We start from the raw sequence: 144,179 nt of genomic DNA, 5'->3' as shown, positions 1-144,179 counted from the left end.
CTTGCCCACTTGAGTATGCCATTTTGTTATTGGCAGACTCACCTAATATTTTTATTTTCTCATGATATTTGTCCAACTGGATATTTTAATCACAGCATTGGAGCAGGCAGGAGGGACAGAATCCCCAAGCCCCCCACCCCCACCCCCCCCCCACCCCCACCCCCACGGTGAGGACTGTAGGAAGTTAAGCAACACTACTATTCATCGTTCCCAGAGCTACTGTTCCCGGAGCAGGCTGCAAGTGTGATGACTGGCATGGAGGCAGGGGTTACCTGGGGGAACGTGGTTACCTGGGGGAACGTGGTTACCTGGGAGACAGGGGTTACCTGGACAGGGGTTACATGTGGGCTGTGATATTTAGTGGGAGCAGAGAGGTGCACATGGCAGACACTGAGTCTGGTTACACATAGGTTGACACACACACGTAACTTCTGGTTTCTACATGGGGAGAGCTTGGGACTATAGGGTTCTGTCTGCATTTCTGTCAACATGTAGTCATTGACATAGCTTTGCTCTGTTCAACGTTCTCTACCTATATGGTACTCTAAATAACCCAATTCATGTTAAGTTCAAAATATTACAAGATGAAAAATTGCTCACATCATTCAAACCAATGAGGGTTTTGAACTTTAAAGCCAATTGTTTTGCAGATGGAACATTATAGCCCCACGCTCTCGATAGGACGATGCGGTGCACCCAAGCACGTGCGAACACCCAGAAACCAAACCGTTCCATCCCCACTCTATCCATTCGCCCCCATGCGCAATGCACTGATGAGGAATGAAAAGGCCATGTGGGTATGGACATTATTCCATTATCTTAGTGCTGTTTCAGCAAGAGATATCAAGTGAGGCAGGCGTACCCCCCCCCCCTTCCTATATCTGACCATCTGTCCATCCAATGATCTAGAGTCCTATAGCCTAGCCGGCAACTTAGTGTCATGGGATTTTAAAATTCTCATTTTACTCAATCATGCTGCAATATGTAATCTTTACACATCTAAATGATCAAGCAATGTTTTAAATCTGTAGGCCTAAAGTGTGGACTGTCTGCATGAGGACATGGTAAGCATAACTTGTCTGTCTATGAAAAGTGGCAAATGCATAGCTTACTGTTACCTATGGCATGGAGAACATAAGCTAAAGATGAAACGGAGATGTAACTGAGATGTAAAGTTTGTTTTTTCGATGAGAGAGAGAGAGAGAGTGCAAGAAAACCCGACAGTCGACTCACAAGCACAGATGTGATCCTCGTGCAGCACAATGGGATCAATGCGGGGCACGTGCGACCCGCGAGCCTGGTCTGTCAATAGCATCCGACCACAATAGAGCCCCTACTGCGTCGCGGCTCGCCACGCACGGGTACATCACATGATGCTGCGTTTGTTATGCCTCGGATGTTGTGAAATTGCAAAAAGAAACGGATCTCAGACTGAATGATGCTAGGGGCAGGCAGGAATTATGTGTGCAAACAGGTTTAAGTGTTTAAAGGACTTTTAAAACGTTTCATTAAACTTTTAAAATCCCCTTAAACTACCAGTTAAAGCAATGAACTTTGTAAAAGCGTTTTACCCCATCTCAAAGCATGCGCAATTTAAACATTCATTTGCTTCTTCCACTTATTAGCCCCATATACCCTACTCCCCGTCTCTGTGCCCAGGAACAGTTGGATGAGTCAAGCAGCAAATAAGTTATCTGATTTCAACCATTTGGTGCGCCAGAATACTTTTTTGTTATATATGTATATGTATATGTGTGTGTAAATAAAAGTATATTATTTTCCGTCAGATATGATTAAGTCCTGAGTTGTATATCAAATCTACTTTGTTTTCGTTTTACAACTTTTATTTAAATATCTATATATATAATATATAGTATCTATCTATATATATAATATATAGTATTATAATATAATATATATAATACTTTTTAAAAAGTATATTGCCAGAGCGATCTGGCGCACCAACCGGTTGAAATCAGATAACTTATTTGCTGCTTGACTCATCCAACTGTTCCTGTGCACAGAGACGGGGGAGTAGGGTATATGGGGCTAATAAGTGGAAGAAGCAAATGAATGGACGGGTGAACAACGCATACACCTGCTCTTACCACACCAAGCTGTCAGAATCACTTACACATACCGCGATAGATGAGCGTCCCTTCCTCAGACTGTGCGTAATTAAAATATCCAAAACGCATGATTCCAACACACGATTCGGTCATCCAAGCGTTTTAATTTAATTAATATTTAAAGTATTGTGCAGAATGAACTCCACCAATTGTTTAGGAAACGTAATTACAAATTGGGTGATAGCACAACCGTAGCTATAGACTTCTCACATTGAGCCTCAAATCCTCCATTTACAATGCATTGAATTGCAAAATAAATCTCATGGTTGCCTATTTCAATCTATGAGATATGCAATAATATTTTGAAATGGTGAAAAATATTAATGTGACAATTTTGGTCAAATAGTATTGTGTAAAATAATTATGGAATTGTGGACATTTCCTCAAACTCTCTCTCTCTCTCACACACACACACACACACACACACACACACACACACACACACACACACACACACACACATACATATATATATACACACACACACACACACACACATTGGTGACGCATGTACGGTTGTTTGGACTGGACACTTTGGCCTCGAGCCCGCCACGCGCGTTTGGCATTATGGGTGAGGCGCACGTGGGAGGGGCCAGTCCATCTCCTAAAGGCTAAACTCCGACATATTCGTGCCAGTCTGAGATGAAAGTCTCAGGCGCACTGATGGATAATTGAGGGAACGAAAGGGAACTTGGAAAGGACTGTGCGCAACAGAAAGAAACGGTTGAGTTAAATCATTTTGGTTGGTAGTGGGACTTTGGAAGTTAGCCAGACGTCTGACAAATTTGGAAGTGCGAGTTGTAAACAGGTGAGTTTTTATGTTATAAAATAAATGACTTTCATGTGGTCCTGTTCCAATTAATTTAGTATTGATTACAGAGGATTTCTGCAATGGGTGCTAACAGATGCAAATAACTGTAAACTGCATTTATATTCGATTTTTTATTGTTTAATATAACAGGAAAAGCAATTAATGAAGATGGCATTCTTCATAATCGGCCTATACGAATGCCACCAAAAAACGAAACTATAATGCATTATCGGATCATATCAACAAGAAAGTGAGACCACTAACTGTATTGGCGGAATATAGACAGCATGTTATGGTTTCTATTTTACCATATGCAATAGGCTACTATTGTCAGTGTCAAATACAGTTATCCTACAACTGTAGGAAACTGTCCTACTTTTACGCACGGCTTCTCAATCAGTAACTAGGAAAACGTAGTTTTAGAACAATCATGTCTGCTCTTAGGCAGATATTTAGGCTATTTGGTTTCTGGTGTGTTAGAGAAAGTTCGCCTGAGTCCACAATTAACGTTTTATATCCTTTGGACTCAGAATTCAATCTCGTGTAGTGGCATTTTTTATAACAATTTCTAGCAAAATTGGATTTAAAACGGTATTGATTCCGCTCAGTGAATCAAATCTAGCTGTTAATGCGGAATATATTTGTTCCCGTGTTTGTTCACTCGTCTATATACCCTCAATTTAATCTGAGGGTTTTATATGCTGGACAAATCCCTTCGTGTCCCAGATTTACAGTGTCTCCAAAATCACGACATCAACAGCAGGGAACCACCGAGTTTAGCCCCAAAGTGTCTCACATTAGGTCGACTACCAACGACAGAATTATACTGCTTACTGTAAATTGAACACATTTATCCTCAATTAGTTTTCTGTCAGAGTTGAGAGATGTTCTGTATCTGCTCAAATGTTCATCCATTCCGTGGGATGGAAAATGAGCTTCCTGGGCTAGTATGCGCTGTCCACACAGCAGTTCTGAAAGGATTATCTCATGTCTTGGCAACCAATATAATGGGAACAGTAAATAGACTCATTTCAATAATACTTAGCCGACTACATTAGGGATGGTGGTGCCATCCCTAATTATCCATCTCAAAATGCATGTCTGCTCATTTGAGCTCTGTCCTGATTTCTATGGCAAACAGGAAACAATGTGCTAGATCAAATATGTGTTTTTATTTCTTCAGATCACAATGTCTAAACGTGGAGAGGTGTCTGACCTGGTCAGTTCCCTGGGCTGGCTAGAGGAGGACATGAGCTCCCAGGATGAAGAGGGAGGTCTAGAGATGGGGGGCCGCTATAGCCTGGGCCCCGAGGGCCTCGGAAGCATTGGGCAGGGCAGCGAAGGCATTGAGGATCAGGAGGAAGAAGACAATTATAATGATGGTGATGAGGAGGCTGGAATGGACGGAGAGAACGAGGCTCCAAAACGGAGGGGTCCCAAGAAGAAGAAGATGACCAGAGCCAGACAGGAGAGGTTCAAGGCGAGACGCAGCAAAGCCAATGCCCGCGAACGCTCCCGCATGCACGGGCTAAACGATGCGCTAGAAGTGTTACGCAAGGTCATGCCCTGCTACTCCAAGACCCAGAAACTGTCCAAGATCGAGACCCTGCGACTGGCCCACAACTACATCTGGGCCCTGTCTGAGGTGCTGGAGAGCGGTCAGTCCCCAGAGAGCCACGGCTTCATAGAGATGCTGTGTAAAGGCCTGTCCCAGCCCACTAGCAACCTGGTGGCTGGGTGTCTCCAGCTGGGGCCTTCAGCCCCCTTGATGCTCAACAAGCTGGATGAGAAGCCCTGTGGCGCTCTGGGAGTTGGGGGTGGTGTAGGGGGCCAGCTTTGTGGTCATCAACCACTGAGTGGTCACTACCCCTCTACGGGCCTGCCTAGCCCTCCCTACGGTTCACTGGAGGCCTCTCACCTACTCCACATGAAAAGCTTCAAGGGAGTGCCCTACGAGCAGCACCCCTCCCCTAAAGATTGTAGTAGCAACGGCACCCCCCCTTACGACGGGCCCCTCACTCCTCCCCTCAGCATCAGCAGCAACTTCACCCTGAAGCAAGAGCCCTCCCCCCACGAGGCTGAGAGGAACTACCCCTCCCACTACCTCTCGTCCCTTCCCCATTACCCCCCGTCCTCCCTGGGCGGGCTGCCAGGGCCTCAAGGCTACCTCTTCCAGGCCTCACGCTACGAACTGCCCCTAGACATCCAGGCCTTCGACTCCTTCCCTCCACCACACATGATCGCCTCACAGATGGGCACCATCTACAGTGAGTGAAGGGGAAAGTGAAGCTGCGTGGCCAGGGGAGAGATCCATACAGAGCCCTGCCTCTGGTCCTGCAATCCTGCTGCCCATACGTATAGGCCCGTGACTCTATGAATTACTGTGTAGAGAGACAATGATATGACATTTACACTGTTGCTATCTTACGCTGGGAGACTGTAGAATGCTCAGAGAGAGACTCGACTCAACCTACCTGATCATAAAGAACTACTGAAAAGAAAAAGATACACCCTTAATAGTATTATTAATTTATTCTCATTGTTTATTGTTTGTATTGTAATTTCTTTCTGTCTGGATAAGTCCTCCCCCAGTTCCTATTATAGGCTATGTAGCTATATTACTTGTTATTGTTTACCAAATCAGATATCCAGGTATACGCACTGACTGCACACTGTCTCAGATATCCATGACCAGGGATCTCCACTAAATGGCTCTACACAGTCTACGCAAACAGAGCCTACTGAGGTCCGTTTGCATCGCATTCCAAAAATTCTGCCAAATAAATATACGTAGAACTAGGTAGAGAGAAGACTGTGTAGATCCCTGAAAACCTAAGAGTACTTGGGTAGGAAGTCCTCAGTGTGCCTGAAGATGGGGAGGAAGTGACACAATGTTGTTCTACCCTCATTTACTATAACTTCTGCACTTAGGCCAATACTGTAGCCAGTATCCTATTAGCCGTATGAACAGAAATGAATTTAATTTATATCTGTATTTAATATTTATTTTTTATAACTATTGTCTGTTCCTTTTTGCATTTTCTCAGCACTGTTTTTTGTTTTACTGTCTTCTTCGTGCAGTGCATTGTCAGTCACTGGCAGCTTTACTGATGAAGTATTACAATTATTTATTTGAAGTATCTTTCAGGTATTTCTCAGTTTTGGTGTCGATCACTACTTTGTCATACTATTTTTGTAAATATTTTGCTGTTTCGCACTTAATTGAATAAATATTTGTATTATATACTATTTCCGTTGCAACACATTGTGCCATGGTTTGAAATCTTTTCACACAAAGGAAATTAGGACCGGTCAGATATAGGCTACCAGATACAGTATATCAGTTTCAGCCACACATCATTTACTTCATAGTGCTATTAGATATGGATAGGTATATCACCAGTGGACTTTTAAAAAACAGTCAAGGTCCCATATTAGGACAGAATATGTCTTTGTTCCTCTGTTGGTTTAACAATCCCATAATAAAATATACAAATAGGGGCATCTGTTATGGATCCCAGGGCTACCTGAAAAGGGACTGTTATGGATCCCAGAGCTACCTGAAAAGGGACTGTTATGGATCCCAGAGCTACCTGAAAAGGGACTGTTATGGATCCCAGGGCTACCTGAAAAGGGACTGTTATGGATCCCAGGGCTACCTGAAAAGGGACTGTTATGGATCCCAGAGCTACCTGAAAAGGGACTGTTATGGATCCCAGAGCTACCTGAAAAGGGACTGTTTTGGATCCCAGAGCTACCTGAAAAGGGACTGTTTTGGCTTACGGTAAAATTACAGATCATTTATATTACGTCCATTTACATTCAGCTGATAACCTTAAAGACAAACGCTTGTTTTAACAACGGGGTCCAGTGGTTAATGTTGATGTGTGTGATGTCATTCCTTGGCTGTGCTACAGGGTTTCCCTGCTTCTTCCAGGTCAGGAAGGGGCACAGCGTGCCACTGGGCCATGGGAAAACAGGCCTTTCTTTCTCTCTTTCTCCCCATGACACATTGTCCTATACATCTCATGCCAAAACATTTGGACCAACACCAAGTTTAGTAAACGTCTTAATGAAAACATATTACAAATAAACAAATTATTAACCACTCCTGGAACTACTGGGTAATATTGTGGTAAAACTTAAATACAACATAAAAAAAAGTTAACTGAAGCTCAACTGAAAAGATGTAGTGCTGAGAGAGAGTGTGAGTATGTTTACCATTGTGGTCCTTCAGGTAAGGGAAACAAAGAGGAAGGTGCCTCTGTGACAGTTCTCCAATAGCACAAGCCCTCCTCCTTCCTCTCCTTAGCGCCTCCTCTTCCCTCTTCCCTCTCCTTAGCGCCTGCTCATCCAGCTCTCCTTAGCGCCTCCTCCTCCCTCTCCATAGCACCTCTTTCCTCTCCTTAGCGCCTCCTCTTCCCTGTTCCCTCTTCCCTCTCCTTAGCGCCTGCTCATCCACCTCTCCTTAGCGCCTCGTTCCGCTCCTTAGATCCTCCTTATCCATCTCTCCTTATTGCCTTCTCATCCACCTTTCCTTAGCGCCTCCTCATCCACCTCTCCTTAGTGTCTGCTCATCCACCTCTCCTTAGCACCTCCTCATCCATGTCTCCTTAGCGACTCCTCATCCACTTCTCCGTAGCACCTCCTCATCCATCTCTCCTTTGCGCCTCCTCATCCACCTCTCCTTGGCACCTCCTCATCCATCTCTCCTTAGCGCCTCCTTATCTACCTCTCATAAGTGCCTGCTCATCCATCTCTCCTTAGCGCCTCTTCATCCACCTCTCCTTAACACCTCCTCATAAACCTCTCCTTAGCGCCTCCTCATCCATCTCTCCTTAGCGCCTCCTCCTTCATGTCTCCTTAGCGCCTCCTCACCCACCTCTACTTAGCGCCTGCTCATCCACCTCTCCTTAGCACCTCCTCCTCCCTCTCCTTAGCGCCTCCTCATCTATCTCTCCTTAGCGCCTACTCCTCCTTCTCCTTAGCGCCTGCTCATCCACATCTCCTTAGCGCCTCCTCCTTCCTCTCCTTAGTGCCTCCTCATCCGCCTCTCCTTAGCTCCTGCTCATCCACCATTCCTTAGTGTCTGCTCATCCACCTCTCCTTAGCACCTCCTCATCCATGTCTCCTTAGCGACTCCTCATCCACTTCTCCGTAGCACCTCCTCATCCATCTCTCCTTTGCGCCTCCTCATCCACCTCTCCTTGGGACCTCCTCATCCATCTCTCCTTAGCGCCTCCTTATCTACCTCTCATAAGTGCCTGCTCATCCATCTCTCCTTAGCGCCTCTTCATCCACCTCTCCTTAACACCTCCTCATAAACCTCTCCTTAGCGCCTCCTCATCCATCTCTCCTTAGCGCCTCCTCCTTCATGTCTCCTTAGCGCCTCCTCACCCACCTCTACTTAGCGCCTGCTCATCCACCTCTCCTTAGCACCTCCTCCTCCCTCTCCTTAGCGCCTCCTCATCTATCTCTCCTTAGCGCCTACTCCTCCTTCTCCTTAGCGCCTGCTCATCCACATCTCCTTAGCGCCTCCTCCTTCCTCTCCTTAGTGCCTCCTCATCCGCCTCTCCTTAGCTCCTGCTCATCCACCATTCCTTAGTGTCTGCTCATCCACCTCTCCTTAGTGCCTCCTCCTTCACATCTCCTTAGCGCCTCCTCCTCCCTCTCCTTAGTCCCTCCTCCTCCCTCTCCTTAGCGCCTCCTCCTCCCTCTCCTTAGTGCCTCCTCCTCCCTCTCCTTAGCGCCTCCTCCCTCTCCTTACCGCCTCCTCATCCACCTCTTCTTAGCGCCTGCTCATTCACCTCTCCTTAGCGCCTGCTCATCCACCTCTCCTTAGCGCCTGCTCATTCACCTCTCCTTAGCGCCTGCTCATCCACCTCTCCTTAGCGCCTGCTCATTCACCTCTCCTTAGCGCCTGCTCATCCACCTCTCCTTAGCGCCTGCTCATTCACCTCTCCTTAGCGCCTGCTCATCCACCTCTCCTTAGCGCCTGCTCATTCACCTCTCCTTAGCGCCTGCTCATCCACCTCTCCTTAGCGCCTGCTCATCCACCTCTCCTTTTCGCCTCTTCATCCACCTCTCCTTAGCATCTCCTCCTACATCTCTCCTTAGCGCCTCCTCATCCACCTCTCCATACCGCCTCCTTATCCACATCTCCTTAGCTCCTGCTCATCCAATCACTCCTTAGTGCCTGCTCATCCACCTCTCCTTAGCGCCTGCTCATCCACATCTCCTTAGCGCCTGCTCGTCCACCTCTCCTTAACGCCTGCTCATCCATCTCTCCTTAGCGCCTCTTCCCTCTCCTTACCGCCTGCTCATCCACCTCTCCTTAACGCCTGCTCATCCACCTCTCCTTAACGCCTCCTCCCTCTCCTTACCGCCTCCTCACCCACCTCTACTTAGCGCCTGCTCATTCACATCTCCTTAGCGCCTCCTCTTCCTGCTCCTTAGCGCCTCCTCATCCACCTCTCCTTAGCACCTCCTCCTCCCTCTCCTTAGCGCCTCCTCATCTATCTCTCCTTAGCGCCTACTCCTCCTTCTCCTTAGCGCCTCCTCATTCACATCTCCTTAGCGCCTCCTCCTCCCTCTCCTTAGTGCCTCTTCATCCACCTCTCCTTAGCACCTGCTCATCCACCATTCCTTAGTGTCTGCTCATCCAACTCTCCTTAGCACCTCCTCATCCACATCTCCTTTGCGCCTCCTCATCCACCTCTCCTTAGCACCTCCTCATCCACATCTCCTTTGCGCCTCCTCATCCACCTCTCCTTAGCACCTCCTCATCCACCTCTTCTTGGCACCGACTCATCCACCTCTTCTTTGCGCCTCCTCATCCACCTCTCCTTATCGCCTCCTCATCCATCTCTCCTTTGCGCCTGCTCATCCACCTCTCCTTAGGTATGTGTCTTTTCCAGTAATCCAGTCCCAGCGGTACGAGAAAAAAGGGAGGGGGGGAAATGAAGTGATTGTTTTAGTGGGCACCACTAGTCCATTGTAAGTGCAGCCTGTTCTTTCTCTTGACCCCTGACCTTTATTCTTGTTCGCGTTTCTCGTTCCGAGAGGAAAGACAGCTGGGAGAACTACGGGGGGTTGACGGACAGCTGGGGCCAAATTGGAGAGAGGGAAGGAGAGGGAGAAAGAGAGAGATGGGAAGATAGAGAGAGGCAGAGAAGTGTGACAGAGTAGAGGTGAATGAGGTCCTTGCTCTATCTATTCACAAGTGTTTCCCTTCCTCCTCTCTTCTCTGCTTTCAGCCTGGGCATAGGAACGTCACATAGCTCTGCACAGACGGACGGACGGAAGTTTGGCCAGGAACAATGTGCTGGAAGAGTTGCTGTCTGGTTTACTGCTACTGTTGCTTTGTGTCATTTCTATATGGCTATTTTGTGTTTGTAAAGTGGGGCAGAAGGGCTTGTGGATTATTCTTGAACAAATTTGAATCGGTAGGGATGAAGATGGACTTAAGCATTATGAAATATCAAACAGCAACATCCAAAACATTATAAAATGTTATAAAATATAAAAAGTGTTACAGGTCAGAGGTGAGTAGGGAGACCAATAAAGCAAGGGGGAGCAAAAAAGGGATTTACAGTATATATAAAAAAGGATGAAGTTGTGAGAGAAACATATGCTCACCAATTCCAACTTGGCCAGTGTGCAGGCAGCAGATTGCGACTTGTGGCTAGCCAGTCAGTCCCATGGGACAGCTCATATGTCATTGTCATCTATGACACAACTCAATCTACAGACATGGACTGATATGCACAGGGCCATTGCCAACTGCATCTTATAACATGCAATAGGCACTGCGAGATATTTGCCCAATGCATGTCCATGCCCAGGTTGTCATTGTAAATAATATTCTGTTCTCAATTGACGTGCCTGGTCAAATAAATGTTAAATAATAATAATAAAACATTCATCATTGAAAATATACATCTAATGTGAAGCCACATTATCAACAACATAAACGTTGAACTTTTAGTCCATCTTTACTCCACAGAGCAGATAGGATCCCATTTCAGTTGTGAAAAGAAAACAGTTAGGGATAGGAAAAGAGTGACTGGATGATGAAGAGAACAGCAAAGAGTGACTGGATAATGAAGGGAAAAGCAAAGAGTGACTGGATAATGAAGGGAACAGCAAAGAGTGACTGGATGATGAAGGGAACAGCAAAGAGTGACTGGATAATGAAGGGAACAGCAAAGAGTGACTAGATAATGAAGGGAACAGCAAAGAGTGACTGATTAATGAAGGGAACAGCAAAGAGTGACTGGGTGATGAAGGGAACAGCAAAGAGTGACTGGATAATGAAGGGAACAGCAAAGAGTGACTGGATGATGAAGGGAAAAGCAGAGTGACTGGGTGATGAAGAGAACAGCAAAGAGTGACTGGATGATGAAGGGAACAGCAAAGAGTGACTGGATGATGAAGGGAAAAGCAGAGTGACTGGATGATGAAGGGAACAGCAAAGAGTGACTGGATGATGAAGGGAACAGCAAAGAGTGACTGGATGATGAAGGGAACAGCAAAGAGTGACTGGATGATGAAGGGAAAAGCAAAGAGTGACTGGATGATGAAGGGAACAGCAGAGTGACTGGGTGATGCTGGGAACAGCAGAGTGACTGGGTGATGCTGGGAACAGCAGAGTGACTGGGTGATGCTGGGAACAGCAGAGTGACTGGGTGATGCTGGGTACAGCAGAGTGACTGGATGATGAAGGGAAAAGCAGAGTGACTGGGTGATGCTGGGAACAGCACAGCATCACTAATCCACTGGTCAAACAACAGCTTCTCCCACTAAAATGAAAGGTCCTGATCCATAGGGGCCAGCTAGATGGAGGGATGGATGGAGGGAGGAATGGATGGATGGATGGAGGGATGGATGGATGGAGGGATAAAGCATTGTGATTAAGATGTTATTAATGGGTCCATAGGAGCTGCTGGATGGCTTTAATCAGTGTCTGCACTGAAGTTAATCCCATAGCCTGCCTTTAAGCTGGGGATAACACTGTGATCCTCCCTCCTCCACTCCCTCCATCCTCCTCGTTCTCTCCTCTTTCTCTCCTTGCCTCTTGGGTTACAGCGTCACATACAAGGCAGGGAGAAGAAAGGTAAAGAAGGAGGGGAGGAGAGAGAAAGATGAGGAGGGGAAAGAGGGGAAAAGAGGAGGAGAGGAGATAGGGAAAGAGGAGGGAAAGAGGAGGGGAGGAGAGGCGAGAGAAAGGAATGCAGTGGTCGAAGAGGTGGAGTGGGTCCTGAAACTGAGATGGCTGGGACCAAAAGGAGCATCTGGGGAGAGAAAGAAAGAGGGATAGAAAGAGGGAGGAAGAGATTTGGGGGAGCTGTTCAGGACCAGTTCATTACTGGCCACACATTCTAAAACTGACTGCAACTCTTTGTTAGGGGTTTCCTTGACTTCCTTAGCTGTGGTTGCTAATGCATATATGGTTGAATGCTTTGTTTAATGACAGTGGCAGGTCATTGGTAAAAATAGAAAATAGTAGAGGGCCTAGAGCGCTGCCCTGCTGTACACCACACGTTTGACATTAGAGAAAATTGCATTAACTGCCTGAGTTCTATTCCATAGATAGCTCTGAATCCATGATATGGCAGAGATTGAAAAGTCATAACACATATGTTTTCTCAACAACAGGTTATGGTCAATAATATCAAAGGCTGCACTGAAATCTAACAGTACAGCTCCCACAATGTTCTTACGATCAATTTCTTTCAACCAATCATCTGTCATTTGTGTCAGTGCAGTACATGTTGAGTGCCCTTCTCTATAAGCATGCTGAAAGTCTGTTGTTCATTTGTTTACAGAGAAATTGCATTGTATTTGGGCAAACACAGTATTTTCCAGCAGTAAGGTAAGTGGTCACAGGACATGAGCAGGTTTCTGTGCAGGACCCTGGAGCGTCCCCTACCCTTTTCTGGTCTCAATTCATAAATCGGCAGGTCTGAACCCATTTGTTTCACTACTGTGTGAATTGTATCTTCCCAATAGTTACGGAGTTTTCCTGGTCCTCCTCTTGGTGTCAGGTTTTTAATCAGAACTCGCTCGCCAGGCTGTAGCACTGAACTCCTAACTTTAGTGTCATAGTATTTCTTACTTCTTTCAGTGGCTTTCTGAGCATTTTCATTTGCAATGGCGTATGCTTCTTCCATCCCTCGTTTCCAGTTCTCCACGTAGTCTCGCTGGTTACTGGAACCTGCCTCTGTGCACAATCCAAAGAGCATATCAACTGGAAGCCTGGGTGATCTCCCAAACAGAAGATAAAATGGTGAATAGCCAGTCACTTCGCAACGGGTGCAGTTATAGGCATAAACCAGTTTGTTCAGAGACTCCTTCCAGTTTGACTTTTGTGTCTCAGTTAGTGTCTTTAACATTTGCAACACTGTTCTGTTCATGCGTTCCACTTGACCGTTCCCCATCGGGTGATAGGGTGTTGTTCTGGACCCCGCCATGCCACTGAGTTTCTTTAACTGATGGAACAACTGATTTTCAAATTCTCCCCCTTGGTCATGGTGGATGCGGGACGGGAACCCGAACTTCAGGGCAAAGTCATTGAAGATGAGATTTGCAGCAGTTTTACCTGACTTTGATGTGGTGGCGTAGGCTTGGGTGAAACGTGTAAAATGATCAACAATCACAAGGATGTACTCATATCCCCCTTTGCATCTGTCGAGATGAAGGAAGTCTATACATACCAGTTCAAATGGCTGTGTCGTCACAATGTTTGTCAGAGGAGCTCTTGTTTCATGGGCTGGCTTTTTCTGCTTGACACAGCTACAACTTTTAGTCACATAGTGCTTGATGTCAGCTTGCATATATGGCCAGAAGAAGCGGTCACGTACTAGTGATACAGTGCGATCAGTACCTTGGTGTCCCATGTTATTGTGCAACTCTTCCATCACTTTACCTTTGTACTGCTCTGGTAGAACTAACTGCTTGCGGGCTGTAGTGATTCTGTACAGAATGCCATCACTGTCTATTGTCAATTTGTCCCATTCCCTGAATAGGCATTTTGTCTTTGGACTGCATTCCTTTTGCTCTTTAACTGGCGGTTTGGAACCAGACAGTTTGAAATTGAGCACAGGACGGATGACCGGATCAGATTCTTGTGCTTCTCTTATCCCATCTTTTGGGATCGAGCTGATTGTTGCAGTGGTTGTCTCACCTTCAGCTGATACTGACATAGATGCAGCTGAAAGTGACCAAGGTACAACAGCCTCTTTCTGTACCTCAACTGCTTGTATCGTGGCGGCAATGGTGTCTGGTGGAAGCTCCTCAGAACATTCTTCCATCAGTGACTCTACATCCAGTGGCATCCTTGACAAAGCATCGGCATCGCCGTTCTCTCTGCCTGGCCTGTACTTTATTGTAAAGTGGAAATCAGCCAATTCTGAAACCCACCTGGAAGTGGTTGCATTCAGTTTTGCAGTAGACAGAATGTAGCTGAGCGGGTTGTTATCGCTGTATACAGTGAAGGTCGGAGCATAGTACAAATAATCACGGAACTTATCAGTGATTGCCCATTTCAGAGCTAGAAATTCTAGCTTGCCCGAGTGGTAGTGATAGTTCTTCTCAGCGGCTGTTAAGGTTTGAGAGCCATAAGCAATGACCCTAAGCTTCCCATCTTGCTTTTGATACAGAACTGCTCCCAAGCCTTGGTGTGACGCATCAGTGTGTACAACAAATGGCTGAGTGAAATCAGGGAAACCTAAGACTGGTGGGTGAAGCAAACACTCAATCAGCTGTTCAAGTGCCTGTTGATGCTGGTCAGTCCACAGGATTGGCTTGTTTGAGGGCACCACATTACTTACTTTCTTTGTTTTTGTTTTCCGTGGGTGGTGAGGTAATTTCTCTGAATCTGCTTTCAGGAGGTCATACAGGCAGCTGGCCCTCCTAGAAAAGTCTTTGATGTACTGTCTGTAGTAAGTGAGTAAACCAAGCATTTTTCTGAGCTGGCCCACAGTCTCTGGTCTGATTTCTTTCAATGCTCTTACTGCTTCAAAATCGGCTGGGTCAACTCGGCTGCCCTCTGCAGACACTATTCTTCCCAAATAACGGACCTGGGGTTTAAAGAGATCACACTTACTTGGTTTGAGTTTAATGCCATACTCTCTGAGACGCTGCAAAACTTTTCGCACATCATTCACATGGCTGTCGAAGGTTTTACTGAAAACTAGCGTGTCGTCCAGATAAGGAATGCAGATGTTATCCCGGAGCCCTTCCAAACACTCCTCCATACACCGCTGAAAAGCTGCAGGAGCGTTCATGAGGCCGAATGGCATACGTATCCACTCATAGAGTCCCCATGGGGTCACAAATGCTGTCAGTGGTCTGCTTTCTTCAGAGATGAACCCCTGGTGATACGCTTTTCCCTGGTCTAAGAGGGAGAACCAGGAATTACCACCTAAACTGTCCATGATGTCTTGGACCCGAGGGATAGGCTGGCGGTCGGGATGTGTCTTTCTGTTCAGGTCTCTGTAATCTATACACAACCGGAGGGTCCCGTCCTTCTTCCGAACGCACACGACAGGTGAAGAATATGAAGAGTTTGACTTCCTAACCCAGCCCTGGGCTATGAGGTCATAAAGGTAACCCTTCATCTCCTGATACAGTGGCCTGGGCACTGACATGTATGTGCGCTTGACTGGTTCAGAGTCCTTTAGAGAAATAGTCATTTTCAATCGTTCAATACAGCCAATGTCATTGTCTGATCTGGAGAAGGAGTGGCACTCTTCTCTAAGCATTTGCCTAACAACCTCTCTCTGCTCTTCGGTGAGGTGATTTAAACCTACTGGTGGATCCCACTGTTCAGTAGCAGTACATGGGGTTCGAACGCTTGTGTGATTCACTGTGGCTGGGGTGACAGTTTTTTCAAAGACTTGGGCAGGTAACACAGTCATAATGGTTTGTACTGTACCGATTATTGTGCGTCCTAGCAGGGCAATGTCGTGATCAGTGGGGTTAGAGACATCAAGCATGACAACTGGAAAAACACCTTTCCTGACTCTGACTAGTGTGTCAAAGAACTCAAGGTCGTCTGGCCACTGCGGGTTCAGGTCTGGCTGGAAAAGCATTGTCATGTCCTCTTTGAAAGGCTGGGAAGCTATACGGCACTCAATCTGAATGCTACTGTGTTTTGGTACAGCAACCTTCTCTTTCTTGGTTTTCACTGCATATTCATCTGTCTGTTCTGCGCTAACAGCCTGTATAAAAGCTCTCACCTTGTTTCTTTTGAGGCTTGGGAAAGCTGTTTTTACTGTACTGTATCGTTTAGTCTTTTCAGTCATTGTCAGGATGTGCTCGATAACAATGAAACCTATGATGGGATGTGATAGGTGACAGCCTTTCATTACCAGCACTGGGATGATCAGTTCCTTTGTTTGGTCAGTTTCAGAGGCTAGCCGAAAAGTTGTTTCAATCCATCCCAGGTACGGCATTTCAGTCCCATTTGCTGCAGTCAACCTTAGACCATCAGGTGAGTCCAGGATTTCTGAAACATCTCTCAGCCTTGCGTTTGGGAGAGATTTCTCTTTCCATCGTTCATCGATGACCGATACCTGAGAGCCTGTGTCCCATAGAGCTTGGAGGTGGTGGCGATTCAGGTGACACTCAATAAGGCACTGTCTGCCGACTAGTGAGGTGACCTTACAGGGGTGGCAACCTTGAGCTAGGGATGGTACAGAGTGGGCATTTTCCTCTGTGCAGGAAAACCTTTCACTTGTAGAGTCAATTTTCAGGTGAGTGCATTTTTCCCTATGTTTAGTCCAATGTTGGTTTTGACATACTTTGGAACAGTACAGTGTCTCTTTACATGATGAACATTGTTTCAGGTTCTCAAATGAATCTTCTCTGGCACAATTTGCACATTTCTGGGACTTTTTGGTAGCTACGGTTAACACTCGTCCCTCAGCGGTAACCCTTCCCCGTTTAAAGGGGCCTCTCTTGATGGTCTGACTCCCCGGATTTTACATCCAACTTGAAAATGTTCTCCACTCCCACATCGGAAGCAGTGTGTGCAGCGTGCATCTGTTCTGGCCCGCTGGCAGACAAAACACCTCCTTGGAGCTTGAGCAGAGCGGTTGGTATACAGGTTAGGTGCATCTTGCTGCTGCGCAGGGTCAGGTGCTTGGGGCTGACTGTAGTTGCTGTAATACTGCTGCTGGGAAAAAGGTGGCTGGGGGTCCCTATCTGGCCTCCTAACTGGAGGTGGGGCATAGACACAAGGCGGTGACTGAAACATAGGCTGCTGTAATGTCTCCTTAATCTGAGCAATCTCTGCACTGAGACCTTTTAGAGAAGCTACACCTGTCTTAAGTTCAGCTAACTCTGTTAACAGTTCTGCGGGTATCTTAGCTTTGGCTTCCTTCACAGATAGCGCATTTTCTAACTGGACTACACTTACAGTTGTAGCAGGCTGTGGGGCATTAAACCACTTTTTGTTTCGTCTTTCTATCTCATTAGCACAAGCAATGTTAAGCTTCTCTAGCAAAACCTCATCTGATGTTTCGCTATCTAGCAGGAGAGGCTGCATGTCTATCCTGATACTGTCACTCTGGAGACCTGTAAGGACTGTGTGTAAACACATGCGCTGGACTAGAGTAGGGTCATACTTAAGCCCTGATTCTGACTCCTGGGATGCAAACAGTACTTTCTGCCTCAAATCTAAGACGCGCATCAGGAAGCTTTGAGGGGTCTCCTTGCTATGCTGTGCTTCTGAAGCTAGCTGTTTGTAAAGCTCTGTTGCACTCTTCTCTTGGAAGTGGGAACGCAGGATACATCTGTGGTAAGAGTTAGCTGGGGTTTACCTTCCAAGTAGCTGCGTAGCTGTGAGCCTGGAGAAATAGCCCTGACTACTGCGTCTACTATTTCTACCTCAGGATAGCCTCTGTTAAGTCCATTCTCGATCTGATGGGCAAGGCTGGAAAAAATCAGTTTATCTTTCTGGCCCGGTTCACCTATCTGACCAGAAATTTTAAACTCTTTGCGCCAGTATGAGCTGGGCTGTGCACTGGGTGAGAGCGGCACGCTCACCTGAAGATTAGCATGGGGCTGACGCAGAGAATCACTGGCTTTGGCTGCAGTAATCTGCTCAGTTCCCACCCCTTGTTGTGGGGTTGCAGTTCTCAGTTCCTCTATTCTGGGATGTGTTCCGGCTGTTTCAATATCATGGTCAGTTTGCCCTGTTTCGTTATCTATGCCACTGATCATCTCTGTCATTTTGTCTTTAAGTAGCAACAATTCTGACATGCCGCCATCTTCTAACTCTGCAACTTCCTCTCTTTCAAGGAACATCATAATGTGAGTCATCAATGATATGTGGGATTTGTCTTGAACATCTCTTCTCTGTTCACCTGAGATGTTAAGGAAATCACATATCTCTAGTAACTTGTCTTTAGTCAGGGTGTGCAATTCTCCTACTACCTCTTCCTGTAGTTCTTCCAAGGCGGTCGTCATGTTGACAGAACAGGAGGAACTTTTACTGTGCAGGAGTTGACTCTGAATTAGATGGTCCTTACTGTCTCTGATGGTCGATCAATGGCCTCAGCTGACACGTACTTAACCACCAACTTCCAGCTCTCCTCGAACAGCAACACTTTCCTCACTGCAGCCTGCCTGAGTTATGTGAGGATTTAGCTGGCTCGGAATTCAGCGACCAGGATGTGGAAACTGGACATCTGAGCAGCAATCTCAGCGGAGCCTCCAAAAATGTTACGCCCCTGAAAAAGGGGAGAAATAATCACGAGAGTGATACGGTATTGTTTCCTCACTGAGAACTTTTACTGTAATCATTTTACCAAAGTAACACATTTTACAGAACAACAGATCTACAGGAAAGAGCTCGTGTTGTAGGATACAAGGCTTATTCAAGTCACAACAGTATACACTGTAATTCACTGAAACATACACTCATTTCAATATAACTGCCAAGCACAAAGCATTTAACTCAGTAAACCATAACTCAATTTATCAACAGTCAATAAAGTGTTTGAAAAACCATTATACAAATAACACCGCAAAATATCGTATTAGTAACGCACATGTTCATTCACGATCGACATAAAATGGCAGCTACTCTCAGAACGAAGCTAGCCTTAGCTGCAACCGAGCAGGGCTCATATTACTCTGCAAACTTAACTCAACTTCCTCAACATGTTACTAAGACACACCTTAAACACTCTTGACATGTTAGCGAATTATTACATTTAAATGACTCTGTTTTCATCAATAACGTACCTGAAAAAGGGGAGAAATAATCACGAGAGTGATACGGTATTGTTTCCTCACTGAGAACTTTTACTGTAATGAGGAAAAGACCGCGATTTCCCCGCGAACTTGGGTGGAGACCAGAGCAATCAATCTCAGGCTCATGGATTAAAGAGCATTTAGTAGATCACAGATTAACACTTTTCCCCTTCAATTAGGCACCACAAAATAAAGTAATCAATATAACGTTTACACATTCCTTTTACAATTCTTACCTTTTGTACACTTGATGGATTTAAACTTTTTAACACAATTATATGAATGTTATCCATCTCTATCAACTAATACAGAATGCATGATCTTTTTAACCTTAGATGTTTTAAGATCCTCACATACTATGAACTTACTAATACTTTTTAATGTATAACAGGCTATGAGTATTTCCTTTAACCTGTCACACTTGTTTATCAATAATTGGAAGAAGCAATTAAATAAATTAATCAAGTGCAGCTTCTGGATGCTCCTTATTAATCACATCAGACCAACAAATATTTTTAACATCATCCACATAAGACTCACAGCAAAATCTTTTGTATGATCTCTTATACACTATTTTAGGCCCAGCTTTTGGAACTTTGGCTTTCCTGGATATAGGCACTATATTGTGATCACTGAATCCAATGGGTACAGATACAGCTTTAGAACAAAGTTCTACAATATTAGTAAAATATGATCAATACATGTGGATGATCTTGTTCCTCTAGTGTTTGTAAACATCCTGGTAGGATGAATTAATAACCTAAGAAGCTTCCTCTTGATTGACAGCTTGATGAAAACCAGTCAATATTCAGGTCCCCAAGAAAGTAGACCTCTCAGTTTACATCACATACACCATTAAGCATTTCACACATATTATTTAGATACTGGTGGCCTATAGCAACAGGAGGTGTGAGGGAGGATGAGGAGGTATGAGGGGGAGGAGAGGAGGAGGTGAGAGGGGAGGAGAGGAGGAGGTATGAGGGGAGGAGGAATAGGCGTGAGCAGGAGGAGGAGGTGTGAGGGGGGAGGAGGAGGTTGGCGTGTGGAGGAGAGGAGGTGGTTGGCATGGGGAGAAGAGGAGGAGGTATGAGGGGGAGAAGGGGGTGTGAGAGGAGGAGAGGAGGAGGTGGGAGAAGAGGAGGGGGAGGTGAGGAGGAGGTGTGAAGGATAGGAGAGGAGGAGGTGTGAGGGGGAGGAGAGGAGGGTTGTCATGGGGAGGAGAGGAGGAGGTGTGAGAGGGAGGAGAGGAGGGTGGCGTGGGGAGGAGAGGAGGAGGTGTGAGGGGGAAGAAAGGAGGAGTTGTGAGGGAGAGGAGAGAAGGAGGTGTGAGGGGGAAGAAAGGAGGAGATGTGAGGGGGAGGAGAGGAGGGTTGTCATGGGGAGGAGAGGAGGAGGTGTGAGAGGGAGGAGAGGAGGGTGGCGTGGGGAGGAGAGGAGGAGGTGTGAGGGGGAAGAAAGGAGGAGTTGTGAGGGAGAGGAGAGAAGGAGGTGTGAGGGGGAAGAAAGGAGGAGTTGTGAGGGGGAGGAGAGGAGGAGGTTGGCATGGGGAGGAGAGGTAAGGTGTGAGGGGGAGGAAAATTGAAATTAAGTAGATGGAGAGTGAGATCTGCCAAAGTAATAGCCTAAACTCCATAGAGTCAGAATTAATTAGTATGTCATGAACTAGGCTTGATACCACTAAACTCTACTTACTCACTATACACAAGCTATTACATCACCAAACAACTCTAACACTTTTGGTTCCTGAACAAGAGTCAACATTTACCACTAGACAATTCTTCCTGTACAAAAACAACCATGTTCACCATTTCAAATACAAGACAATGACACAGGAGTATTTCAGTACGGCTAGTGAGAGGGGACATTTTTTTAAAAATGGGCTAGAGCTAGATGCCAAAAGAAACGTCAAGAAAGAGAGTTGGTATGGGGGGTTAGAAAGAGAGCAGATTGTTGGACTTAATACGTATGTGAGTGGATATAAAAGGTGATATTGTGATCTTGGGATAAGGGGGTGGGGTCCTACCCCTCCCAGAGCTCTGTGAGAGTTACTAGGGTGTCAGAGTTAAAGAGATTCTAATGGGTTATGGGTGCGTTCTGTTTACCCTGGCCTGGCCCCCCTCCTCACGCCCACTGCTTTGGGGAAGTTGCCCAGCTTTGACGCTTCCACAATGGGGCGAGTGGAGCGACAGATGGGGGTCTCTTTGGAGCCAGGACACAAAAAGAAGGCAAGGCAGGAGGGCCCAAAGGGGGGGAGACTCAAAGGGAGTTTTCTCTCTTTTCAGATATTATGCAAGGAGTCACGTAGCGCAGGCTAAGCCAAGTGTTCTCTTGGTCTGCTTGTGTCGGCTTTGCGAAGGGAGTGCCGTCCTGTCTAGTCCTGTCAGGAGCAGAGAGGTCATGGGGGTCATTGAACTGTCCTCCAGGGTCAAGGCCACTGTGTCCTTTGAGCTTTCTTGTTACATACTCTGTTGATTCTCTGGCCAATCAAAGTTGGTCGCTGATAAGAATTCCAAAAGGCTGGGTGTGCTTTCTTGAAGTCCTTTATCTTCTCCACTTTACTCAGACTTAAAAGGAATAGGTCAAGTTAGTTTGAGAGAACATTCAATGGGTAAGTTAAGCTGTACTCTGAACATAAGTGATTAATTTGTAGTGTTTTGTAAGCGTAACCAGAGCTGTATGGAAGCAGTGCATCCATACAGGGAACTCATGGTGATTGATGAAGAAGAGGGGAAGGAGGAGGAAAGGAGAGGAGGAGAAGTGCTGGGAGAGGGTAGAGTAGGACTTTGTGAGGGACGAAGAGTTATCTATCCAAAATGGAGATGTATGGGTAAACCACTTCTCCAATGTTTTTGGGCCCTATAACAAAGAATTAACAACAAAACATATGCATGATCAAAATCTTACAATCAATTATTAAAGACTATCAGAACCCACTGAATTTTCCAATTACATTGAATGAACTACAGGACAAAATACAAACCCTCCAACCCAAAAGGCCTGTGGTGTTGATGGCATCCTTAATGAAATGATAAAATATACAGACCACAAATTCAAATCGGCTATACTTAAACTCTTTAACATCATCCTTAGCTCTGGCATCTTCCCCAATGTTTGGAACCAAGAACTGATCACCCCAATTCACAAAAGTGGAGACAAATTTGACCCCAATAACTACCATGGGATATGCGTCAACAGCAACCTTGGGAAAATCCTCTACGTTGTCATTAACAGCAGACTCGTACATTTCCTCAGTGAATACAATGTACTGAGAAAATGTCGAATTGCCATTTTACCAAATTACCATACAACAGACCACGTATTCACCCTGCAGACCTAGTTGACAAACAAACCAAAACAAAGGCAAAGTCTTCTCATGCTATGTTGATTTCAAAAAAGCTTTGGACTCAATTTGGCATGAGGGTCTGCTATATAAATTGATGGAAAGTGGTGTTGGGGGAAAAACATACAACATTATAAAATCCATGTACACAAACAACAAGTGTCCGGTTAAAATTGGAATAAAACACTAATATTTCTTCCCACAGGGCCGTGGGGTGAGACAGGGATGCAGCTTAAGCCCCATCATCTTCAACATAATTAGCAACGAATTGGCGAGGGCACCAGAACAGTCTGCAGCACCCGGCCTCACCTTACTAGAATCTGAAGTCAAATGTCTACTGTTTGCTGATGATCTGGTGCTCCTGTCACCAACCAAGGAGGGCCTACAGCAGTACCTAGATCTTCTGCGCAGATTCTGTCAGACCTGGGCCCTGACAGTAAATCTCAGCAAGACCAAAATAATGGTGTTCTAAAAAAGGTCCAGTTGCCAGGACCACAAACACAAATTCCATCTAGACACCATTACCCTAGAGCAGTGGTTCCCAAACTTTAACAGTCCCGTACCCCTTCAAACAATCAACCTCCAGTTGCGTACCCCCTCTAGCACCAGGGTCAGCGTACTCTCAAATGTTGTTTTTTGCCATCTTTGTAAGCCTGCCACACACACACTATACAATACATTTATTAAACATAAAAATGAGTTTTTGTCACACTCCGGCTCGTGGGAAGTGACAAAGAGCTCTTATAGGACCAGGGCACAAATAATAATATAATAATAATCAATAATTTTGCTCTTTATTTAGCCATCTTAAATATAAACCTTATTTGTCCATCAAAAATGGTGAATAACTCAGCACAGGTTAATGAGAAGGGTGTGCTTGAAAGGATGCACATAACTCTGCAATGTTGAGTTGTATTGGAGAGAGTCTCAGTCTTAAATCATTTTCCACATACAGTCTGTGCCTGTATTCAGTTTTCATGCTTGTGAGGGCCAAGAATCCACTCTTATATAGATACGTACTTGCAAAGGGCATCAGTGTCTTAACAGCGCAATTTGCCAAGGCAGGATACTCTGAGCACAGCCCTATCCAGAAATCTGGCAGTGGCTTCTGATTCAATTGAATCCCACACATGAATGGTCTCAGGATGCTTTACTGTTGGCATGACACAGGACTGATGGTAGCGCTCATCTTGTCTTCTCCGGATAAGCTTTTTTCCGGATGCCCCAAACAATCGGAAAGAGGATTCATCAGAGAAAATTACTTTACCCCAGTCCTCAGCAGTCCAATCCCTGTACCTTTTGCAGAATATCAGACTGTCCCTGATGTTTTTCCTGGAGAGAAGTGGCTTCTTTGCTGCCCTTCTTGACACCAATCCATCCTCCAAAAGTCTTCGCCTTACTGTGCGTGGAGATGCACTCACACCTGCCTGCTGCCATTCCTGAGCAAGCTCTGTACTGGTGGTGCCCCAATCCCACAGTTGAATCAACTTTAGGAGACGGTCCTGGCGCTTGCTGGACTTTCTTGGGCACCATGAAGCCTTCTTCACAACAATTGAACCGCTCTCCTTGAAGTTCTTGATGATCCGATAAATGGTTGATTTAGATTTAATCTTACTGGCAGCAATATCCTTGCCTGTGAAGCCCTTTTTGTGCAAAGCAATGATGACGGCAAGTGTTTCCTTGCAGGTAACCATGATTGACAGAGGAAGAACAATGATTCCAAGCACCACCCTCCTTTTGAAGCTTCCAGTCTGTTATTTGAACTGAATCAGCTTGACAGAGTGATCTCCAGCCTTGTCCTCGTCAACACTCACACCTATGTTAACGAGAGAATCCCTGACATGATGTCAGCTGGTCCTTTTGTGGCAGGGCTGAAATGCAGTGGAAATGTTTTGGGGGGATTCAGTTCATTTGCATGGCAAATAGGAACTTTGCAATTAATTGCAATTCATCTGATCACTCTTCATAACATTCTGGAGTATATGCAAATTGCCATCATACGAACTGAGGCAGCAGACTTTGTGAAAAGTAATATTTGTGTCATTCACAAAACTTTGGGCTACGACTGTAGTCCCGGAGAGTCCCTGTAATCCTGGATTCAGATCATTCAAGCGAGAAAAAACATCACCCAGATACGCCAGCTGTGTGAGAAACTCATCATCATGCAAGCGGTCAGACAAGTGACTATTATGGTCATCAAAGAAAACTTTAAGCTTGTCTCTCAATTTTTAAAAAACGTGTCAATACTTTGCCCCTTGATAACCAGCGTATGTTGTAAAAGCATTACATGGTCACTGCCCATATCATTGCATAATGCAGAAATACACGAGAGTTCAGGGGCCTTGCTTTAACAAAGTAAAAAACATTCACTGTAGTGTCCAAAACATCTTTCAAGCTGTCAAGCATTTCCTTGACAGCAAGAGCCTCTCGGTAGATGCTGCAGTGTACCCAAGTGGCATCGGGAGCAACTACTTGCACGCCTGTCATGGCTTTTGCGCCATCAGTACAAATGCCAACCAAAGTTCATTTGATGTCATGATGTCACAAAGCTGTCCAGTACTTTAAAAATATCCTCCCCTGTTTTGCTGGTTTCCAGTGGTTTCCAGAAGAGGTTGTCTTCCTTAACTGACCCCCCGTAAATGTAACGGTCATATACCAGAAGCTGTGCCAGGCCCGCCACGTCTGTTGATTCATCCAGCTGTAGCACATAGAATTCACTGGCTTGTATGCTTAACAGTCATTGTTTCAAAACATATCCGGCCATGTCACTGATGCGTTGTGAAACAGTGTTGTTTGATGAAGACATTGTCTTTATAATTTTTTGGGCCTTTTCCCCCAGCATTGTCCCAGCCATATCCGCGGCAGCAGGAAGAATTATGTCCTCCACAATAGTATGGGGCTTGCCTGTCCTAGCCACTAGGTAGCTCACCATATAAGACGCTTCTAGCCACTTCTTATTAATGTTATCTGTTGCTTTTATACATGTCTTACTACTCGAAGGTTGTCTTAATTCTCACTGAAATCATTTTTGGCAGTGAAACGAGGCTACCCAGGCTGGAAAAAAACATCACCCAAATGTATAGTTCCGTTGGAAAATCTAAATGGACTGTTTGAAAATGTGAATCACATTTTGATTTGGCATACCTCCGACGGCATTGGTCATACCCCAGTTAGGGAATAGCCACTTTAACTGATCATGCCATAGATGAATTACAAATGAAATTACAGAGGGAAACAGTCAGAAGAAGTACTTAGCATTTTAACATGTTATTATAACAGGATGATGAATTTGAGAGATCACTTGGAGAGGACTTTTTTTTAAATCTAAAGAGAATATGGTCTCTACTGAAACATTGGGTATGGTATGGGAAACCTCAAAAGCCTTTGTAAGGAGGAGGATGATCACCATTCCTTCTAAAGCAAAGAGGGAAAGTATGGGTAAAGCTAGAGCACACAAAAAACCATACATACCTCGGCCTAAACATCAGCCCGACAGGTAACTTCCGCAAAGCTGTGAACGATCTGAGAGACAAGGCAAGAAGGGCATTCTATGCCATTAAAACAGAACATAAAATTTGACATACCAATTAGGATCTGGCTAGAAATACTTGAGTCAGTTATAAAATCCATTGCCATTTATGGTTGTGAGGTCTAGGGTCCGCTCACCAACCAAGAAATTACAAAATGGTGCAAACACCAAATTGAGACTGCATGCAGAATTCTGCAAGAATATCCTCTGTGTACAACGCAAAACACCAAATAATGCATGCAGAGCAGAAATAAGCCGATACCCGCTAATGATCAAAATCCAGAAAAGAGCCGTTAAATTCAACAACGACCTAAATGGAAGCGATTCCCAAACCTTCCATAGCAAAGCCATCACCTACAGAGAGATGAACCTAGAGTCCTCTAAGCAAGCTGGTCCTGGGGCTCTGTTCACAAACATAAAAAGACCCCCCAGAGCCCCAGTACACCAACACAATTAGACCCAACCAAATCATGAAAAAAGTAAAAGATAATTACTTGACACATTGGAAAGAATTTACCAAGCAAACTAGAATGCTATTTTGCCCTAAATAGAGAGTACACAGTGGCAGAATACCTGACCACTGTGACTGACCCAAATTTAAGGAAAGCTTTGACTAAGTACAGACTCAGTGAGCATAGCCTTGCTATTGATTGATCAAGGCCGCTGTAGGCAGACCTGGCTCTCAAGAGAAGACAGGTTATGTGCCCACTGCCCACAAAATGAGGTGACAATTGAGCTGCACTTCCCAACCTCCTGCCAAATGTATGACCATATTAGAGACACATATTTCCCTCAGATTACACAGATCCACAAAGAATTTGAAAACAAACCCAATTTTGATAAACTACTGGGTGAAATACCACAGTGTGCCATCACAACAGCAAGATTTGAAGACCTGTTGCCACAAGAAAAAGACAACCAGTGAAGAACAAACACCATTTTAAATACAACCCATATTTATGTTTATTTATTTTCCCTTTTGTACTTTAACTATTTGCACATAATGTGACATTTGAAATGTATTTATTCGTTTGGAACTTTTGTGAGTGTAATGTTTACTATACATTTTTATTGTTTATTTCACTTTTTATTATCTACTTCACCTGCTTTGACAATGTTAATATATGTTTCCCATGCCAGTAAAGCCCTTAAACTGAAATTGAAATTGGTGGGAGTGATTGAGAGAGTGGCGGAGGAGGAGAATAGGAAAGGCAGGGGAGGGCAGAGGGAGGGATGGGGCACAGGAGCAACAGATGGGGTCTATTTTGGGAGTTCAGCTCAGGTTGTAAACTTCCTGTTGATAACATCTGTCCGTCTGTCCATCTGCCACTTTCACAACACTGTTTACATACAGGAGAACACTAGTTAGTTTAGCAGATCCTCGTCAATTAGAGCGGAAACCCCAATAGTGATAAATTTAGAACTACAGAAGAAGCCAATAGTGGACATTTTTAACACTGTTATATAAACTAGAGATCATATAATAACTGATTAAACTGTTGTGGAATGTGCGTTGCTGTTCATATTATTTGAAAATGTCATTCATGTCGCATTTTGTGAGGATTTATGCTTATACATTTTATAACTGAATATTGCTAAATGATAAGTAGTTTCCTTGAACCTCTCCCCGGTTACATTGACTCTGTACCGGTACCCCCTGTATATAGCCTTGCTTGTTATTTTACTGCTGCTGTTCAATTATTTGTTACTTTTATTTTCTATTTTCTATTTTTTTACTTATCTATGTTTTACTTAACACTTATTTTTGTTTTTTTTCTTAAACTTCTTAAAGCATTGTTGGTTAAGGTCTTGTAAGTAAGCATTTCACTGTAAGGTCTACACCTGTTGTATTCGGCGCATGTGACAAATACAATTTGATTTGATTTGATTGACAGTGGAATTGATCTGAGCTCTCAGAGATAAGCTCACATCAGTGCAACAGATCACAATGGTCATCATCGCACTTTAATTAATTACTGGATTGGTTTAATAACTGGAAGGTTTAAGCCTTCCAGTTAAGGTTACATTAGCCATAACTGTAAACTAATGATATATGATTTCTATGATCTATGCATTCATCTAAATACCTAACTCTTCTCTCCTATTTAACAGGGTCCATGAGTGCTGCCTGAGCAATACTGACATCTAGTAGTATGTGCAGGTAACTGCATTGTGTGCAATGGGTCAAATGAAGAAGCAGATAAAGAGCCATTACATATCCTCACAATCTACAGGATTGCAGTCGACTTCATCTGTCATAGAAGCTACTTCCACATGTCATATAAAATAAATGTTTTGTAAATTAACATATCAGAATCCTATAAATACTTTTTGTCAAATTACTTTAAATAAGAGTCACATCAAAAGTTAAATGTTCAATTTATATTACATTATTTAGTGGCCTGAACACCTTGCTGAAGCCAAAATGATTGATTAGTACCATATTCATGTTTGATAAATGATCTGCTTAACCTATGGAATAATACACAGGCAGTTTCAGGATGAATCATCGACACAGGGGTGAACTTCCACTTCCACTGAGCACAGGGTTTCTGAGAGTATCTCAATCTCACACAAAGCTATGGTCGATTTCACACAATGCCCTTTCCATGGAATACTGTACTGTAGCTGGAGAGAGAGAAAGAGAGAGACACACACACACACACACACACACACACACACACACACACACACACACACACACACACACACACACACACACACACACACACACACAGAAACAGAGAAAGAGAAACACACAGGGAGACAGAGAGAGAAAGACCTCAGTGTATTCGCATGGCATTGGTGTCAAATTTTAGAATCACTACAGGAACGACAGGAAGGAAGCACGAGGGGGGAAAAAACCTGGCAACAACTAAATAGAACATATATTGTTCAAGATTACAAAATAGAACATTCTGTTATTAGCTTTCTGGCTGTATCAAGTCTTATTTTATACACAAATAGACACACACAACAGATTTTTATTTATTTTATTTTATTTCACCTTTATTTAATCAGGTAGGCAAGTTGAGAACAAGTTCTCATTTACAATTGCGACCTGGCCAAGATAAAGCAAAGCAGTTCGACAACATACAACAACACAGAGTTACACATGGAGTAAACAACATACAGTCAATAATACAGTAGAAAAAATAAGACTATATACAATGTGAGCAAATGATGTGAGATAAGGGAGGTAAAGGCAAAAAAATGCCATGGTGGCAAAGTAAATAAAGTATAGCAAGAAAAACACTGGAATGGTAGATTTGTAGTTTGAAGAAAGTTCAAAGTTCAAATCTAAATAATATGGTGCAAAGGAGCAAAATAAATAAAATAAATAAATACAGTAGGGGAAGAGGTAGTAGTTTGGGCTAAATTATAGATGGGCTATGTACAGGTGCAGTGATCTGTGAGCTGCTCTGACAGCTGGTGCTTAAAGCTAGTGAGGGAGATAAGTGTTTCCAGTTTCAGAGATTTTTGTAGTTCGTTCCAGTCATTGGCAGCAGAGAACTGGAAGGAGAGACGACCAAAGGAGGAGTTGGCTTTAGAGGTGACCAGAGAGATATACCTGCTGGAGCGCGTGCTACAGGTGGGTGCTGCTATGGTGACCAGTGAGCGGAGATAAGGGGGGACTTTACCTAGCAGGGTCTTGTAGATGACCTGGAGCTAATGTGTTTGGCGACGATTATGAAGTGAAGGCCAGCCAACGAGAGCATACAGGTCGCAGTGGTGGGTTGTATATGGGGCTTTGGTGACAAAACGAATGGCACTGTGATAGACTGCATCCAGCTTGTTGAGTAGGGTATTGGAGGCTATTTTGTAAATGACATCGCCGAAGTCGAGGATTGGTAGGATGGTCAGTTTTACGAGGGTATGTTTGGCAGCATGAGTGAAGGATGCTTTGTTGCGAAATAGGAAGCCAATTCTAGATTTCACTTTGGATTGGAGATGATTGATGTGAGTCTGGAAGGAGAGTTTACAGTCTAACCAGACACCTAGGTATTTGTAGTTGTCCACAAATTCTAAGTTAGAACCGTCCAGAGAAGTTATGCTGGATGGGCGGGCAGGTGCAGGCAGCGATCGGTTGAAGAGCATGCATTTAGTTTTACTTGTGTTTAGGAGCAGTTGGAAACCACGGAAGGAGAGTTGAATGGCATTGAAGCTCGTCTGGAGGGTTGTTAACACAGTGTCCAAAGAAGGGCCAGAAGTATACAGAATGGTGTCGTCTGCGTAGAGGTGGATCAGAGATTCACCAGCAGCAAGAGCGACATCATTTATGTATACAGAGAAAAGAGTTGGCCCAAGAATTGAACCCTGTGGTACCCCCATAGAGACTGCCAGAGGTCCAGACAGTAGGCCCTCCGATTTGACACACTGAACTCTGTCAGAGAAGTAGTTGGTGAACCAGGCGACGCAATCGTTTGAGAAACCAAGGCTACTAAGTCTGTCGATGAGGATGTGGTGATTAACAGAGTCAAAAGCTTTGGCCAGGTCAATGAATACGGCAGCACAGTATTGTTTCTTATCGATGGCGGTTACGATGTCGTTTAGGACCTTGAGCGTGGCTGAGGTGCACCCATGACCAGCTCTGAAACCAGATTGCATAGCGGAGAGGGTGCGGTGGGATTCGAAATAGTCGGTAATCTGTTTGTTGACTTGGCTTTCGAAGACCTTAGAAAGGCAGGGTAGGATGGATATAGGTCTGTAGCAATTTGGGTCAAGAGTGTCACCTCCTTTGAAGAGGGGGATGACAGCAGCTGCTTTCCAATCTATGGGAATCTCAGACGACACGAAAGAGAGGTTGAACAGGCTAGTAATAGGGGTTGCAATAATTTCGGCAGATAATTTTAGAAAGAAAGGGTCCAGATTGTCAAGCCCAGCTGATTTGTAGGGGTCCAGATTTTGCAGCTCTTTCAGAACATCAGCTGAATGGATTTGGGAGAAGGAGAAATGGGGGAGGCTTGGGCGAGTAGCTGTGGGGGGTGCAGTGCTGTTGAATGCAGTAGGGGTAGTTAGGTGGAAAGCATGGCCAGCCGTAGAAAAATGCTTATTGAAATTCTCAATTATAGTGGGCTTATCGGTGGTGACAGAGTTTCCTATCCTCAGTGCAGTGGGCAGTTGGGAGGAGGTGTTCTTATTCTCCATGGACTTTACAATGTCCCAGAACTTTTTAGAGTTGGAGTTGCACGAAGCAAATTTCTGTTTGAAAAAGCTAGCCTTGGCGTTTCTAACTGCCTGTGTGTATCGGTTTCTAACTTCCCTAAAAAGTTGCATATCGCGGGGGCAGTTCGATGCTAATGCAGAACGCCACAGGATATTTTTGTGTTGGTTAAGGGCAGTCAGGTCTGGGGAGAACCAAGGGCTATATCTGTTCCTGGTTCTACATTTCTTGAAAGGGGCATGCTTATTTAAGATGGAGAGGAAGGCATTTTAAAAAAATAACCAGGCATCCTCTACTGACGGGATGAGGTCAATATCCTTCCAGGATACCAGGGCCAGGTCGATTAGAAAGGCTTGCTCGTTGAAATGTTTCAGGGAGCGTTTGACAGTGATGAGTGGAGGTCGTTTGACCGCTGACCCATTACGGGTGCAGGCAATGAGGCAGTGATCGCTGAGATCTTGGTTGAAAACAGCAGAGGTGTAATTAGAGGGCACATTGGTTAGGATGATATCTATGAGGGTGCCCGTGTTTGCGGCTTTGGGGTTGTACCTGGTGGGTTCATTAATAATTTGTGTGAGATTGAGGGCATCAAGCTTGGATTGTAGAATGGCTGGGGTGTTAAGCATGTCCCAGTTTAGGTCGCCTAGTAGCACGAGCTCTGAAGATAGATGGGGGGCAATTAGTTTACATATGGTGTCCAGAGCACAGCTAGGGGCCGAGGGGGTCTATAGCAGGCGGCAACGGTGAGAGACTTATTTTTGGAGAGGTGGATTTTTAAAAGTAGAAGTTCAAATTGTTTGGGTACAGACCTGGATAGCAGGACAGAACACTGCAGGCTATCTCTGCAGTAGATTGCAACACCGCCCCCTTTGGTCTTTCTATCTTGTCTGAAAACGTTGTAGTTAGGGATGAAGATTTCACAGTTTTTGGTGGACTTCCTAAGCCAAGATTCAGACACAGCTAGGACATCCGGGTTGGCAGAGTGTCCTAAGCAGTGAATAAAACAAACTTAGGGAGGAGGCTTCTAATGTTAACATGCATGAAACCAAGGCTATTACGGTTACAGAAGTCATCAAAAGAGAGCGCCTGGGGAGTAGGAGTGGAGCCAGGCACTGCAGGGCCTGGATTCACCTCTACATCCCCAGAGGAGCAGAGAAGAATAAGTATGAGGGTACGGCTAAAAGCTATAAGAATTGGTCGTCTGTGACGTCCAGAATAGAGAAAAAAAGGAGCAGGTTTCTGGGGGCGATAAAATAGCTTCAAGGTATAATGTACAGACAAAGGTATGGTGGGATGTGAGTACAGAGGAGGTAAACCTAGGCATTTAGTGATTATGAGAGAGATATTGTCTCTAGAAACATCATTGAAACCAGAAGATGTCATAGCATGTGTGGGTGGAGGAACTGAGAGGTTGGATAAGGTATAATGAGCAGGGCTAGAGGCTCTACAGTGAAATAAGCCAATAAACACTAACCAGAACAGCAATGGACAAGGCATATTGACATTAAGGAGAGGCATGCTTAGCCGAGTGATCAGTGATCAGATACAAATCCTTTAAAAATATAATTAGTGGCAGGTGTATTGGTGATAAAATACCTGCCACTTATGTGTATAATAACGTGTATAGTAATACTTGAATATTAACCTCACTTATACAAACAAGCATACTCACTGACTCACCCACATATGCGCCTGGCTTTCTAACCCATATAAAAGCATGTGCTTGGAGTCATACAGCTTGGCTTTCTCTCTCTAGCTGCAACCCCTCCTCATTCTACTCTCCCTCTCATCTCCACTCCTACGCTTCAGCTTCAGCCTCACTCACATGTTCTTCTCTTCTATACAACCAGGATCTCTCCATATTTCTCTCTTTCCATCGCTCTCTCTCACACTCTTGCTCTCTCTCTCTATAGCTCTTTCTCTCTCTGTCTCCATCTCTCTCGGCTGTCTCCCTATCTCTATTGAACTCTCTCTCTCTCCCTCTCTCTCTTTCTCTCTCTCTGTGCATCCACTCTTCTCAGCATCCACATTAGTAACCACCAGAGTAAAAAATAGAGAGAGGAAGATAGATAAGAACTGTTCCGGACTCCAGCAATGGCCCCTAAAAGAGAACCGTCCATTAAGAAGTCTCCATCGCCTGTGGCCCAGCAGCCCAGACTGGGTCCTCCTTTCCCCTGCCTGCCCTCAGCTAACCCTGCCCAGCCAAGGTCAGCTCCAGAGCAGAGACCCAGGATGCTGCGACCCTCTGACTCTCCATTTGACCCCAGCACCATGGAGGTGAGTGGAGCTGCCACAGCACCCAGCTCTCTCTCTCTCTCTCTGTGCGTGTGTGTGTGTGTGTGTGTGTGTGTGTGTGTGTGTGTGTGTGTGTGTGTGTGTGTGTGTGTGTGTGTGTGTGTGTGTGTGTGTGTGTGCGTGTGCGTGTGCGTGTGCGTGTGTGCACAGCATTGTCAGGGCTAATGTGGGACGCAGGCTTAAAAATACAATGATGACTAATATGGCTATAATAGGGCGTACTGAAAATAACCCAATGTTCCATTTTATAATAGACTGAAATGTAGGCAGAGTGATAGTCTGTCTATATCTTGAGAAAATGTTGAAAAAAATGTAATTTACTACTATTGTTTTGTCATAGGAAATGTTATAGCTACAAAGCATCGCAAATGATGTTTCTCAATATCATGATGTGCTTACAAAACAGATGACACAAATCCTCTTTCAAATCCTCTTCCAATTGTTTAATCAGAGACTAATAGGAACCAAACTACCAGTATCGTTGTGGGATAAAGATGTGTTGAAAACTAGAGCAGTGCTATAGAAGCTGTCTTCTATTGGGAGGGAAAGTTACCACCTCATTTCTCTCCAGGAGAGATATAACCTTGAACCTTCCGCATTTTCATATGTACAGTACCAGTCAAGAGTTTGGACACACCTACTCATTCAAGGGTTTTTCTTTATTTGTTACTATTTTTCTACATTGTAGAATATTTGAGAAGACATGAAAACTATGATATAACACATATGGAATCATGTAGTATGCAAAAAAGTGTTCAACAAATCAAAATGTATTTTAGATTTGAGATTCTTCAAAGTAGCCACCCTTTGCCTTGATGACAGCTTTGCACACTCTTGGCATTCTGTCAAACAGTTTCATGAGGAATGCTATTCCAACAGCCTTGAAGGAGTTACCACATATGCTGAGCACTTGTTGGCTGCTTTTCCTTCACTCTGCAGTCCAACTCATCCAAAACCATCTCAATTGGGTTGAGGTCAGGTGATTGTGGAGGCCAGGTCATCTGATGCAGCACTCCATCACTCACCTTCTTGGTCAAATTGCCCTTACACACCCTGGAGGTGTTTTTTGGGTCATAGTCCCACTGAGCGCAAACCAGATGGGATGGTGTATTCGTGCAGAATGCTGTCGTAGCCATGCTGGTTAAGTGTGCCTTGAATTCAAAATAAATCATAGTCAGTGTCACCAGCAAAGCACCCCCACACATCACACCTCCTCCTTCATGCTTCACGGCGGGAACCATACATGTGGAGATCATCCGTTCACCTGCTCTGCGTTTCACAAAGACACGGCGGTTGGAACCAAAAATCTCAAATTTGGACTCATCAGACCAAAGGACAGATTTCCACCGGTCTAATGTCCATTGCTCGTGTTTCTTGGCCCAAGCAAGTCTCTTCTTCTTATCGGTGTCCTTTAGTAGTGGTTTCTTTGCAGCAAAATTTGACCATGAAGGCCTGATTCATGAAGTCTCCTCTGAACAGTTGATGTTGAGATGTGTCTGTTACTTGAACTCTGTGAAGCATTTATTTGGGCTGAAATCTGAGGTGCAGTTAACTCTAATGAACTTATCCTCCGCAGCAGAGGTAACTCTGGGTCTTTCTTTCCTATGGCGGTCCTCATGAGAGTCAGTTTCATCATATCGCTTGATGGTTGTTGCAACTTCACTTGAAGAAACTTTCAAAGTTCTTTAAATGTTCCAGATTGACCGACCTTCATGTCTTAAAGTAATGATGGACTGTTGTTTCTCTTTGCTTATTTGAGCTGTTCTTGCCATAATTTGGACTTGGTCTTTTACCAAATAGTGTTATCTTCTGTATACTATCCCTACCACGTCACAACACAACTGATTAGCTCAAATGCATAAAGAAGTATAGGAATTCCACAAATTAACTTTTAACAAGGCACATCTGTTAATTGAAATGAATTCCAGGTGACTACCTCATGGTTGAGAGAATGCCAAGAGTGTGCAAAACTGTCATCAAGGCAAAGGGTGGCTACTTTGAAGAATCTAAAATCTAAAATATATTTTGATTTGTTTAACACTTTTTTGGTTACTACATGATTCCATATGTGTTATTTCATAGTTTGATGTCTTCACTATTATTCTACACTGTAGAACATTTTTTAAATAAAGAAAAACTCTGGAATTAGTAGTTGTGTCCAAACTTTTGACTGGTACTGTACATCCTGAGATGAAGATTATAAAAAGGGTTGGTTAGAAATGTAAAATCACAGAGACAATCACAATTGGTAGGGCTATATTCAGTCACCCACAATAGCACTGTCACTCTGTTGTGAAACGTGCATAGCTTCGCTCTCATCAATGCTACTTACTTTGCTATAGAATTAGTCAGTGCTTGACTTGGACTGATACAGGTGCCAGTACTCATTTTGGGTGCCTGTGCTGTTTATATTAAGGTGCAGGAGCTCCACTACTTTTGAGCCAATATTCAATTATAGGAACAGGAGCTCAAGCAGCAGAAAATGTGAGGTTTTGGTACTCAGCTCCGGTGAGATTCTGCCCAAGTCAATCACTGGAATTAGTGCTCTGCAGCATGTGTCTGTGTTGCAAGAGTTTATAAAGGGGTCAACAAACCCCTAGACTGTATACACCCCGTGGCACTTCATCCACACTGATCAGAGAATTAGACAGGTTGTGGCCCACATACCTGGCCGACTAGGTAAGCAGCTCAATGAGCTAATTGATGGACCTAAGGAATCCAACACCATTTTTGTCACAGACCAAAATTGAACACAACAGTAGTCTAGCTAGGCCTATAACAGTTTCTAACAGTGTTACCATGGACAGGCCACTTCAACGCTGCGCTGTCCATGGTTATGCGCACAGCACAGATGCGGCACAGAATTTTGAAGCGCAAATCAACTCTGCTGGGGCTGTGCTAGTGCTATGGTGCTTTCAAGACTGGGAACTCGGATAAATAAAAGGTCAAATCAATACGTCAGTGCTCTTCACGACGGAAAGTGGGAGTGCTAGAAAGAGGGATTCCGAGTTGGTTTACCGTTCCAAACTATTTTTCCAAGTCGAAGATCGTTTGTTTCCGAGTTCCCAGTTGTCTTGAATACACTGATGTCGGAAGTCGGAGACCTTCGAGTTCCGAGTTCCCAGTGGTTTTGAACGCGGCATTAGTTGATCTTTCCCTCCCCTCCGACCTGTCACGGTCCTCCACCTCCCTACATATTCGACACACTCGAACATCTACAGATATGGTTGGTTCTTCAATAACCTGGATTAAATAGTTAGCTATCTAGCTAGCTACTCGAAATGGTATTCTTATTTCGGAATTGTGTGTCGAACTAGATAACAAGTTGCTAACTTTATTTGCTAGCTAGCCAGTTTGATTGAGCAGAGGCAGCAAGTTAGCGTTATCGTAGCTAGCCAAGGCTAGCTACTTAGCTACTTGCCATTACTGTATAGTAGTAACCCTAGCTCGTTGATATACATTGTCATACCAGTAACTGTAATTGCCACTGTCTCCAAATGTCCCTTAGATGTTAGTATTTTTCTTACTGACTAGTAGCTAGTTCCTAACTAGGTAAGGGTGTGATAGAAAGTTGTCTGTCAAGTTAGCTAACTTTAGTTAGCTGGGCTAACTAGCCAACCACTGGTCCTTGCCCACAGGGTTGAGCAACATCATAGCTAACTTAATCTTTCTTTGAACAGTCCGACTTTTCAGAAGATCAAATCATGGGTGAGTTACAAACTAGTTCACTAGATTAGCTAGCTAATTTCCCCAAACTTTAACTATACCAACTCTTGCATGCTGCCATCCTCAACTCAGACAGATGCCACTTTAATTTTATTCCTTGCTCGTCTGACTTTTTCATATGCTTTATGCCTCTGTCATTCCTCTATTGTAGCAAAGTTACCACTATTTCCTTTCTGTCCTCGGTGTGTTTTCTCAAACTCCATATGCAACTGATTGTTCTTTCCAGATTGAGTTTAACCTGGATCAAATACACGGTGAGTTATTGGTGAAGGACCCTAACATTTGGCCCTTAAGTCTGGGACCTTAATCTAACAGTGTTGAAAGGCATGTTGTTGGTCTGGTACCGTTTCTGAAGGTTGTGGTAGGCACACCATGGATGTTAGCCTACAAGTACAGTGTCACTGGTATATTTCAAGACACTCAGTGAGCTTAGCCTGTTGTGTCATGTCTATTTCCTGTTTTTTCCCCCCCTTGTCAATAGTTGGGAATAAACTAGCTATAAGCAGACTTTCTATCTATGTTAGTAAGCTCAGGTCTAGTATGTGAGGTAGTAATCGACGCCTCGTGTGTGTGTGTGTGTTGGTGCTTATCTATAGACAGAGAATCCACCTTTTGCATACCATATACTAGTTAGTAGTGTGTTTGCATCAAACTGCATGCATTCCCAATTGTACCATTCCCATGTACCACAAACATTTCCATGCTATCTTAACTAGCTTGTCATCTCCCCTGGAGTGTTACCTTTCCTTTTGTGAAGTTAGAAACAGACTAGTAGATTGGTCTTCTCTCTCCTCCCTGGCTTGTTTAATCATTGTTAGCATAATACAGCTCTCCCTCCCACTCTCCTCCACTACCTTTATATGGTGTTGGGAAATGGAACTCAGCGGGCCAGGAGTGAAGAGGCTGGCACATTCCTGAGAACAGGAAAAAGTTCCACAACATACCAGTGTTGTCTGCCTCCTAGGGTTCTGAAGGGATATTCCATAGACCTACTCTGAAGGGATATCCCATAGACCTACCCTGAAGGGATATTCCATAGACCTACCCTGAAGGGATATTCCATAGACCTACCCTGAAGGGATATTCCATAGACCTACCCTGAAGGGATATTCCATAGACCTACCCTGAAGGGATATTCCATAGACCTACCCTGAAGGGATATTCCATAGACCTACCCTGAAGGGATATTCCATAGACCTACCCTGAAGGGATATTCCATAGACCTACCCTGAAGGGATATTCCATAGACCTACCCTGAAGGGATATTCCATAGACCTACCCTGAAGGGATATTCCATAGACCTACCCTGAAGGGATATTCCATAGACCTACCCTGAAGGGATATTCCATAGACCTACCCTGAAGGGATATTCCATAGACCTACCCTGAAGGGATATTCCATAGACCTACCCTGAAGGGATATTCCATAGACCTACCCTGAAGGGATATCCCATAGACCTACTCTGAAGGGATATCCCATAGACCTACTCTGAAGGGATATCCCATAGACCTACTCTGAAGGGATATTCCATAGACCTACCCTGAAGGGATATTCCATAGACCTACCCTGAAGGGATATTCCATAGACCTACCCTGAAGGGATATTCCATAGACCTACCCTGAAGGGATATTCCATAGACCTACCCTGAAGGGATATTCCATAGACCTACCCTGAAGGGATATTCCATAGACCTACCCTGAAGGGATATTCCATAGACCTACCCTGAAGGGATATTCCATAGACCTACTCTGAAGGGATATTCCATAGACCTACCCTGAAGGGATATTCCATAGACCTACCCTGAAGGGATATTCCATAGACCTACCCTGAAGGGATATTCCATAGACCTACTCCGAAGGGTTGTGGTCAATTCCATTTAAATTCAGTTCATTTGGGAGGTAGGCTATATTGAAGTGTATAATTTTTTAATGGAATGCCATTTGAGATGGTGCCCCCCCCCCAACCCATCTATGTCCCTGAACTCAATTAACCTTAACAATAGACCCAATTATCCTGGGTAGACACATTTACATTAATGTAAAGTGACGTGTGTGTGTGTGTGTGTGCTAGCTAACCAGTTATTTTAGCTAAAACTATGTGAAGTGATACACATGATCAGTTGTTGGGTCATAGATTTTCTTTTGTACCATTCAATCTATCTCATACTTCAGCAGTTTCCAACGTGTTTGCTGTTTTTCCCCTCTTAGTCATTTTAACATCTTTTATACACTCACTCATTTCTTTTCCCCTCCAATCCTCACCTCTCTCTCATTAGAGAAGATGATCCAATGACCCTCCATTGGCCTTCCTCCAATGAGCTTTGAGAGGGAGGTGAGGCATTGAGGAAAAGGGATGGTCTTACAGACAGACTTTCTGTCCCTCCTCCAGAGTTTAAGGAGGCCTTCCTCCTCTTCGACAGAACCGGTGATGGAAAGATCAGCTACAGTCAGTGTGGTGATGTCATGAGGGCGTTGGGACAGAATCCTGTCAACTCTGAGGTCCTCAAGGTCCTGGGCAACCCCAAGGCTGAAGGTGAGGGTGAGATACAAGTAGGCTTGGGTGGTATACCGTGTACCGTTGAAACAATTTATTTGAAGTTTTTCAAAACATTTAACTATTTGTAGCTACTTTTTAAGTAAATACCTGTAGTTAGGAGATAATGCAGATTGCGTTCTCCATTTCCCCCATCACATTATTTTACATTATGAAGCTTACCGTAGTTCCCCAGAACAGTTGAGCCAGTCACGTGTTTGTTGGTAAATGGCACAACGGGAGAAAGCGGGTAGCAGGTGAGTCCAGTTGTGTATTGACAAGGGTTGCTTTTATATTGAAAGTCAAGTGTTTTTTTTTTCTTCAATAGAGTGATCAGGGACGTATAACCATAGTTTTCCTTCACAGAAGAAGATACATTAGTGCAACACATTTGGCAGAAAATAGCTTCATTGTCATCAGATTACAACAAAGTGTAGCGCTATTCGGCTAGCAGCCACACACGTAAATTAGCTTACAATGAAAAAGCAAGGTATTTTTTGGGCAAAAACTATGCGTTGCCATCATATTTCTGTTTATCTTAAACTACAACTACATTACTTATTGTTTTTGCTTAAAGTTCATCTTGCATTTTACTGGAGAAAAGTAGACTGGCTACACAGAGAAAAGTAGAATGCCCTTTGGTAAATTCTCATCCGATTGAAGAAGTGCAATTGAAGCACAAAATTTGTCTGATGCCGAACAGAAATTGCAATAAGCATTTTTATATCTGCGTTTTAAAAACACAGCAAGATATTTCTTATGCGTCTTTTTTTCTGTGTGAAAAACTAAGAAATTTGCGTTAAACTTGCGTTAACTTGCTTGTTCAACCGGTTGTCAGGCAGGTTGAACGTACTGCCAAATTCTCTAAAATGACGTTGGAGGCGGCTTATGGTAGAGAAATTAACGTTAAATTCTCTGGCAACAGATCTAGTGGACATTCTTGCAATCAGCATGCCAATTGCAAGCTCCCTCAAAATCTGAGAAATCTGTATTCTTTTATTGTCCCCAGCACAAGGTGCACATGTGTAATGATCATGCTGTTTAATCAGCTTCTTAATCCATTCACCTGACAAGTGTGGCATATCTTGGCAAAGGAGAAATGCTCACTAACAGGGATGTAAACCAATTTGAGCACAATAAGCTTTTTGTGCATACGAAACATTTCTGGCATTTTTATTTCAGCTCATGAAACATGGGACCAACACTTTTTACATGTTGCGTTTTATATTTTTGTTAAGTATATTTTATTCTGTATCCTACTGATTGCACCGATGCATCCCTGAGAATCTCAAATCATATAATTTGCTTTTACAAGAATGAGAAACAGGAAGTGTTTTTAGGTTGTGCTTTCTAAGACGTCTACATGAGTTAGTTTATACAGCCATCCTTTACCGGCCCCTATATGTCTTTACCAGAACTTGTTTGGATTTGGGTTCTTCCAATTTTCACAAGCAAGGGCCTTATAAGGTGCCAAAATCCACTGACCACCTTTGTCCAGCGATGACTCATGGGTTAAAAGGGTTGTGAGGTGTATACCCGTGTTCAATTCATCCATTTCCTCCATTTAAACTTTTCCAGAGATGAACCACAAGATGCTTGACTTTGAGCAGTTCCTGCCTATGCTGCAGGCCATCGCTAAGAATAAGGACCAGGGCTCCTTTGAGGATTTCGTTGAGGGACTGCGTGTCTTCGATAAGGAGGGCAACGGGACTGTAATGGGGGCAGAGTTACGGCACGTCCTCACCACGCTAGGTTAGTTACATTCTTTTACTCTGTCAGATCTGAGGGAAAGGTATTTTAAGAATGTGTGTTTTTATCCACAAGATTTAAATCACTGATCAAAATAATGTAATTTGGAAATTGACTCTAAATATAAAAATGATTGCCAAAATATACTGCAAGGTGTATATATATTTTCAAACCGAAAACCACTAAACATGAGGCTCTTGAACAGTGTCTTCTGTAGCTCAGTTGTCAGAGCATGGCTCTTACAATGCCATAATAGTGGGTTTGATTCCCTGCACCACCCATACGTAAAAAATGTATGCGCTCATGACTGCAAGTCCCTTTGGATAAAATCGGCTGCTAAATGTCATATACACTATATATACAAAAGTATGGACACACACCTTCAAATTAGTAGATTTGGCTATTTCAGCCACACCTGTTGCTGACAGGTGTATAAAATTGAGCACACAGCCATGCAATCTCCATAGACAAACATTGGCAGTAGAATGGCCTTACTGTAGAGCTCAGTTGACATTCAACGTGGCACTGTCATACGATGCCACCTTTCCAACAACTCAAATTTCTGCCCTGCTAGAACTGCCACAGTCAACTGTAAGTGCTGTTATTTTGAAGTGAAAATGTCTAGGAGCAACAACGGCTCAGCCGCGAAGTGGTAGGCCACACAAGCTCACAGAATGGGACCGCTGAAGCACGTGGTGCGTAAAAAATCCTCTGTACTCACTACCCAGTTCCAAACTGCCTCTGGAAGCAACGTCAGCACAATAACTGTTTGTCGAGAGCTTCATGAAATGGGTTTCCATGGCCAAGCAGCCACACACAAGCTTAAGATCACCATGCGCAATGCCAAGTGTCGACTGGAGTGGCTTAAAGCTTGTCGCCATTGGACTCTGGATCAGTGGAAACGGGTTCTCTGGAGTGATGAATCACTCTTCACCATCTGGCAGTCTGACAGACTAATTCTTGTTTGGCGGATGCCAGGAAACCGCTACCTGCCCCAATGCATGTTGCCAACTGTGAAGTTTGGTGGAGTAGGAATAATGGTCTGGGGCTGTTTTTCATGGTTTGGGCTAGTCCCCTTAGTTCCAGTGAAGGGAAATCTTAACGCTACAGCATACAATGACATTCTAGACAATTCTGTGCTTCCAACTTTGTGGGAACAATTTAGGAAAGGCCCTTTCCTGTTTCAGCATGACAATGCCCCCATGCACAAAGCTTGAGCCATACATAAATAGTTGACTGGCCAGCACAGAGCCCAGACCTCAACCCCATTGAACACCTTTGGGATGAATTGGAACGCTGACTGCGAGCCAGGCCTCATTGCCCAACGTCAGTGTCCGACCTGACTAATGCTCATGTGGCTGAATGGAAGCAAGTCCTCTCAGCAATGTTCCAACATCTAGTGGAAAGCCTTCCCAGAAGAGTGAAGGCAGCAAAGGGGGGACCAACTCCATATTAATGCCCGTGATTTTGGAATGAGATGTTTGTCGAGCAGGTGTCCACATACTTTTGGTCATGTAGTGTATATTTTCCCTGCTTTTATAACTGTCTTTCAGGGGAGAAGATGACGGAGGAGGAGGTAGAGACACTTCTTACTGGACACGAGGACGCTAATGGCTGTATCAACTATGAAGGTGAGAGGGAAAGAGTAAAAACAGAATGATGGATGGAGATAGGAGACAACAGGATGGGCTATAACTGGACTAGGTTCATGTGACGTAATGATCCCACCACCCTAAACCCTTACACCACCACCACTACTACACCTCTTCAGTAAGTAACACCTAAGTGCAACCCAGGGAGCTAGCACATCTGGTTATGCAACGCTGCCCTTGCTGTGTGTGGATAGGTAATGTAGAGTACTATAAAAGCTGTCAGGGGGAGCTTGCTGGGCTACAGTGTGTACCAGAATGAAGATGCCGATGTTTTAGAGCCTGTTTAAATGCACAACTATGGAAATGTCTGCATTAACGGTTGAGTAGTCAAATACTGGTATTGTGTACTGGTGAAACAGTCGGCTGAAGACCTGGACTGAGGTGGTGATGGTACTATAATACAACACAATGTCTTGTTGGGTGATCGGACCAGAATGTGAATACAAAGAGTTTGTAACATGCTGTGTAACTTTCTCCACAGCCTTTGTTCGTCACATCATATCAGGCTGAGAGCCGGTACGGGTCAGGCTGCAGAGGGTATACCAGTTCTCTACCCAGGCTGTCCTGCTTAGCCTGCTAAACTACCCTCTAGAACATAGAACACACTGCTAAACTACCCGCTAGAACATAAAACACACTGCTAAACTACCCGCTAGGACACACTGCTAAACTACCAGCTAGAACATAGAACACACTGCTAAACTACCCGCTAGGACACACTGCTAAACTACCAGCTAGAACATAGAACACACTGCTAAACTACCCGCTAGAACATAGAACACACTGCTAAACTACCCGCTAGAACATAGAACACACTGCTAAACTACCCGCTAGAACACACTGCTAAACTACCCGCTAGAACACACTGCTAAACTACCCGCTAGAACACACTGCTAAACTACCCGCTAGAACACACTGCTAAACTACCCGCTAGAACACACTGCTAAACTACCCACTAGAACATAGAACACACTGCTAAACTACCCGCTAGAACATAGAACACACTGCTAAACTACCCGCTAGAACATAGAACACACTGCTAAACTACCCGCTAGAACATAGAACACACTGCTAAACTACCCGCTAGAACATAGAACACACTGCTAAACTACCCGCTAGAACATAGAACACACTACTAAACTACCCGCTAGAACACACTGCTAAACTACCCGCTAGAACATAGAACACACTGCTAAACTACCCGCTAGAACACACTGCTAAACTACCCGCTAGAACACACTGCTAAACTACCCGCTAGAACACACTGCTAAACTACCCGCTAGAACACACTGCTAAACTACCCGCTAGAACACACTGCTAAACTACCCACTAGAACATAGAACACACTGCTAAACTACCCGCTAGAACATAGAACACACTGCTAAACTACCCGCTAGAACATAGAACACACTGCTAAACTACGCGCTAGAACATAGAACACACTGCTAAACTACCCGCTAGAACATAGAACACACTGCTAAACTACCCGCTAGAACACACTGCTAAACTACCCGCTAGAACACACTACTAAACTACCCGCTAGAACACACTACTAAACTACCCGCTAGAACACACTACTAAACTACCCGCTAGAACACACTACTAAACTACCCGCTAGAACACACTACTAAACTACCCGCTAGAACACACTACTAAACTACCCGCTAGAACATAGAACACACTGCTAAACTACCCGCTAGAACATAGAACACACTGCTAAACTACCGCTAGAACACACTGCTAAACTACCCGCTAGAACACACTACTAAACTACCCACTAGAACATAGAACACACTGCTAAACTACCCGCTAGAACATAGAACACACTGCTAAACTACGCGCTAGAACACACTGCTAAACTACGCGCCAGAACACACTGCTAAACTACCCGCTAGAACATAGAACACACTGCTAAACTACCCGCTAGAACACACTGCTAAACTACCCGCTAGAACACACTGCTAAACTACGCGCTAGAACATAGAACACACTGCTAAACTACCCGCTAGAACATAGAACACACTGCTAAACTACCCGCTAGAACATAGAACACACTGCTAAACTACCCGCTAGAACATAGAACACACTAGCTCTTAGAAGACAGTAACCAAACGTCAGTTCTGGGTGCAAATTGTTACATGATGACCAGACCAGACACGTCGCGTGCGCGAGCATTGCAAAATAAATTTTGAAATCCGTGTTATTCAAATATTGCACCCACACTGCTCGCGCTCGCGCCAACGAGTGTCTACGATGCCAAGAGTTATAATAGAACTCCTTTCTATTTCTGACGCAGATCACACTGAAGTCCTGCCTCTCCCATCTCCTCATTGGTTTATAGAAGCAGGTACCCACGTGCCATCTCCTCATTGGTTATACCCACGTGGGTGATTGAAAGACAAAATGTTTTGCCGGTAGTCATGGTAAAAGTGTAGATGCCAATCACCATATAAGTTCAAATATGAAAAAGCCTGGAAGGAGGAGAGATGACTAGAAATGATTCGGTTGACCGTTTTATGTGTGGATTAATTGTCGGAGTAGAGGACCTTGTGCATTTCAGGTAAAATAACAACTCAATGTTTATATCCCAGGACAAATTATCTAGCAACAGCAAGCTAGCTAAATAGGACAAATTAGCTAGCAAGTGCAAGCTAACTAGCTAAATTGCCATACATGTTTAATGCTTTTCGACCTGTCCCCAAATTAATGTCATTGGTTCAGTGTTTGTTTTGATATTTTAACCTGCGTGTTGCGTTTGGTGTAGGGGGACAAAATAAATGTATGCACGATAGCGCACAATGCCGTATGCGCGCAGCCGGTTTGGGTTCCGTGTTAGTGTCACAGATCGTCTTTGCATTACTGTACCAAAGTAAGAATTTCTCTCCTGATCTAGGGTCCCTTTTGGTAGTATCAAGCTATTCAAGTTTTTTAGCCAAATAAGTAAAGCTCTTGCAGTGGGAAAGCCTGGTGAGAGCGATGTTGTGTGGTCTGAACTGGAGGTTTTCACTCATGGTGGACTGAGACTCTCTGCCCCTGGCTGCTGAGGCATGCTCATCTCTCTGTGTATGGGCAGCCCCTCTGTCTACAGAGCTAGGGGGTCTCAAGTGTGTGTCCTTGATTCCTCGCTTCCGCTCTCCTTGGACCTTCTCTTCCAATGTGTTTTGAGAATACGAGGAGAGCAGAATCAAGGAAATACAATTGAGATTTCCCCTTTTTAGAGGGATAGTTTATACAGTTGAAGTCGGAAGTTTACATACACCTTAGCCAAATACATTTCAACTCAGTTTTTCACAATTCCTGACATTTAATCCTAGTAAAAATTCCCTGTCTTAGGTCAGTTAGGATCACCACTTTATTTTAAGAATGTGAAATGTCAGAATAATAGTAGAGTGATTTTTATTTCTGCTTTTATTTCTTTCATCACATTCCCAGTGGGTCAGAAGTTTACATGCACTCAATTAGTATTTGGTAACGTTGCCTTTAAATTGTTTAACTTGGGTCAAATGTTTCGGGTAGCCTTCCACAAGCTTCCCACAATATGTTGGGTGAATATTGGCCTATTCCTCCTGACAGAGCTGGTGTAACTGAGTCAGGTTTGTAGGCCTCCTTGCTCGCACACACTTTTTCAGTTCTGCCCACACATTTTCTATGGGATTGAGGTCAGGGCTTTGTGATGGCCACTCCAATAACTTGACTTTGTTCATTTGTTTGTTTGTTAACAAGAAATTTGTGGAGTGGTTGAAAAACGAGTTTTAATGACTCCAACCTAAGTGTATGTAAACTTCCGACTTCAACTGTACATGCTGAGCAGGAGTGTTTGTTTTACTCGGTGTTCAGAGCTTGCTGGATAATGCTAATGTGATTTGACCACCTTTGCGGGACCAAAATAGGACTTGGTTTGCCGTGGAGTTTTTATGTGAAAGCCCCATTTCATACTTTACACATTATGTAATTACACCATTTTTTATAATTTTGATCATTTGGACCATGTTTCCCATAGTAGACCAGTCACTCCTGTTAACCACAGAATTACAGTGAAGCTGTAGCTAAGATCTCCCTGTACTTTAGCTCCTCCAATCAGTCTACCCCTGATCTGTGTCTTGCCTGACGACTCATCCATAATTTAATTCTGCTGCTCTATCAATCACTCCACACATTGTCTGAAACTGTCATCCTAGAAGTTTTGTGCTGATGTCAAAATGAGGGCTGTCATTTTTCCCTCTCTTGGTCTCTCCTCTCATCTCTTTCCCTCTCTGCCACAGAACTCGTCCGGATGGTCATGAGCGGTTGAAGATCAAGAAGAAACATTCCTTCCTTTGTTACTTTATTTCACCCTGTTTATTTCTGTTACATATTCAACTAGCTTCCATCCCTCTCCTCCTGCCTGCTCCCTTTGTTATCGTATTATGTCTTCACATGTCCTTTACAGTCCCACGTTCAGACCATGATGACCCAAGCTATGTTAATGGCCTGGCTCTTTCAATTAAGAATAAGGCCAACTTGCATGTAACTAGACGCTTGTGTGCTGCTGGCGTGACCTGCAATAACATTCCCAGATACAAACAATTCAATCTATAGCAATACATGGCTTGGCTGAGTCAGTGGGAAGGGACTGTGTTGTGGTGGTGGGTGACCAATTACCTGTTATTGTCTAAGACTTAGCCTGGGTCCCAGACCTGTATGTGCCGTCTTGCCAACTCTGTCATTGGCATGACATTGACAGCAATGTAGTTGGCAGGACAGCACAAAGTGATCTGAGACCAGGCTAGCGAAGACTTGCGTTGGCTGGGAATGTCTCCCTTCTATTGCTGTGCAGTTTGTTAGCCAATATGTATATGAAGCCATACAATAATGCCTATGTACAAATGCAATGAACAGTTCAGTGGATTTTTGTTTTATTCTCCCTTTATTTGTTGCAGCATTCAAATAAAATATTTTTTGAAAACTGAAAGTTGTTTTTTCTAACAAACTTTAAACTTCTAAGAGAACATGATTTGACTGGGTGAACTTAATCAGCTATGGATATTTGTGGTCAAATCATTTTACTTCCACAAATATCTGTTTTTAAAATACATTTGTCACTGAACTAGTGTTTTGTGTTCAGAAATGTGTTGCATTATATGAGGTGGACACAAGAGGGCAGTGATGTGTCTATTTTGTCAGAAAGCCACTTCATAGTTGGCACACCCTGGCAACTTGTGCTGTGTGTTTAATGATGGGCGGTAACCATACCAAAACAACTCCTTTTATTGACCAGTTCTAAGTCTGCTTTTGATTGAATAGTGGCTTAATGACTGTTCATTGTAGATGTTGGCATGCTCTAACTCAGTGGGACTAGTGTTCACTTCATGGAACACTTTTTTCTATAGTTACACAGCTGTCTTATGACCAGTGTTAGAATAATTATATAACACTCTTTAAGAGATTTCATAATGTATTTTACAACCACTTCAACATTTCTTGACACTGATTCTTATATTGAAGTTGTACAGTCCTTAATTGGTAGTCTGTATGATCCTGTATGACAGTGTTCTAGACTGGAACATGGAACTGTATGACAGTGTTCTAGACTGGAACATGGAACTGTATGACAGTGTTCTAGATTGGAACATGGAACTGTATGACAGTGTTCTAGATTGGAACATGGAACTGTATGACAGTGTTCTAGACTGGAACATGGAACTGTATGACAGTGTTCTAGATTGGAACATGGAACTCTGACAGTGTTCTAGACTGGAACATGGAACTGTATGACAGTGTTCTAGACTGGAACATGGAACTCTATGACAGTGTTCTAGACTGGAACATGGAACTGTATGACAGTGTTCTAGACTGGAACATGGAACTGTATGACAGTGTTCTAGATCGGATCATGGAACTGTATGACAGTGTTCTAGACTGGAACATGGAACTGTATGACCGTGTTCTAGATTGGAACATGGAACTGTATGACAGTGTTCTAGACTGGAACATGGAACTGTATGACAGTGTTCTAGACTGGAACATGGAACTGTATGAAAGTGGTCTAGATTGGAACATGGAACTGTATGAAAGGGGTCTAGATTGGAACATGGAACTGTATGAAAGGGGTCTAGATTGGAACATGGAACTGTATGACAGTGTTCTAGATTGGAACATGGAACTGTATGACAGTGTTCTAGACTGGAACATGGAACTGTATGAAAGTGGTCTAGATTGGAACATGGAACTGTATGAAAGGGGTCTAGATTGGAACATGGAACTGTATGAAAGGGGTCTAGATTGGAACATGGAACTGTATGAAAGGGGTCTAGATTGGAACATGGAACTGTATGAAAGGGGTCTAGATTGGAACATGGAACTGTATGAAAGGGGTCTAGATTGGAACATGGAACTGTATGAAAGGGGTCTAGATTGGAACATGGAACTGTATGAAAGGGGTCTAGATTGGAACATGGAACTGTATGAAAGGGGTCTAGATTGGAACATGGAACTGTATGAAAGGGGTCTAGATTGGAACATGGAACTGCCAAGTAGAATCCTGTATGTTATGTTACTCAGTGTGCCGAGACAGATTCCACTCCACGCTTCCTGACCTTTTCCTAATTCCCCTCACAACCAGTCACTTCTTACTCTCATTAGGTACCACCAGAGCTATCGGAGTGTGTGTGAAATGTAAGGTATCATACCCAAGTGGTGAATAGGTTGTCCTCTAATTACTGAGTGTGTGTTTACGTGCACGCGTGTGTGTGTGTTGGATGGAAGTGAAGTGTATTGATTATTTGAATCCTGCTATTTGTGGGGGTGTGTGTGATCCTCTGCATTCGACAGGGGAATCTCTAATGGCCTCAGTGCAACCTGCCTCATACCCTCCTCCACCAATTAACTTTACACTGGAATCTATCTGCTAGGACTACTGAAGAGACTAAGCAAGGGGGCTGGGCACACACACACACACGTGATCTTGGATACACACACGTTCAGATGTTTTGACATTGTGAAGCTACAAATTCAAGATTTCAATTAAATTAAACAACATTTAGACACTAACAATTAAAGTTTGTAAATCCTCCATACATATAATTCATGTAAATGGTAATTCCCCTTCATTATGAGGCTTAGGTATTGATTTAAAGTGACAAAATGATGTATGGGGCTGACTATTGATACAATTCCAGTTCAATAAACTGCTTATAATGGTGTACATTTCAACTCTTAACTAGTCACGTTTTTGACATTCACTTGTTATTCAAACCGAAATAAAGATCACTTCTGAGATAATGTGTTGGCTTGCTGTTTGTTTTGATGAACCATGTTTCCAAAGGATCTCCGTCCAACAATGTCAACAAGTGAATAGTAACCACCATTAGGGTACACTTTATGGCTATTCAGTACAGTCAGGAAAGATATTGCCACATTTTGAAATGTACATATCTTTTTTTTTTTGAGCTAGGTGTATGATCTATGACACAGATCAATATATTCTTACCTTGTAAGGCAGTGTCTTAACTAGACATATTGGAAATCCATGGAGAAACAGTCGGTCTGAAGCAGGGGCCAACCGATATGGGTTAGGTTTAAACCCTCAGCCTCTAGGTCCACACTCAGGCCATGCTGAATCCAAAATTACACCCTATTCCTTATATAGTGCACTACTTTTGACCAGAGCCAAAACTAGTGCACTATATAGGGCCATTTGGGGCACAAATCATATTCTCAATTTGACACAAATAGCCAAGACTAAGAGACAAATGGCTAGTCACTCCAATTGAATGTCAAATGAATTGAACAAGGAGGGTTCTCTCAGTGGTGGGTGTGTGCACACATACTGTGTATATACACTGAGTTTACAAAACATTAGGAACACCTGCTCTCTTAGTTTTTTGTTAATTAGGAAGGTGTCTCTAATGTTTTGTACGTTCAATGTATGTTATTTATCCTGTTAAAACAGTAGAAGGCAGAGCATCCGATCCTTTAGCTAGAGAATGTCACCCCAAGGATGTACAAAAAAGTAAAGTGAAAAAAACTTGTCTTAGCTCCAAAAGCTAATTTCACAGGCTTTAGCTCAGTGGGCTAACATGATCTTGCATCACACAATAACAAGTTTGTGACTCTCAGAATGTTGAATGGGTAGGAATGAGGATTGTGGTTGTACTGTAGGTACAGTTCACAATGTAAGTAGGAGAGACTTGGGATATGTGGTATGTTTCAATGTACCAGAGTTAAAGTGTTACTGCACCTATAATGTACATGTTCTGATATCCTTTCTTGCACACACTCTGACATGTCAACACACACATGAGGGGTTAAGAAATGCACTTGGTCATGACTGGCTCAGTAACACTCAACTCTCCAAACACATATCTATAGAAACTCAGTCCACGTCCTTTCACTTTGTTGCCCTTTCAGTGTGTGTACTGTATGTTTGTGTACGTGTGTGTCTGTTTTTGTGTGTGTTGTATTCCCCTCTGCCCCTTCCGTCCTCCCTCAGCCTCATGGTGTGATGGTGTCCTGCCTCAGTCTCATGGTGTGATGGTGTCCCCCCTCAGCCTCATGGTGTGATGGTGTCCTCCCTCAGCCTCATGGTGTGATGGTGTCCTCCCTCAGCCTCATGGTGTGATGGTGTCCTCCCTCAGCCTCATGGTGTGATGGTGTCCTCCCTCAGCCTCATGGTGTGATGGTGTCCTCCCTCAGCCTCATGGTGTGATGGTGTCCTCCCTCAGCCTCATGGTGTGATGGTGTCCTCCCTCAGCCTCATGGTGTGATGGTGTCCTTCCTCAGCCTCATGGTGTGATGGTGTCCTCCCTCAGCCTCATGGTGTGATGGTGTCCTCCCTCAGCCTCATGGTGGGATGGTGTATTCCCTCAGCCTCATGGTGTGATGGTGTCCTCCCTCAGCCTGATGGTGTGATGGTTAAAGAAGGTCAACCATCTGTGACCAGATGTGATTTACTTTGAATACTGTCTTCATTTTATTTTATTATGTTTTCATTTTTTTTATGTCCTTGTTTTTTTATAGCTGAAAATCAAGAAACAATTGATCATAAAAAACAAAACTGTCTCCATGTAGTAGAGTAAGACTGTTCTGGCCTAGATTATGAACAACAGGGAGATTTTATTTTGAAAAAGCACGGGACTTTTATTTTGAAACAGTTGGATGATGTTATTGGGACATATCACAGTGACTTAACAGTGTGAACTACTGAACTGTCGAGTGGGTCAGAGGGGGGCGAAGTGTAGCGGAAATTGAACTCTGGAAATTTGTGTTGGCTCCCAGAGCTAATGCCTTGGCTTTAACTCAGTAGGCTAACCCAGTCTTGATTCACACATTCACAACCTTTGGTCACACTCAGAATGCTCAATGGGTAGGACTGATTCTCTTAGTTAAACTGTATGTACAACAATGTACATTTACATTTTAGTCATTTAGCAGACGCTCTTATCCAGAGCGACTTACAGTAGTGAATGCATACATTTCATTAAAAAAAAATCCGTACTGGTCCCCTGTGGGAATTGAACCCACAACCCTGGCGTTGCAAACACTATGCTCTACCAACTGAGCCACACGGGACCAAGTAAGTAGACGTGACATTGAATATGCTGTATATTTTAATGTAACCTTTTGCACACCTATTCTGTACATGTTCTGAGGTCCATATTTTAACACACATGAGGGGTCAGTAAATGCACTTGGTCATAATTGTCTCAATAACACTCAACACACAAATGAAACACTTCTTCATTTGAAAAACTCCAGTCAGTGTGCTGTCATTTCTGTGTGTGTGTGTGTGTGTGTGTGTGTGTGTGTGTGTGTGTGTGTGTGTGTGTGTGTGTGTGTGTGTGTGTGTGTGTGTGTGTGTGTGTGTGTGTGTGTGTGTGTGTGTGTGAAAGAGTGAAGTTGTACGAGAGAGTGTATTAAGTATGCGTATGCATGTACTGCATGAATGTATGTACATACAGTACCAATCAAAAGTTTGGACACACCTACACATTCAATTTTTCTTTATTTTCTATATTGTAGAATAATAGTGAAGACATCATAACTATGAAACAACACATATGGAATCATGTAGTAACCAAAAAAAGTGTTAAATCAAAATATATTTTATATTTGAGATTCTTCAAAGTAGCAACCCTTTGCCTTGATGACAGCTTTGCACACTCTTGGCATTCTCTCAACCAGCTTCATTAGGTAGTCACCTGGTAGGCATTTCAATTAACAGGTGTCCATCTTTACAACAGTCCATCATTACTTTAAGACATGAAGGTCAGTCAATCCGGAACATTTAAAAAACTTTGAAAGTTTCTTCAATTGCAGTCACAAAAACCATCAAGCACTATGATGAAACTGTCTCTCATGAGGACCGCCATAGGAAAGGAAAACCGAGTTTCCTCTGCTGCAGAGGTTAAGCGCATTAGAGTTACCAGCCTCAGAATTTGCAGTCCAAATAAATGCTTCACAGAGTTCAAGTAACAGATACATCTCAACATCTCCTGTTCAGAGGAGACTCGGTGAATCAAGCCTTCATGGTCAAATTAATGAAAAGAAACACTACTAAAGAACATCAATAATAAGAAGAGACTTGCTTGGGCCAAGAAACACGAGCAATGGACATTAGAACAGTGGAAATCTGTCCTTTGGTCTAATGAGTCCAAATTTGCGATTTTTGGTTCCAAACGCCGTGTCTTTGTGAGATGCAGAGTAGGTGAACGGATGATCTCTGCAAGTGGGGTTCCCACCGTGAAGCATGGAGGAGGAGGTGTGATGGTGTGGCGGTGCTTTGCAGGTGACACTGATTGTGATTTATTTAGAATTCAAGGCACACTTAACCAGCATGGCTAGCACAGTCTTCTGCAGCGATACGCCATCCCATCTAGTTTGCATTTAGTGGGACTATCATTTGTTTTTCAACAGGACAATGACCCAACACACCTCTAGGCTGTGTAAAGGCTATTTGTCCAAGAACGAGAGTAATGGAGTGCTGCATTAGATGACCTGGCCTCCACAATCACCTGACCTCAACCGAATTGAGATGGTTTTGGATGAGTTGGACCGCAGAGTGAAGGAAAAGCAGCCAACAAGTGCTCAGCATATGTGGGAGCTCCTTCAAGACTGTTAGAAAAGCATTCCAGGTGAAGCTGGTTGAGAGAATTCCAAGAGTGTGCAAAGCTGTCATCAAGGGAAAAGGTGGCTACTTTGAAGAATTTCAAATATAAAATATATTTGCATTTGTTTAACACCTTTTTGGTTACTACATGATTCCATATGTGTTATGTCAGTTTTGATGTCTCACTATTATTCTACAATGTAGAAAATAGTAAAAATAAAGAATAACCCTTGAATGAGTAGGTGTGTCCAAACTTTTGACTGGTACTGTATGTATGCACGTTTTTTATGTATGTTTGTGTGTACTGTTTGTATGTGTGTGTGTGTATATGAGAGTATGTGTGTATGTGTGTGTGTTTGTTTGTATGTGTGTGTGTGTGTATGTGTGTTTGCCTTCAGCTCCTCCAGTCCGCCCACAGCCTCCCTTGTCTTTTTAAAGTTGTGAAGGTCAGTCAGTCAGTCCAGTCGGTCAGGTTGGTCAATTCAGTCACTCAGTCAGGTCAGTCAATCAGTCAGGGTAGATGAGGAACCCAGAGAAGGTGCTGTATTTGTTGGTGTTTCCTCCATGGACCTTCCCCCCGTCCAGCTGTACACACACCTCGTCCCCCACGTCTAGATGCAGGATCACACTGTTAGACGCATAGTCGTAGTTCTGGTCCGCATCCTGGGCGATGGCACTGGCCCTCACCTGTCACACACACACACACACACACACACACACACACACACACACACACACACACACACACCGACAGACAGACAGACAGACAGACAGACAGACAGACAGACAGACAGACAGACAGACAGACAGACAGACAGACAGACAGACAGACAGACAGAGACAGAACAGACAGAACAGACAGACAGACAGAACAGACAGACAGAGGCACAGAACAGACAGAGCAAATGTCATGTGTTGAAACCATCAATGTTACAGATTTACAATAGGCAACCCCCCCCCTGCTTTGTAATAGTAACTTAATTAATGCATTTGTGTCTCCATGTCCACACGAGTAAACCCAATTAAATGTGTTAAGAAACAAGTAAAGATCCACTGCCTGCGGGTCAATACAGACTGAGCTCCCCAGCAGCATGCAAATGGAAGGAGGCTCAGACTGGGCTGGACAGAGTGGATGCATCACAAATATCTCCCTATTAGTGCACTATAGGTCCTGGTCAAAATAAATGAAATAGGGTGCCATTTGGGACGCAGAGAGACACTCAATACCATGCATATTGAGCTCTGCTATTAGCGCTAGGGCGTTTACATCATAAGCAGCAGGTCAATAGCTGCTGGGGGAAGATACTGTTGCTGTTTCTGGACCTGACTGCCTGACTTCCTGACTTCCATCCCTGTCGACCAGTGGTAACCAACCGGTCGATCGGGATCGACTGGTTGATCTTCAAGGCATTCTAGATCGATCGCCAAACATTTCATTAGTTTGATACTAGCCTACGTGAGATTTAATAACTTTTAAAATCATGACCTGAGAGAGACTGTTTTGAGTGAGTTCATGTCTAAGTTTTTATTCAGCACTGTCAAAACGGTTTTTATTCAACACTATTACAAAACATAAAACGCGCTTCTCCCTACTTCCACTCGCGCTGCAGCTACAATGAATGAGTAGCCAGGTGTAGGCTATTAATAGCCCTGCGTTTTTATTATTATTAGCATTTCGTCATGTACAGTTGAAATCGGAAGTTTACATACACCTTAGCCAAATACATTTAAACTCAGTTTTTCACAATTTCTGACATTTAATCCAAGTAAAAATTCCCTGTCTTACGTCAGTTAGGATCACCACTTTATTTTAAGAATGTGAAATGTCAGAATAATAGTAGAGAGAATTATTTATTTCAGCTTTTATTTTCTTTCATCACATTCCCAGTGGGTCAGAAGTTAACATACACTCAAGTAGTATTTGGTAGCATTGCCTTTAAATTGTTTAACTTGGATCAAACGTTTCAGGTAGCCTTCCACAAGCTTCCCACAATAAGTTGGGTGAATTTTGACCCATTCCTCCTGACAGAGCTGGTGTAACTGAGTCAGGTTTGTAGGCCTCCTTGCTTGCACATGCTTTTTCAGTTCTGCCCACAAATTTTCTATGGGATTGAGGTCAGGGCTTTGTGATGGCCACTCCAATACCTTGACTTTATTGTCCTTAAGCCATTTTGCCACAACTTTGGATGTATGCTTGGTGACATTGTCCATTTGGAAGACCCATTTGCGACCAAGCTTTAACTTCCTGACTGATGTCTTGAGATGTTGCTTCAATATATCCACATAATTTTCCTCCCTCATGATAGCATCTATTTTGTGAAGTGCACCAGTCCCTCCTGCAGCAAAGCACCCCCACAACATGATGCTGCCACCCCCGTGCTTCACGGTTGGGATGAGGTTCTTCGGCATGCAAGCCTCCCCCTTTTTCCTCCAAACATAACGATGGTCATTATTTCCAAACAGTTCTATTTTTGTTTCATCAGACCAGAGGACATTTCTCCAAAAACTACGATCTTTGTCTCCATGTGCAGTTGCAAACCGTATTCTGGCTTTTTTATGGCGGTTTTGGAGCAGTGGCTTCTTCCTTGCTGAGCGGCCTTTCAGGTTATGTCGATATAGGACTCGTTTTACGGCGGATATAGATACCTTGTATCTGTTTCCTCCAGCATCTTCACAAGGTCCTTGCTGTTGTTCTGGGATTGATTTGCACTTTTCGCACCAAAGTACGTTGATCTCTAGGAGACTTCCTAGAGAGGTATGACGGCTGAGGGGTCCCATGGTGTTTATACTTGCGTACTATTGTTTGTACAGATGAACATGGTACCTTCAGGTGTTTGGAAATTGCTCCCAAGGATGAACCAGACTAGTGGACTAGTTTTTCTGAGGTCAGGCTGATTTCTTTTGATTTTCCCATGATGTCATGCAAAGAGGCACTGAGTTTGAAGGTAGGCCTTGAAATACATCCACAGGTACACCTCCAATTGACTCAAATTATGTCAATTAGCCTATCAGATTCTAAAGCCATGACATAATTTTCTGGAATTCTCCAAGCTGTTTAAAGGCAGTCAACTTAGTGTATGTAAACTTCTGACCCACTGGATTTGTGATACAGTGAATTATAAGTGAAATAATCTGTCTGTAAACAATTGTTGGAAAAATTACTTGTGTTATGCACAAAGTAGATGTCCTAACCGACTTGCCAAAACTATTGTTTGTTAACAAGAAATTTGTGGAGTGTTTGAAAAACGAGTATTATTAATGACTCCAACCAAAGTGTATGTAAACTTCTGACTTCAACTGTATATTTTAATATTGAGGAATATTTCACTTTCTCTGGTCATAGGAACAACATGAATTTGTGTATGAGGATGATGCCGTGCGACTCGAGTTTTGCCATCAGGTGGAAGGGTGTCCCCTCTCTCTGGCCAGTCTCACCGGAGGAAAGGAAGGAGATAGCAGGGACCGTGAGAGGTGAACCCTCTGCTGCTCTCTCTCTACCTATGCTCAAAACATGTTCAAAACAACTTTGAACTCAATAATCTCTGACTTCAGTGCGTTCAAGACAACTGGGAACAAGATCCGGCTTGTTAAAATCTTTTTAAAGGTCATCCAACTTGGAATACCAAGTTGTAAACTCTGGCATCTTTCTAGAGCTCTGACTTTCTGACCTGAAGATCACTGACGTCCCGATTTGACCTAGTTTATTTTCTTCAAGTTCTCAGTTGTCTTGAAAGCACCATGACCATCCGATGCAGGTAGCATCAGTCCAGTAAAATAAGAATGCAAATTATTTCGATTTATGCTCAGCTGTGCCTCACAAGTGCTACACCAAATTATCTATTTTGGTATCAAAGCTCGAGTTTTTAAATCTAATATGGTCTGAGAAGAACAATATTGGCAGGCCATGCATATAGCCAATATGCTGTGATAATGTATTAGGTCTACTCCACAAACTTCCTACAGAACCGTTTTTATTAGGTTAATGTTACATTTTAAGTCATGTTTAAATTCTAAGCGGTAGATCTCAGCTTGCTTTTTGACTGCGAAAGTGATCTTCACTCAGAAAAGGATGGTGACCACTGCTGTAGACTACCCATTGTCCCATGTGAACACCTCTTTCTTATCTATTCTACACTAGCCAATCAGCCTTCTGCTTCATTACACAGGTCCGAAAGCCCCATCCACAGATACAGCAGCTCTCTGATGACCAATAACAGGGTGTGTGATCAGCTCTGCGTCCTCTGATGACCAATAACAGGGTGTGTGATCAGCTCTGCGTCCTCTGATGACCAATAACAGGGTGTGTGATCAGCTCTGCGTCCTCTGATGACCAATAACAGAGTGTGTGATCAGCTCTGCGTCCTCTGATGACCAATAACAGGGTGTGTGATCAGCTCTGCGTCCTCTGATGACCAATAACAGAGTGTGTGATCAGCTCTGCGTCCTCTGATGACCAATAACAGGGTGTGGGATCAGCTCTGCGTCCTCTGATGACCAATAACAGAGTGTGTGATCAGCTCTGCGTCCTCTGATGACCAATAACAGGGTGTGTGATCAGCTCTGCGTCCTCTGATGACCAATAAGAGAGTGTGTGATCAGCTCTGCATCCTCTGATGACCAATAACAGGGTGTGTGATCAGCTCTGCGTCCTCTGATGACCAATAACAGAGTGTGTGATCAGCTCTGCATCCTCTGATGACCAATAAGAGAGTGTGTGATCAGCTCTGCGTCCTCTGATGACCAATAACAGGGTGTGTGATCAGCTCTGCTTCCTCTGATGACCAATAACAGACAATATGGTTGTGATCGAGGAAGAGGTCAGAGGTTAGATCCCAATCCGTCTGTTTATCCAGTGCAGTCTGTACAAGGACCTGTCAGATAGTCGGCCAGCACTAACCAACCAGGTGATGTCATACTCTGACGGAAAGCTACACAATTGCAGTCTTAAAAAGAGGAGTGAGTATGTAAGATTTATATATCAACTCCATAGACATACTGTCTGTCTGGCGTCAGTGGCCTAACTGACCTTGTATCTATCTATCAGGCTTCATGTCTAGGCAGCAACAGTGTGAGTGCTAAGCATAGACCACTCAATCTCTGTCAGCCCCCCAGACGACCGACGCATATCTCCAAGACACGGCACGACAGGCACAGAGTATGATCTGCAGCTCAACTAACGTCATGTCACTCAATCACGCTACTTTACTGTGCCATTGGTAACACTTTACATAAATCTAAGTATAATAATAATAATAATAATGCTTTATAAGCATGTATGAGCCCTTATGTCCTTCTCCCCAACAAGGTGCATTCTGATATATATATATGCTAAGTACATTACTGACTAATCATTAGAAAGTAAGCCTTGTCTATGCCAGAATGGCTCATTGAGCCTTACCCATAATCCATCTCGTTAATGCTGAGTGCCAAGCAGAGAGGCATCGGGTCCCACTTTGGTATGACTCAACACGGGATTGAACCCCCAACCTTCCAATTTCAAGGCGGGCACTCTAACAAAAGAACACTGATTCCTGAACACTGGTCCCACATTCTGTGTAAGTCACACTCAACAGACCATGTCATCGTATTAACAGGCTTGTTTAGAAGGGTTGTTGTGTAAGTTTGAAAGAGTTTTTGTCCACCCTTTATAACACTGTGTTGCTCTGTGGGCAGTCAGAGGGATAGATAGAGGGATATAATAAAGGAAAGATAGTCAATCATACAGTGAGCCAGGGGAATGGAGGACCAGAGAAAAAGAAACATGACCGAGAGGCAAAACCTCAAAAAAGCATGACGGTAAAAGGATGACAAAACAAGACAAGTTGGTCAACAGAGAGACAGAAAGGAAGAGGAACAGAGAAAGAGAGAGAGAGAGAGATCAGGGGACGAGAGGAGAGGAAGATAGATGTGTTAATGGAGGTTGGTAGACAGTGGGCTGAGGGACGAGGCAATAGGGAGGTGAGTGTTGTGAGGGCTAGACTGAGATAACACCACAAGACAGATATATAGACACCCACACACTGAACATGTCACGATGGCCGGACAAGTGCATAAGGCATTAGAGAGAGAAAAAGAGAATGGCTCTAAACATTGCCTAGACGTTGCATTTGTGTACTAATTATCGATGTCTGTTTGAATTAGGTGAAATCGGTATACTAATTAATGAATCCAAAGACTGGGATGTGATTCCTCCAGGGGATATTTGTGTCTGTTTTAGTGGTAGGTTTCCTTATTGCTGTTAGGGGACATGACGTGTGGTTGAAGTTAGAGGTTATGATGGTGACATGGTGCTGACAGGTTATGATATGGTTATGATGGTGACATGGTGCTGACAGGTTATGATATGGTTATGATGGTGACATGGTGCTGACAGGTTATGATATGGTTATGATGGTGACATGGTGCTGACAGGTTATGATATGGTTATGATGGTGACATGGTGCTGACAGGTTATGATATGGTTATGATGGTGACATGGTGCTGACAGGTTATGATATGGTTATGATGGTGACATGGTGCTGACAGGTTATGATATGGTTATGATGGTGACATGGTGCTGACAGGTTATGATATGGTTATGATGGTGACATGGTGCTGACAGGTTATGATATGGTTATGATGGTGACATGGTGCTGACAGGTTATGATATGGTTATGATGGTGACATGGTGCTGACAGGTTATGATATGGTTATGATGGTGACATGGTGCTGACAGGTTATGATATGGTTATGGTGGTGACATGGTACTCACTGGTTATGATATGGTTATGGTGGTGACATGGTGCTGACAGGTTATGATATGGTTATGATGGTGACATGGTGCTGACAGGTTATGATATGGTTATGATGGTGACATGGTGCTGACAGGTTATGATATGGTTATGGTGGTGACATGGTGCTGACAGGTTATGATATGGTTATGATGGTGACATGGTGCTGACAGGTTATGATATGGTTATGATGGTGACATGGTGCTGACAGGTTATGATATGGTTATGATGGTGACATGGTGCTGACAGGTTATGATATGGTTATGATGGTGACATGGTGCTGACAGGTTATGATATGGTTATGATGGTGACATGGTGCTGACAGGTTATGATATGGTTATGATGGCGACATGGTGCTGACAGGTTATGATATGGTTATGATGGTGACATGGTGCTGACAGGTTATGATATGGTTATGATGGTGACATGGTGCTGACAGATTATGATATGGTTATGATGGTGACATGGTGTTGACAGGTTATGATATGGTTATGATGGTGACATGGTGCTGACAGGTTATGATATGGTTATGATGGTGACATGGTGCTGACAGGTTATGATATGGTTATGGTGGTGACATGGTGCTGACAGGTTATGATATGGTTATGATGGTGACATGGTGCTGACAGGTTATGATATGGTTATGATGGTGACGTGGTGCTGACAGGTTATGATATGGTTATGATGGTGACATGGTGCTGACAGATTATGATATGGTTATGATGGTGACATGGTGCTGACAGGTTATGATATGGTTATGATGGTGACATGGTGCTGACAGGTTATGATATGGTTATGATGGTGACGTGGTGCTGACAGGTTATGATATGGTTATGGTTGTGACGTGGTGCTGACTGGTTATGATATGGTTATGATGGTGACGTGGTGCTGACAGGTTATGATATGGTTATGATGGTGACGTGGTGCTGACAGGTTATGATATGGTTATGATGGTGACGTGGTGCTGACAGGTTATGATATGGTTATGATGGTGACATGGTGCTGACAGGTTATGATATGGTTATGATGGTGACATGGTGCTGACAGGTTATGATATGGTTATGATGGTGACATGGTGCTGACAGGTTATGATATGGTTATGGTGGTGACATGGTGCTGACAGGTTATGATATGGTTATGATGGTGACATGGTGCTGACAGGTTATGATATGGTTATGATGGTGACGTGGTGCTGACAGGTTATGATATGGTTATGATGGTGACATGGTGCTGACAGGTTATGATATGGTTATGATGGTGACGTGGTGCTGACTGGTTATGATATGGTTATGGTGGTGACATGGTGCTGACAGGTTATAATATGGTTATGATGGTGACATGGTGCTGACTGGTTATGATATGGTTATGATGGTGACGTGGTGCTGACTGGTTATGATATGGTTATGATGGTGACATGGTGCTGACAGGTTATGATATGGTTATGATGGTGACATGGTGCTGACAGGTTATGATATGGTTATGATGGTGACATGGTGCTGACAGGTTATGATATGGTTATGATGGTGACATGGTGCTGACTGGTTATGATATGGTTATGATGGTGACATGGTGCTGACAGGTTATGATATGGTTATGATGGTGACATGGTGCTGACTGGTTATGATATGGTTATGGTGGTGACATGGTGCTGACAGGTTATGATATGGTTATGATGGTGACATGGTGCTGACAGGTTATGATATGGTTATGATGGTGACATGGTGCTGACTGGTTATGATATGGTTATGATGGTGACGTGGTGCTGACTGGTTATGATATGGTTATGATGGTGACATGGTGCTGACAGGTTATGATATAGTTATGATGGTGACGTGGTGCTGACTGGTTATGATATGGTTATGATGGTGACAGGTTATGATATGGTTATGATGGTGACATGGTGCTGACAGGTTATGATATGGTTATGATGGTGACATGGTGCTGACAGATTATGATATGGTTATGATGGTGACGTGGTGCTGACAGGTTATGATATGGTTATGATGGTGACATGGTGCTGACAGGTTATGATATGGTTGTGGTGTTGACATGGTGCTGACAGGTTATGATATGGTTATGATGGTGACATGGTGCTGACAGGTTATGATATGGTTATGATGGTGACATGGTGCTGACAGGTTATGATATGGTTATGATGGTGACATGGTGCTGACAGGTTATGATATGGTTGATGGTGACATGGTGCTGACAGGTTATGATATGGTTATGATGGTGACATGGTGCTGACAGGTTATGATATGGTTATGATGGTGACATGGTGCTGACAGGTTATGATATGGTTATGATGGTGACATGGTGCTGACAGGTTATGATATGGTTATGATGGTGACATGGTGCTGACAGGTTATGATATGGTTATGATGGTGACAGCAGTGTTTTCTCTGCTATTGCCATTTAAAGAAATAAAGATTTGTTATTTACCATTCTACCACATTTGCAATTGCCTTATCTATGCTAATGCAGCTCTGTTTTATAATATATCATGGAGCGGTAATACGTCATGGTATACTTCTTAAACGCAACATCTCCCCTAACCCCTCATTAACTGTGTGATGGTGCTATCATTAATCTATTCATTTACAGTCCCTCACAGAGACTGACTGAACATAGGGCAATTTTAGCAAATGCCAGATGGGCTGGTCTGGGCCTGTCTAAATTGGGGTTTAAGTGCAGAAATGTCATTACTTGTCTAAGGCAATAGAATGGGCCAGTATGGCGGCCTTGAAGGGTAAAAAAATTGTCTGGTTGGTTACAAATGGCCGAGCTGTTTTCTAGTCCGAGTCCATCCCTGCTCAGCTAGCACATAACGATCTGAGAACCATGTATCTGAGATCTTGGTGAGAGCGTGGTTGTCCTATGATTATTTTGCATACAACCGTCCCACAACTTTCTGGGAACGGTGCAGGATATCCAGCTAGCGCTTAACAAACATCTGTGGAAATTTCCATACTTCAGCATAACGTTTTCTGCAGGTTTCCTCATGCTTGTATTTAAAGTCATGTTCTTGGAACATTAAGAAAACGTTCCATAAAAACCATGAGAAAACCTTAGTAACATTCAAAGAACATTCTAAGAATGTTATTTTTAAAAACATATACACTGACTGTACAAAACATTAGGGACACCTGCTCTTTCCGTGGCATAGACTGATCAGGTGAATTCAGGTGAAAGCTATGATCCTTTTTATGTCACTTGTTAAATCCAATTCAATCAGTGTAGATGAAGGAGAGGAGATGTTAAAGAAGTATTTTTAAGCCTTGAGACAATTGAGAGATGGATTGTGTATGTGTGCCATTCAGAGGATGAATGGGAAAGACAAAATAATTAAGTGGCTTTGAACGGGGTATGGTAGAAGGTGCCAGGCACACTGGTTTGTGTGAAGAATTGCAATGCTCCTGGATTTTTCAAGCTCAACAGTTTCCTGTGTGTATCAAGAATGGTCCACCACCCAAAGGACATCCAGCCAACTTGACACAACTGTGGGAAGCATTGTACTCAACATGGGCCAGCATCCCTGTGGAACGCTTTCAACACCTTGTAGAAATCTTTGGACCAGCCCATCCATGCCGTGGCAAATTGAGACTTTTCTGAGGGCAAAGGTGGGTGCAACTCACCTAATGTTTTGTACATTCTGTTCTCAATGTCAACAAAACTCTCTCCATCCTCTATCTTGTTAAGTGTGTTCACACCTGATCATAATGAGTGCTTGTTTCTTTGAAATGGGGTGTTTAAATAGACTAAAATACACAGCTTTGTATGAGTAAAAACAAACATAGCATGCTAACTCCATTCTGGTAGTGCAGTGGACTAATTCCATGGATAGCGAACAGAAGGTCATATATTCAAATCTCACTGATGCCATGCAAAATTGAAATAAATGTGTTTACATGATTACTGCCTAAGCAAATTAGTGTCCTATCTCTGCTTGTAGTACAAAACAGTTAATCCAAACTAAGCTAGCAGTGTTATTAAAAGTCTTATTGAAACGTGTTCTCAGAATGTTATTTAATTATCTCCTAATACCCTATAATTTCTGTTGTCAAAACCTTAATAAAACCCCCCAGGAAAACTTTCAGGCAACCAGAGTAAAACGTTCCCAGAACCTCCCTGCAACCTAAAAATAAACGTTCCCAGAACAGGCGAAATATTAACTTCTGTTTAAAAAACGTTCAGTTTTACCGGTCAGGAAAACGTATGGCTTTGTACCCAGACGCAATGGGAAACCAAAGAGGTACACTCCGACAACTTCCAAGGAACCAAATGTGCCAGCTGGGTGGTTCCTTGAGTATTGTCATAAACAAGGAATACCAATGATATCTATGTTATATCACTGTCTTTACACAACTGGTATGTAAGTGATACCCGCTGACGCCCTGTACATTATCTGGAAGTAATGGACGACGTGGTATGGACGATGTGCATATTATATAAAATGTTCAAAGTGGACAAATGGAGATTATACTGCCTTCATTGCCTCAGATTTAATCTTTCCCTGGGTCTTTTTAACCAGTAATTTATACTCTTTTAATAGATCACCTGAAAGTGGTTTCACACGGCCACTCTGTAATGACCAGAATCTGTATTAACTCCAGGTAGAAGTGACATGGTGTGCTTCCCAAATAGCACCCTATTCCCCACATAGTGCACTACTTTTGACCACAGCCGTATGGGCCCTGGCTTAAAGTAGTGCCCTATAAAGGGAATAGGGTGTTATTTGGGGTCCAGACATGGACATGGTAGAGCTGCTGAAATATATTATAATTAGCCTTCAGGGTATTGTAGCTAAGGAAGCTCTGACTCTGGCTGTACACTGTGCTTCTCTCCGTATAATGGATTTCAATACGTGAGCTCAAATCGCTGGGTTTTCTGTAGAAATAGATATAATCTGTGATATAACCTGTATTTCATACTTCGAGACAACCAACAAAAGAGTTAATGATTATGTAATATAAATCTCTCAAAATAGAGGTCTTTTGATATTTATTTCCATAGTAATTACATACATAGCAAACATTAGGTGCTTTTACACCTGCATTGCTTGCTGTTTGGGGTTTTAGGCTGGGTTTCTGTACAGCACTTTGAGATATCAGCTGATGTAAGAAGGGCTATATAAATACATTTGACATTTGATTTGATTAGGAACACCTTCCCAATATTGAGTTTCACCTCAAGCTTTTGCCCTCAGAACAGCCTCAATTCATCTCTACAAGGTATCGAAAGCGTTTCACAGGGATGCTGGCCCATGTTGACTCCAATGCTTCTCACAGTTGTGTCAAGTTGGCTGGATGTCCTTTGGGTGGTTGATCATTCTTGATACATACAGGAAACTGTTGAGTGTGAAAAACTCAAAAGTGTTGCAGTTCTTGACACAAACCTGTGCACAAAGGCACTTTTTACACTCTGAATGGCACACATACAAAATCAATGTCTCAGTTGTCTCAAAGTAAAAAAAATCCTTCCTTAGCCTGTTTCCTCCCCATTATCTACACTGATTGAAGTGTATTTAACAAGTGACATCATTAAGCTTGTGACCCTGGGTCTCGACCCCGCCCTGTGCAACTGGGTCCTGGACTTTCTGACGGGCAGCCCCCAGCTGGTGAAGGTAGGAAACAACATCTCCACCCCATTGATCCTCAACACTGGGGCCCCACAAGGGTGTGTTCTCAGCCCTCTCCTGTACTCCCTGTTCACCCATGACTGCGTGGCCATGTACACCTCCAACTTAATCATCAAGTTTGCAGACAACACTACAGTGGTAGGCTTGATTACCAACAACAATGAGACAGCTTACAGGGAGGAGGTGTGGGCCCTCGGAATTTGGTGTCAGGAAAATAACATCTCACTCAACGTCAACAAAACAAAGGAGATGATTGTGGACTTCAGGAAACAGCAGAGGAAGCACCCCCCTATCCACATCGACGGGACAGTAGTGGAGAAGGTGGAAAGTTTTAAGTTCCTCGGCATATACATCACAGACAAACTGAAATGGTCCACCCACACAGACAGCGTGGTGAAGAAGGCGCAACAGCGCCTCTTCAACCTCAGGAGCCTGAAGAAATTTTGCGTGTCACCTAAAACCCTCATAAACTTCTACATGCACAATCGAGAGCATCCTGTCAGGCTGTATCACCGCCTGGTACGGCAACTGCACCACCCTCAACCACAAGGCTCTCCAGAGGGTAGTGCGGGCCAATTTTTTTATCAAGGACAACAACCCGAGCCACTGCCTGTTCACCCCGCTATCATCCCCCCCCCACGCTCCCACCTGTCTTGTCTTGCCTTGCCATGTACGGCAGAAAGAGAGAGAGTTTAAGAGCTACTTTTCTATTGTCTTCCCTCTAAGAGGTCAGTATATCACAGCCAATGAATCCTGTCAGTTTTATTACCAGTGAACCAAGGCACCACAGATAAAAAGATGACTTTGTATACCCTCACATCTCCCTGCCAGTCTCACAGAATAGCCGTGCTTGATCAGTTTAGTACCCTAGCTCCACCTCCCGAATGGCTCCTGAGTTGCTCCCGAGTGGCGCAGCGGTCTAATGCACTGCATCTCAGAGCAAGAGGCAGTGTACAATTGGCCCAGCATCGTCCGGGTTTGGCCGGGGTAGGCTGTCATTGTAAATAAGAATTTGCTCTTAACTGACTTGCCAAGTTAAATAAAAGTTCAATTAAAAAAAAACATTTTTTTCCCTCTGCCCCTTCTTTTTTCAGATTCTCATTTCATCTATCCTTGTCTGTCTCTTTCGACACATATGTTCACACATCTTGGGTTGTATATAAAATGACAGTGCAGCTGCTACCTCCTCCCAACCTCCCCCCTCCCTCCCTGGCCGTTTACCAGAAGCCCTGTAATGAAAGGACCAGGGCTAGCCAGAAACAACACAGACAGCCCCAGGCTCTATGCTGGCCCCCAGGGGCCCATTTCTCCTCACAGTCCCAGGATCAGCTCAGTGTGGCGGCCACACATGGAGGAGCTCATTCCCCCTCCCATGGCCATCTCCATCCCCCTGTTGCTCTCTCTTTTTCTTGTCTCTCTCTCTCTCTCTCTCTCTCTTTCTCTCTCTCTCGCTCTCTCTTTCTGTCCCTCTCTCTCTCGGTCCTTCTCAATTCAATTTAAAGAGGCTTTATTGGCATGGGAAACGTGTTTACATTTCCAAAGCAAGTGAAATAAACAATGAACAAAAGTGAGGAGACACAAAACAACAGCAACAGAAAACTAGTCAAAATTAAAAGTAAACATTGCACTCAAAAAGTTTTCAAAAAGATAAAGTCATTTCAAGTATTACATTATGAGCTATGTACAGTATTTTAGTAATGTGCAAATAGTTGTAGTACGAATAAACAGAGAAATATAGGTGGTATTTAAATGTTGTTTGTGATCCGCTGGTTGTCCTTTTCTCATGGCAACTAGCCACACATCTTGCTGCAGTGTTTGCATACAGTGGTATTTTGCCTAACAGATATGGGAGTTTAGCAATGTTTGATTTGTTTTCAAATTCTTTGTGGGTCTCTGCGATCTGTGGGAAATATGTATCTCTAATATGGTCAAACATTTGGCAGGAGGTTAGGAAGAGCAGCTCAGTTTCATTTCATTTTGTGGGCAGTGTGCACATAACCAGGTCTGCCTACGGCAAGGCAAAGCAATGCTTACTGAGTCTGTACATAGTCAAGAGTTTTCTTAATTTTGAGTCAGTCACAGTGGTCAGGTATTCTGCCACTGTGTACTCTCTGTTTAGGGCCAAATAGCATTATAGTTTGCTCTGTTTTTTGTTTGATTCTTTCCAGTGTGTCAAATAATTATATTTTTGCTTTCTCATAATTTGGTTGGGTCTAATTGTGTTGCTGTCCTGGGGCTCTGTGGGGTCTGTTTGTGTTTGTGAACTGAGCCCCAGAACCAGCTGGCTGAGGGGACTCTTCTCTAGGTTTGTCTCTCTGTAGGTGAGGGCTCTGTGGGGACTTTTCTCTAGGTTTGTCTCTCTGTAGGTGAGGGCTCTGAGGGGACTCTTCTCTAGGTTTGTCTCTCTGTAGGTGAGGGCTCTGAGGGGACTTTTCTCTAGGTTTGTCTCTCTGTAGGTGAGGGCTCTGAGGGGACTTTTCTCTAGGTTTGTCTCTCTGTAGGTGAGGGCTTTGTGGTGGAATGTGTGGGCATCGCTTCCTTTTAGGTGGTTGTAGAATTGAACAGCTCTTTTATTGATGTTGATAACTATCTGCTATTGTCCTAATTCTGCTCTGAATGCATTGTTAGGGATTTTGCGTTTTACACTGAGTATATATTTTTTAATTCTGCATGCAGTTTCAATTGGGTGTTTGTCCCATTTTGTGAATTCTTGATTGGTGAGTTGACTCCAGACCTCATAACAATAGAGGGCAATGGGTTTTATAACTTATTTTCTACACAGATCCTAATTGAGATGTGAGTTTTATGTTCCTTTTGATGTCTTAGAAGGCCCTACTTGCCTTGTCTGTTAGATCGTTCACAGACTTGTGGAAGTTACCTGTGGTGTTGATGTTAAGGCCGAGTTAAGCATAGTTCTTTGTGTGCTATAGGGCAACGGTGTCTAGATTGAATTTGTATTTGTTGTACTGTATATTGGAACTTTTTGGAACACCATTATTTTTGTCTTACTGAGATTCACCATCAGGGCCCAAGTTTGACAGTAGGCCTATAGGCCCTCCTTGGTTGGGGACAGAAGCACCAAACAGTAGACATTTGATTTTTTTGTCCAGTAGGGTGGGGCCGGGAGCTGCAGACTTTTCTTGTGCATTGGGGAAAGTGGAAAAAGCTTTTCCAATCACTCCCTTGAGTGCTGCGGCCACGCTTTCTTGCTGTGAACTATTACGTGGCTGGGTGGCCCTAGTTGGCCATCAGATAGCAGGTGAGGGTGCGCTGAGTATTTGGGCACCAGAGTTTAGCCGCTGTGTGTTTGGGGAAAAGTATATTTCCTTGTATGTATTTCCCATTTGAGTCCATAAGGAGTACAATCTGTGGCTTTTGTGTGTCTTCAGTGGGTGTCGAGGGGTTTTCATGGGGGCTGCTAGGAGGGAGTCATTTGTCTGTTCTACTGTGGTGTTGAGGCTGTGGTCAGGATCTGTTGTGGGCTGTTCGACTGGCTTCTCTGGGGTAGTGGCCAGCTCTTTCATGGTTTGTTGTTCTGCTGGCTTCTCTGGGGGAGTGGCCAGCTCTTTCATGGTTTGTTGTTCTGCTGGCTTCTCTGGAGGAGTGGCCAGCTCTTTCATGGTTTGTTGTTCTGCTGGCTTCTCTGGAGGATTGGCCAGCTCTTTCATGGGCTGTTCTGCTGGCTTCTCTGGGGGAGTGGCCAGCTCTTTCATGGGTTGTTCTGCTGGCTTCTCTGGAGGAGTGGCCAGCTCTTTCATGGGCTGTTCTGCTGGCTTCTCTGGGGGAGTGGCCAGCTCTTTCATGGTTTGTTGTTCTGCTGGCTTCTCTGGGGGAGTGGCCAGCTCTTTCATGGTTTGTTGTTCTGCTGGCTTCTCTGGGGGAGTGGCCAGCTCTTTCATGGGTTGTTCTGCTGGCTTCTCTGGAGGAGTGGCCAGCTCTTTCATGGGTTGTTCGACTGGCTTCTCTGGAGGAGTGGCCAGCTCTTTCATGGGTTGTTCGACTGGCTTCTCTGGGGGAGTGGCCAGCTCTTTCATGGGTTGTTCTGCTGGCTTCTCTGGAGGAGTGGCCAGCTCTTTCATGGGTTGTTCTGCTGGCTTCTCTGGGGGAGTGGCCAGCTCTTTCATGGGTTGTTCTGCTGGCTTCTCTGGAGGAGTGGCCAGCTCTTTCATGGGCTGTTCTGCTGTCTTCTCTGGAGAAGTGGCCAGCTCTTTCATGGGTTGTTCTCTCTCTTTCTCTTGCTCCATCTCAGTCCCTACATTCACATTTATCTCCTTCATAATCCTACCATGCCTCCCTCACATATCTCTCTCTCTCTGTTTCACCAATACCAGCAAAAATAGCAGACTTACATTAATAATCCTTCAACATATTGGAGCGATATTGCTACAATAAAAGCCCCTGCACCCAACAATCATACTTTATATAATACATAATGTTAAATACCTTACAAAATAATATAGTAGTGTTGGATACTCCTTCTTTGTGTTTTAGGGGAAATCAAAAGTGGCCAAGTGCCAACGTTTCTAACTGCAGCCTCCCTCCGACTATGCCTGAGGGGAAAAGCACCCTGCCCAAAATAATGAGGTGGATGACATATGCTGTCTGTCAATGGGAAGTTACAGCAACACGAGATGCTAATGTGATATTGGCTTGTCACTACAGGATGTCTAGCAGAATGACAAGCTAACCTTTAGAGATGACAATCAATTATTGTTATTGTTGTTGCTTATACAATATATATATATATATATAGTATAAGAAAACACATTTTAAAGAGTATATATATATATATTGCCTTTATTACTTTTGTCTATATTATTACCTTGGTCAAACCTGATATGCTATGGTAACACAAGATAATACCACATAAGGAACAGGGGAGTAGATGAACTCAATCAGTTAATCAGATCATGTTTTAAACTGTTAACCACCACATAGAGTATGCAGTAAATACAACACTACTATGACAGCCACATAAAACGGAATGTACAAAACATTAGGAACACCTGCTCTTTCTGTGACTGACCATAGAACCCCCCCCCCCCCACACACTCACACAGACACACACTCACACACACACTCACAGACACACACTCACACTCACACACACACACACACACACACACACGCACACGCTTAATCGATCTACCTTAGAGTGGACACTGGACAGCCACACAGGGATTAACTGAACCTCTTGCTGCCTGGCTGGCTGGCTGTAGACTCCGTGACCTGAATCTCATTTAGAAACAACTACCATAGGGACACTGAGTCACTGACCAGAGCATGTAAAATAACTGAGGCATTGATAGATGTACAAATTCATTAGCAACTGTCTGGAAACAGAAGCCCTGTTTATACCTGGCGCCAAAATGCATCCTTGGTCCTGATCTTTTCCACATTCTGATTGTGCCCAGATTTTCAGATTTGCATCTAAACACGGTATTGAAACGTGTCTCTTATCTGTTGACTGTGCCCACACTGTGACCAGATTTCCAGGTCCCTCCCTGTATGAAAATTATTTGACACACATTCTTTAAAAAGAATATTCCTTTTTTAAAATGTTAAGTCACATATTGATGTCATAGTTAAATGGTGGCACTTGTCAAGGATTTTACAAGGTGGGAAAATTATGATTAAAACGGTTTCACTGTCCAGATCCGTCTACACTTGTAAGATATTCAAAGACAATGTGTGCCTGACTATCTCCGGAGGTGGTCAGGAAGATTTCATCAGAATCAGATCAGAATCTGTCTTTTGATCGTCAACACTTGTCTACAAATGTGGGCCAAATCAGAATATGGACACAATCAGGACAAGGACATATGTTAACACCAGGTATAAATGATGAGTAATGAGTTGTAATTCTAATGCAGCACCAAGGGAGAAGCATTGTGCAGGTGTGGGTGTTCACATGGAGAAGCATGGTTCTGGTGTGGGTGTTTACACGGAGAAGCATGGTGCTGGTATGGGTGTTCACACGGAGAAGCATGGTGCTGGTGTGGGTGTTCACATGGAGAAGCATGGTGCTGGTGTGGGTGTTCACATGGAGAAGCATGGTGCTGGTGTGAGTGTTCACACGGAGAAGCATGGTGCTGGTGTGGGTGTTCACACGGAGAAGCATGGTGCTGGTGTGGGTGTTCACACGGAGAAGAATGGTGCTGGTGTGGGTGTTCACATGGAGAAGCATGGTGCTGGTGTGGGTGTTCACATGGAGAAGAATGGTTTGGGTGTTCACACGGAGAAGCATGGTTTGGGTGTTCACACGGAGAAGAATGGTTTGGGTGTTCACACGGAGAAGCATGGTTTGGGTGTTCACACGGAGAAGCATGGTTTGGGTGTTCACACGGAGAAGCATGGTTTGGGTGTTCGCAGGGAGAAGCATGGTTTGGGTGTTCACACGGAGAAGCATGGTTTGGGTGTTCGCATGGAGAAGCATGGTTTGGGTGTTCACACAGAGAAGCATGGTTTGGGTGTTCACACGGAGAAGCATGGTTTGGGTGTTCACATGGAGAAGCATGGTTTGGGTGTTCGCAGGGAGAAGCATGGTTTGGGTGTTCGCAGGGAGAAGCATGGTTTGGGTGTTCACACGGAGAAGCATGGTTTGGGTGTTCACACGGAGAGGCATGGTGCTGGTGTGGGTGTTCACATGGAGAAGAATGGTTTGGGTGTTCACAGGGAGAAGCATGGTTTGGGTGTTCACACAGAGAAGCATGGTTTGGGTGTTCACATGGAGAAGCATGGTTTGGGTGTTCACATGGAGAAGCATGGTTTGGGTGTTCACAGGGAGAAGCATGGTTTGGGTGTTCACAGGGAGAAGCATGGTTTGGGTGTTCACACGGAGAAGCATGGTTTGGGTGTTCACACGGAGAAGCATGGTTTGGGTGTTCACATGTAGAAGCATTGTTCACACGACGAAGCATGGTTTGGGTGTTCACACGGAGAAGAATGGTTTGGGTGTTCACACGGAGAGGCATGGTGCTGGTGTGGGTGTTCACATGGAGAAGAAGGGTTTGGGTGTTCACAGGGAGAAGCATGGTTTGGGTGTTCACACAGAGAAGCATGGTTTGGGTGTTCACATGGAGAATCATGGTTTGGGTGTTCACATGGAGAAGCATGGTTTGGGTGTTCACAGGGAGAAGCATGGTTTGGGTGTTCGCAGGGAGAAGCATGGTTTGGGTGTTCGCAGGGAGAAGCATGGTTTGGGTGTTCGCAGGGAGAAGCATGGTTTGGGTGTTCACATGGAGAAGCATGGTTTGGGTGTTCACACAGAGAAGCATGGTTTGGGTGTTCACACAGAGAAGCATGGTTTGGGTGTTCACACGGAGAAGCATGGTTTGGGTGTTCACATGGAGAAGCATGGTTTGGGTGTTCGCAGGGAGAAGCATGGTTTGGGTGTTCGCAGGGAGAAGCATGGTTTGGGTGTTCACACGGAGAAGCATGGTTTGGGTGTTCACACGGAGAGGCATGGTGCTGGTGTGGGTGTTCACATGGAGAAGAATGGTTTGGGTGTTCACAGGGAGAAGCATGGTTTGGGTGTTCACACAGAGAAGCATGGTTTGGGTGTTCACATGGAGAAGCATGGTTTGGGTGTTCACATGGAGAAGCATGGTTTGGGTGTTCGCAGGGAGAAGCATGGTTTGGGTGTTCACAGGGAGAAGCATGGTTTGGGTGTTCACACGGAAAAGCATGGTTTGGGTGTTCACACGGAGAAGCATGGTTTGGGTGTTCACATGGAGAAGCATTGTTCACACGACGAAGCATGGTTTGGGTGTTCACACGGAGAAGAATGGTTTGGGTGTTCACACGGAGAGGCATGGTGCTGGTGTGGGTGTTCACATGGAGAAGAATGGTTTGGGTGTTCACATGGAGAAGCATGGTTTGGGTGTTCACACAGAGAAGCATGGTTTGGGTGTTCACACAGAGAAGCATGGTTTGGGTGTTCACATGGAGAAGCATGGTTTGGGTGTTCACAGGGAGAAGCATGGTTTGGGTGTTCGCAGGGAGAAGCATGGTTTGGGTGTTCACAGGGAGAAGCATGGTTTGGGTGTTCACACGGAGAAGCATGGTTTGGGTGTTCACACGGAGAAGCATGGTTTGGGTGTTCACATGGAGAAGCATTGTTCACACGACGAAGCATGGTTTGGGTGTTCACACGGAGAAGAATGGTTTGGGTGTTCACACGGAGAAGCACCATACCAAACTGAAAGTCTTCCGACTAGCTTGGAAAGACAGTACCATGCAGTATCAAAGAGCCCTCACTGCTGCTCGATCATCCTATTTTTCCAACCTAATTGAGGAAAATAATAACAATCCGAAATGTATTTTTGATACTGTCGCAAAGCTAACTAAAAAGCAGCATTCCCCAAGAGTGGATGGCTTTCACTTCAGCAGTAATAAATTCATGAACTTCTTTGAGGAAAAGATCATGATAATTAGAAAGCAAATTATAAACTCCTCTTTAAATCTGCATATTCCTACAAAGCTCAGTTGTCCTGAGTCTGCACAACTCTGCCAGGACCTAGGATCAAGGGAGACACTCAAGTGTTTTAGTACTATATCTTTTGACACAATGATGAAAATAATCATGGCCTCTAAACCTTCAAGCTGCATACTGGACCCTATCCCAACTAAACTACTGAAAGAGCTGCTTTCTGTGCTTGGCCCTCCTATGTTGAACATACAGTAATAAACAGTTCTTTATCTACCGGATGTGTACCAATCTCACTAAAAGTGGCAGTAATAAAGCCTCTCTTGAAAAAGCCAAACCTTGACCCAGAAAATATAAAAACTATCGGCCTATATCGAATCTCCCATTCCTCTCAAACGTTTTTGAAAAAGCCGTTGCGCAGCAACTCACTGCCTTCCTGAAGACAAACAATGTATACGAAATGCTTCAGTCTGGTTTTAGACCCCATCATAGAACTGAGACTGCACTTGTGAAGGTGGTAAATGACCTTTTAATGGCGTCAGACCGAGGCTATGCATCTGTCCTCTGCTCCTAGACCTTAGTGCTGCTTTTGATACCATCGATCACCACATTCTTTTGGAGAGATTGGAAACCCAAATTGGTCTACACAGACAAGCTCTGGCCTGGTTTAGATCTTATCTGTCGGAAAGATATCAGTTTTTCTCTGTGAATAGTTTGTCCTCTGACAAATCAACTGTACATTTCGGTGTTCCTCAAGGTTCCGTTTTAGGACCACTATTGTTTTCACTATATATTTTACCTCTTGGGGATGTCATTCGAAAACATAACGTTAACTTTCACTGCTATACAGATGACACACAGCTGTACATTTCAATGAAACATGGTGAAGCCCCAAAATTGCCCTCGCTGGAAGCCTGTGTTCCAGACATAAGGAAGTGGATGGCTGCAAACTTTCTACTTTTAAACTCGGACAAAACAGAGATGCTTGTTCAAGGTCCCAAGAAACAAAGAGATCTTCTGTTGAATCTGACAATTAATCTTGATGGTTGTACAGTCATCTCAAATAAAACTGTGAAGGACCTCGGCGTTACTCTGGACCCTGATCTCTCTTTTGACGAACATATCAAGATTGTTTCAAGGACAGCTTTTTTCCATCTGCGTAACATTGCAAAGATCAGAAATGTTCTGTCCAAAATGTATGCAGAAAAATGTATCCATGCTTATGTTACTTCTAGGTTAGACTACTGCAATGCTCTACTTTCTGGCTACCCGGATAAAGCACTAAATAAACTTCAGTTAGTGCTAAATACGGCTGCTAGAATCCTGACTAGAACCAAAAAATGTGATCATATTACTCCAGTGCTAGCCTCCCTTCCCCGGCTTCCTGTTAAGGCAAGCGCTGATTTCAAGGTTTTACTGCTAACCTACATAGCATTACATGGGCTTGCTTCTACCTATCTTTCCGATTTGGTCCTGCCGTACATACCTACACGTACGCTATGGTCACAAGACGCAGGCCTCCTAATTGTCCCTAGAATTTCTAAGCAAACAGCTGGAGGCAGGGCTTTCTCCTATAGAGCTCCATTTTTATGAAATGGCCTGCCTACCCATGTGAGAAACGCAGACTCGGTCTCAACCTTTAAGTCTTTATTGAAGACTCATCTCTTCAGTAGGTCCTATGATTGAGTATAGTCTGGCCCAGGAGTGTGAAGGTGAACGGAAAGGCACTGGAGCAACGAACCACCCTTGCTGTCTCTGCCTAGCCGGTTCCCCTCTCTCCACTGGGATTCTCTGCCTGTAACCCTATTACAGGGGCCGAGTCACTGGCTTACTGGTGCTCTTCCATGCCGTCCCTAGGAGGGGTGCGTCTCTTGAGTGGGTTGAGTCACTGACGTGGTCTTCCTGTTAGGGTTGGCGGTCCCCCTTGGGTTGTGCCGTGGCGGACTCGTCCTCTTTGTGGGCTAGACTCGGCCTTGTCTCAGGATGGTAAGTTGGTGGTTGAAGATATCCCTCTAGTGGTGTGGGGGCTGTGCTTTGGCAAAGTGGGTGGGGTTATATCCTGCCTGTTTGGCCCTGTCCGGGGGTGTCATCGGATGGGGCCACAGTGTCTCCTGACCCTTCCTGTCTCAGCCTCCAGTATTTATGTTGCAGTAGTTTATATGTAGGGGGGCTAGGGTCAGTCTGTTATATCTGGAGTATTTCTCCAGTGTCCTGTGTGAATTTAAGTATGCTTTCTCTAATTCTCTCTTTCTCTCTCTCGGGGGACCTGAGCCCTAGGACCATGCCTCAGGACTACCTGGCATGATGACTCCTTGCTGTCCCCAGTCCACCTGGCCGTGCTGCTGCTCCAGTTTCAACTGTTCTGCCTGCGGCTATGGAACCCTGACCTGTTCACTGGACGTGCTACCTGTCCCAGACCTGCTGTTTTGAACTCTCTAGAGACAGCAGGAGCGGTAGAGATACTCTCAATGATCGGCTATGAAAAGCCAACTGACATTTACTCCTGAGGTGCTGACTTGTTGCACCCTCGACAACTACTGTGATTATTACTATTATTTGACCATGCTGATCATTTATGAACATTTGAACATCTTGGCCATGTTCTGTTATAATCTCCACCCGGCACAGCCAGAAGAGAACTGGCCACCCCTCATAGCCTGGTTCCTCTCTAGGTTTCTTCCTAGGTTTTGGCCTTTCTAGGGAGTTTTTCCTAGCCACCGTGCTTCTACACCTGCATTGCTTGCTGTTTGGGGTTTTAGGCTGGGTTTCTGTACAGCACTTTGAGATATCAGCTGATGTAAGAAGGGCTTTATAAATACATTTGATTTGATTTGAGAAGCAGAGGTGTCATGGCCATAGGAAGCACAGGGGCACCAGACCATTCAGATTTGTCTTGTTGTTTAAATTTTGTTTATTACATTTTTATTGTTGTTGTTGTTTCTCTGTGATACTACTAGCCACCTAGATATTTTAGGAAGTTGGCTATAGCTAATCCAGATAGGTTCCCAATCTCCGAACCTCATAACTAGCCACTGTACCAAGAAGCCATTTCAGGCTATCAATTTAGTCAGAGTAGCTAGCTTCTCCAACTATCTTAGCTTGTCACGCCCTTATCTGTTTCACCTGTCCTTGTGATTGTCTCCACCCCCTCCAGGTGTCACTGATTTTCCCCAGTGTATTTATCTCTGTGTTTCCTGTCTCTCTGTGCCAGTTCATCTTGTATGTTTTTCCAAGTCAACCAACGTTTTTCCCGTTCTCCTGCTTTTTGCTATTCTCCTTTTTCTAGTCCTTCCGGTTTTGACCCGTGCCTGTTTCTGGACTCTGTACCCGCCTGCCTGACCATTCTGGCTGCCTTGACCACGAGCCTGTCTGCCACTCTGTACCTCCTGGACTCTGATCTGGTTTTGACCTTTTGCCTGTCCACAACCATTCTCTTGCCTACTCCTTTTGGAATAATAAACATTGTAAGACTCCAACCATCTGCATCTGGGTCTCGTCTTGTGTCAATATATAGCTGGCATGCCTGCTGGCAAAGTCAGTAGACATTAGAAAAGCAAGCAATAACTAAATGTTCTGAATATTACTTCCATTCCTTTTAATCTTTTACCTACATTTTAAAAGATATGGAAAGAAGCATACGCGACCATCCGGCTCAAACCTAATCGAGCATCTGACATTAACAGACACCACACTTCTATACAGACACCACTAGATTCTGATAGTTAAGTAAGCGAAATACAAATCTAAAACAACTGTCTTGGAGAATCGACTAGGCTGCAGTCAACTGGAAAAATTATCTCAGGTGGAATTTTGAGTGGAACGCTTGCTGTCGTAACGTTAGTGAATACATTATAGCATCGGCGCTACTTGAGTGTGTGGGTTTGCCTTTTCTTAATGTATTTTGCGTGGAACATAGACAATGATATGGTGCTGGAGACAGATTTTGAATATGAGGGCAAAAAGTGGTGAAGAGTCCCTTTCAGCCAATTTCAGAATATAAGATCTGTCTTTATAGAAACTGTTAAATTAAATGGGACCACCTGATGTGTGAGATTGACCTGGGTCTCTCTGTGAGGTTAAATAATTTAATTGAGTGAAACTCTAATTAATGGACAATCAATGGACAAGAAGGAGAGGAGATAGAGGGGAGTATGAGTGGAGGAGAAGGGGGGTAAAGTGGGGCATTTGGGATTAGAGGGTGGTAGAGGAATGAGAGGGAGGTAGAGGGGGAAGTGGGGATATGGGGGAGAGTTATTTCAGGGGATCTAATCTAAGAGTTATGAATGATTTAATGGAATGATGAGATGACAATATAGGATGATTCAAAGCAGAAGCCAGGTAGATATCTTAAATATCGTGTGTTAGCTCTTTCTGAGTTTGCTAAACACAAATACAGGCTTTGGACACATTTAAAGATTAATAAGATTTAGATCACCTTATTAATCAATTGTACACAAGGTCCAACTGAAGTTTGACATCCGTTTTAACCCAGCGCCCGAAAAAGACACACAGAGGACTGAATAGTAACGTGTCAGTGTGGTGACTGATGAATTCAGATGAAAATATAGTTGTGTTAGAGTCCTCAAATTAAAGTGATTTATACTAAGCCTTCTTTTCCTCTTCCCCCAATCAGCCCCTCTGTCCTTAATTAGTACCAGGGGAAAGAGAGAACGAGGGACCGATGGATGAGTGGCCTGTCAGTTTCTCTTTCATTATTTATCTACAGTATCTATCTGAGGTGACAAGCTGTGTCCCAAATGGCACCCTATTCCCTTTATAGTGAACTACTTTAGGGCTCATAGAGCTCTGGTCAAAAGTAGTGCACTATGTAGGGAATAGGGTGCCATCTGGGATACAACCCTGATGTATAATATCTACTAATTAGACTTTCCTTTGGCGACAACCGACGGCAACATACTGCCACTCGTCATTTGGCTATGACTGGTGGAAATGCAAATATTAGTAGCTGTGGTTTTAAAGTGTGAAGCATCACTTCTCTTTAATGATGGATAATATTTTCTTAGATCTATATTTTGCTACCGTGTTGCTACGGCCCACAGATGCAGAGGAATGTGATGTGAATTAAAAGTGACAAATGTTGTATAGCGAAGGTGAAAGTGAGAATCAGAGGCAGTGGTGTAGTGGTGCCTGGAGAAGTGGGTATACTCACAATGTTTTTTACATTTTCCCAAATGGCCCGAAGGAAAGGCTCCCTGTGTAAAACATTCTATGAGAAACAGTGACATACACTGTTGAACTAGAATGATAAACCCTGTATTGGTCTTTCACAGTCAAGCCAACCCAAGCTGTACTGTGCAAGTGGGCTAACAGTAGGTCTACTATTGAAACAGATAAATTAGTTACACTTTTTTTTGTAGAAAAACAACAAAACTGAATTTTCGAAGTCCAACACAATATGGTTAAACCTTTATTTATCCAGGTAAGCTAGTTGAGAACAAGTTCTCATTTACAACTGCGACTTGGCCAAGATAAAGCAAAGCAGTGAAACACAAAACAACAACACAGAGTTATACATGGAATAACAAACACAGTCAATAATACAATAGAAAAGGTCTATATACAGTGTGTGCAAATGAGGTAGGATAAGGGAGGTAAGGCAATGAATAGGCCATAGTGGCGAAATAATTACAATTTAGCAATTAAAACACTGGAGTGATAGATGTGCAGAAGATGAACGTGCAAGTAGAGATATTGGGGTGCAAAGGAGCAATAAATAAATAAATAACAGTAACAGCTCAACCGGTGTCGCTTATTCAGCCGACAGAAACTTTCAACCGGTTCTCCCCGTTAAGCGAGTCGGAGTCAGAGGCCGAGACTTCTCTGGTCTCTGCTCCTCCCGTTGTGGGGTCTGAGACGCCGACGGCTCCCACCATTAGCTCTGACAAATTGAAAACCCTAGTCATTGGCGACTCCATTACCCGCAGTATTAGACTTAAAACTAATCATCCAGCGATCATACACTGTTTACCAGGGGGCAGGGCTACCGACGTTAAGGCTAATCTAAAGACGGTGCTGGCTAAAGCTAAAACTGGCGAGTGTAGAGAGTATAGAGATATTGTTATCCACGTCGGCACCAACGATGTTAGGATGAAACAGTCAGAGGTCACCAAGCGCAACATAGCTTCAGCATGTAAATCAGCTAGAAAGATGTGTCGGCATCGATTAATTGTCTCTGGCCCCCTCCCAGTTAGGGGGAGTGATGAGCTCTACAGCAGAGTCTCACAACTCAATCGCTGGATGAAAACTGTTTTCTGCCCCTCCCAAAAGATAGAATTTGTAGATAACTGGCCCTCTTTCTGGGATTCACCCACAAACAGGACCAAGCCTGGCCTGCTGAGGAGTGACGGACTCCATCCTAGCTGGAGGGGTGCTCTCATCTTATCTACGAACATAGACAGGGCTCTAACTCCTCTAGCTCCACAATGAAATAGGGTGCAGGCCAGGCAACAGGCTGTTAGCCAGCCTGCCAGCTTAGTGGAGTCTGCCACTAGCACAGTTAGCGTAGTCAGCTCAGCTTTCCCCATTGAGACCGTGTCTGTGCCTCGATCTAGGTTGGGCAAAATTAAAAATGGCGGTGTTCGCTTCAGTAATCTTACTAGTATAAAGACCTCCTCCATTCCTGCCATTATTGAAAGAGATTGTGATACTTCACATCTCAAAATTGGGTTACTTAATGTTAGATCCCTCACTTCCAAGGCAGTTATCCTCTTACATCTAGGGGGCAGTAATTTCACGGCTGGATAAAAAACGTACCCGATTTAATCTGATTATTAGTCCTGCCCAGAAACTGGAATATGCATATAATTATTAGCTTTGGAGAGAAAACACTCCAAAGTTTCTGAAACTGTTTGAATGGTGTCTGTGAGTATAACAGAACTCCTATGGCAGGCAAAAACCTGAGATGCTTCTGTTCAGGAAGTACCCTGTCTGAACATTTCTTGCCCTTCTTGATTATCTCTATCGTTTACAAAGGATCTCTGCTCTTACGTGACACTTCTCACGTCAACAATGGAGTCTCACAGCCCGGGAAAAACAGGAATGATGTAATTCAAAGCCCTGGCTGAAGCACACGAGAGCAAAAGCTGAGTGGTCAGTCAATGGACTAAGCCTTAGGCGCGTGACACGCCCCGCCCCCGGCTTTTGGTTTTTTCCTCAGTTTACAGACAGGCAGATTCCCGGTCGGAATATTATCGCTTCTCTACGAGATAAATTGCATAAATATTGGTTTTAAACAGCGGTTGACATGCTTCGAAGTACGGTAATGGAATATTTAGAAATTTTTTGTCATATTTTGCGTCATGCTCGTGGCCGAGATTTAGCGTTGGGATAGTGTCTAGAACGCACGAACAAAACGTCGCTGTTTGGATATAACGATGGATTATTTGGGACCAAACCTACATTTGTTATTGAAGTAGAAGTCCTGGCAGTGTATTCTGATGAAGAACAAGCAAGGTAAGAACATTTTTCTTATAGGAAATGTGATTTTGGTGAAGGCTAAACTTGCAGGGTGTCTAAATAGCTAGCCCTGTAACGCCGGGCTATGTACTTACATTATTGCAAAATGTGCTTCATCCGAAAAGCTATTTTAAAATCGGACATATCGAGTGCATAGAGGAGTTCTGTATCTATAATTCTTAAAATAATTGTTATGCTTTTTGTGAACGTTTATCGTGAGTAATTTAGTAAAATCACCGGAAGTGTTCGGTGGGAATGCTAGTTCTGAACGTCACATGCTAATGTAAAAAGCTGGTTTTTGATATAAATATGAACTTGATTGAACAGACATGCATGTATTGTATAACACAATGTCCTAGGTGTGTCATCTGATGAAGATCATCAAAGGTTAGTGCTGCATTTAGATATGGTTTGGGTTTATGTGACATGATATGCTAGCTTGAAAAATGGCTGTGTGATTATTCCTGGCTGGGTACTCTGCTGACATAATCTAATGTTTTGCTTTCGCTGTAAAGCCTTTTTGAAATCGGACAGTTTGGTTAGATAAAGGAGAGTCTTGTCTTTAAATAGCTGTAACATAGTCATATGTTTGAAAAGTGTAAGTTTTCGGATTTAGAGGAGTTTGAATTTCGCGCCCCGCCCATCATTGGATATTGGAGCAGACGTTCCGCTAGCGGAACGTGTAGATGTAAGAGGTTTTAAAGTCAATGAACTAATCACTGATCAAAATCTTGATGTGATTGGCCTGACTGAAACATGGCTTAAGCCTGATGAATTTACTGTGCTAAATGAGGCCTCACCCCCTGGTTACACTAGTGACCATACCCCCCGTGCATCCGGCAAAGGCGGAGGTGTTGCTAACATTTACGATAGCAAATTTCAATTTACAAAAAAAAAAACAATGACGTTTTCGTCTTTTGAGCTTCTAGTCATGAAATCTATGCAGCCTACTCAATCACTTTTTATAGCTACTGTTTACAGGCCTCCTGGGCCATATGCAGTGTTCCTTACTGAGTTCCCTGAATTCCTATCGGATCTTGTAGTCATAGCAGATAATATTCTAATTTTTGGTGACTTTAACATTCACATGGAAAAGTCCACAGACCCACTCCAAAAGGCTTTCGGAGCCATCATCGACTCAGTGGGTTTTGTCCAACATGTCTCTGGACCTACTCACTGCCAAAGTTATACTCTGGACCTAGTTTTGTCCCATGGAATAAATGTTGTGGATCTTAATGTTTTTCCTCATAATCCTGGATTATCGGACCACCATTTTATTGCGTTTACAATTGCAACAAATAATCTGCTCAGACCCCAACCAAGGAAGATTAAAAGTCGTGCTATAAATTCTCAGACAACCCAAAGATTCCTTGATGCCCTTCCAGACTCCCTCTGCCTACCCAAGGACGTCAGAGGACAAGAATCAGTTAACCACCTAACCGAGGAACTCAATTTAACCTTGCGCAATACCCTAGATGCAGTTGCACCCCTAAAAATTAAAAACATCTGTCATAAGAAACTAGCTCCCTGGTATACAGAAAATACACAAGCTCTGAAGCAAGCTTCCAGAAAATTGGAACGGAAATGGCACCACACTAAACTGGAAGTCTTCCGACTAGCTTGGAAAGACAGTACCGTGCAGTATCGAAGAGCCCTCACTGCTGCACGATCATCCTATTTTTCCAACTTAATTGAGGAAAATAAGAACAATCCGAAATTTCTTTTTGACACTGTCGCAAAGCTAACTAAAAAGCAGCATTCGCAAATGGAGGATGGCTTTCACTTCAGCAGTAATAAATTTATGAACTTCTTTGAGGAAAAGCAAATTACGGACTCCTCTTTAAATCTGGGTATTCCTCCAGGGCTCCATTGTCCTGAGTCTGCACAACTCTGCCAGGACCTAGGATCAAGGGAGATACTAAAGTGTTTTAGTACTATATCTCTTGACATAATGATGAAAATAATCATGGCCTCCAAACCCTCAAGCTGCATACTGGACCCTATTCCAACTAAACTACTGAAAGAGCTGCTTCCTGTGCTTGGCCCTCCTATGTTGAACATAATAAACGGCTCTCTATCCACCGGATATGTACCAAGCTCACTAAAAGTGGCAGTAATAAAGCCTCTCTTGAAAAAGCCGAATCTTGACCCAGAAATTATAAAAAACTATCGGCCTATATCGAATCTTCCATTCCTCTCAAAAATTTTAGAAAAAGTTGTTGCGCAGCAACTCACTGCCTTCCTGAAGACAAACAATGTATACGAAACGCTTCAGTCTGGTTTTAGACCCCATCATAGCACTGAGACTGCACTTGTGAAGGTGGTAAATGACCTTTTAATGACGTCAGACCGAGGCTCTGCATCTGTCCTCATGCTCCTAGATCTTAGTGCCGCTTTTGATACCATCGATCACCACATTCTTTTGGAGAGATTGGAAACCCAAATTGGTCTACATGGACAAGTTCTGGCCTGGTTTAGATCTTATCTGTCGGAAAGATTTCAGTTTGTCTTTGTGAATGGTTCATCCTCTGACAAATCAATTGTAAATTTCGGTGTTCCTCAAGGTTCCGTTCTAGGACCACTATTGTTTTCACTATATATTCTTGGGGATGTCATTCGAAAACATAATGTTAAATTTCACTGCTATGCTGACGACACACAGCTGTACATTTCAATGAAACATGGTGAAGCCCCAAAATTGCCCTCGCTAGAAGCCTGTGTTTCAGACATAAGGAAGTGGATGGCTGCAAATTTTCTACTTTTAAACTCGGACAAAACAGAGATGCTTGTCCTAGGTCCCAAGAAACAAAGAGATCTTCTGTTGAATCTGACAATTAATCTGGATGGTTGTACAGTCGTCTCAAATAAAACTGTGAAGGACCTCGGCGTTACTCTGGACCCTGATCTCTCTTTTGAAGAACATATCAAGACTGCTTCAAGGACAGCTTTTTTCCACCTACGTAACATTGCAAAAATCAGAAACTTTCTGTCCAAAAATGACGCAGAAAAATTAATCCATGCTTTTGTTACTTCTAGGCTCGACTACTGCAATGCTCTACTTTCCGGCTACCCGGATAAAGCACTAAACAAACTTCAGTTAGTGCTAAATACGGCTGCTAGAATCCTGACTAGAACCAAAAAGTTTGATCATATTACTCCAGTGCTAGCCTCCCTACACTGGCTTCCTGTTAAGGCAAGGGCTGATTTCAAGGTTTTACTGCTAACCTACAAAGCATTACATGGGCTTGCTCCTACCTATCTTTCCGATTTGGTCCTGCCGTACATACCTACACGTACGCTACGGTCACAAGACGCAGGCCTCCTAATTGTCCCTAGAATTTCTAAGCAAACGGCTGGAGGTAGGGCTTTCTCCTATAGAGCTCCATTTTTATGGAATGGTCTGCCTACCCATGTGAGAGACGCAGACTCAGTCTCAACCTTTAAGTCTTTACTGAAGACTTATCTCTTCAGTAGGTCCTATGATTAAGTATAGTCTGGCCCAGGAGTGTGAAGGTGAACGGAAAGGCTGGAGCAACGAACCACCCTTGCTGTCTCTGCCTTGTCGGTTCCCCTCTTCCCACTGGGATTCTCTGCCTCTAACCCTTTTACAGGGGCTGAGTCACTGACTTACTGGTGTTCTTCCATGCCGTCCATGGGAGGGGTGCGTCACTTGAGTAGGTTGAGCCACTGACGTGGTCTTCCTGTCTGGGTTGGCGCCCCCCCTTAGGTTGTGCCGTGGCGGAGTTCTTTGTGGGCTATACTCGGCCTTGTCTTCGGACGGTAAGTTGGTGGTTGTAGATATCCCTCTAGTGGTGTGGGGGCTGTGCTTTGGCATAGTGGGTGGGGTTATATCCTGCCTGTTTGGCCCTGTCCGGGGGTATCATCGGATGGGGCCACAGTGTCTTCTGATCCCTCCTGTCTCAGCCTCCAGTATTTATGCTGCAGTAGTTTATGTGTCGGGGGGCTAGGGTCAGTCTGTTACATCTGGAGTATTCTCTTGTCTTATCCGGTGTCCTGTGTGAATGTAAATATGCTCTCTCTAATTCTCTCTTTCTCTCTTTCTTTCTTTCTCTCGGAGGACCTGAGCCCTAGGACCATGCCTCAGGACTACCTGGCATGATGACTCCTTGCTGTCCCCAGTCCACCTGGCCATGCTGCTGCTCCAGTTTCAACTGTTCTGCCTGCGGCTACGGAACCCTGACCTGTTCACCGGACGTGCTTGTTGCACCCTCGACAACTACTATGATTATTATTATTTGACCATGCTGGTCATTTACGAACATTTTAACATCTTGACCATGTTCTGTTATAATATCCACCCGGCACAGCCAGAAGAGGACTGGCCACCCCTCATAGCCTGGTTCCTCTCTAGGTTTCTTCCTAGGTTTTTGGCCTTTCTCAGGAGTTTTTCCTAGGGAGTTTTTCCCAGCCACCGTGCTTCTTTCACATGCATTGCTTGCTGTTTGGGGTTTTAGGCTGGGTTTCTGTACAGCACTTTGAGATTTCAGCTGATGTACGAAGGGCTATATAAATAAATTTGATTTGATTTGATTTGATATGGGGATGAGGTAGTTGGATGGGCTATTTACAGATGGGCTATGTACAGGTGCAGTGATCTGTGAGCTGCTCTGACAGCTAGTGCTTAAAGTTAGTGAGGGAGATATGAGTCTCCAGCTTCAGTGATTTTTGCAGTTTGTTCCAGTCATTGGCAGAAGAAAACTGGAAGGAAAGGCGGCCAAAGGAGGAATTGGCTTTGGGGGTGACCAGTGAAATATACCTGCTGGAGCGTGTGCTACAGGTGGGTGCTGCTATGGTGACCAGTTTGCTGAGATAAGGCGGGGCTTTACCTAGCAAAGACTTATAGATGACCTGGAGCCAGTGGGTTTGGCGATGAATATGAAGCAAGGGCCAGCCAACAAGGGCATACAGGTCGCAGTGGTGGGTAGTATATGGGGCTTTGGTGACAAAACGCATGGCACTGTGATAGACTGCATCCAATTTGCTGAGTAGAGTGTTGGAGGCAATTTTGTAAATGACATCGCCGAAGTCAAGGATTGGTAGGACAGTCAGTTTTACGAGGGTATGTTTGGCAGCATGAGTGAAGGATGCTTTGTTGCAAAATAGGAAGCCGATTCTAGTTTTAATTTTCGATTGGAGATGCTTAATGTGAGTCTGAAAGGAGAGTTTACAGTCTAGCCAGACACCTAGGTATTTGTAGTTGTCCACATATTCTAAGTCAGAACCGTCCAGAGTAGTGATGCTGGCGGGCCGGTGAAGGCAGCGATCAGTTGAAGAGCATGCATTTAGTTTTACTTGCATTTAAGAGCAGTTGGAGGCCACGGAAGGAGAGTTGTATGGCATTGAAGCTCGTCTGGAGGTTAGTTAACACAGTGTCCAAAGAAGGGCCAGAAGTATACAGAATGGTGTCGTCTGCGTAGAGGTGGATCAGAGAATCACCAGCAGAATCACCAACATTTCTAACGGATATTTCCATCTCTGTCCATGAAACCGCTTGCAAGTGCAGTAGAACACTGTTTTCGCACAAATTGCATTTTGGAACATTTGTGTGCACATTGCTGCACGGAAAATGTGAAGAAATAATAGTTGATTAGCCTCATTAGTTAATATGGCGTATACCTCCACTACATAACTTTGATATGCATTGTGGTGAGTATATGCAATGCCCACTGAAAAATAAGCGGGTACATGGCGTATACCTGCGTACAGGGTTGGGGAGTAATTGATTACATGTAATCAGTTAAATGTAATCTGATAAAAAAAATTACGTTAACTGTAATCAGTTACGTTACCAGCAAAATCTTGTAATCAGATTACAAATTCTTCTGAAAAACTAGATGATTACTTACTACTTAAACATTTTGAAAAAAATATATATTATGGCACCTTTCTGCTTTGTCAATGAAAAAAGTTTAAGTTTGTTCCACCTGAGCGAGTCACAAGACAGAGACCACTATGATGACACACCAAATGCATTTCATGGATCTCTTTTGTCTTCTTCTGATGCCTCTTAAGGGGGAAAGTAATCAGATTACGTTACTGAGTTTGGGTAATCCAAACATTATGTTACTGATTACAATTTTGGACAGGTAACTAGTAACTGTAACAGATTGCATTTAGAAAGTAACTTACCCAACTCTGGCTGTGTGTACCCTCCACTACACCACTGCTCAGAGGTGATGGTCAATGAAGATATTGTTTGAACAAACGTATGCACACAGACACAGACACAGACACACACACACTCTCTCTCTCTCTCTCCTACCTGTCCGTTCTTCTTGAGGTCAGCCCACATGCTGGTCCCATCTCCGCCCCTCATCAGAACATGGTAGGTGAAGAAGAAGATACCAGGTAGAGGACAGGTGAACTTCCCAGTACTAGGCTCATAGTAGTTCCCTACATTGGTTACCACATCATCAAACTTCAACACCTCGCTGCCCTCGTGCTGTTTCCTTAGCCCTGCATAAAAGGCGATCTTGGGGCTGTAGGAGGGGAAGTAACCATTAGGTCCAGGGCCGGGAGGCCCCTGTGGCCCTGGCTTGCCTGAATCCCCAGGGGGTCCTCGGGCGCCTGGAGGACCAGGGATCCCAGGGACCCCGCGGTACCCTGTTTTCTTCCGCCCAGGGTAGTCCGGTTGAGGGGACATGGCTGTCAGCTCCTGGCCTGGTTGGGCAGTACTATATGTGTCACAGACCATTCTGCAGCTCCCCAGCATCTCATAATGGGTCCCCCCGCCGCCACTTCCTTGGCTAGCTCCTCCCCCTTTCATGGTGTGAACCAATAGGGGGATGGCTATCAGGAGGAGTAGAACCATGGCCACGCCCATGGCGGCTCCGATGGCACGCTTCCGACGGGTGAACCGGGAAGCGGCCAGGGTCAGAAAGTCCTCCTCCCCCTTAGACGGAATAGTGCCCGGTGCCAGGGTGCACTATAGATAGACAGAATATGAAAGACTGGAAGGAAGGTATGGAGAGGTTTGGTTGCTGTATGCTTGTGGTGCTCTCAGACTAGGCCAACAGGTGTCAGCAGCCAAGAGAGAAGAGTCCGTTGAGACAACATGAGTAGAATGTGGGAGAGAAAAGGAAGATGGCAGACGGAGAGAAGGGAAGAGAGGAACAACAGGAGAGAGGGGGTTGATGAAGGGAAAGGGATGGGGAGGGAGTAGGATTTCACTCTTTAAAACCTGCAGTCAGTGTTCAGACAACTCTATGTTGTAGTTTAAAACCTGCGGTCAGTGTTCAGACAACACTATGTTGTAGTTTAAAACCTGCGGTCAGTGTTCAGACAACACTGTTGTAGTTTAAAACCTGCAGTCAGTGTTCAGACAACACTATGTTGTAGTTTAAAACCTGCAGTCAGTGTTCAGACAACTCTGTTGTAGTTTAAAACCTGCAGTCAGTGTTCAGACAACACTATGTTGTAGTTTAAAACCTGCAGTCAGTGTTCAGACAACTCTGTTGTAGTTTAAAACCTGCAGTCAGTGTTCAGACAACTCTGTTGTAGTTTAAAACCTGCAGTCAGTGTTCAGACAACTCTACGTTGTAGTTGACATAGTTCATTTCATTTAGCCTCTTTCACCTTTTGTCCCGCTCTTGTCTTCGAGTTTTTCTTGTCTTCGCTTTGATCAAATTCCTCCTATTTTCTGCGCATCAAACATCAACCAAACCCAGGCCAAGAGAACGTACAATAGTGAACTTATGTTATCAGAATTTACCAAGAGATCACTGATTCGACTTCAACTGCCAATTCAGCTAATTATGTAAAGCAGACGACAGAAAAAAATGTCAGTCTCTTCAACAAACCACTTGTGCTTTTCTAACAGCTCCCCTTATGAATGACAGAAACTCAGCTAACAGAGGTGTCTCTCTGCTGAATACGGCATGACTGAGAGAACAAATAACAGAAGGAAGAGAAGGGAAAAGAAAGTCGATATGTTCAGAGTTGCCTTCCTGTCAGAATCATTTTAGTCCTGTGTGTTTATAGGGTGGTAGTAGTATTATAGAGCATCCAGATCTAGATGGAGGGTGCAGGGGCGAGAAACCAGTAAAATCTTTATTTTGTGATCTAAGGTGTATTCCTCTCTTCGTGGACTCACAAAGTCTGTGGAAAGATGAAGAATTAAACAAATACATTCATATACTGTATATCTTGATTGGGCTTTTTTATTATCCTGTCCCATGAATATAATTAAAAACTAAAAACTGTTTTAAGTGTGAAGCAGGGATTGGTCTGAAGCCAAAAAAGAAAGGAAATTCACATGAGCACCACAATGCCTAATCATGCTCTACCTAGTTACAAATCAAATGCTCATTGAGGCTTGAAACTGACAACTCTAATTTAAAACAACTGGTAATTTCTACATGGAGGACATGGTTTATTTTTTATGTCCTCTTTTCAGATTTTATAAGATAAATTCACAAATTAGGCAATTATTTAAAATGTTTATTAGGTCTTACTGGGTCAAAATCCAATAATCTGACAAATGTAGTTTTATATTGTAGTTTAATATTCATCCAAGGAACCCCTGAATATTTAATTAAGTGCAATTTTCTATTGGAATTGAATTCATTTCCAATTGTCAAGTAATAGTATTTATTAAATACGTATTTATCTAATTATTATTAGTTTATAGGTAGCCTACAGTATTTATATTCGTTTTATTATCACTGTTAAAACATTTCTCTCTCCAAAATAAATCTGGGAAATCGAAACACAAAAACGAAAAGCATGCATTGCACAGTCATTTTACTCACTCTGTCTTCCTATTATAGTGAAACTAAAGTCAAGTAGATTTCTCCATCGCGCGTCTTAGACTCGAGTATATCCAGGTACGAATCCTCCAACAGACACTACGAGGAACTTCGCGTGCCAAATGAATAGCAGAGACGCGCGCACTTTTTAAGCAGGAGATGCCCTGGAAGCGAGGAGACAGAATAAGTAATCACTTTTTCTCACCACCACCTGTACGGTAATATCCCCTTTCAACGGTTTCCACTAGCTTCTATAGCCACAAAGTCAGATTCCACAGCCACAAAGTCAGATTCCACAGCCACAAAGTCAAACTTGGTCTTTATTTAAGGTTAGAGTTAGGCATACGAGTTAGGCATAACTTAACCAGCAGTGTGGTTAAGTTTAGGGTTAGGTTAAAAATCGTATTTTAAGAAGATCAATTGTAGAAATGGGCGGCTTTTATGACTTTGTGGCTATAGAAGCTAGTGATGACCTGTTTCAACTGAGGTCAATCCAGCTAAGCAACTATAAAATCCAACATGGATTTCAAGAAATTAGGGAAATAACCAACCCAAACTTGCCTTTGTTAGCTTGTTGTAGTCCAAGTATCTGTTGAGCAGCCTCGGGTTTGTAAAAACGTAATTACTTTAAGGAACTAATTTTTTCAGTCTTCAAAAATCTCCCACTCCCTCTGCATGTAGGCTACAACACCTGTAAGATCTCTCCCCCTCTCTCTCTGTCCTTAGGTTTTTGGTAGCAGGCCCTCTCTCTCTCACCTCTATCCTAAGATTTTTGATAGCAGTCATTTTGTTACAAAATATAGTTCTTAGTCTAATTGGGTTCAGGGGGAAAATAAAAATAATAATATATTTTCAAAAGTACACAAAAGAGATGGTATGAATGACAATGGTTATATTTTCACCTATTTTCAATAATTCTGACTCATCTTTAGAGAAACTGCATTGAGCGCACATAAAAAAATAACTAACTAAATTAAATTCTAATAATTGAACCAACTTCGGTCAATTTGTTGTTAAATAAAAACCGAAAAAATACACTAATGGGTCAAAACAGACAGGGTTAACTTAGACTGTTGACAACATGCAAACTATATTTTGTCGCAAAATGTTTATTGAAAACATAAATACTCCACTGGGCACACACTGGTTGAATCTACATCAGTTCAATGAGATTACGTTGAACCAACATGGAATAGACGTTGAATTGACATTTGTGCCCAGTGGGAAATTTGCACAATGAGCGCTTGTTGTCTCTCAAATACATTGTTACAGTTGTTGGTTAGCAAGCTTGCGAATTTGAGCCATATTAGCATAGACGTGACATCAGTCAAACACCTCGAAACAAGACATGGTATAATGACAGGATACAACAAGTTGAAACGAGTCACCTAGGATTCCCCACAAGGCAGCTTCTTGTCATTGTTGCTATCTGACCGTTCAGAATCATAACAACGAACATCTTCCGGCCACATCGATGTGCACACATTATTTTCGTGACGTTGCCAGGCAACCCATCTAAAGAGGTGGAAGGAGGGAGAAATAAGGCGAGGGTGACTAAGAACAATTGTTGTAGTACGTATGGGTTAGGAATGGAGAGAAGACACAAAATGTTCCCTAGACTATTGTCTGCATGACACACACACACACACACAGAGAAAGTTCCCTATTTCTGTGCTCTCTCCTTTTTATAAACATGTATTATTATAGTAATATAATAATAGATAGTCAAATAAATAACTTAAAATAATTGAAATTATAGTAATTTACAGTAAATGCATCTTACGGTAGGGGCATATTATTATATATTTTTTTACTTGTATGCATTATCTTTGAGGTTTTAGTTTAAACAATGGCCGTCAATGATTCTAATATGGTGTTTAAAATGCAGGTTTTAGCTCCGTATCCTCTGAGAGTTGAGTCATCTCTCTCCATGACAGGCTTAATCACACATCTGCATGTTTAAAGTTTAATGGCTGAGGTGGGAGCTGATGGGAGACTTTAGGGGAATACATATTGATGATGACTTTGTCATCAATCGCCTCTCCTACCTCTCCCTTTCTCTCTTTCTCCCTCTCTCCTTAGATATGACCACTGTCAAGGGAGCGGGGAGATAGTTTTTTTTTCTCTCTGGTGGACTAAGATGATGCCTAACAAGGGTTGAGCTTTTGCGCATTTAGCCTAGTGAATATATCAAAGTCTATGAAGTATGACAATGTGAGACTAGGTTTATGGGGAACGTGAAGAGAAGGAAAAGGTTGGGTTTGGGGCTGAGCTGGAGTAGGCTACTAGAGCCCCATGGGGTTCTCTTTCAGGACTTTACAAGTGCAGTCCTATCCTGTCCGTGTATTGTCTTAAATGGTGTGTCAGTCTCACTTTTTGGCTTGGTCAGTCTGTCAGTATCATTAAAACTATTAGAACACTAGAACATTAGAACATAACAGAACACTTATCAGAGCTCTAGAAGCAGCCTCACCCTCGACCGGACGACAGATCATCAGGGCCAGCAGTCAGAGGAAATATAGTCAGAATTAGATTTTTAGTGGCTGTTAAAATATTACTGAGCTGATTAATATTAAAATATGTGCATGTCTCTGAGCTGTCTGTCTCTCTCACTCCCTCCCATCTCCCTCTCTTTTGATTATTTTTCTCTCTCCGTCTCTCCCTCCCTCCCTCCCTCTCTCTCTTTCCTGTACTTGTTAGCTGATGTTCGTTATTCCTATTGGGCAAAGGGTTCCTTTTATTTGTGTTATTGAGCAGCGTCCGTCCATGCTCCCATTGCCTCTTCAGATATCAGAGGTGTGAGCAGAACATTCAATTTACTGTAGCTAGGGCCGGAGACTTATTTTGAATTGTTTGTTTAAGGTGCCTCATATATCGTGGTGCAACAAGGATAAATCTCTCTTTCTCTCTTTCTCTTGCCGTTAATTCAGACTCAGTCGTTTTTCTCCTCTCTGTGTAAAGAGAAAGAACAGGTACTTATTCATGGTCATGTAACTCATGGAATATTTATTGCATTTGTCTGTGTGTGCTTTGTGTATTGCATTTGTCTGTGTGTGCTTTGTGTATTGCATTTGTCACATTGCGCTTTGTGTTCAGCCATTGTCAGAATTCAAGGCTCATTTAAGATTTAATCGAAGATGATTTAAGAACCTCAAAGAATCAGGACAAAGAATACGGTAGTCTTTAAAACCTGTGTGTTCTTCCATTAGACAAATAAACATAGACTTTGATGATACAGTATGAAGTAGATTTTAGTGAGAACATTGATATATAAAGACGTAAGATAGTCATCACTGTGAGCTCCAGCCAGAGGGATGTACGGATAGTGTTGGAGAGATGCTGAAGGATGGAGGGATAACATTGGTAGGATGGTTGTTGAATCCCCTAGAGGCAGGTTCACAGTCTGATGATGTCTGATGGCCACCACTGCTCCCAGTGGTCCCACTCCTCAGCTACCCACAGCTAGACCCACACCACAACAGATCCTACTATCAAATCCCTATCCACTGTCAGGGGGGATATATATCCATGTGTAAATCAATGTAGAGGTCATTAGGATTTTGAAGATACACAGGCTTCAACAGGGTTGTTTAGGGGCAGGCCAGAACAACGCACACACACACCACACATACTGTACACCAAATGACAGACAGGAGAGAGTTATTACTCAATATAACGATTGTGGGAGCGGGGATGAGAGATAAACAGTGAACGAGGGACATCTATTTGACAAATGGTTAGTGACAAAAAAAAAGAAAGAAAGAAAGAACAAATTCGTAAGACAGGAAAAGGGAATTGAGGGCGTTTATTTTTAAATGCAGCCCATCTCCATTTGTGTGAAGGTATACACTTGAGTGCACAGTGTGTGTGTGTGTGTGTATACAACATGGTGGTGCTGTGCAGTTCCATTAGACTCTGATTAGGAGGCCTGATCCAGAGTGACAGTGTACAGATTGAGTTGCACAGCAACTCTCATTCTCCCTATTAATAATAAAAGATACACACTGCTCTCTCTCTGTTTCGGTCTCTCCCTCTTCTTTCTTCCCTCTCTCCCTCGTGGTTTGTCCAGTTCTCTTGCTTCCCCCCCTCTTACTCCACTCCAAGCTCGGAGATATGGTCAGGCATACTGAGAGAAGTTCTACTCTCTCTCTGCAATTCTCTCTTTAAGTCCACTTCATTTTCTGATTTAACAAAACACAAGCTTTCATTTCCTATTCCAATTGCTTAAGCAATAGTAGCTGACACTCTCCCTGAATGTGATATTTGTTGTTCGTGGTCATATCGAGGCACATTTTGCCTCTTAAAAAGGTTGGAAAGAACCTTGAGTTAACACTTTACTTACTAAAGCCTGCAGGTAAAATCATTTTTAACATGCTCACGACAATTCCGTAGCATCATACGGAATTATACCTGCAGGCCAGGCTTTAAGTTGGCTGGTATGTTCAGTATATTGTGCCTTAGATGAAATCATAGATTTGCTTTACACCCCACGTTGTCTTTACAAAGAAGTATAATCAATACTTATATTTCTGAACGCTTTGTATTTTGCGTAATTGTCGAGCAAATATTCCCATCAGTTGATCAGATTTCTGCTCATGTTTGAGGTACAGTTGAAGTCGGAAGTTTACATACACCTTAGCCAAATACATTTAAACTAAGTTTTTCACAATTTCTGACATTTAATCCAAGTAAAAATTCCCTGTTTTACGTCAGTTAGGATCACCACTTTATTTTAACCTGTTTGGGATAGGGGGCAGTATTTTCACGGCCGGATGAAAAAAACGTACCCGATTTAAACTGGTTACTACTCTTGCCCAGAAATGAGAATATGCATATTATTAGCAGATTTGGATAGAAAACACTAAAGTTTCTAAAACTGTTTGAATGGTGTCTGTGAGTATAACAGAACTCATATGGCAGGCAAAAACCTGAGAAGATTCCAAGCAGGAAGTGGCTTGTCTGCGAATTTGTTGTCCTTCTTTTGCTTCTCTATCGAAACTACAGTATCTGAGCTGTTACGTGACACTTTCTAAGGCTTCCATTGGCTCTCTAAAGCCTTCAGAAACTAGATTGAGGCGTCTCCTGTCTCTAGGCAGATAATAGCAGCTCAGTTTGTCAGTGGACTGCCTGGTGACAAAGAGATTGGAGATGCGCGTTCACGAGATCACGCCATTTTTTATTTCCGTCTTTGAATGAATACAGCATTGTCCGGTTGGAATATTATCGCTATTTTACGAGAAAAATAGCATAAAAATTGATTTTAAACAGCGTTTGACATGCTAAGTACGGTAATGGAACATTTAGAATTTTTTTGTCTGGAAATGCGCTCGCGCGTTACCCTTCGGATAGTGACCTGAACGCACGAACAAAACGGGGGTATTTGGACATAACTATGGATTATTTGGAACAAAAACAACATTTGTTGTGGAAGTAGCAGTCCTGGGAGTGCATTCTGACGAAGAGCAGCAAAGGTAATACCATTTTTTTAATACTAATTCTGATTTTAGTGAGCCCCGAACTTGGCGGGTGTCAAAATAGCTAGCCCTGATGGCTGAGCTATGTACTCAGAATATTGCAAAATGTGCTTTCGCCGAAAAGCTATTTTAAAATCTGACATAGCAATTGCATAAAGGAGTTCTGTATCTATAATTCTTAAAATAATTTATGTATTTTGTCAACGTTTATCATGAGTAATTTAGTAAATTCACCGGAGGTTTTCGGTGGGAATACAATTTCTGAACATCACATGCTAATGTAAAAAGCTGTTTTTTTTATATAAATATGAACTTGATTGAACAAAACATGCATGTATTGTATAACATAATGTCCTAGGAGTGTCATCTGATGAAGATCAAAGGTTAGTGCTGCATTTAGCTGTGTTTTGGGTTTTTGTGACATATATGCTTGCTTTGAAAACGGCTGTGTGATTATTTTTGGCTTTGTACTCTCCTAACATAATCTAATGTTTTGCTTTCACTGTAAAGCCTTTTTGAAATCGGACAATGTGGTTGGATTAACGAGAGTCTTATCTTTCAAATGGTGTAAAATAGTCGTATGGTTGAAAAATTGAAATTATTGCATTTGAGGTATTTGTATTTCGCGCCTCGTTCTTCCATTGGATATTTGGCGAGGCGTTCCGCTAGCGGAACGTCTAGATGCAAGAGGTTTTAACATACACTAAGTTGACTGTGCCTTTAAACAGCTTGGAAAATTCCAGAAAATGATGTCATGGCTTTAGAAGCTTCTGATAGGCTAATTGACATCATTTGAGTCAATTGGAGGTGTACCTGTGGATGTATTTCAAGGCCTACCTTCAAACTCAGTGCCTCTTTGCTTGACATCATGGGAAAATAAAAAGAAATCAGCCAAGGCCTCAGAAAAAAAATTGTAGACCTCCACAAGTCTGGTTCATCCTTGGGAGCAATTTTCAAATGCCTGAAGGTACCACGTTCATCTGTACAAACAATAGTACGCAAGTATAAACACCATGGGATCACGCAACCATCATACTGCTCAGGAAGGAGACGCGTTCTGTCTCCTAGAGATGAGCGTACTTTGCTGCAAATCAATCCCAGAACAGCAAAGGACCTTGTGAAGATGCTGGAGGAAATAGGTACAAAAGTATCTATATCCACAGTAAAACGAGTCCTATATCGACATAACCTGAAAGGCCGCTCAGCAAGGAAGAAACCACTGCTCCAAAACCACCCTAAAAAAGCCAGACTGCACATGAGGACAAAGTTCGTAGTTTTTGTAGAAATGTCCTCTGGTCTGATGAAACAAAAGTAGAACTATTTGGCCATAATGACCATCGTTATGTTTGGAGGAAAAAGGGGGAGGCTTGCATGCCGAAGAACACCATCCCAACCGTGAAGCACAGTGGTGGCAGCATCATGTTGTGGGGGTGTTTTGCTGCAGGAGGGACTGGTGCACTTCACAAAATAGATGGCATCATGACGAGGGAAAATTCTGTGGATATATTGAAGCAACATCTCAAGACATCAGTCAGGAAGTTAAAGCTTGGTCGCAAATGGGTCTTCCAAATGGACAATGACCACAAGCATACTTCCAAAGTTGTGGCAAAATGGCTTAAGGACAACAAAGTCAAGGTATTGGAGTGGCCATCACAAAACCCTGACCTCAATCCTATAGAATTTTGTGGGCAGAACTGAAAAAGCGTGTGCGAGCAAAGAGGCCTACAAACCTGACTCAGTTACCCCAGCTCTGTCAGGAGGAATGGGCCAAAATTTACCCAACTTATTGTGGGAAGCTTGTGGAAGGCTACCCAAAATGTTTGACCCAAGTTAAACCATTTAAAGGCAATGCTACCAAATACTAATTGAGTGTATGTAAACGTCTGAACCACTGGGAATGTGATGAAAGAAATAAAAGCTGAAATAAATCACTCTACTATTATTCTGACATTTCACATTCTTAACTTCTGACCCACTGGAATTGTGATACAGTGAATTATAAGTGAAATAATTTGTCAGTAAACAATTGTTGGAAAAATTACTTGTGTCATGCACAAAGTAGATGTCCTAACCGACTTGCCAAAACTATAGTTTGTTAACAAGAAATTTGTGGAGTGGTTGAAAAACCAGTTAATGACTCCAACCTAAATGTATGTAAATTTCCAACTTCAACTGTTAACTGTGGAACTCGAGTCATGCTAAGCTATTTCAATCATGAAGGAGAATTTATAGCCATCCTAAACATTAGCTACCAACTGTTGAAAACTCATTAAGCTCAAATTAGTCAAATAAGTCCAACGTTAGGGTTTGACCATTGAGTACATGTCACATCCTGACCAGTGATAGGGGTTATTTGTTATTGTAGTTTGGTCAGGACGTGGCAGGGGGTATTTTTTTTTTATGTGGTTCGGGGTGGTTGGTTGGTTGTTTAGAAGGGTGTTTGATTTATTTATTCCGGGTTTTGGGCAATGTTCTTGTTTATGTATTTCTAGGTTTAGTCTAGTCGTTTGTGTTTCTATGTTTAGTTAATTGGGGGGTTGAACCCTCAATTGGAGGCAGGTGTTTTCTCGTTGCCTCTGATTGAGTGTTCCATAAATAGGTATGTGTTTGTTTTGGTAATTTGTGGGAGATTGTGCTAGGTATAGCCTTAATGCCTTACCGGCCTGTTATTCGTCATTGTGTTTTGTGTGCGTGTTTATTTTGGTTTTTCCTTCTTTGCCAATTCAATAAAAGAAGATGAGTGCACATAACCCCGCCGCGTTTTGGTCCGACAATGATTTCTCTTTATCATCTGACGAAGAAGATTGTGACAGTACACACACACACACACTAATAAGGGTTTGAACATTGAGTGCACTCTTAGAAAAAAAGGTTCCAAAAGGCTAGGATAACCCTTTTAGGTTCCAGTTAGAACCCTTTTTGGCTCCAGGTACAACCCTCTGTGTGGAAAGGGTTCTACATGGAACCCAAAATGTTTTTACCTGGAACCAAAAAGGGTTCTTCAAAGGGTTATCCAATGGGAACAGCCGAAGAACCCTTTTAGATTCTATATAGCACCTTTTTTTCTAACAGTGTAGGCACATTTGAAGTATTTGGACAAGAAGTAGGCACTCTAATAAGTATGGTGTCCAATCAAAAACACATGTTTTGACCAATGGGTGAAACAAGTTAATTGTGTAGATACTCCAAGAAAACCAATGGTCTAAACTTCATGTCTTTATGATGATCCTTTCCAAGGTTATTGGAGTTCTTACCCTTGTAGGGGTGCCAAGGGTGACTAATCAATGTAGGCCAGAGAGTTACATGCGTTGATGAAAGGGGACCAAGGCGCAGCTTGTAGAGTGCTCATCTTCTTTTATTAACGTAATAAAGTGAACACTTAAACAAAAATGACAAACAGTTCCGTAAGGCTCACGGCTATACAGAGAACAACCACCCACAAACCCAAAGGAAAAAAGGGCTGCCTAAGTATGGCTTCCAATCAGAGACAACGAAAGACACCTGCCTCTGATTGGAAACCACTCGGCCATACATAGAAAATTAAAACTAGAACAAATCCCCTCTAAATAAACCAACCCCAAAACAACACCCCCTGCCACGCCCTGACCATACTACAATGCCAAATGACCCCTTTACTGGTCAGGATGTGACACAGAGAATGTTTTATTTAAAAATCTTTGAAAATAGCATTGCTTCAGCTAGGCTGGATGCTATGCGAGAATTAAAAAGGTAAGTAGCGTAAATGTCACCACATGTTTTTTAAGTTTCATTAGTATCCGCATCGAAAATCCCAATGCAAAGTTATAACTCACTTCTCTATTTTTCAAGTTATAACATAAAACCGATCAGAATTCCAAAGAATGCCGAAGTCGGAAAATGTTTTTCCCGGGGTGTGATGTAAAATGGAGAACCCGGCAAGCCAGCCTATTCCCTATAAATTAAACTCCAACAGAAATAACTTCAAATGTATAACTTCAAATTAAACCAAATTTTGCACCGATTACTACTGGTTTACATTTCATTTTCAGACAACTTAGAAGCAAATACTTTATGAATGTATTGTTACAAATCAACTTCAAGGTTGTTTGCCAACTAGCATGCTAATGTTAGCCCGACTAGTCTGCTAACGTTAGCTCTACCAGCCTGCTAATGTTACTGTTCGGATTTTCGTTATTTAGCCCTCCGAAAAGGCTCACCAGGAAGCACAATGTCATGACTCGTGTTTTGTCCTTAATTTTATTTTAAATCAAATGACCACAGGTCATAAACCTGAAATACAACAAACAAGTAATGACAATATATTATTCAGATATATTATTTAGTATATTATTCAAGTAATATAATAATAATGTAAATAATAAATCAAATAAGCCTACAAAGATGTGGCGAATCTGGCTTAAAACAGCACCGACTACATCACCCAGAATGCCCAGCGCCAGAGTAGCATGCGCAGTGACTCTGCCGTCACAGGTTGCTATGGACGCTGTCACAGGACACAGAACCCATGCCACCACATGCCTCGTCCAAAGGATTTACACACAAACGCAACATAATGCGGCACTCCACCATGGATCACTGAACCAAACCACCGCCACCAGAAACCAGCAGAGTGCTCCGAACAATCAGCACAATGCAAATGGCTGATAATAATAGCCTAATGCTATATAGCATCTGGTTCGCTGAGCTACCGCACCCAGCGAGCTACAAGTTACTCCCGGCCAACTAACACCGACACAGTGAGGTAAACGTTCAGTGCACAAACATATAAGTGACTTCAACATCAATGCTAGACTCGGTAGTTCGCAGTTACATACCAACGGGATGTGTGCTCCTGATGATTGTCTACGGTGAAGTGATTACCAGGTGCTGTAATTTAAGTCTCTAGTGAAGCTGCGCATGCGCACATAACATAACACATCTGAGCATCTAAGAAACTTAAGGAAATCACTTGTTCCCCATTTAACTGAACACATCAGACCAATTTGCTTCTCTTTTATCTATTTATATATATATTTTTTTATTTTCCTGAGTGAGCTAGAAGTCTCAACAGTTACACTATCAACACCTAGCTTACAGCTACATTAAAGTAAACCAAAGTTTTGGACATACACAACACCATCTAACTAGTTATCAAAGAATGTTAGCTATATGCAGTTATCTTCGCCAAAAAGCTAGTCAGTCAGCTAACGTTAGCTATTTGAGCCAACTAGCTATTAGCATAGCCAGCCTAGCCAACCACCATAGTTATGCTCGGCAAGCTAGAGCCCAACTACTGGAGACCAGCTACAACACAACTAAAACATAACTGCAGATTAAAAGTAAAGAGAGCAAGCAGATTTACTGATTGATATCTGGGGCCCTCGCGAGGCCGAGGGAAATCGGAAATAGATTCCAGATGTCCATCAGCTAGCTCGCTAGCACTAAGCCAAGGTGGAAAAAGTTACAAAACTCCAATAGCCTGCTTGTAACGGCTGTCGTTGAAATGAGACCAAGGTGTAGCGGAGGATGTGTTCATCTTGAAGGGTTTTAATGACCGAATGAACACTATACAAAAAAAGAAACCAAAAGCATGACCAGCAACAGTTCTGTCAGGAAACAAACTCTAAACAGAAAACAATCCTCCACAAATCCCAAAGGAAAAACAGGCTGCCTATGTATGACTCTCAATCAGCAACAACGATCTACACCTGTTCCTGATTGAGAGCCATACACGGCCGAAACAAAGAAAACCACCAACATAGAAAAAGAAACCTAGAACGCCCACCCATGTCACACCCTGGCCTAACCAAAAATAGAGAACAAAAAACCCTCTCTATGGCCAGGGCGTTACACTACTTCACAGAAAACATGCTGAAAAGTTGACAAAACAAAAAGGACAACAGACGAGGTACTACGCAAGCAGATATGATTTTCTCTTTAGTTTTGAGCCCACGGCAAAAAGGCACCAGAGCCTGCTGTGCTAATGGGTTCCCACTAAATAACATAACCACAAAGTCTGTGAAAAGCGTGCTGCATGGCCGCACGTGTACCATATTCTCCTTGTTTACATCACACTTGAGCTAACATACAAACTCGGTAGCACAGACTAGATCCTCCATATGATGTTGATAAATAGTGCATTGTGGGTACTTTAGAAGATAGCCAGACATAAGTTAATAAATATGTAATAACCCAAAAACATAACTACTTTTGTACTTATAGGTAACCTGATCTTGACTAAAACTAAGTTACTAATCCTTTGATTCCCTTTAAGGCAAACTAACTGTTGAACTCGCCATCTACTCAAATCCGATAAAACAATATAGAGGTAAGATAGATATCAATTTTGAGACATGACATGTTGTATTTCATATTTTAGTATACGGTTTTCATATTAATGCAGAATTCCTGTTCTTTTTCTAAGATTTCTCAGAAAAACAAGCATATCTCTGTGAAATTTCAACAGAGCACTGAGAATACCACAAGCTTTTTAATGTCAAAGCCTTTTACATTCATTTCAGGTCGTGTCATGTTAATTGTGATTTTTGTGACCAACGGAAACAATTTTGCAGAAGACCACCACAACATCTAAACTCCTCAAAAGTCTCTGCGAGAAGCACCCCTTCAAATGAGTGGATTCGACACACTGAACTCTATCAGAGAAGTAGTTGGTAAACCAAGCGAGGCAATCATTGTGGTGATTGACAGAGTCGATCGACTTTCAACGTGATACCGTCAAAAGATGCCAGCTTTCCAACAAGTCAGTTCGTTAAATTTCTGCCCCGCTAGAGCTGCCCCGGTCAACTGTAAGTGCTGTTATTGTGAAGTGGAAACGTCTAGGAGCAACAACGGCTCAGCCGCAACATAAGCCCACAGAATGGGACAGTCGAGTGCTGAACTGCATAGAGCATAAAAATCATCTGTCCTCGGTTGCAACACTCACTACCAAGTTCCAAACTGCCTCTATAAGCAACTTCAGCACAATAACTGTTCGTCGGGAGTTTTATGAAATGGGTTTCCATGGTTGAGCTGCCGCACACAAGCCTAAGATCACCATGCGCAATGCCAAACATTGGCTGGAGTGGTGTAAAGCTTGCCACCATTGGACTATGGAGCAGAAATTGTTCTCTGCAGTGATGAATCACACCTCCCCATCTGGCAGTCCGACAGACTAATCTGGGTTTGACAGATGTCAGGTGAACGCTACCTTCCCGAATGCATTGAGCCAACTATAAAGTTTGGTGGAGGAGGAATAATGGTCTGGGGCTGTTTTTAAAGGTTAAGTCCTTATTTCCAACGAAGGGAAATCTTAACGTTACAGCATACAATGACATTGCTGAAGATTCTATGCTTCCAACTTTGTGTCAATAGTTTGGGGAAGGACCTTTCCTGTTTCAGCATGACAATGCTCCTGTGCACAAAGCGAGTTCCATACAGAAATGGTTTGTTGAGATCGGTGTGGAAGAACTTGACTGGCCTGCACAGAGACTTGACCTCAACGCCGACTGCGAGCCCGACCTCACTAATGCTCTTGTGGTTGAATGGAAAGCAAGACCCCGCAGCAATGTTCCAACATCTAGTGTAAATCCTTCCCAGAAGAGTGGAGGCTGTTATAGCAGCAAAAAGGGGGACCAACTTCATATTACTGCTGATGATTTTGGAATGAGATGTTCGACAAGCAGGTGTCCACATACTTTTGATTAAGACCCCACTGAACGATTCAGAACATGAAAAATCATATTTATCTTGGTAAAAATGTATTTATTAACATCAGGAAGTGAAATTGTCCACCCCGCTCTGGGCAAAGTGGGTTGACACCCTATAGTGAGGGTTTGGTCTCAGAAGGAAAAGGAAGGAGATGTGTGTTTTGATTGTTACATTGCTGAAAGTGAATGTATATTGTGTGTTGTTTTTCCTTACTATCTTTATCATTTACAGTAAACAACCTCTTCTGTTATGCCACCATCTGTATTAACTCTGCCTTAAGCTAGAATCTCAGGTGGATATTTGAAACTGTTCCTCCCTATTGTACTTATCAAGCCGGGGCATAAAGTATGAACGCTATTTTAATTGGATTCCACAAGCCAAGAGTTCCAAATGTGGGTTCCTAATGTGAATGTGGGTGAACTCGGATTAAGACCATCATGTCGAAGATAAGGCCATCATGTCGAAGATATTTTGTCCAACATGGCGTAGCAGTCAGACGTCTTTGTCCTTCGTCCTGTCGTGTCCCATGTATATATATTTTTCTTCGCATATCTTTTTATATTTCTCTAAACCCTTACTTCAAAATACTCTCCTGCAACCCTCACCCAATGTGGTGTGGACCTGCTTTTTCTCTAAAGTATTTTTCTCCACCTCTATTACTGGAATCTCCAACATAAGCTAGCCAGCTAACGGTCATCAGCTAACCGTTAGCTCGGAAAGCTCTTTCGCCAGTTTGTACGACGCGATTCAACCAGAGCATACCGGACCTATTTTTCTATCCATATCCCCGGATTCCTACCGCAAGCTCTGAACCTTCTCATCTTCCGACCTTCGCAGCTAACGTCCCCTGAATGCTACCTGTCTAGAGCACAATGGACTGTTAGCTTACGAGGCCCATCGAATACATTCCGAAGCTCCTAGCTAGCAGTCAGCTATCCTTTGCTAGCGGTCATCAGCTACCTTCATCCCGGACAACTCTTGCCAGTCTGTACAGCGCGACTCAAACCAGAGCTAGTCGGACTTATTCTTCTCCATATCTCCGGATTCCTACCGCAAGCTCTGAACCTATTTTATATACACTGCTCAAAAAAATAAAGGGAACACTTAAACAACACAATGTAACTCCAAGTCAATCACACTTCTGTGAAATCAAACTGTCCACTTAGGAAGCAACACTTATTGACAATAAATTGCACATGCTGTTGTGCAAATGGAATAGACAACAGGTGGAAATTATAGGCAATTAGCAAGACAACCCCAATAAAGGAGTGGTTCTGCAGGTGGGGACCACAGACCACTTCTCAGTTCCTATGCTTCCTGGCTGATGTTTTGGTCACTTTTGAATGCTGGCGGTGCTTTCACTCTAGTGGTAGCATGACACGGAGTCTACAACCCACACAAGTGGCTCAGGTAGTGCAGCTCATCCAGGATGGCGCATCAATGCGAGCTGTGGCAAGAAGGTTTGCTGTGTCTGTCAGCGTAGTGTCCAGAGCATGGAGGCGCTACCAGGAGACAGGCCAGTACATCAGGAGACGTGGGGGAGGCCGTAGGAGGGCAACAACCCAGCAGCAGGACCGCTACCTCCGCCTTTGTGCAAGGGGGAGCAGGAGAAGCACTGCCAGAGCCCTGAAAAATGACCTCCAGCAGGCCACAAATGTGCATGTGTCTGCTCAAACGGTCAGAAACAGACTCCATGAGGGTGGTATGAGGGCCCGACGTCCACAGGTGGGGGTTGTGCTTACAGCCCAACACCGTGCAGGACGTTTGGCATTTGCCAGAGAACACCAAGATTGGCAAATTCACCACTGGCGCCCTGTGCTCTTCACAGATGAAAGCAGGTTCACACTGAGCACGTAACAAACGTGACAGAGTCTGGAGACGCCGTGGAGAACGTTCTGCCGCCTGCAACATCCTCCAGCATGACCGGTTTGGCAGTGGGTCAGTCATGGTGTGGGGTGGCATTTCTTTTGGGGAGCCGCACAGCCCTCCATGTGCTCGCCAGAGGTAGCCTGACTGCCATTAGGTACCAAGATGAGATCCTCAGACCCCTTGTGAGACCATATGCTGGTGCGGTTGGCCCTGGGTTCCTCCTAATGCAAGACAATGCTAGACCTCATGTGGCTGGAGTGTGTCAGCATTTCCTGCAAGAGGAAGGCATTGATGCTATGGACTGGCCCGCCCATTCCCCAGACCTGAATCCAATTGAGCACATCTGGGACATCATGTCTCGCTCCATCCACCAACGCCACGTTGCACCACAGACTGTCCAGGAGTTGACGGATGCTTTAGTCCAGGTCTGGGAGGAGATCCCTCAGGAGACCTTCCGCCTCCTCATCAGGAGCATGCCCAGGCTTTGTAGGGAGGTCATACAGGCACGTGGAGGCCACACACACTACTGAGCCTCATTTTGACTTGTTTTAAGGACATTACATCAAAGTTGGATCAGCCTGTAGTGTGGTTTTCCACTTTAATTTGGATTTGGAGTGTGACTCCAAATCCAGACCTCCATGGGTTGATAAATTGGATTTCCATTGATTATTTTTGTGTGATTTTGTTGTCAGCACATTAAACTATGTAAAGAAAAAAGTATTTAATAAGATTATTTCTTTCATTCAGATCTAGGATGTGTTGTTTAAGTGTTCCCTTTATTTTTTGGAGCAGTGTATATATATATATATATATATATATATATATATAAAATAGCTTCAGGTAGGAATCCGGAGATATGGAGAAGAATAAGTCCGACTAGCTCTGGTTTGAGTATATATGTAATTTTTTTCCCACTTAGAATTATAGCAGCTAACGTCCCCTGAACGCACAGCCGCTAATCCGCGGCCTGCTAGCTATCTAAAGCACATTGGACTGCTGGCTTAAGAGGCCCGTCGGACATATTTCTTTGGTCACTATACATATTTTGCGAATTGGCCTGGTTTACCACACAGAGCCCTGCTGATCCGTCCGCTGATGTAACTGCACGAGGAGGCCACAACAGACTTTCCTCCGTCGCGTCGCCCCTCTAAGGCCTTTCTGTTAGCCTGCTAGCCCGCCGCTAGCTGCCTGAAGCCACGCACTGGACTCTTGTGATCACCCGGCTAAGCATGCCTCTCCCTAACGTCACCATGCCTTGTCCATTGCTGTTTTGGTTTGTAACTATTCTTTTATTTCACTGTAGAGCCTCTAGCACTGCTCAAAAGCCTCAGCTAACAATTTAGTTCCACCTCCCACACACGCAGTGACATCACCTGGTTTAAATGCTATTTCTAGAGACAATATCTCTTTCATTATCACTATATGCACAGGTTTACCCCCCACTGTATTCACATCCTACTTTACCTTTGTCTGTACATTATGTCTTGAATATATTCTACCGTGCCCAGAAATCTGCTCCTTTTACTCTCTGTTCTGAACGTGCTAGACGTCCAGTTCTGTTAGCCTTTAGCCGTACCCTTATCCTACTCCTCCTCGGTTCCTCTGGTGATGTAGAGGTTAATCCATGCCCTGCAGTGTCTAGCTCCACTCCCATCCCCCAGTCTCTCTCATTTGTTGACTTCTGCAACCATAACATTCTTGGTTTCATGCATGTTAACATTAGAAGCCTCCTCCCTAAGTTTGTTTTATTCACTGCCCTAGCACACTCCACCAATCCGGATGTCCTAGCCGTGTTTGAATCCTAGCTTAGGAAGACCACCAAAAATATTGAAATTTCCATCCCTAACTATAACATTTTCCGACAAGATAGATCTGCCAAAGGGGGCGCAGTTGCAATCTACTGCAAAGATAACCTGCAGAGTTCTGTCTTACTATCCAGGTCTGTACCCAAACAATTCGAGCTCCTGCTTCTAAAAATTAACCTTTCCAGAAACAAGTCTCTCACTGTTGTCGCTTGCTATAGACCACCCTCTGCCCCCAGCTGTGCCCTCGACACCATATGTGATTTGATTGCCCCACATCTATCTTCTGAGCTCGTGCTGCTAGGTGACCTAAACTGGGACATGCTTAACACCCCGGCCATCCTACAATCTAAGCTTGATGCCCTCAACCTCACACAACTTATCAATGAACCTACCAGATATAACCCCAAATCCGTAAACACGGGCACCCTCATAGATATCATTCTAACTAACTCGCCCTCCAAATACACCTCTGCTGTTTTCAACCAAGATCTCAGCGATCACTGCCTCATTGCCTGCATCCATAATGGGTCTGCGATCAAACGACCACCCCCATCACTGTCAAACGCTCCCTAAAACACTTCTGCGAGCAGGCCTTTCTAATCGACCTGGCCGGGGTATCATGGAATAACATCGACCTCATCCCGAGAGTAGAGGATGCCTGGTTGTTCTTTGAAAGTGCCTTCCTCACCATCTTAAATAAGCATGCCCCATTCAAAAAATGTAGAACCAGGAATAGATATAGCCCTTGGTTCACTCCAGACCTGTCTGCCCTTGACCAGCACAAAAACATCCTGTGGCGTTTTGCATTAGCATCGAATAGCCCCCGTGATATGCAACTTTTCAGGGAAGTTAGGAACCAATATACACAGGCAGTTAGGAAAGCTAAGGCTAGCTTTTTTAAACAGAAATTTGCATCCTGCAGTACAAACTCAAAAAAGTTCTGGGACACTGTAAAGTCTATGTAGAATAAGAGCACCTCCTCCCAGCTACCCACTGCTCTGAGGCTAGGAAACACTGTTACAACCGATAAATCCACTATAATTGAGAATTTCAATAAGCATTTCTCTACGGCTGGCCATGCTTTCCACCTGGCTACCCCTACCCCGGTCAACTGCCCGACACCCTCCACAGCAACCCGCCCAAGCCCCCACCATTTCTCCTTCACCCATATCCAGACAGCTGATGTTCTGAAAGAGCTGCAAAATCTGGACCCCTACAAATCAGCCGGGCTAGACAATCTGGACCCTCTCTTTCTAAAATGATCTGCCGAAATTGTTGCAACCCCTATTGCTAGCCTGTTCAACCTCTCTTTCGTATCGTCTGAGATTTCCAAAGATTGGAAAGCTGCCACGGTCATCCCCCTCTTCAAAGGGGCAGACACTCTAGACCCAAACTGCTACAGACCTATATCTATCCTACCCTGCATCTCTAAGGTCTTTGAAAGCCAAGTTAACAAACAGATTACCGACCATTTTGAATCACACCGTACCTTCTCCGCTATGCAATCTGGTTTCAGAGCCGGTCATGGGTGCACCTCAGCCACACTCAAGGTCTTTCACGATATCATAACCGCCATCGATAAGAGACATTACTGTGCAGCTGTATTCATCGACCTGGCCAAGGCTTTCGACTGTCAATCACCACATTCTTATTGGCAGACTCAACAGCCTTGGTTTCTCAAATGATTGCCTCTCCTGGTTCACCAACTACTTCTCTGATAGAGGTCTGTGTGTCAAATCGGAGGGCTTACTGTCTGGACCTCTGGCAGTCTCTATGGGGGTGCCACAGGGTTCAATTCTTGGGCCGACTCTCTTCTCTGTATACATCAATGATGTCGCTCTTGCTGCTGGTGATTCTCTGATCCACCTCTACGCAGACGACACCATTCTGTATACTTCTGGCCCCTCTTTGGACACTGTGTTAACTAACCTCCAGACGAGCTTCAATGCCATACAACTCTCTTTCCGTGGCCTCCAACTGCTCTTAAACGTAAATAAAACTAAATGCATGCTATTCAACCGATCATTGCCCGCACCTGCCCGCCCATCCAGCATCACTACTCTGGACGGCTCTGACTTAGAATACGTGGATAACTACAAATACCTGGGTGTCTGGCTAGACTGTAAACTCTCCTTCCAGACTCATATTAAGCATCTCCAATCCAAAATTAAATCTAGAATCGTCCTATTCTAGAATCTTCCTATTTCGCAACAAAGCATCCTTCACTCATGCTGCCAACCATACCCTCGTAAAACTGACCATCCTACCAATCCTCGACTTCAGCGATGTCATCTATAAAATAGCCTCCAACACTCTACTCAACAAACTGGATGCAGTCTATCACAGTGCCATCCGTTTTGTCACCAAAGCCCCATACACTACCCACCAATGCGACCTATACGCTTTCGTTGACTGGCCCTCACTTCATACTCGTCGCCAAACCCACTGGCTACAGGTTATCTACAAGTCTCTGCTAGGTAAAGCCCCGCCTTATCTCAGCTCGCTGGTCACCATAGCAGCACCCACTCGTAGCACGCGCTCCAGCAGGTATATCTCGCTGGTCACCACCAAAGCCAATTCCTCCTTTGGTCGCCTTTCCTTATAGTTCTCTGCTGCCAATGACTGGAACGAACTGCAAAAATCTCTGAAGCTGGAGATTCCCATCTCCCTCACTAGCTTTAAGCACCAGCTGTCAGAGTAGCTCACAGATCACTGCACCTGTTCATAGTCCATCTGTATACAGCCCATCTATCTACCTCATCCCCATACTGTATTTATTTATTTATTCTGCTCCTTTTGCACCCCAGTATCTCTACTTGCACATCCATCTTTTGCACATATTCCATTCCAGTGTTTAATTGCCATATTGTAATTACTTTGCCACCATGGCCTATTTATTGCCTTAATTCCCTTATTTTACCTAATTTGCACTCTTTTTTTCTACTGTATTATTAACTGTATGTTTTGTTCATTCCATGTGTAACTCTGTGTTGTATGTGTCTAACTGCTATGCTTTATCTTGGCCAGGTCGCAGTTGCAAATGAGAACTTGTTCTTAACTAGCCTACCTGGTTAAATAAAGGTGAAATTTAAAAAAATTAAAAAATAAAAATAAGGCTATCATGTCAAAGAATTGGGCATCATGTCGAAGAAAAGGCCATCATGTCAAAGAAAAGGCCATCATGTCAAAGAAAAGGCCATCATTTATGAGATAAGGCCATCGTGTAGGAGATAAGGCCATCGTGTAGGAGATAAGTCCATCGTGTAGGAGATAAGGCCATCATGTCAAAGAAAAGGCCATCATTTATGAGATAAGGCCATCGTGTAGGAGATAAGGCCATCGTGTAGGAGATAAGTCCATCGTGTAGGAGATAAGTCCATCATGTCAAAGAAAAGGCCATCATGTTGAAGACAAGGCCATCATGTAGAACAGTGGTTCCCAAACTTTGTATAGTGCTGTACCCCTTCAAACAATCAACCTCCAGCTGCGTATCCCCTCTAGCACCAGGGTCAGCTCACACTCAAATATTGTTTTTTGCCGTCATACTGTAACTCTGCAATGTTGGGTTGTATTGGAGAGAGTCTCAGTCTTAAATCATTTTCCACATACAGTCTGTGCCTGTATTTAGTTTTCATGCTAGTGAGGGCCGAGAATCCACTCGCACATTGGTACGTGGTTGCAAAGGGCATCAGTGTCTTAACAGCGCGATTTGCCAAGGCAGGATTCTCTGAGCGCAGCCCTATCCAGAAATCTGGCAGTGGCTTCTGATTTAATTCAATTTTTACAGAACCACTTGTTGCAATTTCGATGAGGCTCTCTTGTTCAGATATCGGTAAGTGGACTGGAGGCAGGGCATTAAAGGGATAATGAATCCAGTTGTTTGTGTCATCCGTTTCGGGAAAGTACCTGCGTAATTGTGCACCCAACTCATTCAAGTGCTTCGCTATATCACATTTGACATTGTCGGTAAGCTTGAGTTCATTTGCACACAAAAAATCTTACAATGATGGAAAGACCTGTGTGTTGTCCTTGTTAATGCAGGCAGAGTAGAGCTCCAACTTCTTAATCATAGCCTCAATTTTGTCCCGCACATTGAATATAGTTGCAGAGAGTCCCTGTAATCCTAGATTCAGATCATTCAGGCGAGAAAAAACATCACCCAGATTGGCCAGTCGTGTGAGAAACTCGTCATCATTGAAGTGATCAGACAAGTGAAAATGATGGTCAGTAATGAAAACTTTAAGCTCATCTCTCAATTAAAAAAAACATGTCAATATTTTGCCCCAGCGCACTTCTGTATGTTGTAAAAGAGTTACATGGTCACTGCCCATATCATTGCGTAGTGCAGAAAATACGCGAGAGTTCAGGGGTCTTGTGACGGCCGGCCGCCCAACAACCTGCCCGCTTGACCCTATCCCCTCCTCTCTTCTCCAGACCATTTCCGGAGACCTTCTCCCTTACCTCACCTCGCTCATCAACTCATCCTTGACCGCTGGCTACGTCCCTTCCGTCTTCAAGAGAGCGAGAGTTGCACCCCTTCTGAAAAAACCTACACTCGATCCCTCCGATGTCAACAACTACAGACCAGTATCCCTTCTTTCTTTTCTCTCCAAAACTCTTGAACGTGCCGTCCTTGGCCAGCTCTCCTGCTATCTCTCTCAGAATGACCTTCTTGATCCAAATCAGTCAGGTTTCAAGACTAGTCATTCAACTGGGACTGCTCTTCTCTGTGTCACGGAGGTGCTCCGCACTGCTAAAGCTAACTCTCTCTCCTCTGCTCTCATCCTTCTAGACCTATCGGCTGCCTTTGATACTGTGAACCATCAGATCCTCCTCTCCACCCTCTCCGAGTTGGGCATCTCCGGCGCGGCCCACGCTTGGATTGCGTCCTACCTGACAGGTCGCTCCTACCAGGTGGCGTGGCGAGAATCTGTCTCCGCACCACGTGCTCTCACCACTGGTGTCCCCCAGTGCTCTGTTCTAGGCCCTCTCCTATTCTCGCTATACACCAAGTCACTTGGCTCTGTCATATCCTCACATGGTCTCTCCTATCATTGCTATGCAGACGACACACAATTAATCTTCTCCTTTCCCCCTTCTGATAACCAGGTGGCGAATCGCATCTCTGCATGTCTGGCAGACATATCAGTGTGGATGACGGATCACCACCTCAAGCTGAACCTCGGCAAGACGGAGCTGCTCTTCCTCCCGGGGAAGGACTGCCCGTTCCATGATCTCGCCATCACGGTTGACAACTCCATTGTGTCCTCCTCCCAGAGTGCTAAGAACCTTGGCGTGATCCTGGACAACACCCTGTCGTTCTCAACTAACATCAAGGCGGTGACCCGTTCCTGTAGGTTCATGCTCTACAACATTCGCAGAGTACGACCCTGCCTCACACAGGAAGCGGCGCAGGTCCTAAACCAGGCACTTGTCATCTCCCGTCTGGATTACTGCAACTCGCTGTTGGCTGGGCTCCCTGCCTGTGCCATTAAACCCCTACAACTCATCCAGAACGCCGCAGCCCGTCTGGTGTTCAACCTTCCCAAGTTCTCTCACGTTACCCCGCTCCTCCGCTCTCTCCACTGGCTTCCAGTTGAAGCTCGCATCCGCTACAAAACCATGGTGCTTGCCTACGGAGCTGTGAGGGGAACGGCACCTCCGTACCTTCAGGCTCTGATCAGGCCCTACACCCAAACAAGGGTACTGCGTTCATCCACCTCTGGCCTGCTCGCCTCCCTACCTCTGAGGAAGTACAGTTCCCGCTCAGCCCAGTCAAAACGGTTCGCTGCTCTGGCACCCCAATGGTGGAACAAACTCCCTCACGACGCCAGGACAGCGGAGTCAATCACCACCTTCCGGAGACACCTGAAACCCCACCTCTTTAAGGAATACCTAGGATAGGATAAAGTAATCCTTCTAACCCCCCCCCCTTAAAAGATTTAGATGCACTATTGTAAAGTGGTTGTTCCACTGGATATCATAAGGTGAATGCACCAATTTGTAAGTCGCTCTGGATAAGAGCGTCTGCTAAATGACTTAAATGTAATGTAATGTAAATGTTAACAACTGCATGCACGCGCGTTACCACTCCACTAAGTTTCCCTGTCATGGCTTTTGCGCCATCAGTACAGATACAAACACATCTTGACCACCAAAGCCCATTTCATGTCACAAAGTAGTCCAGTACATTAAAAATATCCTTTGAAAATGTGAAAAAAATATGTTTTGGCGTACCACCGACAGCATTGCGCGTACCCCAGTTTGGGAATACCTGATGTAGGAGATAAAGCCATCATGTAAAAGATAAGGTCGTCATGTAGAAGATAAGGTCGTCATGTAGAAGATAAGGTCGTCATGTAGAAGATAAGGTAATCATGTAGAAGATAAGGTCATCATGTAGGAGATAATGTCATCATGTAGAAGATAAGTGTCACGCCCTGATCTGTTTCACCTGTCTTTGTGATTGTCTCCACCCCCCTCCAGGTGTCGCCCATCTTCCCCATTATCCCCTGTGTACTTATACCGGTGTTTTCTGTTTGTCTGTTGCCAGTTCGTCTTGTTTGTCAAGCTTACCAGCGTTCGTCCTGTCAGCTCCTGGCTTTTCCCAGCCTCTCTTTTTCTCGTCCTCCTGGTTTTTGACCCTTGCCTGTCCTGACCCTGTACCCGCCTGCCTGACCACTCTGCCCGTCCCTGAGCCTGCCTGCCATCCTGTACCTTTGCTCCTACTCTGGATTATCGACCCCTGCCTGCCTTGACCTGTCGTTGGTTACAATAAACATTGTTACTTCACACAGTCTGCACTTGGGTCTTACCTTGATTCCTGATAATAAGGTTATCATGTAGGAGATAAGGCCATCGTGTAGAAGCTAAAGTCATCATGTAAAATATAAGGTCAGCATGTAGGAGATAAGGTCATCATTTAAAAGATATGGTCATCATGTAGAAGATAAGGCATAGCTGAAGCCCAGCAATAGAGCCATTTTAACTCTTCCCACAATGTGTGGCCCTTTATGTGTTGTATATGATGTTTAGAGAGAGGAAGGGGGAGCAGACAAGGAGAACTTTATAGTGTGATCAGAAAATCCTTTTAGCATGTTGGATGGAAACAAACAGAGACAGACAGAAATCCACATGCACCTCACACCGCCACAAGCAAGCCTGAGGGAGGGAGGGAGGGAAAACAGTCAAAAACAATACAGAGAAATGAAAGAGACATGGATTGAGAGGTGGTGTAAATAGCTAGAGGGAAGGATGGGACTTTGTTGTTGGAATAAAAGGATGGGATGTAAGCTTTGGTCTCCAGTGACAGCTGCCAGTAGGTATAACACACATACATTGAGAGCTGCTAATAGGTTTAACAGGGTTTGGCAGGAGGGTTGATAAACTGACAACCATTAATATCCACAGCACAGTCCCAAATGACAAAAAGACAGATTTATGAATCTAGAAATAAAATTCAATATCTGGCGGTTTGAGTAGAACTCTGTAATCAACAACAGATAGGCACTATGACCATCTCGCACATCTCAAATGAACACGTCCATGTCACAATAATCTGTGTCACCACTTTTGTATCTCTACTTTCTCCAAAGCCTTGTTGGTAACATGCTAAGCCATCAAAGGTCATTTAGACACCAGTTAAGGTGTTTGTTTGGTAAAAGACTGACAGATCAAAGAGGAGAAACGAGCGTGTTGTCAGTTCTAATCCTACACGGGGGAACCTCACAGCTCTCTCGTCTGGGGAGTAGCACACACACACACACACACACACACACACCTGGGGAGGTGAGGGTGCTTCCTGACATGCTCCTCACTGGGGAGGTGCAGTGTTGTTGCTGCGAGGGTCCTGGAGCCCCCTGGAGCTGCAGCATCTGATCCATCTGGTCCATCTGGTCCAGCTGCGGCTCCAAGCTGCAGGCGTATAGGTCTGCAGGCAGGCTGGCAGGTCTCCACCGGGCCCTCCTCCAAATGTCACAGTGACTCACCCTCCTCTTCTGCTTCCACACATGACACCACGCTATGGAACCTGGCAGCTCTGAAAGCGCTCCACACCACCCTGCCCTGCGTCACCCGAACACACTCACTGAGTGATACGTGACAGAGCGCTGTGGCTATTAAAGATGGTATATAAGGATTTCCTATTCTCACAAGCCTGTTCTGATTAGGAAGTAAAGATTTTAGGCACAGAAAGAGGCAAACTTCTTACATAAATAAATACACATAGATATATTCACAAAAGTTTGTGCGCACTCACGGACACACACACAGTCTTTCTCTGAGAGAAGCAAAAGGGCTTGCTGTGAATCAACTGTAAACAGACAGGATGATCTGAGATCAGAGTCTGAAGTCAATAGAGCCCCCTTTCACACCTAATCCCCCCAACACTTGTGAAGCGATCTGGGGGAGGCTGGGAACTGAAGAGAGGCCTGGGAGAAAGGGAGGGTACTGCAATCTGTAATATCCTCCCATCTTCACCAACCGATGTGTTACATTTATCATAGAGTTAACCAGAAACCCCAACTGATGTGTTACGTTCATCATAGAGTTAACCAGAAACCCCAACCGATGTGTTACATTTATCATAGAGTTAACAAGAAACTTATACTTTGAATTTCCTCGTACAACAAACCTCCTTTTACCTCTTGTGTTATTCTCTCTCTTTCTGTCTCTCACTTTCTATTTCTGTCTCTCTCTGTGTCTCGCTCTCTCTGTCTCTCGCTCATTCTCTCTTTCTGTCTCTCTCTCTCTCATTTGTAATTCTGTACAGCCTTTGCATTTCTTATTAGGAAGCATATCTTATTAGAAATGAATCCCCCCCTCACTGCTCTGCACCTACGTATTTTATACTGTTTTAAACCCTCCATTATGTCTCTCTCTCTCTCATCTGTCTCACTCCCTTATTGACTTCATCAAGATCTTTTCTAACTGCTGGGAGAGAGAGAACTACAGAGTGGGTAGGAGAGAGAGGTAGGTAGAGACAGACAGACAGACAGACAGACAGACAGACAGACAGACAGACAGACAGACAGACAGACAGACAGACAGACAGACAGACAGACAGACAGACAGACAGACAGACAGACAGACAGACAGACAGACAGATAGATAGATAGATAGATAGATAGATAGATGATAGAGAGAGAGAGAGAGATACATATATATATATATATAGAGAGAGAGATTCTGGGAGAGAGAGACAGACTGAAAGAGAGATAGATAGAGAGAGAGATACATATATAGAGAGAGAAAGATTGTGGGAGAGAGAGAGACTGAAAGAGAGAGAGACAGAGTGAGGTGCGTTGAGGTGGGTTAGGGTGAGACGCTCCAGTGCTTAGCTGCCAAACAGAAGGTCCCTCCAGAGCAAAGCAGATGAGAAGAGAGGAGCGAAAGAAACGGCTGAGAGAAAAGAAAAGGATGGGAGTTTGATGTGAGCAGTCAACCCCCCTCAACCACTTCACCCCCTTCTCTCTTTCTCCAGCAGAACGTCTATGCTTGCTTTCTTAGTATTCCTCTGAAGCCTCAAGGGGGAGAGAAATGCAGACATGTGGACTGCTGGTGAGGCCCAGGCTGGGTGGTGTGTGTGACGGGGTGTTTGTTAAGGCCTGACAGAGAGGACAGGGAGACTAGCGACTTGAAAGGCCGCCACCAGGGACTTGGGCTGGACAAGTCCTCCCTATACCTCACCCCACTCTACCTCTCCTCCCTCTACCTCACCCCCTCGACCTATCCTCCCTCTACCTCTCCTCCCTCTACCTCTCCTCCATCTACCTCTCCTCCCTCTACCTTTTCTCCCTCTACCTTTTCTCCCTCTACCTCTCCTCTCTCTACCTATCCTCCCTCTACCTATCCTCCCTCTACCTTTTCTCCCTCTACCTCTCCTCCCTTTAACTCTCCTCTCTCTCCTCCTCTACCTCTCCTACCTTTAACTCTGCCCAATCTCTCCTCTACCTCTCCTCCCTCTACAGTACCTCTCCCACATCTTCTTCACCCCCCTCTATCTCTGCCTCTCCTCCCTCTACCTCTCCTCTCTATCCTCCACCTCTCCTCTCCTCCCTATAACTGTCCTCTACCTCTCCTCCCTATAACTCTCCTCTGTCTCGCCTCCCTCTACCTCACCCCCCTCTACTTCTTCTCCCTCTACCTCTCCTCTCCTCCCTCTACTTCTCCTCTCCTTCCTCCACCTCTCCTCTGCCTCTCCCCCTCTACCTCACCCCCTCTACCTCTTTTCCCTCTACCTCTCCTCTAGCTCTCCTCTCCTCTCTTCTCTCCTCTCTTCTCTTTCCCCTACCTCTCCTCTCCTTCCTCTCCTTCCTATAACTCTCATCTGCCTCACCTCCCTCTATCTCACCCCCTCTACCTCTTCTCCCTCTACCTCTTCCCTCTAACTCTCCCTCTCCTCTCTTCCCTTTACCTCTCTATCCTCTACCACTCCTCACCTCCCTTTACCTATCCTCCCTCAACCTCCCCTCCCTCTACATCTCCTCCCTCTACCTCTACCTCTCCTTCCCTCTATGTCTCCTCCTCTCTACCTCTACCTTTCCTCCCTCTAACGCTCCTCTCACTGTCCACATGTCCTTCTCTAGTCCTTTCTGTGCACAGTTCTCATGCCGACCAGATTCACATGACCAGTTAAAATCCCATCAATAATACTGAGATATATTCACTTCTGTGTTCCAAGCCTCGGTAGAGGTGACGTATGTTGTCTTCTTTATTAGTGCGAATGGTACAGTTTGTGTTTTAGTAACTATAGCTACAACAATGATTCCCTTACAGAACAATTACTATCCCAACTATCCTCTCTATTGCTACTACCAATAAACCATACACACAAACTTTGTCCGTTCCACTTCCTCCTCTCCCCCAAAGTGTCCCTCTTCTGTCACCTTGAGCCTGGTCGTCATGCTTCCCTGACCGTTCCAAAGGTCACAGCTTGTAGCCACTGTCATTACCTGTCACTCTTCCCACACTCCCTCCCTCCTTCCCGCCATCTCTCCATCTCTCCCTCCTCAAGGCGCTCTCTGTCATGGATTTCATTCCTCGGCTCTGGGAGACACATCAAAGTGACATTCTTAGTTGGGCTTTGAAGGTTAAGAGCGGAGAGAGGAGAGAGTGAGAAGTGATCCTACTAGGAAATGAGCAGAGTGTGTGTGTAGCGTGTAGCTTGTAGCGTGTAGCGTGAAGAATGTAGTGTGGACATGGAAGGGAATGGAGAACATGCAGAGGCAGGGCAGTAGAGTCAAGTTGACCAAGGTTGCGCTCAACAGGACCCTGTTAAAGTGTTAATTTATGTGTTTCATTGTATCAGACAGTCTGCCATTTACAATTACAGTTTTATCTGATTCTCAGTCTATCCACATCTAAGGATTCATCATTCTAACATTTTTGGAGGAACAGATAGTTGTGTTTCAGCACAAAAGCAGTCTAGTCTAATCAGGGAATGTTTTTACTGCGGGAGGAACCAGATGAAAGGGAGGCACTGCAGACAAGTCACTGTCCTTCATATTACCAGAGAAACACTCAGTAAACAAAGCTATTGTAACAGCTTTGTTTAATTGAAACAAGCTTGATTGAGAGGAGAAGGGAACAACTTAAAGAGACAGGGATGTGAACACAGGCAACTGTGGTGTCATTTCATCAACCAGGAGAGAGAAGGGAGTGTCGCAAAACTTTAATCACATCAGATCAATTATTCATGTTGTGGGCCCTGGTGATACACACCACACACACACACACACACACACACACACACACAGACCTGACAGACAGACAGACTGGCGGGCTGGAATGAATAATGCAAGCAGCATTTACACTGGAAAGTCCATCTCTGATCTCTGCTCAGTCTGTTAGAAACATTATGTAACAACAGGGAATGACAAGTAGAGAGAGAGGCAATGTATCAAACAGGATGAGACAAAACCCTCAAACTAAACCTGCCAGGTCACACCAGACCCACTGCAGTATTATACGTTTGTCCTGGCAACAGGGTAAAATACATTGTAGATGTGTCCTGTAACACCACCACAGCATTTTTTAAATCAGTCTGTTATACACATTACGACAACTGAGGACATATCGCTACAAAATTCATTGCAACTTGGAAGTTATTGCTGTCAAGGGAGAAGGGAGACGACAAAGACAGAGAGAGGTTCTGGGGGAGGGAAGAGCACAGAGAGAGGTTCTGGGGGAGGGAAGAGGAAGGAGAGAGGATGATGGGCGTGGAGGGAAGAGGACAGAGAGAGGATGATGGGCGTGGAGGGGGAGGCGAAAAGAGGCAGGGAGGGGAAACCAGGTAGGGTGAGATAGATAAAAAAAGAGAAAAGTGTAATTCTTGGCTGCCACCATTTATCGTTAAATCCATGACAGGCACCTACCATAAGTCACTAAATAATCGCACAGAGATCCCTCATGTCCTCCTCTCTCCTTCCTGATGCCCTTGGTACCACCACAGTGATAGGTCGAACTACTGCCTGTCGGCACCGGATTTGCTATATGGTGCGTTGGTTTTGTCTCTGACTTGTTCATTCCACAGGAGTTGTGTTGGGTCTACTGTACAAAAGCAGCGGTGCGTTTTTACTTCCTTTTTTCATGGAACCCCTTAAATACCTACTAAAGATCTAGTGTTGAGAATCACCACTACAAGGTGGATGGATAAAAGACGATGGAATATAACAGGACACAGTGTGTTTCTAACACGGCATCACCAGATAGTGATCCTGCATTTCAGAGGCCACATTAACTGTATTGACATCTGCATGAGAACGTTCCATTGCATTAGCAATACTCAATTCACCTTTGTTCTCTTCTTAAATTCCATTAAAGTTTCAGATATGTGAGATGCAGGAAGAGTATCCTTCTTTCTGGACATATCTGACATGTTTATATCTACAGTGCTTTCTAAAAGTATTCATGCCCCTTGACTTATTACATATTTTGTTGTGTTACAACCTGAATTCATAATGGATTAAATAGAAACAATTTTCTCACCCATCTACACACAATACCTCATAATGACAAAATCAAAACATGTTTTTATATATTTGCAAATATTTCTAGAAATATCTAATTTACATAAGTATTCACACCCCTGAGTCAATACTTTGTCAATACTTTGTAGAAGTACCTTTGGCGATTACAACTGTGAGTCCTTTTGGGTAAGTCTCTAAGAGCTTTGCATACCTGGATTCTACAATATTTTACCATTATTCTTGAAAAAATCTTCAAGCTCTGTCAAGTTGATTGTTGATCATTGCTAGACAGCCATTTTCAAGTCTTGCCATAGATTCTCAGGCTGTTTTAAGTCAAAACTGTAACTTGGCAACTCAGGAAGTCTTCTTGGTAAGCAACTCCAGTATAGATTTGACTTTGTGTTTTAGGTTATTGTCCTGCTGAACGGTGAATTAATCTCCCAGTGTCTGGTGGAAAGCAGACCGAACCAGGTTTTCCTGTAGGATTTTGCCTTTGCTTATAGCTGTATTTTTTTTTAAACCCCCCTAGTCCTTGCTGATGACAAGCATTACCATAACATGATGCAGCCACCGCCATGCTTAAAAATATAAAGAGTGGTACTCAGTGATGTGTCGTGTTGGATTTGCCACAAACATAACACTTTGTATTTATTTCTTTACTACATTTTTTGCAGTATTATGTTAGTTAGTGCATTGTTGCAAACAGGATATATGTTTTGGAATATTTTTATTATGTACAGGCTTCCTTCTTTTTATTCTGTAATTTAGGTTAATATTGTGGAGTAAGTATGTTGTTGATCCATCCTCATTTTTCTCATATCACAGCCATTAAACTCTGGAGCTGTTTTAAAATCACCATTGGCCTTATGGTAAAATCCCTGAGCAGTTTCCTTCCTCTCAGGCAACTGAGTTAGGAAGGAGACCTGTATCTGTCACGTCCTGACCAGTGAAAAGGGTAATTTTGCCATAGTAGAATGGTCAGGGCGTGGCAGGGGGGTTGTTTTGTGTGTTTTGGGGTTGGTTTGTTTCTAGGGGAATTTGTTCTAGTTTTCTGTTTCTATGTTTCATTTTCCATGTGTGGCCGAGTATGGTTTCCAATCAGAGGCAGATGTCTTTCGTTGAACAAAGTTGTCTGTTCTACAACTAATTAACTAATTAACGAAATGATAATCAAAACACAGAAGAATACAGTATGCATAGGTCATAAATGCTAATAACATAAAGAATTGTTATATACAGTGCCAGTCAAAAGTTTGGACACACCTACGCATTCCAGGGTTTTTCTTTATTTGTACTATTTTCTTCATTGTAGAAAATAGTGAAGACATCAAAACTATGAAATAATACATATGGAATCATGTAGTAACCAAAAAAGTGTTTAAACAAAGTAGCCACCCTTTGCCTTGATGACAGCTTTGTAGACTCTTGGCATTCTCTTAACATTTACATTACATTTTACATTTAAGTCATTTAGCAGACGCTCTTATCCAGAGCGACTTACAAATTGGTGCATTCACCTTATGATATCAAGTGGAACAACGACTTTACAATAGTGCATCTAAATCTTTTAAGGGGGGGTTAGAAGGATTACTTTATCCTATCCTAGGTATTCCTTAAAGAGGTGGGGTTTCAGGTGTCTCCGGAAGGTGGTGATTGACTCCGCTGTCCTGGCGTCGTGAGGGAGCTTGTTCCACCATTGGGGTGCCAGAGCAGCGAACCGTTTTGACTGGGCTGAGCGGGAACTGTGCTTCCTCAGAGGTAGGGAGGCGAGCAGGCGAGCAGACCAGCTTCATTAGGTAGTCACCTAGAATTAATTTCAATTAACAGATTTGCCTTGTTAAAAGTTCATTTGTGGAATGCATTTGAGCCAATCAGTTGTGTTGTGACAAGGTAGGGTTGGTATACAGAAGATGGCCCTATTTGGTAAAAGACCAAGTGCATATTATTGCAAGACCAGCACAAATAAGCAAAAGGAAAACAACAGTCCATCATTACTTTAAGACATGAAGGTCAGTCAATAGGGAACGTTTCAAGAACGTTCAAGAAGTTTCTTCAAGTGCAGTCGCAAAAACCAAGCAATATGATGAAACTGGCTCTCATGATGACCGCCACATGAAAGGAAGACCCAGAATTACTTCTGCTGCAGACGATAAGTTCATTAGAGTTAACTGCACCTCAGACTGCTGCCCAAATAAATGCTTCACAGACTTCAAGTCACAGACACATCTCAACATCAACTGTTCAGAGGAGACTACAGTACATGAATCAGGCCTTCATGGTTGAATTGCTGCAAAGAAACCACTACTAAAGGACACCAATAAGAAGAAGAGACTTGCTTGGTCCAAGAAACACGAGCAATTTACATTAGATCTGTGGAAATCTGTCCTTTGGTCTGATGAGTTCAAACTAGAGATTTTTGGTTCCAACCACGGTGTCTTTTTGAGACGTGTCCAATCATTTGACTGGTAATGTATATGTCATGTTAATGCCTTTAAATGGGTTGATTATGTTTGTTGGGCCGCACTATGTATCCTTGTCATGTCCCTGCCTGTCACGCCTGAGGAGGTGTAGAGGAGCGATGAGCACCATGTTAGGATGATGTACGGTGTCTCCCTTTGACTCTGATAAAAAGGTAGAGTGTGTCTGTACAGACGGACCGATGGATGGAGAGAGGGATCAATTCTTCCCTCTGTCCTCTTCCTCTCCATGTGTGATATTTATCTCCCCTTCTCCCTGAACAGGGATATTTTGGACACTTTGTACCAGTCTACAGAGATTAGCATGAAGTTGGGGGACATGCATTAAAATGTCATTGTTTTCTTGTGTTTTATTTTCATGATGCTGTTTATACAGTGTGGATGATTCTTCATCCCCGACGGGGAGAGAGAGAGAGAGATAAAAAAAAACGAGTTTGTCTTCCTGGAATGGGGAACAATAAATAAGTAGTAATGAGGGAAATGCATGCATGCATGTGTGTGTGTGTGTGTGTGTGTGTGTGTGTGTGTGTGTGTGTGTGTGTGTGTGTGTGTGTGTGTGTGTGCGTGCCGGCGCATGTGTGTCTGTCTGTGTGGGTTTGTTAGGGATTGTTTTCTGTCATCACTTTAGAAGACTGTGACCCCAGAACACAGTGGCACTGAGCTGCTGTGTTATTCAGACAGTGTCTCACCCCCCCATCCTCTGGAGAAGGCTAGTCTGTGATTGCTGGGAGCTGACTGACTGACATTTGCACATGAAAATCGACTCCGTTTCCCCCCTAAACACCTACACTGCTTAAGGAAAACAGTGGAGGGACAAGGGTCTCTGTTTGTGGAGGTGGTGTGTGTGTGTGTGTGTGTGTGTGTGTGTGTGTGTGTGTGTGTGTGTGTGTGTGTGTGTGTGAGAGAGAGAGTCGTGTAATGAATGGAATCCTGCTGTGCCATATTAGCCTCACTTGAATGCCACACAAGGCTCTGCTGCAATGCTGCCTATTAATTTAGGTGTGTGTGTGTGTGTGTGTGTGTGTGTGTGTGTGTGTGTGTGTGTGTGTCCTGCATGCCTGTGTGTGTCCATCATGTGTCACGGTAGCTGCTAGGGCTTCGTGTTCTGTCTGGCTGAATCTCCTGCTCTGCTTCAGCAGTCAGTCTCCTCTCAGTTCCCTCAAAGAGCATCTCTGTCCCTTAGAGGCTCTACCTCTTCTACACTGCATCCATTTCAGATACACTCTCTTCTCCTCATCCTCATCCTCTTCTCCTCTCCCCTCGGCACCACTCACCACAACTCCTCTCCTCCTCCTCCTCCTCCTCTTCTCCCCCTCCTCCTCCTCTCCCGGGGCTCAGGTGTGTGATTGACAGCTGTCCACTTATATGAGGCAGAAGAACACCAATAGTTCTCGGACTGAACAACACTAAAACTATTCTAAACCAGATTAACTGTTTCTCGGACTGAACAACACTAGAACTATTCTAAACCAGATTAACTGTTTCCTCTAACATTTCTCCGTTTTTCTTTTTATCAGCTTCTTAAAAAGGTACATTATGCAGAAATCACTCAGCCATTTCCTGGTTGCTAAAATTCTAATAAACTAATCAGAAAAAGAAACGTCATTTATTTTCAGCAAACTTAACATGTGTAAGTATTTGTATGAACATAACAAGATTCAACAACTGAGACATAAACTGAACAAGTTCCACAGACATGTGACTAACAGAAATGGAATAATGTGTCCCTGAACAAAGGGGGGAGGGGGGGAGGTCAAAATCACAAGTAACAGTCAGTATCTGGTGTGGCCATCAGCTGCATTAAGTACTGCAGTGCATCTCCTCCTCATGGACTGCACCAGATTTGCCAGTACTTGCTGTGAGATGTTACCCCACTCTTCCACAAAGGCACCTGCAAGTTCTCAGACAATTCTGGGGGAATGGCCCTAGGCCACACTCTCCGATCCAACAGGTCCCAGACGTGCTCAATGGGATTGAGATCCGGGCTCTTCGCGGTCCATGGCAGAACACTGACATTCCTATCTTGCAGGAAATCACGCACAGAACGAGCAGTATGGCTGGTGGCATTGTCATGCTGGAGGGTCATGTCAGGATGAGCCTGCAGGAAGGGTACCACATGAGGGAAGAGGATGTCTTCCCTGTAACGCACAGCATTGAGATTGCCTGCAATGACAACAAGCTCAGTCCGATGATGCTGTAACACACCGCCCCAGACCATGACGGACCCTCCACCTCCAAATCAATCCCGCTCCAGAGTACAGGCCTCGGTGTAATGCTCATTCCTTCAACAATAAATGCGAATCCGACCATCATCCCTGGTGAGACAAAACCGTGACTCGTCAGTGAAGAGCATTTTTGCCAGTCCTGTCTGGTCCAGCAACGGTGGGTTTGTGCCCATAGGCGACGTAGTTGCCGGTGACATCTGCCAGGTCCTCACCAGATGAACGTTCACGCAGATGAACAGGGACCCTGGGAATCTTTCTTTTGGTGTTTTTCAGAGTCAGTAGAAAAGCCTCCTTAGTGTCCTAAGTTTTCATAACTGTGACCTTAATTGCCTACCATCTGTAAGCTGTTAGTGTCTTAACGACCGTTCCACAGGTGCATGTTCATTAATTGTTTATGATTCTTTACAATGAAGATATGTGAAGTAATTTGGATTTTTATTAATTATCTGTGAAAGACAGGGTCTTGAAAAAGAACGTTTTTTTTGCTGAGTTTTGTTTGACTAATTTCACTTTATGTGACAAAACCTCCAGTCTTCGTGTAGAGAATCATAGTACCATTCTAAACAGCTCTTAAATATATTTTTCAGCTGTTTGAAGCTGGTGTACAAAACCCAAAGTAAAAGACGCAAAAACAAAACTTAAGAATGGGAAGCATAGAAATAGCTCCACAGAACAGATCTACCACTTAGACTTACTTTCAATGAGAATGACAGATCTATAACTCACATTTCTATGTGAATTTGGTCAGGTGGCCCACAAAGTGACATATTGCAGCTTTAAACCACCACTTTGATTTGAAAGGTTCTCTCAATAGCATGTCTATAGTTCCAGTTCTATTTTTTAAATAAATGATGCTTCTATACTTTATATATCCTAAATATAATGAAAATGGTAGTTGTACCTCTTTAATCCATGGGGTTTCGCAAAATCATGTTGTGACATCCCCCTAGGTTTTAGCATTTTCTAACGGGGTGGGAGGTGAAGTGCTCCATTTACTGCTCTATGGCTGAACCTTATTTTAGTGGTCTACGATAGAACCTTTAGTCTACTGCTCTACGGTAGAACCTTTAGTTCACTGCTCTATGGTAGAACCTTCAGTTTAGTGCTCTATGGTACAACCTTTAGTTTACTGAACAGGTCAAACTGGCTCTAACCAGCATAGAAAGAGGAGTAGGAGGCCCCGGTGCACAACTGAGCAAGAGGACAAGAAATAAAAGATTAAGATGGGCAAAAAAACACAGACATTGGACAGAGGAACTCTGCCTAGAAGGCCAGTCTCCCGGAGTCGCCGCTTCACTGTTGACGTTGAGACTGGTGTTTTGCGGGCTCTATTTAATGCAGCTGCCAGTTGAGGACTTGTGAGGCGTCTGTTTCTCAAACTAGACACTCTAATGTACTTGTCCTCTTGCTCAGTTGTGCACCAGGGCCTTCCACTCCTCTTTCTATTCTGGTTAGAGCCAGTTTGCACTGTTCTGTGAAGGGAGTAGTACACAGCGTTGTACGAGATCTTCAGTTTCTTGGCAATTTCTCGCATGGAATAGCCTTCATTTCTCAGAACAAGAATAGACTGACGAGTTTCAGAAGACCTGTCTTTGTTTCTGGACATTTTGAGCCTGTAATCGAACCCACAAATGCTGATGCTCCAGTTGCAGAGGGAGGTGTTTTGTCCCAGAGTCCTTAGCTTAGCGATGAGCTTTGTGGGCACTATGGTGTTGAACGCTGAGCTGTAGTCAATGAACAGCATTCTCACATAGGTGTTCCTTTTGTCCAGGTGAGAAAGGGCAGTGTGGAGTGAGATTGAGATTGCGTCATCTGTGGATCTGTTGGAGCGTTATGCGAATTGGATTGGGTCTAGGGTGTCTGGGAGGATGCTGTTGATGTGAGCCATGACCAGCCTTTCAAAGGACTTCATGGCTATCGATGTGAGTGCCATGGGCAGTAATCATTTAGGCAGATTACCTTCGCTTCCTTGGGCAATGGGACTATGGTGGTCTGCTTGAAACATGTAGGTATTACAGACTCTGTCAGGGAGAGGTTGAAAATGTCAGTGAAGACACTTGACAGTTGGTCCGCGCATGCTTTGAGTACACGTCCTGGTAATCCGTCTGGCCCAGCGGCTTTGTGAATGTGGACCTGTTTAAAGGTTTTGTTCACATCGGCTACTGAGAACGTTATCTAGAACCGCTGATGTCATCTAGAACAGCTAGTGCTCTCGTGCATCCTTCAGTGTTGCTTGCCTCGAAGCGAGCATAAAGGCATTTAGCTCGTCTGGTAGGTGTGTGTGTGTGTGTGTGTGTGTGTGTCAGTCACCAGATCTCAACCCAATTGAACACTTATGGGACATCCTGGAGAGGCGCCTGAGCATCCCTCCAGTAGAGTTAACCTTCTGTCTTATGTAACTATACCAAACATAACATACTAATTTCTTTGTCCTGGATTTACTTTAACTATGTTCCGTCTAGTCTATGAGACCAGTCTGAAATACAGGACAGATTCAGGTGGAGGGAAAGAGGAAGACAACCAGACAATACAGAGAAGTGTTTACACTGATGTTAAAGCTCATTAGAGAAGTATCAGTGTCTCCCTCTGCCATTTCTCCCCATGATGACTAGGACCTTAAGTGTTTTCAGCTGCATCTGTGCGTTATTGATTTGTATGATGTATTAAAGGTAGCCTAGAGTCTAGGCTGAAAGAATATATATGATAGGATTACCAGGAAATAGAGCTATTGATCGGGTCAAGAAGAAGAAGCAGGGTTTACGTTATAGGTAAAGAGAGGATTCGAGGGCGGCAGGTAGCCTAGTGGTTAAGAGCGTTGAGCCAGTAACCGAAAGGTCACTGGTTTGAATCCCAGAGCCGACAAGGTGAAAGATCTGTCGCTGTGCATTTGAGCAAGGCACTTAACACATTTAGCCAATATTTCACACGCTGGACTGAGTCTTTTTCCCCAGCAGGCATTAAATTGCATTCAAATATATAAATAAATTGTGCATTGCCAGAAATCCTAAATACACCAGTCCTTTCCAGAGCAAAATCTATGGCTCTGGTCTTTCTATTCCAGTCCAGAAGGTGGCGATCATGCACTCACAGTTCGCTACCAACCGCCGTTACACTCCACTGAAGAAGAACAAGGAAAAGCGGAAGTCCTGTGGTATGTGCGTAGCAAATAAATAACATTTTTCACAGGTATTTGCAAGCTAATACATTTTACGCTGGTGTGGAATTTGTAATGCTACTTTTGCCAAATACACATATTAATTAATGACACGAATGCCTTCGACTTAGCCTCTAATAAAGTCCTTTATCGACTGCATGCTAGCCAGCTATTAACGTTAAAGCAGCAATCAGCAGTTAAAACAATAACAAAGCTGAGAAATGTAACCACCCTCAAAATCAGAGATATAGCTATGAATGCAAAGGCTGACCATCACATATATCAAACTTAGGCTAAATAGTGTTTACGTTACTCAGTTTACAAACATTTGGGTAAAACATGCTTAGATTTGGGGTTCTGATGGTGTACGACAGTTGAACTAATCTCAAGAATATATGGGTACATATCGTTAATTCACAAGTCCAAAAATGGATATAGCAACTGCAGATTGCCCCCTTTAACGTTACTGTTGACAGCGGTTGTAAATACATTTGTTTATTTAAAAACGTAGCAAAAGCAAACCTGTGGGATAACTTGCCATAAAGAGTGTGCGTGTGACCACCTCTCCCTCCCAGATATAGCTAGGTCAGTGGTCTTCCTCCTCCAGTCCAGATTGAGGAGATTGCCACCTGTCTTCCTGTCTGTCAGTATGTCATCCAGGACAGAACAGAGTTGCAAGTCTCTCCTATTTGGCTTGCTGCTTGTGCTGCTCTGTGAGGTGTTCTCGTTTGCACACGCAAGCAAGGTATGTTAATTGACGGGGCCATACTCACTGGTGTACAGTGTCAATTTCTGATGATGCTCATACAATTCATTAGCCTGGTCCCAGATCTGTTTGTGCTGTCTTGCCAATTCCTGCGGTCATTGTCAGTTGGCAAGACAGCACAAACGGATCTAGGACCACACTCTTAGAAAAAAGGGTTATTCGGCCATCCCCATAGATGGGTTGGATGTTTAGCAACTATTCAGCGAAACAGACACAAAACAGACAGTGTTGGCTTAGATTAAATATATTTCGACTCCAATGTTTATTGAAAACATAAATAAGTTTACACAATGAGCGCTTGTTGTCTCTCAAATACATTGTTACAGTTGTTGGTTAGCTAGCTAGGGAATTTTTGCCATATTAGCATAGACCTCAAAACAGACACGGTATCAAGAACAAGATAAAACGAGCTGAAACGAGCGACCTATGGTTCCCACGTGGCAGCTTTAGTCATTGTTGCTATCTGACCATCCAGAATCACAACAACACACGGACTTCTGCCCCATTGGAGCACATTGTTTTCGAGATGTTGTTAGCAAACCCATTTTGGTTTCAGGTAGAACCCTTTTGGGTTTCATGTAGAACCCTCTGTGGAAAAGGTTCTACATGGAACCAATAAGGGTTCTCCTATGGGGACAGCCAAAGAACCCTTTTAGGTTCTAGTTATCATCTTTTTTTCAAAGAGTACAGGCTAACAAATCGCTGTGTTTTGAAGACCCCCATGACGATAATGTTATTCTCTATGTTCACAGAGTTTTGAAGACGTGCGCTGCAAGTGTATCTGTCCACCCTACAGGAACATCACTGGACACATCTACAGCAGGAACGTCTCCCAGAAAGATTGGTGAGAAATGTTCTATCACATAGGCCCTGTGCACATCATGCAGAATTCACAATCTGGTCTAACTCAGTCACTCATCTTTGTTCGCTCCTGGTGTCTTCCACAGTACATTTAACTAGTTCTGCCAAGGAGCTGTGGATTTAAGGTTCCCCAACTCACACAATTTGCTGATCGATGTCTTCATGTTTCAATGTAGTTCTGGAAAGAATGAATAAAAGTGTGAAGCTTACATCTAGAACTAACATAGAGGCAGTAGACTAATAATAAGAGACTAGTTATGTATAATGTGTGTACCTTTGTCTGTGCTCAGTAACTGCCTCCATGTAGTGGAGCCCATGCCAGTGCCAGGCCATGATGTGGAGGCCTACTGTCTGCTGTGTGAGTGCAAGTATGAGGAACGCAGCAGCAACACCATCAAGGTACTACTGACCCTTTACAATGACACACAGAGTTGATTTCAACTGATATTACATTGAGGGAAAAAAGTATTTGATCCCCTGCTGATTTTGTACGTTTGCCCACTGAGAAAGAAATGATCAGTCTATAATTTTAATGGTAGGTTTATTTGAACAGTGAGAGACAGAATAACAACTAAAAAATCCAGAAAAATGCATGTCAAAAATTTTATAAATTGATTTGCATTTTAATGAGGGAAATAAGTATTTGACCCCCTCTCAATCAGAAAGATTTCTGGCTCCCAGGTGTCTTTTATACAGGTAACGAGCTGAGATTAGGAGCACAATAGTCCTGCAGCAACAGGATTTGAACCTTTAGTCCATAATGTGCTTGATCGGTGATTAAACTATTAGCTAGACAGTAGGATTCATGAAAGTGCAGTACTGTTAATATAACTGTGGGGTTTCAGTGAATTTATGTGGCGTAGTAAAATTTTCAGCAACAAAAGAGATCAAATTAAGATCCTATATCTGTATGTATGAAAATACCCTCAAATAAAAGGTGACATTCTGTATTTTTGCCAAATATGAAACATTTGATCTCGAATCCAAAATGCTGCAGTATAAAGTAAAATGTAAAACATGTAGCTTCTCTGTCCAAATAAATGAGAGAACCAGACTGAGACCATTGTTCAGAAATGCAAGTTTTTATTTAGGCCTTAATGTTCATCAGTAAAATTCATTAGAATTTCATTAAGGTATGTGATGGCCAAATGTTGTACATTATCTGTGGCTTACTGGTAACTGATGTTGTACATTATGGCTGGCTTACTGGTAACTGTAAGTGTAGTAGAAGGTTCCACTACTCAGACCGCAGGTTACACTGTGACTGCCAAACTGGACCTTAGTGGTGCAGGTTCCCAGGTGGTCATCAAAGTTTAGGTCCTTGTCCCAGATCTCGAACTTGAGGGAAGCACTGGAAGGCACATTCAGAAAGTTGAATACAGCACTCCAGGATGGGTTTTGAGTATCCTTGTGCCAGTCTGTCATGCCACCGGGTTCGCCACCACACCAAACCTTGACGTAGGGGTCAGGGTAATTACCAGCAGGGTCCCCTCGAAGGCCGCTGGCATGAAGGCCGGACACCCTGACGTTTGCACCATGGACGCCAACCAGCATACAGAGAAACAGCAGTCCCAGAGAGAGGGAGGCCATGGCTTTCAGTAGGGGAAAGAAAACTAAGAGGGAAAAAATAAAAGGGAGGGGTTTAAATACATTTGCATGTCAACAGGATGACAAAATATAGCCTAGTCAAGCCACATGAGAGTCAGAAAGAACCTGAGTCAAAAACACTAACTGTCTTCAGAGAAGAGGAGATACAACACTAACAGTCTTCACAGAGAAGAGGAGATACAACACTAACAGTCTTCACAGAGAAGAGGAGATACAACACTAACAGTCTTCAGAGAGAAGAGAAGATACAACACTAACAGTCTTCAGAGAAGAGGAGATACAACACTAACAGTCTTCACAGAGAAGAGGAGATACAACACTAACAGTCTTCACAGAGAAGAGGAGATACAACACTAACAGTCTTCACAGAGAAGAGGAGATACAACACTAACAGTCTTCACAGAGAAGCGGAGATACAACACTAACAGTCTTCACAGAGAAGAGGAGATACAACACTAACAGTCTTCACAGAGAAGCGGAGATACAACACTAACAGTCTTCACAGAGAAGCGGAGATACAACACTAACAGTCTTCACAGAGAAGCGGAGATACAACACTAACAGTCTTCACAGAGAAGCGGAGATACAACACTAACAGTCTTCACAGAGAAGCGGAGATACAACACTAACAGTCTTCACAGAGAAGCGGAGATACAACACTAACAGTCTTCACAGAGAAGCGGAGATACAACACTAACAGTCTTCACAGAGAAGCGGAGATACAACACTAACAGTCTTCACAGAGAAGAGGAGATACAACACTAACAGTCTTCACAGAGAAGAGGAGATACAACACTAACAGTCTTCACAGAGAAGCGGAGATACAACACTAACAGTCTTCACAGAGAAGAGGAGATACAACACTAACAGTCTTCACAGAGAAGAGGAGATACAACACTAACAGTCTTCACAGAGAAGCGGAGATACAACACTAACAGTATTCACAAAGAAGGAAAGAAAAACAAATTATTTCCAAAAAAGAGAGGAAGGACAAACATTGTTAATTGTCAAGGAAATCATTTTGTTAGTGGTACAATATGAAAAATGCTATAAAGTACACATGTTTACAGGACTCATTAAAACAATATGAAGATGAGACTGGAGTAGATCTTACCTGTGCTATGTAGAGTCTGGAGACGAGGGTCTGTATCTCAGGGGAACCAACCACTGATGGTTTTTCCTGTGCCCAATCGCTGTTTATAAATACTTCATCGGGTTTCTCCAATTCAACCCCAACATACAGTATGCCCCCAGTGCCCCCACACAGAGAGGCAAAGATAACCCACAGGTGGTCTTTTCTCAGGGATTCCTCAACCAATGAGAGCACACGGAGGCAGCAACACCTACAATACAGGTGTTAAATTTAAACCTTTAATGCTGATTAAATGATGGCCAGACTTTTAACCAATAAGGCAATACCAAGTGGCATATTAAGACAAACAGACCTTGGCATCACCTCAGGGTTGTTGGCATCACCTCAGGGTTGTTGGCATCACCTCAGGGTTGTTGGCATCACCTCAGGGTTGTTGGCATCACCTCAGGGTTGTTGGCATCACCTCAGGGTTGTTGGCATCACCTCAGGGTTATTGGCATCATTTCAGTTACCACCTGCCCCTTGAGTCACTAAACCCCCAAGCGCCACTCTGCGCCACGTGCAGCACAGGGTCAGCCATAGAGCAGCACCTGTGGAGCAGGTTAAGGGTTGTGGTCTCTGAGTTGGTGGCACCTGTTTTCGACAAACATCATCACTGTATAATGTATATATAAACTTCTATTCTGTTGTGTATTCGACACTGAACAAAAAAATAAAGGCAACATGTAAAGTGGGGGTCAAATGTTTCATGTGGTGAAATAAAAAATTCAAAAGGCACTCGCACATCTGAGCAAGATTTCATGTGGTGAAATAAAATATCCCAGAAATGTTCCATATGCTTATTTCTCTAAATATTTATTCACAAATTTGTTTACATCCCTGTAAGTGAGCATTTCTCCTTTGCCAAGACAATCCATCCACCTGACAGGTGTGGCATATTAAACAGCATGATCATTACACAGGTGCACCTTGTGCTGGGGACATTAAAAGGCCACTCTAAAATGTGCAGTTTTGTCACACAGCTCAATGCCACAGATATTTTGAGGGAGCATGCAATTGGCACGCTGACTGCAGAAATGTCCACCAGAGCAGTTGCCAGAGAATTGAATGTTAATTTCTCTACCATATGCCGCCTCCGATGCAGTTTTAGAGAATTTGACAGGACGTCCAACTGGCCTCACAACCGCAGACCACGTGTACATTTTCTGGCAACAGCTCTGGTGGACGTTCCTGCAGTCAGCATACCAATTGCACGCCCCCTCAAAACTTGAGACATCTGTGGCATTGTGTTGTGTGACAAAACTGCACATTCATTTTTAGAGGGACCTTTTATTGTCCCCAGAACAAGGTGCACCTTTGTAATGATCATGCATTTTAATTAGCTTCTTGATATGCCACACCTGTCAGGTGGATGTATTATCTTGACAAAGGAGAAATGCTCACTAACAGGGATGTTGTCACATCTGTCATCAGGAATGGACCAAGGCGCAGCGGGTTGCGTGCTCATCATTGTTATTTATTAGTGAACACGAAAAAAAACAAAGAAACACGACAGTACAACAGTCTTGCAGGCTATACTAAAAGCAATGCAAAAACAACTATCCACAACCACAAAGAAAAACACACACCTGTTTATAGGACTCCCAATCAGAGGCAACTAGAAACACCTGCCTCAATTGAGAGTCCAGCACCCAACCTACACAGAGAAAACCCTCTGCCACGTCCTGACCAAAACTAATACAATTACTCCCTCTGCTGGTCAGGACGTGACAGATGTAAACAAATTTGTGCACAAGATTTCAGAGAAATGCGCTTCTTGTGCATATGGAAAATCTCTGGGATCTTATATTTCAGCCCTTGAAACATGGGACAAACACTTTATATGTTGCGTTTATATTTTTGTTCAGTGTATAAATAAAAAATAATATATGAAATATCCCTCTCCTCCAACAGACACATCTCAACATCAACATCAGGCCTTCATGAAATTTCTGCAAAGAAACCACTTCTAAAGGACACCAATAATAAGAAGAGACTTGCTTGGGCCAAGAAACACGAACAACGGACATTAGACCGGTGGAAATCTGTCCTTTGGTCTGATGAGTCCAAATTCTAGATTTTTGGCTACAACCGCCATGTCTTTGTGAGACGCAGAGTAGGTGAGCGGATGATCTCCGCCAGTGTGGTTCCCGCCATGAAGCATGGAGGAGGAGGTGTGGGGGTGCTTTGCTGGTGACACTGTCAGTGATTTATTTAGAATTCAAGGCACACTTAACCAGCATGGCTACCACAGCATTCTGCAGCGATACGCCATCCCATCTGGTTTGTGCTTAGTGGGACTATCATTTGTTGTTCAACAGGACAATGACCCAACAAACCTCCAGGCTGTGTAAGGGCTAATTGACCAAGGAGAGTGATGGAGTGCTGCATCAGATGACCTGGCCTCCACAACCACCCGACCTCAACTCAATTGAGATGGTTTGGGATGAGTTGGACCGCAGAGTGAAGGAAAAGCAGCCAACGAGTGCTCAGCATGTGGGAACTCCTTCAAAACTTTTGGAAAAGCATTCCAGGTGAAGCTGGTTGAGAGAATGCCAAGACTGTGCAAAGCTGTCATCAAGGCAAAGGGTTGCTACTTTGAAGAATCTCACATCTAAAATATATTTTGTAGAAAATAGTAAAAATAAAGAAAAACCCTTGAATTAGTAGGTGTGTCCAAACTTTTGATTGGTACTGTACATAGTGAGTCGCCCAGCCCATATCTCCCAGCCCTAAGCAGATGGCACCTGTTTTCGACAAATATCATAATTTATCATCAATTTATACATTAACATCTATTCTTTACTTCAGTTTTTTATTTAAAAAAATGTCCATTCTTTTTTACATACAAGACTAAGTATGTCACGTCCTGACCAGTATAGGGGTTATTGGTTATGGTAGTTTGGTCAGGACGTGGCAGAGGGTATTTGTTTTATATGGTTCGGGGGTTATGTGTATGTAGAGGGGTATTGTATTTATGTGTTCCGGGGTTTTTAGTGTATGTTCTTGTTTTGGGTTTCTAGGTTTTCTAGGTTTTGTATTTCTTTGTTGGCCTGGTGTGGCTCTCAATCAGGAACAGCTGTACATCGTTGTTCCTGATTGGGAGTCATACTTAGGGAGCTTGTTTTCACCTGTCTCTTTGTGGGTAGTTGTATTTGCACTGCTGTTTAGCCTGCAAATCTGTTAGCTGTCGTTTATTGTTTTTCCGTGTTCGCTATAAAATAAATATAATTATGAGCACGCAACCCGCTGCGCCTTGGTCTAATCACTTCGACAGTCGTGACAAAGTATTACTGTATTTGCAAATAACCTGAATAGTAATATCTATAATATTTAAATAACAAATCATATGAAATATCCCTCTCCTGCTTTTTTGATACATCCTTCCTTTCCTCTTTGTACCCCTGCATGTTTAACTTGTCAAATGTTTGCCTTAGCATGTCAGAAAGCAGCCAAAGGCTTTGTCTGCTTAACTTGAATCCAAGCTACATTTATTTTCCATCCCCCCAGGTAACGATCATCATCTACCTGTCAGTGGTGGGCTCTCTGCTACTCTACATGTTGTTCCTGCTGCTGGTTGAACCTCTCATCCGTAAACATGACCCCTACATCCAACCCCTTCACAACGAGGATGACTCTGAGGTATATTAACAGATATACAATGCCTTCGGAAAGTATTCAGACCCATTGACTTCTTACACATTTTGTTTTGTTACAGCCTTATTCTAAAATGTATTGAACCAAAAATAATCCTCATTAATCTACACACAATAGCCCATAATCATCAAGCAAAAACAGGTTTTTAGACATTTTTGCAAATTTATTAAAAATAAAAAACAGATACCTTATTTACATAAGTATTCAGATCGTTTGCTATGAGACTCGAAATTGAGCTCAGGTGCATCATGTTTCCATTGATCATCCTATAGATGTTTCTACAACTTGATTGGAGTCCACCTGTGGTACATTCAATTGATTGGACATGATATGGAAAGGCACACACCTGTCTATATAAGGTCCCACAGTTGACAGTGCATGTTAAAGCAAAAACCAAGCCATGAGGTCAAAGGAATTGTTCGTAGAGCTCTGAGACTATTGTGTCGAGGCACAGATCTGGGGAAGGGTACCAAAAAAATGTCTGCAGCATTGAAGGTCCCCAAGAACACAGTGGCCTCCATCATTCTTAAATGGAAGGATGGAACCACCAAGACTCTTCCTAGAGCTGGCCGCCCGGCCAAACTGAGCAATTGGGGGAGAAGGGCCTTGGTCAGGGAGGTGACCAAGAACCCGATGGTCACTCTGACAGAGATCTAGAGTTCCTCTGATGAGATGGGAGAACCTTCCAGATTGACAACCATCTCTGTAGCACTCCAGCGATCAGGCCTTTATGGTAGAGTGGCCAGACGGAAGCCACTCCTCAGTAAAAGGCACATGACAGCCCACTTGGAGTTTGCCAAAGGTCACCTAAAGACTCTCAGACCATGAGAAACACAATTCTCTGGTCTGATGAAACCAATATTGAACTCTTTGGCCTGAATGCCAAGTGTCACGCCTGGAAGAAACCTGGAACCATCCCTACGGTGAAGCATGGTGGTGGCAGCATCATGTTGTTGGGATGTTTTTCAGCAGCAGGGACTGGGAGACTAGTCAGGATCGAGGCAAAGATGAACGGAGCAAATTACAGAGAGATCCTTGATGAAAACCTGCTCCAGAGCGTTTAGGACCTCAGACTGGGACGAAGGTTCACCTTCAAACAGGACAACGACCCTAAGCACACAGCCAAGGCAACACAGGAGTGGCTTCGGGACAAGTTTCTGAATGTCCTTGAGTGGCCCAACCAGAGCCCAGACTTGGAGAGACCTGAAAATATCTGTGCAGCAACCCTTCTCATCCAACCTGACAGAGCTTGAGAAGATCTGCAGAGAAGAATGGAAGAAACTACAGGTGTGCCAAGCTTGTTGCGTCATACCCAAGAAGACTCGATTTTGTAATCACTGCCAAAGATGCTTCAACAAAGTACTGAGTAAAGGGTCTTAATACTTATGTAAATGTGATAGTTTTTTAAATTTGTCTAAATGAGCAAACATTTCTGTTTTTGCTTTGTCTTTATGGGGTATTGTGTGTAGATTGATGAGGATTTTAGAATAAGGCTGTAATGTAACAAAATGTCAAGCGGTCTGAATACTTTCCGAAGGCACTGTACACCGCACATAGGAAACAAACTCGGGAAGATATGGTCTATGCTTCTTAACATCTGCAACACAATGTTACGTCTGTCGGGAGGCTGTGGGATGTGAGGAACAATTCTACTGGTTTGCTGGTTTCTGCGTCACTGATTAACAGGTGTGTGTAACATCCTGTACACTCTCTCTGTCTGTCTGTCTCTCTCTATGTGTGTGTCCCCACCCCTCCCTTACAGGACATGCGGCCGCAGCCTGAATGTGCTGCTGCTGCCCAGGGAGGCAGAGGTAACACGGTACTGGAACGTGTAGAGGGAGCCCAGCAGCGCTGGAAAAAACAGGTCCAGGAACAGCGCAAGACTGTCTTTGACCGACACAAGATGCTTAGTTAAACCTCAATGGCTGACTTCAGATCAGAGGCTAGAGTCACCTCCCAAGCGTCGTCCACATCTGCTACTGTTGTAGTGTCATTAGCTACATGTTGTTCTTCAGGATTTCAGTCCCTTTGCCATTTCAATACAGTCCGTGCACATTTAGGATCATTTATGAGCGTTATGGTAATTCTGTTTGGAACGATCGCTGGCCCATTTGTCCTTTGTTTCCAAAATGGTGGTTGCTGTCATGAGAATATAGATGTGTATCAAAATGAGGAGTATAGCCAAACAGCAAAGTGGAAGTAGTGGTTGCATCATCATCTCTGCATCGTCTGCATGGAAAGATAAAACAGGAAATGGAACTGGATATATTACAATCACTTTATCTAAAATAAGCTTTGATAAAATAGGACTGATTCAGAATATTTTTAATGTGCTTAAGCACATTTTACAAATAATTTTCAATCCTCATTGTAGCATTGTTTTGTGAAGCTACCTCAGCGTACCAGATACTTTAGGTAGGCTGAATGCGTGTGAATGATAGGCTCACTGTAAATAGGCTGCCGGTATGTAATTGGTTACCTTAGTTATTAGCTGGTGCTAAGCCAAGTTCATTCCTTAGTTTATTCACTGTTTATCATCAGAACCACTTGTGGTTCATTTTGCAGTTCCTGATGATATCCTTTGTACTTAAAGACACAAGCAAGGAAAAGGTATTCCTTTATTTAGCCATGTAATGATGATTGATAGTTTGGCTGGCTTTGAAGAATTTGTTGTTTGATAGGCTGTCTCTACCTGGAGTGGACACAGATGAGTGAAACCTCTGAGGATGCTAAATGTGATTGGCTTAGCTTGTAACAATCATTGTAATGTAGTAATTAACTGTATAATCATTGGTTCATGTTTTTTGGAATCACTGGAATGCCAAATGTCTTTGTATGATTCCAGAGTGGAATATTGCAGTCAGTGGATTGTCTCACATTCTATTAACTAGCACTGACTGAGGCTCTGTGCTGTGTGTGTGGAGGGGGGACATTTCCAGTCACAGTCTGAGGTGAAGTTATGCTAGCCTGCTTTACCTTAAACACACACACACACATTGAGAATTGATGAAAAGGTCTATTGAATTATTATTGAATTAATGTTTTAGCTGATGTATTTTAATGCAGATGTACTCTTAATTGACATTATTTTGAATGTAATTATCAAACTGAATATGGTAGGTGTTGTATGTTGATGTTAAAGACATATCAACTGATATGTGTGTTTTGATATAGGCTAGGATTTTATTACATTGTTTATTTTAGTTGGACTCTGTTCTGAGATCTTGCAATGTTGAAAGAATGTCTGTGTAATTGTCTACATCGTGCTTGGAAAACAGTACAAATGGCCCTTGGTTGAGCTTATATTTATCCTGTTGGAGTTATTTGGTGAAATCAGTGTAACATAGTTTGATTGAAGCTGCTTATGTATTTATAGACGATGTTAAACCCCTTGTTGTCACTTGAGTTACCTGCCGCCATATCCCTCATCTTCAGAGGTGCCTGTATGACTCATGACCACTAGATGGCCACACAGCACATTATGATGTGGAAATGGAAGTGGTCCTATGTTAGGTACGGTTTTAACTGGGACTGGGCCCATGATCTATAATACCACACCATGCACATTTTGTCAATCCAGCACTTAGCTTTAGTCCATGACCATAATGTATTTTATCTTTGAGACTTAGAGAGCTGTTTTTTGTGTGTCATTTTTAACTAAGATTGAGGTGGAGAGAGTATTGAGGGTGAGTAACAGGGTAGTATTATGAGATGGCGCCGGAGAAGAAGGCTGAGGTAGAGTAGCTGTAGACCACACTATCTACTTAGAGAGTTGTCATCTGTATTTTTCGTAGCTGTTTACATACCACCACAGACTGAGGCTGGCACTAAGACAGCATTGAAGGAGCTGTATTCCGCCATAAGCAAACAAGAAAACGCTCACCCAGAGGCGACGCTCCTAGTAGCCGGTGACTTTAATGCAGGGAAACTTAAATCTGTAAACTGCATTATTGGTTAGGGGCTCGTAAGTAAGCATTTCACTAAAAGGTCTACACCTGTTGTATTCGGCGCATGTGACTAATAAAGTTTGATTTGACCATAATGTATTTTTTATCTTTTACTAAGAGAGCTGTTTTTTTAACTAAGATTGAGGTGGAAAGAGTATTGAGGGTGATTAACAGGGTAGGGGTGGATGGGGAGTATTATGGGTGTGTCGTGTCTCTGACTATGATTATATGAGATGACATGCTATTTTCAAATTGATTATCCAACGTTTAATTATTTGATTAAATTACTCAGGCAATAACTAACTCGTTAGAACTCCTGGGGCACCACGGAAGCATTAGTTTATATAGAGCGGCTATCTCCCAAATCCACCCTTAATTAAAGATCTGAAGATCTTTTATATCAATTGCAGTCAATTATTAATCGGCACCTTATTCAGTCTCATTCTGATTGTCGTAAAGTACTTGGTTATCTGCACGAACCCTGGCTAACAAGTTGAATCAGCAATTCACAAATTGGCTTAGTTATTTATTTACTAAATACCTAAATAAATCACATAGAATTACATATATATATATATATATATATATATATATATACACAGGATAGATCATACATTGATTACTAATCATGTCATGAAAAATCCCTAGTGGGCTAACCCGATATGACGGCTGGTTACACGAAGGAAAGGGGTTGGGTTTGAATGAAAGAGCAGGAAGACTGAGGGACAAAGGAATTGGGTTTCTATTGGACCTTGAGAAGCTATGCTACCGTAAATACAGAATCTCATGCATTTTAATAACCGCCCATTCGGAAGAGGAAAATGCAAGATATATATTTACTCTGAGCTGCGCTTCGATAGATGGATCGAAGATGAAAGACTGGTTTGCCCAGCAGAGATTGCCATTGTCCTTTGAAGAATCTTTCTGGTCGTAGTGTTGTAGAGCAGATACGTTGTAGTACCCTGTCGTTCTTAGGAGATTGTCTGTCCTTTCCTAGGCCACGTATGTTTACAGCTGCAGCTGATAAGTCGACGTCTAGGATGTATCACTTCTTCTTTAGTGAATAATAGTTCAAAGTTCATACCAAGTTGCCATAATCAGCTCGTGCTGTATTCTGGCTGGTCTAGTCCAAATTCACCATTCCAGTGCGGTAATCGTCACCTCCACGTGATCTGGTCTAATGTAAATTTTGTTAGAGTAGTCGTTCAACCATTCACAACCACAGCTCACGCTGGGGTTTGCTTAGTCTGACGTGAATTGGGTCACGGGGGGCTTTTGTACTGGGGAAGAGATGGGCGTGTTTCATCCCTCTCCAACCAATGTCTGTTCACTTGAGCGTGGCCACTGAGTGAGCATAAGTTTACTTATGAAAACAATTGTCTTATTTAGGAGGAAAAAATTAAATTTCATCATTTCACAAATAGTTTCATATTTACAAATTTAAATTGCACAACAATTCTGTGTGAAACTAGAATGTGTAGACTTTCCAAGATACAATTTATGCCGTCCTATCATCAGATATAATGTCCCGAACAACATCTAATCTGACATATTCTTTAAGTACCAACGGACACTTTCAACTGGTTGAGAAAGGGAAGTATTGTTCCATTCCCCAACCTTTGGATGTTACCATACTTTCTCTGTAGTAACAAAAGGGCTTTCCAAGAGTCCATTCTGCAGAGTGGTGAGAGAAGGGGGAAAGGTATTTATGGAAAGGTCATAAACCTCACCCAACAGGGCAACGTCATGACAGGTGGCTAACAGACAATTCTGAGTTCAATCTTGGTTTCATCAGATCTTGTTTCTCATGGTCTGAGAGTGATTTAGGTGCCTTTTGGCAAACTCCAAGCGGGCTGTCAAGTGCCTTTTACTGAGGAGAGACTTCCCGTCTGGCCACTCTACCATAAAAGCCTGACTGTTGGTGCTGCAGAGATGGTTTTCTTTCAGGAAGGTTCTCCCATCTCCACAGAGGAACTCTGGATCTCTGTCAGTGTGACCATCGGCTTCTTGGTCACCTTCCTGACCAAGGCCCTTCTCCACCGATTGCTCAGTTTGGCTGGGCGGCCAGAGATAGGAAGAGTCTTGGTGGTTCCAAACTTCTTCCATTCAAAAATGATGGAGGCCACTGTGTGTTGGAGGGTATTGGGGGTAGCTAAAGGTACGGGAGGGTCAGGGATATTGGGGAGGGGGGGATGGGGGTGCTGAGGATGGGTATAGGGTGGGGTTGAGAGTCAGAGAGGTGGATAGGGGTGGGGTGAAAGTTTGAGAGACTGGGGGGTGGAAGGGGGAAGCAGGTCAGAGCAGGGGGTCAGGGGAGTCCTCCTGAGGCAGCCTAGCTGCCCCCCAGACAGAGGTGTAACTGTCCCCCTACCAACCAGAGATCTAAAGAAAACCCTCATGTCAACATGAAGAAGTAGATGAAAGAAGGAGGTACTTGTAGCAGCTCTAGCAGAATTGTCTCAACACATGAAAAAGAAGAGAGGAGAAAAGAGGGATGAGAGAAAGTGAAGGAGTTGTGGGCAGCACTTCTAGAACCCTCTGAGAAAAGAGGGAGGTGAAATGAAGGGAATTGAAGGTAGAGGAGCAGGCTGCAGCCCTGTTTACCCTCATGAAAGAGAAGAGGAGAGAGTGAGGGAAAGAGGCGTGGATGTTCTTTCTTGCCGTCAGTGGCCAGGGCAGGGTAACTTATGCTTCTGTGACACAGTGCAGATGAAGGATTGATTCTACTATAGATTGCCAACCCAAACTAATCTACAGTATAAACGTTCTTCATCTGAACAGTACAGTGAGTGGGCAGCCAGGAACACAAAGGTTGCTTCCCAAACGGCACCACATCCCTACTGCCTATGGGCTCTGGTCAAAACCAGTGGTGGAAAAAGTACCCAATTGTCACACTTGAGTAAAAGTAAAGATACCTTAATAGAAAATGATTCAAGTAAGCATTCAAAATGTAACAAGTACTTTTGGGTGTCAGGGAAAATATATGGAATAAAAAGTACATTATTTTCTTTAGGAATGTAGTGAAGTAAAAGTTGTCAAAAATATAAACAGTAAAGTAAAGCACAGATACCCCAAAAAATGACTTAAGTAGTACTTTAAAGTATTTTTACTTAAGTACTTTACACCACTGGTCAAAAGTAGTGCACTATATAGGTAATAAAGACAATGCCATTAGGGAAGCAGACACAGACTAT

General features: G+C 43.6%; 4 protein-coding genes across 8 annotated transcripts; 3 read left to right on the top strand and 1 right to left on the bottom strand.

The window, feature by feature from the left end:
* The first annotated feature begins 2,694 nt into the window (after positions 1–2,694).
* Positions 2,695–6,276, top strand: LOC115165487 (neurogenic differentiation factor 4). Its single transcript, XM_029718647.1, has 2 exons — positions 2,695–2,937; positions 4,124–6,276. Exon 2 carries the CDS (start codon positions 4,130–4,132, stop codon positions 5,213–5,215), a length of 1,086 nt encoding a protein of 361 aa, XP_029574507.1. The 5' UTR covers positions 2,695–2,937; positions 4,124–4,129; the 3' UTR covers positions 5,216–6,276.
* A 27,036-nt stretch (positions 6,277–33,312) lies between these two features.
* On the top strand, positions 33,313–48,141 carry LOC115165486 (myosin light polypeptide 6). 4 transcript variants are annotated; one of them, XM_029718643.1, is made up of 6 exons: positions 33,313–33,513; positions 37,484–37,511; positions 39,646–39,789; positions 41,368–41,541; positions 43,092–43,169; positions 47,453–48,141. In XM_029718643.1, the coding sequence occupies exons 1-6, from the start codon at positions 33,331–33,333 to the stop codon at positions 47,479–47,481; spliced, it is 636 nt and encodes a 211-aa protein (XP_029574503.1). In that variant the 5' UTR covers positions 33,313–33,330; the 3' UTR covers positions 47,482–48,141. The 4 variants fall into 4 exon arrangements, with proteins under 4 accessions (XP_029574503.1, XP_029574506.1, XP_029574504.1 ...); XM_029718646.1 differs by lacking the exon at positions 37,484–37,511 and adding an exon at positions 37,212–37,239 and having other exon boundaries at positions 33,316–33,513; XM_029718644.1 differs by lacking the exons at positions 33,313–33,513; positions 37,484–37,511 and adding exons at positions 36,658–36,757; positions 37,212–37,239.
* A 6,514-nt stretch (positions 48,142–54,655) lies between these two features.
* LOC115165485 (complement C1q-like protein 4) lies at positions 54,656–89,420 on the bottom strand. Its single transcript, XM_029718642.1, has 2 exons — positions 88,872–89,420; positions 54,656–54,963 (listed from the first exon to the last, which is right to left on the bottom strand). Exons 1-2 carry the CDS (start codon positions 89,418–89,420, stop codon positions 54,784–54,786), a joined length of 729 nt encoding a protein of 242 aa, XP_029574502.1. The 3' UTR covers positions 54,656–54,783.
* Positions 89,421–128,939: 39,519 nt separating this feature from the next.
* LOC115165484 (transmembrane protein 9) lies at positions 128,940–140,345 on the top strand. Of its 2 annotated transcripts, none has more exons than XM_029718639.1 (6): positions 128,940–129,011; positions 129,590–129,759; positions 130,533–130,624; positions 130,932–131,040; positions 136,892–137,023; positions 138,801–140,345. In XM_029718639.1, exons 2-6 carry the CDS (start codon positions 129,664–129,666, stop codon positions 138,951–138,953), a joined length of 582 nt encoding a protein of 193 aa, XP_029574499.1. In that variant the 5' UTR covers positions 128,940–129,011; positions 129,590–129,663; the 3' UTR covers positions 138,954–140,345. The 2 variants fall into 2 exon arrangements, with proteins under 2 accessions (XP_029574499.1, XP_029574500.1); XM_029718640.1 differs by having other exon boundaries at positions 128,982–129,046.
* The last annotated feature ends 3,834 nt before the right edge of the window (positions 140,346–144,179 follow it).

Source organism: Salmo trutta, chromosome 28 (assembly GCF_901001165.1).
Source record: "Salmo trutta chromosome 28, fSalTru1.1, whole genome shotgun sequence".
In the NCBI taxonomy this organism is placed as follows: domain Eukaryota; kingdom Metazoa; phylum Chordata; class Actinopteri; order Salmoniformes; family Salmonidae; genus Salmo; species Salmo trutta.
Note: the sequence above shows the minus strand (reverse complement) of the source record. Positions and strands in the feature narration are given on the sequence as shown.

Coding starts and splice junctions, on each gene's coding strand:
- LOC115165487 (XM_029718647.1), top strand. CDS start 4,130: ATGTCTAAACGTGGAGAGGTGTCTGACCTGGTCAGTTCCCTGGGCTGG.
- LOC115165485 (XM_029718642.1), bottom strand. CDS start 89,420: ATGGTTCTACTCCTCCTGATAGCCATCCCCCTATTGGTTCACACCATG. Junction 54,964..88,871: donor ACCTCAAGAAGAACGGACAG/GTAGGAGAGAGA, acceptor TGTGTGTGACAG/GTGAGGGCCAGTGCCATCGC.
- LOC115165486 (XM_029718643.1), top strand. CDS start 33,331: ATGGCCCCTAAAAGAGAACCGTCCATTAAGAAGTCTCCATCGCCTGTG. Junction 39,790..41,367: donor GGGCAACCCCAAGGCTGAAG/GTGAGGGTGAGA, acceptor AAACTTTTCCAG/AGATGAACCACAAGATGCTT. Junction 43,170..47,452: donor TGGCTGTATCAACTATGAAG/GTGAGAGGGAAA, acceptor TCTCTGCCACAG/AACTCGTCCGGATGGTCATG.
- LOC115165484 (XM_029718639.1), top strand. CDS start 129,664: ATGTCATCCAGGACAGAACAGAGTTGCAAGTCTCTCCTATTTGGCTTG. Junction 130,625..130,931: donor AACGTCTCCCAGAAAGATTG/GTGAGAAATGTT, acceptor GTCTGTGCTCAG/TAACTGCCTCCATGTAGTGG. Junction 131,041..136,891: donor GCAGCAGCAACACCATCAAG/GTACTACTGACC, acceptor CCATCCCCCCAG/GTAACGATCATCATCTACCT.